This window comes from Gouania willdenowi, chromosome 16 (assembly GCF_900634775.1).
Source record: "Gouania willdenowi chromosome 16, fGouWil2.1, whole genome shotgun sequence".
NCBI classification, from domain to species: Eukaryota; Metazoa; Chordata; class Actinopteri; order Blenniiformes; family Gobiesocidae; genus Gouania; species Gouania willdenowi.
In genome coordinates, this window is record NC_041059.1 from 16,238,843 (window position 1) to 16,369,508 (window position 130,666).

General features: G+C 37.9%; 5 protein-coding genes across 11 annotated transcripts; 3 read left to right on the top strand and 2 right to left on the bottom strand.

Moving 5' to 3' along the window:
* Nucleotides 1-1,254: 1,254 nt before the first annotated feature.
* On the bottom strand, nt 1,255-7,629 carry zdhhc11 (zDHHC palmitoyltransferase 11). Of its 2 annotated transcripts, none has more exons than XM_028471100.1 (11): nt 7,378-7,629; nt 6,642-6,860; nt 5,574-5,752; nt 5,380-5,481; nt 5,162-5,286; nt 3,448-3,603; nt 3,239-3,354; nt 2,758-2,807; nt 2,615-2,678; nt 2,431-2,509; nt 1,255-1,993 (listed from the first exon to the last, which is right to left on the bottom strand). In XM_028471100.1, exons 2-11 carry the CDS (start codon nt 6,858-6,860, stop codon nt 1,851-1,853), a joined length of 1,233 nt encoding a protein of 410 aa, XP_028326901.1. In that variant the 5' UTR covers nt 7,378-7,629; the 3' UTR covers nt 1,255-1,850. The 2 variants fall into 2 exon arrangements, with proteins under 2 accessions (XP_028326901.1, XP_028326900.1); XM_028471099.1 differs by having other exon boundaries at nt 2,615-2,681.
* An 870-nt stretch (nt 7,630-8,499) lies between these two features.
* Nucleotides 8,500-18,911, bottom strand: brd9 (bromodomain containing 9). Of its 3 annotated transcripts, none has more exons than XM_028471508.1 (17): nt 18,703-18,911; nt 17,500-17,720; nt 17,281-17,406; nt 16,008-16,137; nt 15,830-15,887; nt 14,431-14,575; nt 13,524-13,634; nt 12,742-12,857; nt 12,466-12,598; nt 12,174-12,249; nt 11,949-12,044; nt 10,730-10,862; nt 10,351-10,462; nt 10,197-10,253; nt 10,006-10,111; nt 8,873-9,043; nt 8,500-8,764 (listed from the first exon to the last, which is right to left on the bottom strand). In XM_028471508.1, exons 1-17 carry the CDS (start codon nt 18,749-18,751, stop codon nt 8,664-8,666), a joined length of 1,941 nt encoding a protein of 646 aa, XP_028327309.1. In that variant the 5' UTR covers nt 18,752-18,911; the 3' UTR covers nt 8,500-8,663. The 3 variants fall into 3 exon arrangements, with proteins under 3 accessions (XP_028327309.1, XP_028327308.1, XP_028327310.1); XM_028471507.1 differs by having other exon boundaries at nt 12,742-12,920; XM_028471509.1 differs by lacking the exons at nt 8,500-8,764; nt 8,873-9,043 and adding an exon at nt 9,515-9,722 and having other exon boundaries at nt 12,742-12,920.
* On the top strand, nt 18,841-26,001 carry trip13 (thyroid hormone receptor interactor 13). Its single transcript, XM_028471510.1, has 14 exons — nt 18,841-19,039; nt 20,403-20,489; nt 21,596-21,755; nt 21,851-21,977; nt 22,086-22,141; nt 22,225-22,315; nt 22,409-22,481; nt 22,572-22,635; nt 22,712-22,798; nt 22,894-23,000; nt 23,098-23,251; nt 25,080-25,192; nt 25,300-25,369; nt 25,449-26,001. The coding sequence occupies exons 2-14, from the start codon at nt 20,413-20,415 to the stop codon at nt 25,542-25,544; spliced, it is 1,275 nt and encodes a 424-aa protein (XP_028327311.1). The 5' UTR covers nt 18,841-19,039; nt 20,403-20,412; the 3' UTR covers nt 25,545-26,001.
* Nucleotides 26,002-33,885: 7,884 nt separating this feature from the next.
* nkd2b (NKD inhibitor of WNT signaling pathway 2b) lies at nt 33,886-63,577 on the top strand. 2 transcript variants are annotated; one of them, XM_028471825.1, is made up of 10 exons: nt 33,886-34,167; nt 34,282-34,308; nt 34,397-34,488; nt 58,920-58,980; nt 59,517-59,644; nt 61,192-61,287; nt 61,373-61,514; nt 61,790-61,847; nt 62,199-62,326; nt 62,456-63,577. In XM_028471825.1, exons 1-10 carry the CDS (start codon nt 34,140-34,142, stop codon nt 63,064-63,066), a joined length of 1,371 nt encoding a protein of 456 aa, XP_028327626.1. In that variant the 5' UTR covers nt 33,886-34,139; the 3' UTR covers nt 63,067-63,577. The 2 variants fall into 2 exon arrangements, with proteins under 2 accessions (XP_028327626.1, XP_028327627.1); XM_028471826.1 differs by having other exon boundaries at nt 62,202-62,326.
* Nucleotides 63,578-80,528: 16,951 nt separating this feature from the next.
* On the top strand, nt 80,529-115,898 carry plekhg4b (pleckstrin homology domain containing, family G (with RhoGef domain) member 4B). Of its 3 annotated transcripts, none has more exons than XM_028471054.1 (24): nt 80,529-80,566; nt 87,495-87,692; nt 88,120-88,288; nt 89,265-90,504; nt 95,160-95,360; nt 96,070-96,193; nt 97,587-97,680; nt 98,152-98,238; nt 98,455-98,571; nt 99,709-99,807; nt 99,926-100,068; nt 100,690-100,828; nt 100,927-101,049; nt 101,133-101,297; nt 102,170-103,032; nt 104,434-104,683; nt 105,795-105,884; nt 106,680-106,904; nt 107,080-107,250; nt 107,335-107,512; nt 107,630-107,746; nt 108,657-108,932; nt 113,219-113,460; nt 114,902-114,946. In XM_028471054.1, exons 4-24 carry the CDS (start codon nt 89,481-89,483, stop codon nt 114,944-114,946), a joined length of 4,773 nt encoding a protein of 1,590 aa, XP_028326855.1. In that variant the 5' UTR covers nt 80,529-80,566; nt 87,495-87,692; nt 88,120-88,288; nt 89,265-89,480. The 3 variants fall into 3 exon arrangements, with proteins under 3 accessions (XP_028326855.1, XP_028326853.1, XP_028326854.1); XM_028471052.1 differs by lacking the exons at nt 80,529-80,566; nt 88,120-88,288 and adding exons at nt 80,933-81,001; nt 115,569-115,898 and having other exon boundaries at nt 114,902-114,971; XM_028471053.1 differs by lacking the exons at nt 80,529-80,566; nt 88,120-88,288; nt 114,902-114,946 and adding exons at nt 80,933-81,001; nt 115,569-115,898.
* The last annotated feature ends 14,768 nt before the right edge of the window (nt 115,899-130,666 follow it).

A 130,666-nucleotide genomic window follows, 5' to 3' on the forward strand; every position in this document is an offset into this window, starting at 1 on the left:
ACTTTTAATCAATTTCTGTGGTTTTTAAAAACCCATTTCACCACTTTTTCCACCATTTTTGCTCACTTTTAACACATTTCTGATTAAAACAAGGATTTACATCTTTAAGATGACTACAATAATAAACTTCCTGGATAACAGTGGATATTATTCAGAAAAATAAATAAATGTGGTTGTCATAGATTCATAGAACAATGGACCATCATTTTGCTGACTTTATGGATGGGTCCTAAAAAGCTCTCCCCCTTTATCCCCCCCCCCCTTATAGATGGCCCTGCCTCCACATGACTGTTCTTCAATGTTTGTGCCAGATACAGTGGGGCTCCCCAGACTCTGGCACCTTTATTTTGGGGTCGCGGGCTGAAATGGTTGAAAACCACTGATCTAGCCCATCACGTGACAAAATATATATACATAGATATGACTGATGAACAATAAGCCTAAAATCTGATGATGCTACACATCCTCATCACCTCGTCGTCCTGTGTGTGTCTTCTACCTTGTTTTTTTACTACACATCTACTTATTATTTGTATTTATTTAATTATTCATATTAGCTAGTATGCTGCTGTCTCTGAGGCACAACTGTTCTCATTTGTAAAATAACAATAAAAACTTCAATCCTTGATAAAAGGATTAGGACTGAAATCACTTAGCGTATTAAATGCAATTTTCTTATATTAGTTTGTATTTGACAACAGAAGTCCATGTCCATACATACTAATACTACCTTTGTCTGTTATGAGCTTGAGAATACAGGCATCAACTCAGAAAAGAAAAAAAAAAACATCTCCTCCCTTATTTGTTTAAGGGTTTGGTGTTACTTATCCCATAGACACTCAACATTTGAGGCAAACATCAAAACCAGTCAAACAATGGAAGCTTGGAATTGAAAGCATTTATTAGTGACTGACTTTGAGAAATTAGGAATTTTCTTTCACATTTTTAGTTACAACCCTTTCTTTACATCAATCGGATGCATTTTTGTATACATTGCTCCATAATAGTTTATCTAAGAAACTGGCTTCATTTATTTTTGGAATTTACCAGACTACAAAATGTGAAAATCGAGAGCTAAATGTGACTGAGCAACAATAACTTTTGTTGCAATGAAAATAAATACTGAGGATAGAGGCTATAAATAAAATGTAATTTAGCAAATACATAGATTCCATCATAGTTACCTCTAAAATGTACAGATGGCTTAAAAAATAATACTGACATATTTAAAAAAAAAAAAAAAAAGAAGCCTCAAATAAAAAATGAAGTAGCCTACTAAACAAAAAAGTAAGCCCCTCCAGTGGTAAAAGTATAGTATACCTTATAAATAGACAAGCTTAATAATAGAAAAACACATTTTTTAATCCTAAAAAATTAAGACAACTTTGTGTGTGAATAAATAATAGAATAAAAATTACAAGCAAGCGAGAATAACAAAAAAAAAAAAAAAATCACAAGGGAACTTTTCCATGGGACGTTTGCATGTTAATGACTGCAGTGTGTAGATGTGAATAGTTTGTGATTGTCATTCTCTGTGTCAGCCCTGTAACAGACTGGTGCACTGATACATGAATAGAAAACAGACTTTTGTTTTGTTGCTAACAGAACCAAGAACATGATCGAGAGAAAAAAAAAAAAAAAAAAAAAAAAAAAAAGAAGATGATCGATAGCAAGTTTGTTTCTTGGTTCCGAACAGCATTGCAAATAAATGCTAAAATATTTTTCTTCCGGGTCTGTAAACTAAAATATCCATTAAAATCCATTTAAAAAAGTGGGTGTGGTGTCCAATCCAAGACATGTACTGTATGAAGAGTTACGTTCAGAAGCTGGCATTCATCAATCAGCTACTGTTAGGAATAATCTGATGTCATGACGGAGCTGCCCAGAGGGTCCTGAACACGAGGAACACTCTCACTGCTCCTCACACTGCTGCTCTGAGCCTCTTCACTGCTGTCTGGATTCCAACTTTCCATAGTTTTCATTGACTTGTTCCCTTTTAGGTAAAAGGCGAAGAAAAAAAAAAACGGTGAACACACACTGATCAGATGGATGGAGATTGTTAATCCTGACTTCTTTATACTGATTTATATTTCTTTGTTTTCATAACTTTATTTGCTGTTGTTGTTTTAACCTGTAAAGTGTCTTTGAGTTTCTTAAAAAGCGCTTTTAAATAAAATGTATTCTCATTCTTATTATTATTATTATTATTCATGATCTTCATGAACTATTTGAATCCAAACATAATGTATTATTATTTCAGTTTATCTACGCAGAGCATAAAAAACTTGCTTTTTAGTTCAAGAAAACTCTGTTCATTAATGGGAAATTACCTGATGTGTCTTTCTTAGCATAAATAATCCAATAAATAAAAATATTTAGCAGAGTTTTTGTACATAACAATGATCAATGTAAATATACATAAATACTTACTTTCCCTGTTCTGCGTGTGAGTTGTCGAGCCATTGCGGAAACTTTTAACCTTTTTTGATGATCTCTGAAAGTTTTCCATCTGTGAAAAAACATGCAAAAAAAAACCAAACCTCATAATAATTTGCAATTTCAATACAATTTTGATTTACTGTAAATAATCAAACTGAGTGCATTAAACTGTTACCTCTGCACAGACAGATTCTGAAAACCGGCCTGCAAGTGAGGCTTCATTGTCAATTTGGCAGGAGCTGCTGAAAACCCAGAATACCTTTAATTTCTTTAAAAATGCCACAAACTCAATTCAACAATGTGAGATCAGTCTTTTACCTTGAACCATGTGATAACGCTGACTGACAGTCAACAGGGCTGTCTTTGATCTTTAGGACGAAGAAAAAAAACAAGCATTTATACGCAATGTTAAAGGTATAGAGGACGATTTTCCCGAAGTTTAGAAAAGAAACGCCCTCTGCACATGTGCAACACTCAACCTGCTCAACAGGGAACACCTACGTGTGCGAGAGCGCGTGCACGAGCCCAGTTTTCCTCGTGCACAGCTCTGTTTACAAGTTGGAGTTGGCATTAGTCATACAAGATTACCTTCCAAAATAAGATGTGCACTTTTCCCACTATGTCAGACTCGCCACCACCCACCGTTAAGTGGAAATCAATTTTCAAAGGATCATCAGAATGATTGAGAATTAGGAGGACCAATAGTCTTGATGATCAACCGGAAGTTGAAGCCAAATTAGCATCATCCTCAATACCTTTAAGGTGAAAAACAGATGAATAATAAAAAAGCAGGGCTCACCTGTGGACTCTTGTCGTAGGGTTTTGAATCATGGGGTTCTAAATGTGTCTCTTGCTTCCTCGCTTTCTTTTGGCGTTGTATCTTAATATGATCATATGTGCTTATGCCTTTAGAAACTGTAAAGAAGACCACAAATCAAAAAGTTTAGCAATTTGTGTGTTGTCGGCAGGAGAAGATTAGGAGTGCACTAAATATCTTGTTTTACGTACGGAGGTAGAGGTGGAAGACTAACAGAGGACCAATCAGCAGCAAGCAAGTGATGCTCAGCATGACTGTTACAAAGGCGATGATGAGAAGCCCAGCTGAACTGGTCTTAATGGGAGCAAAGGGTAAAAATACCAACCAAGTAGTATTACCCACCAAACCTGAGAGGACAACACACATTTATTTTGTTAACAACACAATCAACTAAGAAAGTGTCTATTTGTACGGTTGCCATACGGACAACCCCCAGTGCTATTGGTACGTTTACCAAAGTACAACTATGTAGCGTCTCAGGGTTAGGTTATTACCCAATATCGCAACAAATTTTAGGATTAGGGCTAGGTTTAGGGTAAGGTTTAGTCTTAGTCACGCAACCTAAACTGGCCAATGACTGACCTATCACGTGACCCAAAATGGCCAAATAGAATGTTGGTATATTGATACGGCAACCGTACGGATAGCCACTGCCATCAACTAAAGCAGGAGTTCTCAACTCACAAGTCTGGATCAAAACGGGCGTCTTTTTAGAAGAGTTCTGCTTTTTATGAAGATAATTTAGTTATGCAACAAAGTGCAATCTATTCACATTACTTACAGTACGTACGGACACTTCATATTTTTATTGTTCTTTTTAATAACACCACGTAATAGTCCAGTGGTTTCTAAACTAGGGGATGGCGTGACGTCAAGGAGAAAACGGCCTTGCAGAACATTGAGAATGGGGAAAAGATAGATAGATAGATAGATAGATAGATAAGTAGATAGATAGATAGATAAATAAGTAGATAGATAGATAGATAGATAGATAGATAGATAGATAGATAGATAGATAGATAGATAAGTAGATAGATAGATAGATAAATAAGTAGATAGATAGATAGATAGATAGATAGATAGATAGATAGATAGATAGATAAGTAGATAGATAGATAGATAAATAAGTAGATAGATAGATAGATAGATAGATAAATAGCTTTATTGATCCCACAGTGGGGAAATTTACCTTCATGACAGCTCACATCAGCAGTAAAAAAGACAACAGAACACAACACACAGAAAAACCCAAAAGACCCCCGAAAAATAGTGCAATAAAATAAATAAGCAATACAATAACAGAAGCTATATATATATATATATTTACAGGCGGGGGCAAGGAGATATATTTACATATTTATTATTACTGTTCTAAAATATAAGAGTGCAGATTTTATGTTCATTATTTTTACAAATTTTGAAGAAGATAGTCATAAGTTCTATTTAAAAAAAAATAAAAATAAATGTTCCTTTTTTTTACCCATTTTGTTAAAATTCTGTTGAGATGGGGGAGTAATGAAAATTTTTCATTCTTTAAAATACTAGATTTCAGATTTTATGTTAATTCATTTTATGAGTTTTGAAGAAGATAGTCACAATTTCTACTTAAAAAAAAATAAAAAATAAATAAAGGTTACTTTTTTTAACCCATTTTGTTGAAATTCTGTTGCGATGGGGTAGTAATGAACATTTTTGATAACAACTTTACTGATCGATATGGATTTTTTTATCAATAAATATTTTCTGTACATTTCATCTATCTCAGCTTCAAGCTGCAAAACACTTAAAAAAAAATAAGACTGAGAATGTAACAATTTTTCCGAAACCAACGCAGCTTAGAACCACTGAATGAAAGCATATCAGTGTTTTGAGTCACTTTTAAAAAGTCACTTCATATTAACTCACTGTCAAACTGAGGTGCTGTCCGCAGAATGTGCGGATCCAAGTAATGCTGAATAAAAACGAACAAGACAACGACGATTACCAAAATTGTTCCCACTGTGGCAGAGGACATCGCTACAAAAAAGAACCTGAAAAGAATAGCACACAAAGCAAGATGTTAGCTTTAGGCTGCAGCTCCATCAAAGGCTTAAGAACATTTGTTTGTCCAAAGTTTTACTTGCCGATAGTTCCGCCCTCCGACGCAGTTGTTCAGCCATTTGCAGTGGTGATCAAAGCTTTCCACACACTTGTTGCAAATACTGCAGTGTTTTACTTTTGGGCCGCTAATGAAGAACGTGTAGAATGTTACGTTATTATTCCATTTCTAATGCATGTGCAACAACATCATTTTACTATGAGTGTGTGTGATACATACACATTGACATCACAGAGATAACAGTGCAGATCCTGGATAACGTGCTGCTGTTTTGTCCGGTCGAACAGAGGCATGGGACTGGCGTAGGAGTGTTTGACTCTCACACTGGCATCAGCTGGATCGATGGTCACCGCAGCAATATGGGCCAGAAAGTGAACAATAAAGCTAGAGCCAGTCAGCTGAATTCAACCAGTCAGGGAACTGAGCATTAGAACGATGTCACAGTATGATCAAAGAAAAAAACAGGCTCCATATCCGGCCCTTCAAAACATCCAAATCGGCCCACAGGAGAAAGTTCAAAAAACAGTGTGAATTACCAAATAATTTACAGTAGTTGTGGATATCAAAGGGGCGTAGAATATCTGGCAAATTTCAACTTAAACTGGGAAATTTTGGCAATATTCCAAAATTACACTTTTCATAGGAATTGTCAATCAAAATGGGAGTCATTTTAAATACCTATCATATCCAAACATAAATATTGGCATCCATGAAAAATATTACACTTCATTAAAACATTTCGACAGATTCATTTGGAAGTAGATTTCCAGGTTTCCCATGCTTCTATAACACAATGGAAGTCATTTTTACTTTTTAAATTGTTGAAAGAAACCTTATTTTCCAGAATCCTGTTTAACCCCCAAATGATTTTACATACACTACATACTTTTAGATGATTTATATATAAATTGTTTGAGTTCCCACTTCTGCGGCTCACTTGAGCTCAAACTTATCCGTGTTTGGCCCCTGAATTAAAATGATCTTGACACCCCTGCTCTATATGAACACTAAATAATGACGGCTGTATCTTTGGTGTGAGTAGAAAAACCAGCAGACAAGGACTGTTTGTATTGGGGGTTGTGTAAAAACTAGCTAGCGTGCACTGTTGACTGTATACAGTCAGTGTGCAACGGGTAAGAAGAAGTCGACTGATTGTAGAGTCACTTTAGCCGTGACAAGTACCCATACAGACAGACCACAACTACATCATTGTTTCATACACTGCACACATGATGGTCAGCTATGGCAGTGGCTGTTATGGACACGTACAGCAATGGTCAAGGATACGGCATAGGCCACATGGTTCCATGGTGGAGGCAGTAAAGGGATGTAGATCCCAAAGCTGACGATGGCGATGTAACTGTACACGAGCCATCCAATGAGTTGGAAAACCTGCAGAGGCCATGACCATCCGTTTCTCCTGGGGGGTGTGGAGGGAATCAGGTCATTGTGGCTGCTTCCTGGAATGGGAGCCGTTCTTCTCAACCTCTTGCTGAAGCAATTCATCTGGATGGGTGGGAGTGGATTATAAGGAGAGGTCAGGGTGCACACATGGTGTAAGATATGAAATGGACATGATGATGACGACAGGTAAATCACATTGTATGAGCATAAATAAACAGAATGTATTTAATAAATGATTTAAAAGCTATGCTCCAGTGGTTTCATTGTTTTTTTAATTGTAAAAGTAATTTCATAACAGGCCCAAATACAACAAAGTTACATAACTATATATATATATAATGTATTGAAAATGTATTGATTTGTTCAAAGAAATAGGCTACATCATCATACGTTTTTAATGTTTTGTGCTTGCTTCAAAAAAGAAAATTATTGACAGATTATGAACATAATTTGAATTTCCACTTCCTTAGTCAAAGGATCACTTTAAATCTGCAAACCACAAAACAACATCCAACAGGAACAATATGGGTCAATTACAATTTTAAACAACATTTCTTCGTACAGTAAGATGCATGAATGAAGTTATAAGACACATAATGAAACATGGAGGATAACTTACATTATTCAGCCACCATGGAGTCAAAACAATGTTCTTCCTCTCCGATAATAAGGACGAAGATTTCCACCGCAAAACATCGAGTAAAATGTTTGGAGACGCGTCACAGACATAAAACCATGACGCCAAATTAAAATGACTTCAAGTGGAAACCATTAAAAACGGTTGATATGTTTTTTTTTTTAAAGAAAGACGCTAAAGCCACCGTCTGTGAGTTTATTTGACAGAAGGACGATCTATCGTGTCGGACTTCTGAGCAATAACTCACTCAGCAGGTCGCAGCACCATGGCAACGGCGCTACTGCGCACGCGCGACTCCCTCCAACACCTTTTCCTCTCCACCACAGAGTGGATGAACAAACACTGTCTGTGAGGAACAGCAACACTGCAAGGTTGATGGCCTTATTCAATCCAAGATAAATCTGATAAACATCATCTTTAAGGAGATCCTATTCAAATCTATGAAACTAATTTACACAAGGGTTTGTATTAGTGGCTTGATCCCACCCACACACACACACACACACACACACCTGGGGAGAACATGTAATTTCCACTTTTGGTCTTCCCCAGGAACACATAGATGGTTATCATATGTGAGGATTAATCATTGGGCTATAGATGGAGCTTTGCGGGGGAAGCATTTTACTGTCTGTATGTTATTATGCAAAAGTTTAAACTTGCTTCCAAGAACAAGCATGCCACATATGGTAGCTTCATCATAAATGTGCTCTAAATAGACCAATGATGGTAAAATAATAAATAAATAAATAAATAAAATGTTTAGACTACAAGGATTATCGAATATCAAGGGTAAAGGTTTTGTCAGGTCATCAATCACACATTAACATTTGTATTATGCATAAGATACGTGTTTGTATATAGGTGTGTTTTTCTATTCCCTTTAATTGCATTTTTAATTATTTCGTTGTTTAACCTTTATTTATTCAGAATAGTGTCTCATTAAAAGATTTACTAAAGGGCTTAACTTGGGGACTCGAGTACGTATTTTTGATCTCCTCATGAGCACAAATGAAAATGAAAAATCATTGAATCCTTTACGATAAAGTGGAATACTGGTTACAGTTCAGGTGCATTTGTTGTTTTCATGAAACAAACATTATCTTAAAAAAAAAAAACAACTCAAGAATTTATTCATCAAGTGTCTCACTTTACAAACATCATATAATGCTGTTGAAGCACATGTGAGGCTCCTGATCCGCAGTGTCAAAACAGTCCCACATTAGGTTTCACGTTAACATTAGAGTGTTGAAAAGCACTGTGTGTGGTCAGCTGTTTGCAGAGGTTTCTGGGTCGGGGGACTGCAGGAACTCGTAGGGATCGTGAACCATTTCAGATTGGTCCCCACCAGTCAGGTTTGCAGGGCTCCCTGTGAGTAAAACACAACGCTTTAGAAGTTACAAAAGTGATATGCTGAATAAATGCAATTAACCATTTATCATAAAACAATAGTGTAATTTGCTTCTACTTCCGATACCTAAGTGATGCTGGTCCCTTTCTGAGGAATTGGAAAGAGAGGAGAGATTAGAGGAGGGTCTGGAGCCGACTCTGTCCACCTGAGCTTCCTGGAACTCCTGCAGCAGTTTGTCTGCATCATCAAAATGTTGCTGGCCTTCCTCATTCCCTGGCTCTTTTTTTACAACTTTACCTGAAATGGAAATGACTGTTATTAACTCATTCACTGCCAGCCATTTTCAGAGCAGCTCGCCCCATACTGCCAGGCGTTTTAGATGATTTTCACTGATCTTTCAAGACCCACAGAATACTTTGTACTTGACAATCTAAAATTTGATTCTGAAAGATTAGACTCTCTACTTTCATCAACAAAAAAAAGTTTTGTTTCTAGCTTGTTTCGTTCTTCCGTAATCAGCAGTTGAATAGACGCAAGTTTCACACAGTTTATGACAAAAAGCCTTTTTCTGAAAAAACCTCAGTGACTTTGAAGCAATTTTTTTTTGCTTTAGTGACACCTCAACATTGGTTTCCTTCTATAAAACTACAAAAAAAAAACACAGAGACCGGGCTTTTTGATGGCAAAACTATTATTATTTTGCTATCTAGGTCAGAATTGAATGGTTTGCCTACTATATTTTGGCATTCCTCCAAGTCTCTCCCCCGTCATTCTCCCTACACGCAACTTCCTCCTTCTCCCGGACATGCTTGATCGTTTTCTCTCACCAATAGTCCATTTCGTTCTACACCTGCTCTGGTCGGGTGTGCACTGCTGTGAACTTCCACATCAACTCTCATTTTCTGTCTTGTAAACTCTTTTCCTCTTCCTCTGAGCTCTGCCCATCACGGGTGATCTCTCATCTGGCTGCTGCAACCTACATGTCACCAGTCGGTCACTACATCATGGTACATGCTCGATATTCACAGGACAACTTTGTCACACTATCTCCTAGCAACCCCAGCCGAAAAACACAATTGACGTCTTTGGCAGTCAATGAGTTAACTAATGACACATTAATTACTAATAAGCAATAGCATTTTTTTTTAAAAAGACTATATAATCACATCTCAAACTGAGTTTAAAATGGTTCTATATTGGCATTAAAATGGATAGATTGTTAATATAAATGCAATTACTGTGTTACTGAAAACAATTACCTATCGAGTTAAGCATGGAGATATCGAGAGACATATCAGGGTAACTTTTCATTGACATGAAGTCGAGTACTGAGCTGTTGTCACCGAGGCCAGCCCCGTCTGTAATCTGAGCAAAAACACACAAATATATTAAGAATAAACAATTCAGGGGGGTGGAGAGGAAAGAGAGACACACACAAACACTACCTTACCTGCATGTCACAGATGTTTGACTTATTTTCGTCAGGTTTCAGGAGCATGTTCCTTTTCTATTAAGTGAAATGAGTATCAAACACAGATCAGATAAACCAGTTTCAGAAAAACAAAATAAATCTATCTATTATAATGAAGGCTAGAATACTGCACCTGTCGAATCTGATTGACAGCTTTCGAGTGATCGCCTGTTGTCATCTTGTCCAAAAGTCCATCAACCCAGCGTTTGGTGACACTTCCACAGCCTTTGACAAACTCCTGTATGCTGCAATCATAAAATATGCAAATATTTCAATTGTGTAGAGGATTTGAGATGATTCCTAATCCTCTCAGTTCTTGTGGGCATTTTCTGGGGGTCCATAAACTAATATGGATCTTTTATAGTAAACCCTAAAACAAAAGTTTGCAAACCAAGTCAATTCAAAGTCCATAAATACATAGTTACCTCTATGTGATCCCTGGCTGTCAGTTAGTATTTTATAGTAATGCAGTATTACAGTTTGAACACTTGCAGAGAAAATTCGAACCCCACCTGAGTGCACATTGTACTCCTGTGTCATCTCCATAGGCTGAATAGAGCATGTCCATCTCATCAGACAGTAAGTCTGGATAGACAGAATTCTTCTGAAGGGTCTGGGTGTTGTAGGCGCTGCTCAGAAAAGTCACTGCAAAGGTGAAGGACATGAAAAATATGGATCGAGGTGGAATCTGGATCAATATACAGATTCTGGATCAGTTTAAATTATCAAAAAAATTCCCGTCTCTCATCATTGGCAAAACGCCTTAATGAAATTTGACTCAGTTATGTTGGTTCCTCAGTTATCTCACCGAGTTTCATCCAGATCGGATCCCGACTGCACATTTCATCACGATTATTGGATAAAAAATGGGGGTGCCCATACATTTGGGCCTACTGTATCTTTATTAATGGAAATAGACATTTCTTCCAAGCGTTTAAAGTGTGAATGATCATGTACCATGATCAGGATCACTGATCCAGATAATTGCCAGTTTCGGACAAAGAGGAGATTTGGTGATTGGCGTAAATTCGCTCTCTGGGTGCTCCTGTTAAACCTTTTTTATTGTTAAATGTATTGATTTATAAGTAAATGTTGTGAAATGTAATTTCATGCTATGAAAAATCAAATACTGGGTCACACTTTTGTGTGTGTGTGTGTTTTCAATCAAATTTCCCATTTTATAAAAACATAAGCTGCATTATAAATGTGAAAGGACAGACGACTGACACTGCTGGTCAAAATAACAGTGAGGAAGATGAAGACCTGTCCATGGGACGACACTGGGAAAACAAACGTTAGGCTGAAATGGCACCAATTGTTCCATATTTGCAAGATGTTTAAACTTGGTGAAGTTAAAGAGTAACTATGAAACCCAAAAAACACTTTATTTCACTGAAAACACATTTATTTGGGTATGAAATAGTGTTGTTGATTGATTTTAGTTCAATTTTTGATATTTTAGGGAAAGAAATTCAATTTGGCAAACTTGATTGTAAAAATGTAAGAGTGACTGCCCTCTATAGGTTAAAACCACTCAGCAAACAATGCTGTGTTAAAATTATCTGTTATTTTCACAGATTATTATTTCATAATTATATTTTAAAAACTAGAATTTTGCATTTATTTGGGATATAATTCACTGATATTGTATCTTTGTTTATTAATTTCTAACAAACTAAGACAATAAATTATATAAACTAAAATGAACATTATGTATGTTGGATGACAGACCTTTGTGTCTCCTGTCATCTTTGAAGCCCAGGGTTGTTAATCCAGGAAGAAGCTTGTTTGACAATGAACTCAGGTCCACTTTATGGGTTTCCTCTTCTGCAAAAAAAAAAAAAAAAAACAGTCAAAAAAGTAATAAAAAAATGAAAAAAAATCTGATTTACACTATTGGTTTTTTTTTACCAACAGAAAAAATTGATTTTCTAGGGTTGTGTAACACTGACAAACCTTCTGCCTCAGGATCATGTTGATTGACAACAGTATAAAGTAGAGAATTCTCAGATTCTTTGCGCAAGTAGCCAATCTGAAAATACACAATGGTAATAGCGATGAGTCAGCAAACACGACCAAATTAAATCAATTTCAAACATTTCAAACTGTGATTTTAAATCAAGTTTGAAGAAAATTATTTACATCAGAGTGTTGAAGCCTACGAAACTATGACTTTCTCATAAAAGCAGCAATAAATGATAGAGACGTAGCTCAAGCTGGTTATTATATGTCAGGAAATGGGGGAAACCTTAGAGTTCTGCATATATCTGTTGATGCGGTCTCGAGCTTCATCTGCAGAGTGTTCAACCAAAGCCAGGACGTGTTCCTCAGCCGTACTGTCAGTCAAGCTGCAAGCGTTTCCTTCTGGCTCAAAGAGGTAACTGTAGACAGACAAGATGACAGAATTAAAAGACCACTTAACAAACAAGCTTTGTGACTCCTCATTCATCTCTAATGTGATAACATGTCAGTCTTTATATGTTCACTGAAGAAAATTCTGGTCAGACCCAAACACAACACACACCTGATTTCTTCCTTGACTGGTTGTTTTCTGGACTTCTTTGCAGATTCCACCTGGATGGAAATGGTCTCTGGAGGAGGCAAATCAGCTCCCAGGTCTTCATCTCCCAAAATAGCTGCCTGTTGGGTATAATCCATTTCTTGCATGAATGACATGCTGCGCTTAAGAGCAAGAAGTCGCTCCTATACAGAGGAGAAGTGAGAAGAATTGAAGGAATAGAAAAGAATCAGATAGAAGATACAGGGAACACTGAGCCCACAATTGCAAAACTATCAATATCAAATGTATTTATTTTCAGGCTCTTATGAGAAACTTGATGTATAAACGTATCTATCAATTGAGGAATTCTCAGAATTCCATTATCCAGCTGTTGACCAATCCATGTCAAAGCTTTCATCTGTTTTATATGTATGTGCTTTTATCTTGTGAATACTAATTGTGTCTATGTTTTTAAAATGGACTCCTGAGTCTGAAATAAAGGATGATGATGATGATTTGCACAATATCAGAAGATTGAGGCTGATCAATGATTTCACACATGAATTATTTGCACCATTCTTTCACTCTTTGATGATTTGATCCGATTTAATCATTGATATGAAATCATTAATTGGACTCGAATTTGTGCATTCAATCTTCACCTTAACGTACAACAAGCAAGGGAAGAAAAACAGGCGTAAACAAGTAGTTTACGCTTCACGTAATATTAGTAATGACAGAACATGTTCAGAGACACAATCACTGTGAAAGAGAATTGGCTTCAGTTCGTTGCGTTGCCACTTTACCTTACTCATCATCTTAAACCCAGTGTGAAGCAGTTTCTTAGCAGCTTTGTAGTAGACGGTCTCAGGCCGGTTGTACACCATGGCATTGTCACACATCAGCTTAAAGTCTGCCTGAAGTCCAAGAAGAGTTCAAACACGTGGTGAAAAATATTTACTTAAAAACCTTTATTATTTTCAGAAATAATTTACATTTTTAAAGGGCCCATGTTATGCTAAATCAACTTTTCTGTGCTTTAAACATAATAAAAGTGCTATATGGGCTTCCTACACATGCCCAAAGTGTTTTTTTTATCATTGATTCCCTCAATCGTTAGTTAGAGGGTGATTTTCTCCTTTCTTACTGCAGGGTGAGCCCAAACACCTCGCTCTAATTTGATGACGCGTTCCCACTTTGATGACGAATTTGACGTGGCACTGAGCTGGAAAAGCCGTGCCTCCAGGAAGCTCTCTTCCATGATTGACATGTAAACAGACACGCCCACGAAGGTGAGCATGTCAGCGTCCTTCACGCAATGTTATGTATGTATTTTCTAAAGTCTATGTTTGTACAGGCGAACGCCCCGCCCCCACGCTCTGTCTCGTGTTTATAAAGCGTCATGAGCTCGGGTACGAAGTGGGTGGGAGGAGGGCGGGCTGTCCATTGGCCCTACGTCACCGTGCGGGGAGGAGGAGGTCAGTGTCCCGTCTATAGACACGCCCACTCATGAATATGCATACGTAGGCCGCAAATCAGCCTGTTTGTGTAGAGTTGCTCAGAAAGTGACTTTTCAGAGGCTGAAACTCTGGCAAACAGGCGAGTTTGGGAAAATAAACCTCAAATACTATGTTTTTGGGGTTCTTAGAACACATGAAGATGGGCGAAAAATAGCATGATATGGGACCTTTAAACATTTAAAGGCAGCCTCACCTTAAATTCAGTAACTGTGTTGTAGTCATTATTCATAATCTTGTCTTTCATGGTGCTAAAGTCCATCGGATGCTTGATGATCACTGAGTAACCGGGAGCAATAGCATCCGTTACTGGAAAAGCAAAAAATCCATGGGGGTCTTTCCTGGAAGGACAAACGATGCTTTAAATTTCTATTTAACAACAACAACTTATTTCAACATGTTTGAGTGATGTGATGTCATCCAAAACATATGTTCCCTAAGTGGGGTACGCAAATTGTCATAGGGGATACATAAATTAAAAAATGTAATTGGAAACAAGACTATAAATAGACCAGCAGTCAGGAGCCTCCATGTATTGCCATCAAAAAAGCGCAAATATGACGAGAGCTACATTGCTTTAGCGATTTACATTCCCTATGAGTTGTTCTTTTTTATTATTATATATTATTGCTCAACAAGATAGGACAGGTCAAATTCAGAGACAAATTTCACTTTCCTTTTTCGTGTCATGACTATTTTAATACTACAAAATGTGATGTTTCCAGAGACTTTTTTTAAAAAATCTTTTTAGAATTAGCTTTTGATATTTTGTTGTTGCCAGGATTAGTGCACAAAGTGACGAGATGTGCCAGCTGAGATAATTTTATACTGTTTATACTATTTTTATACTTAATTTATATTAGAGAGAACAAAAGTATAGAATACAGTTGTTTACGATTTTGTGTGTGTGTGTGATATTATAATTTGAAAAAGAATGTTTAAAACATTTTTAATCAGTATTTTTCTATTATTATAAATTATTAGACATTTCAGGGGACCCCATTAGAATTCCAGGCGATTCCACATGGGGTCATGACCCCAAGGTTGAAAGAAAAAAAAAACATTCCATGATGTTCTTTAAGTGTGCAGGAGGAGGGGGTACATGGCTTCAGGTTAAATGTCTGAAGGGGTACGGGACTGGGAAAAAGTTTGGGAAACACTGATCTAAAAAAAAAAAATCCCAACGTTACCATAAAGTGACATTTATTCAGCTATAGCTTATAGAAAATATATTCTATATGCAAACAATTGCTTATGATTATCATTTACACATTGAATTTATATTAAAATAAAAAAACTACTTCAAGACATGGTAAAAAAAAGAAGAAAAAAAGATTTAGGTTACAAATGTATAATGCTTTTGCAATAATGCCTCTAACTATCATAGATTGGGTGAGCATAGTGGAAGGGCAAGTTAAAGCTAAATGTATTCATTATTCAAAACTAGTTAAAGTCGGTTGGATTAAAACAAGCGTGAAAATCACATTTTATATTTTTAGACGTTTGATGCATTACTTTTAACTCATCAATGGCACATTTTGTTTTGAGAATAAAAGTAAGAAATGACAGGTGACTGCAGAGATGTGACCTCTCACCTCTGTAACTGCCTAATAAAGTGCTCCAGCAGCTGCTGACGTGGAGTCGACTCGTTTTCTGAGTTAGACAAACATTAAATCATACACAAACATTTACTGACACGTTTTCGACAGGTACAATGACTCAAATAAAACATCTGCAGGCCAAAATATTTTTTTTTTGTGCGAGCAGTCTTGCCTTGCTGTGTCCGACATGCTCTGACTGGCCTGTCTCCTTGCTGCTCAACCTCCACCTTCACGCTGGGATGAAAGTCCTCCAATTCAGGCTCGATTTCAAACCTTTCCTTCTTCCTTTTCTTTTCTTCTGGCTAAAGAAATGTAAAAAAAAAAAAAAGAAAAAATTACAAAATTAACTGTTTTGTTTGGGTCACATTCTCAGGTTTTCATTTCATGTGGTGGTAAAACGAGACTCTCTGACAGTGGTGACAGAGTGGAGGAGCCTGTCCATGGTGAAGGCCATCTTGGTCAATGAGTTCCACTCCATGATGTGCTGGTCAGTCTGAGGAGAACCTTCAGCACCAGGCTGATCCCACCACGCCACAGGAAATCATTCCTGCCTGTGGCGATCAAACTTTACAATTCATCACTGTAACCTCACAGCTTTGATTGTTGTAAATATCTGTATTATATTTGTATTATTATTATTATTATTTATTAGTGGTGTGTATTGCCCAGCATCTGGCGATACGATTCGTATCCCGATACATTGGTCAAGATACAATATATCCCGATATTACAGTATAAGGTGATTATCGCGATTTTTTTTAAATACATAACTTAAGAAACAACTAATCTGTAAATGTGTACACCTTCATGAAAACATTATGTATGAAATATATTTTACACTCAAAACATTGGCTTTAACATGCCATGTGCCAACAACTTAAAATAAAAAAATAAAAACATACAATCTGCCTGTGGCTTTTAAACCAACTTTCACTTTAGTGCAACTTAACTGAGGTATATGCCTAGAACAACAAATAAATGCAGAAAGTTAGTACTTTCTTTTTATATATTATTGATAAAACACAAGCTGGTCAACATGCCCAGGTTTCAGCACACTTCTTTGTGCAGTTACAATGTCTCCTACAGTGGAAAATACTTTCTTGGTTAAATAAAGGTTAAAAAAAACAATATATATATTGTTTTTTTTTTTATTAAAAAAAAATCAATATGGATGCATTTTGAATTAATCCGAGAATCGTGCAACGTAATATCGCGATATATTGCCGAATCGATTTTTTTCAACACCCGTATTATTTATCTTATTTTATTTTTTACTACTGTAATGTGTGTATTTAATCAATAGTCTTTTACTTAATTATGTACATTTTTTATTCTATTTCTTTCTGTGTTTGTTTAACAATTATTCTTTTTATTCTGTAACGCAAGTAATTTCCCCCAGGGATAAATAAAGGACTTCTGATTCTGATTTTATTTTTTTTTCTCACCTCTAACCCAATATTTATAGATTTTGATATTGTGAAGGGTTCAACTGGGACGCCAACACTGGCCGAAGCAACAGCTTCTGCCTCGGTCTCATTCTGCTCTCGTCCTCTCTTCTTTCTTTTCTCCTCCTGTGAAAAAAAATAAATAAATAATAATAAATCCTCTTTAACTAAGTAATCGATAATCGAATCGAATCATCGGAAAACCAAATATTATCCAACCTTCCGTCGCCTTCTTTCCTCATCATCCACATATTTGTCTTTATCCTTCTCAGACTTTTTCTTCTTTTTCTTCTTCTTATCCTTGTGGCGTTCCCGCTCATGGTCTGACCGATCATCGTAGTAGCTTGAATCATGGCCCGAACCAGAGAGCTCAGTCACCTCACTCCCTCCAACTTTAAGCACCAACTTCAAGGGCTTTTCTCGCGCTTTGTCCTCAAAATCTACAACCAAACAAGAAAAGATGAAGAGGATTGTCAGAGAAAGACTTTGTGGTTCCAGAAGATCAGCACAAATACATTTCTATGAATGTATGAGGCTTTAACTGAGAATTATTTAGGCAGCCATCTGTATTGTGTATGTACAGTAATACAATATGTAAACGTAATCCCTAAATATTAATCAAGAGATTAACTTTGACTAATATTCATCAATAAAGTTTGACCTCGTTTGTAGTTTAGGCAATAAAAACAGAGAACATTTCACACCAAAAAGTGGTAAAAGTGCTTAGTACAGAAGTAGACAATTAAACCTCCATTATTAGGAATATGAATAATGAAACTGAAGCACCATGAAAAATTACTATGAGAAACAAAAACATGTTACTGAGAGTTTTAGTACCTGTCCTGATCATTTGTTTGTTAAAACATACCCGTTTATAAGCATTGATCATTTATATACAGTCTATTATAGAATTGACAAACGTACATTAACCCACGGTTAGCTTCGTATATGTAAATAAAATGCTTCTTTTTTTAAAAAAAAAAAAAAAAAAACAGGCAAAAACAAAAACAAAAAATCGTAAATAATAAAGATATAAATAATGAAGTTGTTCAGATTTTTTTTTTTGTTAATTTAATATATAATAGAAATTTAAAAACAGCAAAATATTTAATGATAGACAACAAAATCATGTCTATTTCAACGAGTTTCTACATTAGTGATCTATAAATAGTAGAAGCATTTATTATATCAAAATAAAATCCCTTCTTCAGTTCACCCTAAACCCACAAGCATCGTTAACGTTCATTAATGGACCTTAACCTGTAAAGTCCCGCATTAACACAGTGATGTTTATTAATCTTTCATCATGTTACTTGTAACACTGAATCCTGTTTATCTGTAGATCGTACAGTAGAGCAGAGCTAACGCAAAGCTAGCTAAAACAAAGCGGTGACATGGTGAGCTAACGATGCGTTCAGGTACCGTCAACTGTCCTCCATTCCGGCTTGTGCTTCTTGTGTTTTTTCCCCATGTCTCCACGTTTAAACGCGAGGTTGAGATTTGACTGTTGTTGTTTTTTCTTTCAGCGCAGATCAACGTCCAGGCGATATTAATAAATTATAATTAAAAAAATCTACTTTGGAGCTGAGGGGGAGGTCCGGACCGGAAGTGACAACATAACAACTGCTATTTTAGTTCCGGTGTAAGAAATCAGCGCGCCGAGTTTGAGCTGAGCGTCGGTAGCTCGTACTGACAGCTCGACAGAAGATTTGGTTCTGTTTGTCTCACTGACACCGACACTTTGGACACTGACTGATATGTGAGTCTTGTCAGTTACAACAAAGAAATATCACCCTAGCTAACATGAAGAATAGCGTGTGAAACAACTTGTTTCTCTCTGTGTGTGTGTATGTGCGCATATGTCATCGTTCACGCGGATCCCTAAATTACATTTAAAAAATTAAATGAAATTAAGGTAATAAAATGTAATCTTTGTTTTTGAGAGAGGTCTCTGAACAGTGATTCAGTCAGACATGGGACATGTGCTAATATTTTCGTGCATCCGTCTTATTGTTTAACTACTATTGCATCGCTTTAAATTAAGGAACTTAAGTAATTTAAGGTCGTTTGGTTAGAAGAAGATAGTGAAAACAGTTAAGTTTGCTCAAGTTCTTTACTTTGTAAAATAATGGCATATCATAATGACATCAAAAGTATCCTTAATGCGCTTTACATTAACGTAACAAGTAAAATTATTAAACATTTCTTAGTTATTTCTAACAGTTAGACTAACAGTCACTTTTGTTAGGCTTAAAAAAAATTGTTGCAAAAATGTAATTTACCCTGCAAGCTATATCAGATGATGAAATCTAACATTGTTTAAGGTGGTCCAAGGTGGCATTAAAAAAAAAAGCAAAGTAACTTTGTAATTTCATGTCATCTGTGAACCAGGAGTGGTTTGAATGTAGAGATAAGAAATAAAAATTAAAAAAAGCATATCAAAGCTATAAAGCTATTTCCAAAAGAAGACGCCTAGGGGTATAGAATGCCACCTTTGTTGACACTACATTATATCCTTCTTTGTTACTGTATGAAATATTTCTTTCAAGAAAAAGGTATGCGTTACAAATATTTTGATGGTTTATTTATTTATTTATTCAGTTAATTTCCGACATGGTTGCATTCACAGAAATTCATTTTGACATTCAGAGCAAAATCACATCATTGGTTTTTTTTTTTTTTTTTTTTGCATGCCGGAAAGGGCGACGGAAAAAAGCATTATGCTTATCCAGATCCGTCCCCTGATTTGAACACAGATAATTTTACATCAAACCTCGTTTCTTCCTTTTTTTTTTTTTTTTTTTTTTTTTTTTTATGTGATGTGTTCTCGTCTGCAGTCATTGTTCCTGTTGTTACTCCTTTTCACTGTCCTTTTTCTCCGTATCTCCTCGAGCTTTCTTTTCCAGTCGTTGTTTACGTTCCTCCAACTCTCCAAACGAAAAGTTCTTCTTCTTTCGGAGTACCTTCATATCCTCTGAAAGTCGCCTCAGCTTACGATCCATCCGAAAGGCACATGCACATGCACATACCCCCATCATGTGATGCATGAGTGAGAAGAAGCTTTGTACGTGTACATGTGTAAAGCTTAGGGTTTCAAAATATTGTTCTTGTCATGTCCACAGTTTCACAGTAATGGAGAGTGACGGGATGGAGGCGGCAGCAAACCAACAGTTTGTTATCAATGTGGAGGTCCTCGTTAAATCCCAAAGGTAAGCTTTTGGAAATGATGTGTTTACTGTACACTCATGCAATGGTAGAATAACTGCTGTATCATTCTGACACTTTTAAACCTTGGTGGTACCTTTGTTCTGTTGTCATCTCAGAGTAGTTTACCAGCACAATAAGCAGAATTTTTAATATCCCATGCACTTCAATTTTGTAAAACCAACAATGTTGCTTAAAACAGAATGTTTGTCAGTCTCCTAAATTGTAAAGGTATTGCTTCATGACTCAAATATAAACTTTGGTGTCTTTCTGCATATTATGTTTTTTTTATAAATTGCTTAGAAGCAACAAAATACTGTAAAGGCATGATTTCAGCTGTCCTCTGATTTACACCCACAACAGTTGCTCTGCATTGAAAAACATATTTAATAAAGAAAAGAGCAAAGGATAAATACAACAACCCTCTTCCTCAAGAGGGGTGACACCCTGAACCCTGAAAGAGTAAAGCAATATATTTTATAGCACGATGAAGAGGAAGGGAGGAAGGATTTTGATGGGAAATTACTGCTTCTTCAGAGCTCTGCTTATCAGAGCTTTGTTGAGACCTTGAGTAAAGACTGTTTTTTGCTGGCACTGTGAATACAGCACAATCTGTATGTACTGCGAGTAATCTAATCTAACATGACTCAGCAAAGGAGCAACACCTAACCCTAACCCATACACATGAAAAATTGTACAAACGAACACTCATTTGATGATATGATGATTAATATAATAATTGTCGTAACAATACTTTAAAAATAAAAAATAAAATACAATTCATTACAAACTATTAGTTGTTGCATCGTAGCAAAACAACATTCTGTTGAAAGCCCTTTTTTGTAATTCACAACTCTCATCATACTGGTAGATTTTTAAAAAGTACATTGTTTAAAGCTATTTCTTTGAAGGCTGTGAGTTTGACATGACATAAAACCAAAGAGATGGACTTGCTGGTACTGTATATTATATGTTCGATCTATAACATTTGGAAAAAAAAAAAAAAAAAGGTCACTTTTACTGGTTATTACTTCATCAAATTGTCTGTACCACACTGTATATAAATATTTTCTGACATGATTCCTTTAATCCGTTTTCATTCGTATTTCAGCACAGCTAAACTGTCGGAGGTGAAGCAGCATGTTCAGGCTCTTCTAAAACGCCACAGCGTGATTTTAGGAAATTACAAATGGACAGAGTTTGATGAAGATTTCCTGCAGAAAAATGTTGACTCCATAGCTGTTGTTGATCTTGAGGAATTCCCAACATATGTATGTTATTTTGATTTGAGGAGTACTTTTATTTTGCTATGCTTTAGATAAGTTGTTAATGTTTATTTTTATTTCTCACATTCTCCTGTCTTTAGCCTCTTGATCTAAGTATGGGTTCTGTGTCTGTCCACATCTACACTCTGAATGAGGATGGGCCCAGCATGCTCACTTTGGAGGAAGATGAGGAGCTTTCAGCAGCCAATCACTGGTTGTTACCAGCAGGTGACATCTTATTTAGAGCAGGGATTATACGCAACATATTATAAGCAATGTTTGTTAAAAAAAAAAAATTCGTTCACTTTTTACGTTGTTTTTTTTTTTGTATCATAGCTGAGTTTCATGGTATTTGGGAGAGTTTGGTTTATGACACTGACGTTAAAACTCAGGTAAAGAATTTTTAACAGCTGAACATTCATCGGCCAACTTCCACACACTGATCTAATTCAGCATTTTGTGCTTTTTATGCCAGTTGCTGAATTACGTCACCACAACAATCTACTTTTCGGACAAAAACGTCGATAGCAACCTGATTTCCTGGAACCGCGTTGTGCTACTTCATGGTAAACACATTGTTGTCGTCGTCCTAAGGTGTGGACGTTGCACATGTTTCGTGTAAAAATGTCAGCATTTTATGTCTTTGTGTCCACGTTCAGGCCCTCCTGGCACAGGGAAAACCTCCTTGTGCAAAGCTCTCGCTCAGAAACTGTCCATCAGACTGTCGAGTCGGTCAGAAAATGCTCATCATATTTATGTGAAACTGTTTTAGCTGTTCTTACACTTACTGCTTTGAGTTTGATGACACTCTGCTTCCTGCAGGTATTCTTATGGCCAGTTTGTGGAGATAAACAGTCATAGTTTGTTCTCAAAGTGGTTCTCAGAGGTAAATTAAGAGGCATTGATGCAAAACTGTGTTGTTTCAATTTGGCTGGTTATTATTTAGTGTGTTTTTCTTACAGAGCGGTAAGCTGGTCACAAAGATGTTCCAGAAGCTTCAACAACTGATTGATGACAAAGAAGCTCTAGTTTTTGTTCTGATTGATGAGGTAAAATCAAATATGAAATAAGTAGTTTACGCTTTTGAACCGTTTGGACTTCTGATTAAAGGGTTTTTGATCGTGAACTTGTTTGTAACAATTAGGTGGAGAGCCTGACAGCAGCAAGAAATGCCAGCCAGGCTGGAACTGAGCCCTCTGATGCTGTTCGAGTCGTCAATTCTGTTCTCACTCAGCTTGATCAGATTAAAAGGTAGGGAAAGTCTAATGTGGCATTCTCTTAATCATCTTTAATGATAATGGCTATTATGTGATATTCATTGATTTTTCTTGGTGGCGTAATGTTTCAGACATTCAAACGTGGTGATCCTGACGACCTCCAATGTAACAGAAAAGATTGATTTAGCCTTTGTGGACAGAGCTGACATCAAGCAGTACATTGGACCTCCCTCTGAGAAAGGCATCTATAACATCTTCCTCTCTGCCCTTGAGGAGCTGATGAAGGTAATTTCTACTTTCTTATATACAGTTAACGTTTTTATTGTAAAACCTTGTTTAAGTGTAACTACACCTTAAAACCATGTTTTTCTGCTGAATACATATATGATTAGGTATGAAGTATGGTAGTTTATTGCTCCTAGTCCCACTCTTCACATTTTAGTCTGAGGGGCGGATTCACTAAGATCTGAAATAAAGGGTGGTAAACCAGGTACGTCCCTAAATCCTTTGGTGGTGCTGTTTACTCACCTGCTGTGGGGAATTCCCTAACATTGCGGCACCTAAAGTTGCGGAGATAGACGTGGTTGAGACCGCCCTATTTAAATGAACATTTTGCTCGTTCAACGTGGAGAGGTGAGTGCACAGAAGCACATGATACAATTGATCTGAGTGAATGCAGCAACAGAGTCTGTCAATCAGTCGATCAGCACCATTTGAAATTGATCTACTGAGCGTCATTCAACAGGTCTGAGCTCCAGAGCAACGCTTGTCATGCACACTCATTTGTGAAGATTGTGCCATCACTGCATAAATTGGCAGCTGGTCAGCTGATTCTGGCCTGATGCTCCTGCCATCAACGCGACATGAGAGTTTTATGGTCAAAACATTGAGAGAAAGACACAGGAGCTCATTGAAGCGGTGCGTCCGGAGTGACATCCATGGCCCCGTGCACAGCGACTCTCTGCACCGCAGCCACTTGACTTCACACACGCGACCGCGGGTGCCCAGCTTTTTCTCTTCCTCACACACACTTTATTCTGAATTTTCCTATTCAGTGGCTGTTGATATTGACTATTGTTTCATTTAGATAATTTTCTCATACTAGAAAGGTTAACTGGAGCATTTTTTTCCATCTCTGCTGTGTTTTGCGTCAACATTCAGTGCAACTGACGTGTGTGTTTGCACCTGCCTATGGGTCGCACTATTTTCGGCGCATAAAACAGTCACCGCAAACAGTTCCAGGTTTGATAAATTGTATTAATTTATTTGAATGTCATCCTCCCATTTTTGTGCGCCCCTTATGAGATCTGCCTACTTTACATATTCATCAGAAGGAAACACGCTGAATGGATTGTGACGCGCAGAACACGCGCACTCCTGCTTCCCTGGGGTTTGCACCCCTTATTAACGCGTGGAGTGACGTTTGCACACGTTTTAATACCCTAAACCTTGAGTGAATCTGCCCCTAAGTATTTAAGTTTTGCGTTTTCAGTTGTAAAATGTCAGATTGAGTGCTCTCTTAGGGTTGAATGCCGGCTATTGCAATGGAATTTTGCTATTTGTAATAATTTTGCAATGGACCCTCCATTCTTCAAAACAGAGGTCGCCTGGAATTAAAAAGGAGTCACCTGAAATGTTTAATGATAATTGGTTTTAAAAAAAATTACTGATTGTAATAGCATTTTTTATTTTCAAAATTAACATCACACGCAATAAATATCAAACAACTGTATTACATACTTAAACTTTCTCAATTATAAATCTAATTCAAATAAAATTTAGTATAAAATTATCTCGTCACTCCTCTGTATTTGTAAAACACATTAATAAAAATTATCAAAAACTGATTTTAGGAAGAAGAAAAAAAAAAGTCCCCGGGGTCGCCAGAAGTTTGTGATGGAACAGTTGAGAACCACTGGATTAACTTTAGGTTTTTTTTTATTTAAATTAATCAATTTTTAGCGGAAAAACATTTTCACAGTACAGTTTCAAAATTAAATATCTACTGAGGTTTTTTTTAATATATTATATAAACGGTATCTGCATTGTCATCAATCAAACTGTCCCGCGGCAACCCTAAAATATTTGTCGTTTTCTGACGTGTCCAATCCAGTGTCAGATCATCTACCCGCGGGAGCAGCTGTTCACCATGTTTGAGTTGGACACCATGGGCTTTGCTGAGTGCTCCGTGTGTGAACACAGCCTGCGTCTGATGGACATAGCTCTGTAAGTACACACTCATGCTTAAATCCAACTCTATGCTTAAGTCCAAACAGTGTTGATAAGGACTAAGACAATTGTTGCCTGATGTTTATTGTTGTTTTATCCACCAGAAAAAGCTTAGGTTTGAGTGGGCGTGCCCTCAGGAAGTTACCTTTTCTAGCTCATGCACTTTATGTGAAGGTAAAGAAGACAATTTTGTTTCCCTGTAGAGAGAATAATGTGATTGCTTGAATGTTCCTAAATCTTTGTTTTTCTACAGACTCCAACAGTATCTCTTGAGAAGTTTCTGGAAGCTATGAACAAAGCAGTGGATAAACAGAAGGAAGAAAAAGGCAACTTGGTCAATGTTGTCTGATCTTACACGTGATGGCGTGTGAGACGTGGACCAGTTCCTCAACTGTTGGGAAGCTCCATCAGTTTGTTCTTCAGCAGATTATTCAAACAGTGTTTTTAAAAATGTTCATTGAACATGTCTGTGTCTGATCTACTGTTTACAACAACCACATATGTGTATGTTTACTGTTCCCCATCCTCCTCTTTGTTAGTTAACCAATAGTTTTATACACATTGTAGCTTTATCCTTTACTATGCCTTCCATCTGCAGGTTGATACACTATTTCAGTTTAAGCTGTTTGCTGTTTAAACGTTGATGCACAGTCATGATTTGTGTCTAAGTCTCTTTCTGAGCAGCAGCAGTGCGATAAGTGACTAAAGATGTAGTTATTATGAGCGCAGTGTTGCGGAAAGTGAACATTTTCAAACTCTTCAGAGTTTTAAGTGTTTTTGTTTGCGGTATTTTTTGATGGCGCTCATGTGAATGCTTGATGCTTTTTTATGTTAAACACGAGCATTGTTTTTGTCATACTTGTGTTTTGTTGTTTTAAGTGTTTATTTTTCGGCAGGTTGATGGAGCGGGCGTTGTCTACAATACAGAACTGACAAACTGTCTGAAAATAAATTCAAAATAAACAAAATTGCTGAGTCGAATCATAATTTGAAATTTTGATGCAGGTCCTCAAAGTTGAAAGGTTTCAAAGGAGTGGTTTACGTTGGGATTTTAGTGATATTAGCTGCATCAATAATAAATTAAACATTTCCTTTTGTTTAAAATACAATGTATTACAATCTGATTCAAGGAAAATCTGATTTCAAACAACAATTTTACCATAGTCTTTGAATGGTACAGCTGTAGCTGGCTTAAAGATCCAATATCTTGATGTCTGCATGCATATTCTCATATTGCTTAAATTACTTTGCAACCACACATTACCATATTTTAGATTAATGTATGTCATTGATCTTACGTAAAAAATGTATTTGTTTATGTGTCAAACTCAAGACCCAGGAGCCGAACGCTGCCCTTTAGAGCATTGTGTAAACAACCAACTACATCACGTGATGGCAGTTATTTTAATCTCAGATTGTTGAAAGAACTCATTTTCTTAAAGTTTGCAATTTTCCACAAATTATTGCACAAAATCCAGTAAATTTAAGTGATGATCCTTCAGGGACTGATATCTGTCACTTATTGCTTTGGATATGTCCCTTACTTTATATATCGGCCATATGTGGAAATGCAAACTAGGGCAGGGGTTCTCAACTCTCACCCTGGGACCCACATTTTGCCACGGTCAATAAATTGCAACCCACTTTTTGTTTGTTTTTTGTTTTTTTTAAATTCAACCAACCAAATTTAGTTTTTGAAAATGATCTCTATTTAAAAAAAGATTATATATGTGTTTTCAACATAAATCTATATATTATCCTGCACAACATGCATTTCACAGCATGCCTGTCATCAAAAGAAAAGTTTCTAACGTAATAACCAGCTGTCCGCGACCCACCCAGTACAGGTACATGACCCATTTTGGGGTCTCGACCTACCAGTTGAGAATCACTGAACTAGGACCCAATAATGTTGAAATTACTTGTTTTCTCCGTCTATAATCTGTGGCCTACTTGAGATCAAAGTGGTCCACAAGTGGCCCCTGAACTACGCGGACTGACGCCTCTGCTCTAAAAGTTGTTTGACGCATGCGCTCTGCTGATTTAAAAAAAAAAAAAAAAAAAAAACCTCACTATCTTGAGATGGCCAGCAGATGGCGCACAAACACTGTTACGTTCTCTTCCATCCAATGCAGATTCTATGAATATGTTGCATTTCAAAGAGATGGACAACACAATAAGATTGACCTCTACATCCACATTAAAGTACACCACCTATTACTTATTGTAAAGCATGAAAATACAGTATGCAATCTTAAACACACTTTGTGTGTCTGAAGGTTATTTGTTATAAGGCACTTGGTGTATCAAAAGTAAAACTATCAAAAAAGAAGAGTACCCATATGTGTGCATGGTTTACATAGACACATCAGTGGTTTCCTTGTTGGTATGGGCATGTTTTGCATTCTATGAATGCCCTGCTGCTGTTTTGCATGTCAGCTGCACACTTTAAACAATGTGCCCTTTGTTTGTTTCTGGCAACAGCTTTTTCATTCCACTTCAAAGGTGGATCCTGTTGGCTGTTCGAGAGTGCAAAAGGAAAGCAAACATTGAATTCACCTTTTTTTATCCACACGCCACATTTATCAACCCTTCCAGTCAAACGGCTGTCACCATTCCATTGACATCTCAGACGTGTTACCTGTTGTCAGACGTGCTGCATGTTTGGCTGCTGCAGTGCATTTTTCTGCCAAGAGTCATTTGGAAGATCTAATTAAAAAGTGTACACCCCAGTCAAGACTGAACCCGAATGGACTACATGAAGACATACACACACACACATACACACACCTAACAGGAAGTGTCCCTTTGGCGACCTGCTTTTATTTCTGAAGGTTTTCTGTGGGAAGGATGAAAACAAAGATCACAAAGTATAAAAGAAAAAGGCTCAGAGAGAGAGAAAATGGAAAGCTTTAAGAGCAGGCATTGTAAATAAAACCATAATTGCTCTGTCTGGAGGCCTTTTTTCTTTCGTGTCTGTAGTCCCTCCAAAACCAGCAGCTGTTAAAAGGCAATCAAACCAGAGAAGGAAGAAAAAGTCAAAAGCCTTATTGTTAGTGGATTTTATCACTGTTTTGAAAAGCTTTAAGATGCACAAAAAAAAAAAAAAAAAATTAACAACTACCAAACAAAACCAATGTTCTGATGTTGATCCTTCCAACCGTTGCTCATTGCTCGAGGCAGTAGAACTTTTTCCTTGTGTTGCCAGTGGGGATTTACCCACACACACACATGCTGAGCTGAAAGAGAAGAGGGCTGTAAAATATGCCACAAATATATCCTTCATTGATCTGAGCTTGTGTGAAATGTTGTGCTATTTGTGGTTCTGTTACATCTGACGTGTTAAACCTTAACATGTGAGGGTTCAACTCACCAATTTGTTGATTTTCAACAGGAAACACACTAATCAGTGCTGTCATTTATAGCATCGCTTACTGAATTTGTGGGATTCAATACCAATACAATGGTTTTTCCAAAAGACCAACAGAAAATGAAAATGTGAAAGTTGGAATAATGATGAATGTTTGCTTGTAGGCAACTTCTATCATAGCAGGGGCCACAAAAATGTGTTTGTTTGATCAACATTCATGTCAGCATTTAGAATAACTAGTGCAGTGCCCGTAAGGCAAAGTGGGAGGTTAAGTAGCTTTTTCATGGATGGCCAAATGAGAGGTTGTGTTTGAAGGTGGGACGTCAGGGCTTTTAAGAGGTAGGACTGATGACATCTCTCTAAAATACATTGGAATATTAGAACATTTGAACATAGGGTTGACATCATCACTGTGGAGGTAGGACTGATAACATCATCACTGTAGAGGTAGGACCAATGTTCCAATGGTCTAACTGATGACATCATCACTGTAGAACAAGGTCTGATGACATCATCGCTGAGTCCGTAGACTCAGCAGGAGGTGGGGCTTGGGGGTGGGGCGTCCAAACAAATCCTACGTTGCACACCCTTGAACCAAGCAGCAGCCATGTTGAAATTCTCAGGTCAGTCTGATCCTGATCCGCAGAGATATTTGAGGAACACACACACACACACACACACACACACAGACAGAGATTCCTTGCTTTTATAGAAAGATGACCAATCTTAACATTATTACAGGAAAAAACTAATTGTTTTTATAGTAACTTTGTAATTCTGTGTATGTTTTGTGTGAGGCATTTTGTGTATTTCTGTTCTCCTTTTGTGTATTTTTGCTTGTTTGTTAGTAGTGTGAGTTTGCGGAGTAATTTTTTGTGTTTTTCTTGTCTTTTTGTGTACTTTTGTTATCATTTTTTTGTAATTGTATACAGTTTTTGAGTAATTTTGTGTATTTTTGTTGTGTGTTATTTGGAGTGATTTTGTGAATTACTGTACATTTTGGTAGTAGTTTTGTGTGTTTTTGGGGTATTTTCTGTGTTTGTCTTGTCTTTTACTGTATTTCTCTTCAATATTGTAATTTTTTGTATATTTTAATGTATTCTCGCTTTTGTTTTGTATATTAATGTTATATTTTTTGTAGTTTCGTGTGTTTTCCTTGTCTTTTCAGTGTTTTTCTGGTCTTTTACTGTATTTGCCTGCAATGTTGTAATTCTCTCTATCTTTTAACATATTCTTGCTTTTAGTTTGTGTATTTTTCTGTCATTTTGTACGTTTTCTTTGGGGGCCGCATTCAATTAGGCCGAGGGCCGCATGTGGCCCCCGGGCCACCAGTGACCCATGTCTGCCTTAAGCTAAACCAGTGATTCCCACACTGTGGGCTGGGGCCTTTTGATGGTCCCTGAAACTGCAGCAGGGGAATTGCAATTACTACATAAAAATATTTCAGATTTCCATTTTGCATTTTGGTTTGGAATAACTGAAAATAAATATGACAAAAATCATGCTAATCCAAGTATATTCAAGTGTCACATTTTATCATTTTGATTTCACAACTTAGATTCCAGCTAGGCCAAAAAGAACATTTGGGGATGCTGCTATTCAGTACAAGCAGGTAAAAAAAGATTTGGGGGAGAAAGAAAAACAGCAAGAGACAGATCCACCAGAAACTGCTCCTGTTCTTCTTAAAACAGATAAATAGCTGTACTCTGAACTATGACAAATACATTATCTACACACCTGATTCAGCCAAATACAAATCAAAATGTTGCCATATGTTGAGCTATTGTTAGCGTACCACATTTGATCTTTCATCAAAGCCGTACGCTTCTTTACAAACGAAGGTTTTAAAAAAAAAAAAAAAAAAGAAAATCCATCGTTCTCTCTCGATGTTTCCAGTCTAACCAGTCTTGTCAGAAAGATAGGAGAGGAAGTGTTGTTTGGTTGCTCTGTTGAGATTTCTGCGTTCCATATACCCGTCACCCTTAGATGAAGGTGTGGGAGGAAGAGGATGAAGAAAAGATTGCATTTTTTTAAAAGAGGCAGAATCCTGAGAGCTTGGCTTCATGGAGAGAAATGGTGATAATTAGGCACAGCAAACAGGATCAAAGGCAGCTGCCATCAATGAGCTGTATATGCTAATGGTGGCTCATCCTGTCACGCACAGACAGTGATCTGAGAGTCGTGTGTCTGCATGGAGTCATGTGACATGAAGAGCTGCACAGATGTACTCATCATGGTATGGCTGTGAAAGTGGGACACATACAGTAAAAGTACAGGCCTCAGCTTTAATCAAAACGCTTCAGCGGCAGAGACGGAACATTGATCAACCATGTTGTCTAAGTTGTCTTACAAAGCTGCTATAGATGGTCATTACCTATAAATGAGCAGTGAGAAAAGTGTAACAGATACATGCCATATATAATCATATGAGTGTCACCCGGATTTGCTCAAATGTGGAACATTTACATTACATCTGTGTTTTCACTCTGAACTAAACGTTAGCTGCTGAATATTCATGTCTCTGAGCTCTTTTTTTTTATCGTCCTGCCAAAAGCAACAAACTGTAAGACTGCTGGTTGAGGTTTGAAGTTTGCAAGTTGAAGAACATGTTCTCACTGCTCGTACACTGTGAACAAAAGCAGGTTATCAAAAGCATCTGCTGTGCCAAAGCTAAACAAATGCTGGGGTAACGGAAAGGTTCAAACGACAAAGGCTAATGGTATTAATTCAAGTTCAATGGTGCAGCTATTACGTGTGCTTTGTTCATATTATTTCAAATCAGGGCTTCTCAAGCTTTTTTGATTCGGGGTCCCTTTACAACAGACATAGGCAACTGGTGGCCCAGGGGCCACATGCGGCCCTAGGTCTAATTTCGTGCAAATTAGAATTGTAATTCATGAAGTTGGAAGTTATATGAAGGCCAACATAATACACAAAACTCCAGAAACACAGAAAACAACAGCAAAATGTCACAAAAGTACACTAAACGATAACAAAAACACACTAAACATCCACTTAAAGACAAAAAGATTACAAAAAAAAACAACATATGCCAAAGACACAAGATGGCAATGAAAGTGCACAAAATGACACGAAAAATAGACAACAACACAAAAAATGTAACAAAAACACACACAATGACTAAAAAAACACAAAAAGGCCACAAATATTAAATTGGCTTTAAGCCTTTATTGGTGTATGATGTTACACATGTTGTTACACATGTTGTTACACATATAAATTTGTCCTCTGCAAGTTAACCCATCCCCTGGGGGGCAGTCACCATATTGACAAGAAAATAGACAAAGTGAATTAAAAAACACACAAAATGTCTTAAAACACACAGAGAACACCCAGACAAAAGGACTACAAAGACAAAACCCTTTGTTTTTTCCTGTATTAATGCTCAGATTGGTCATTTTTCTATTTGCTAACATAAATGTTGATAATGATCCTGTCAGATCATCTATTCATCCATTTTCAGACTCCAGCTGACACTGGGCGCTAGGCGGGGGTACACCCTTGGATCAGCCAATCACATTTTTGTGGGCCCTGCTCTGATAGAAGTTGCCCATTTTTACTTTATAGGGATATTTGAGTAGTAATGAACTTTAAGAGTACCTGTACTAGTCTTGTATATAAGATAAAATAAACAAAGATGTGCCTTTTGATTTGCACATATGTATAGCCATTGAGACAGGCGTCATACTTCACAGTGATACAGCTGTTCACGCATCATGTCCAGTATGTACTGTACATGTAAAGTATGTCTGTTTTATTGATGCATTGCCCATAGTTACACACTTTTTTGGGGGAAAAATAATAATAATTTCATTGACCTCCAAGCTTCAACTCGATGACCCCTTTTTTGCCCTCGGACCCCAGTTTCAGAACCACTGATTTAAATAACTTTGACTTCAAGATTGAACGTTTTACAACGAGGTGTTTAATCAGAATATTGTGTGTTGTGATGGATTTAACGTTGAATCTGACATTCAGTGAAATTTAATTAGGGTTCAAATCGCCAAGAAGGCAAACAGCACTGAACAAGCAGACAAAACAAAGTCGTTTAAAATCATAAATCTAGTTAGAAAGCCGTGAATGAGCCGTAGGCGATGGAAACAAACACCATTAGAGGATGTGAGGCAGAACAAGAGCTGCCAAACCAAGTTAGACCAAGTGCATCAAGCTACACAGAGCTTCCAACTGGAATGGAAGAAACGGGACTTTCAAAATAAAAGCTTTTTAGGCACTCAAGGTTCTGAAGATTGCAAAAAAAAATAATAATAATAATAATATATAACGCTGATGATACAAACAACAGTCAAATACTGAAATGCATCTTGTTCAGATTAATTCAGCTAATATCAAACACAAACAATTATTCTCAGCAAAAAAGGATGTATTACAGTTAATGCCCAAATGTGCTAAAAAAAAATGTGGACATGCTATTATTGTTGAAAAAGAACATGTCCATATCTTAAATCAGGGCTGCACCGACTGTTCCAGTTTGATTTTTTTTAAATTTTGTTAGACAAACTTCATGAACAGATAGCAATTATAGAAGTGCTTTTATTTGCACATTAAATAGGAAAACATTTGTTATTATTTTTATTTATTTATTTTTCTCTATTCCTATTTAGTTTAATTGGTCATGCCCAAAGTGTTTCCAGAATTAACATCAAGTAAAAGCATATTTTTCAAACTGCATTTTATTTATTTTATTTCATTTTTATTTTTGGCCTTTTCTCCCTTTCTAAAAATATTGTGTCGTATCATTATAGTCAGCCCAGTATTCTATAGAGGTACATTTAATTAAAAAAAAAAAAAATGAAATAAAAAATAAAAAAAACATTTTCAATTAAAAAAAAAAATGTTTAATAAATAAATTTAAAAAATTAAAAAACAATTTTAAAAAAAAAAGAAACATTTGGTCGAATACAACTATTTGGGTCTCAAATATTTGTTGGCATTTGAACACTTTTTTCTTTGATTGAAAATGCTTATTTATTTATTTATTATTATTTATTTTTTTTGAATAATAAAGACACAAATCTACCTCGTTGTATTTTCTCATCTTGCAAATTTTGTACATTGTACCATCCATAGCAGTGCAAATTTGTCTGTTACATTACATCCTAATTTAATACTGTTCACGTTGCATGTCTCCATTTAATGCCACTATTTATTTATTTATTTGATTTTACGTTTTGTCTTTTATTTTCTTAAATGTGTGACCCTGCCACTTCCTCTCACCTCTGTGGGTTTGACGCAGCTGCGTCCAGGCGCCTCCTGATCAGATGAAGCGCAGTAACGCTCAGCGACAGACAGACAGACACACAGACAGACAGACGGACAGCGGCTGCGCCTCGTCTCCCTCCACATCCCCGACCTTCATTCTTTCATGATTAGTTAAAAAGTCAGAAAACTGCTGATTGAGTCACTCGCTTTTCGGTCATTGTGGACTTTTATTTTTTTTATTTTTCCTGCTAAGACAATGTGACCATGTAGAGAGTCTGTGTTATGCTTTCGGAGTAGGACCTACTTTCACACATCAGAGGAAGCAGAGGTTTTATGATGGGCAAACTTCAGTCAAAGCATGGTAAGAAAACACCAAAGTCACTTTTTTTTTTTTTTTAATTTTTTTATAACCACTCAAATAAATCTCGTTGAACTAACCAATGTTTCCCGTTGTATCTCCGTGATCCCCGAGAAGCGTGCAGACGCAGGGAGAACCCAGAAGGTGAGAATAAAACCTGGATCAGTTGAATAGATTCACGTTGGGATAAAGTGATGTTTAGATTTGTCATGTTTTATTGCTGATGTTTCAGGAGACAGTTTTGTGGTGAACGCGTTCCTGCGCAGAGGGATGGAGGAATGTGAGAGGTACAGCGCAGTGGATCACAAGCTGAAGAGCATGCAGGTATGTGGACCTCCTTTGTGCTCATACATATGATGCTTTTATTTCATCACCAAGGTGTGTGTTTCAAAGTCGCTGCTTTTGGCGCATCTCTCAGATCAGAAACTCAGAAGCTAGTGAACGAGCTAGAGCTGGGCGATACATCGGGAATTAAGATACATCGAGTTTTCTATGTTGGCGATATAGGAAATTACAATATCGCCGATACTGATACATATATATTTTATATAGGCTGTTTTGTTTTTAAAATACTTGTTTAAGGAGTCGCTGCTTTCGCTACTTCTCAGAAGAGCATGATGATGATGCAGTTAGATGGATTTCTGAATGCATCCTAACCCAGACCCTCCCCTGAACAAGCCACATTACAGCACTCACTCACACGTGCTGTCCCTTAGAGGAGAAAAAGCCAAAAGTGGCACATATTGTGCAGCTGTTTGTTAATAAATGTGCCTGTGTGGCATTTTGCATCAGCAAATTGAACCCTGAATTGTCTTTCTGGTAAGACATCATTTGAATTAAAATGATTGAGATTTATATCGTATTTCGCCATTTTGAGAAAACATATTGAGATATGAGTTTTGGTCTATATGTCGCCCAGCTCTATGAGCATGTCCTCTTTTCTCATGTGGCCATCATGAAACCAGGGTGTTATTAATGTGTCCAGAAAATGACTCAACACACAAGTTGTTCTGCAAATTAAAAGGCCACAGTGTGATGTTTTGGTCACTTTTGTCAAATGATGAAATATTGCCCTTGGAATGAATTAATCATCATATTGTGATCATCTCACTGGTTGAAGCATTAAGTTGTATCACAGGTCTTTCGGACTTGACTCTTTTTTGAATATTTATTGAAAATATCAATCCTCCAGGACTTTTGATGAAGATCATCAACGACTGACTGACTGAGTTCTGAACATTTTGAGGGATTTGGATGACGCTAGTGATGCTAAAGCTTATTATGGATGTAAAGACATCCTAAGAAAAATAGTTATTGTTCCCATGATGCAAAATGAGAAATATTTGATATTTGGAAACAAATCTGCTAAACATCAGGACAGGAAAGAGATGAACTGGCCTGAAGCTGTGAGCCTTTTTAAACCTGTCTTACAATAGGCCATACACGTGTCAAACTCATGGCCCTTGGGCCAAATCCGGCCCTTTGGAGCATCCAATTTGGCCCGCAGGAGACAGTAAAAATGACAGAGAAAACATTTCTAATGTTAAAGATCCCATGTCATGCTATTTTTCACCCATCTCCATCTGTTCTAAGAACCCAAAAAACATAGTATTTGAGGTTTATTTTCCCAAACTCGCCTGTTTTCCAGAGTTTTAGCCTCTGAAAAAGTCACTTTCTGAACAACTCTACACAAACAGGCTGATTTACGGCCTACTTATGCATATTCATGAGTGGGCGTGTCTGTAGACGGCAGAGAGCTTCTTGGAGCCGCGTCTTCTCCAGCTCAGCTCAAATTCGTCATCAAAGTGGGAACGCGTCATCAAATTGTAGCGAGGTGTTTGGGCTCGCCCTGCAGTAAGAAAGGAGCAAATCACCGTCTCACTAAAGACTGAGGGAATCAATGAAAAAAAACACTTTGGGCATGTGTATGAAGCCCATATAGCACTTTTATGATGTTTAAAGCACAGAAAAGTTGATTTAGCTTAACATGGGCCCTTTATTACAGTGGACAAAAACTCAAAATTCTTACAGAATCATTCAATTTTCCTTAAATGGTTAAATATTATTTCCCTCAATTTCATAGAAACTTGTCAAAAAATCTAGGAAATTTAACATGAAGATCCTGTTGGGACTCCTATTGCTTGGATGTTGTCGGTTCCTTACATATTTAGTATTTTATGTACTGTATACGCAGAAGTGCAAATTAGGGTACAATATTGTCGAAACTTCTAATTTTCCCGCAAAAAATCTGTAGCCCACTTGAGATCAAGCTGCTCCGTATTTGGCCTCTGAACTAAAATGAGTTTGACACCCCTGCAGTAGGCTAATACAAAGGAAGTGTGTCAGTACAAACAGTGCAGTAAAATGCTACACGTTCCCTGTTTACTACATACAACTCTATATTAGCCATAGAGAAAAATGTGGCCCCGTAATGTCCGTTGGCAATCAGTTATGCACACATTATGATTCATGTGTTAGTGAATGAATCAGTTTTAGAAAAGCAGTTGCTATTTCAGATAAAGTTAAGATAAGTGGAAACTGGGAAAAGTATTTATTTGGCTTTAAATGATTTATCAGTGCAAAATGCTAATAAATGTAAGCCAGGTGTGATTGTTTTGGGTTTAAGTGAGTCTGACAAGCTCTTCGTAGCGGTCTGAGTGAAGAAGCTACAGTCCTACTTCCTGAAAGCTGATCTGAGATGTTTAGTGGAGCGTGTTGCATTCACGGGCCCGTGTGAAGACATGCTGATGTCTTTGCTGAGTTGTGGGCTGGTGTTCTCCTGTCATGTCTGGGCCAGACACGCTGCGGTTATTCCTCCGCCAGCATCCGTAGATGATAGTGATGGTCCCCAAACCATGGTGCGTGAAGCAGTTTAGCACACATGCACACTCACGCTGTTGGCATCATGACTGTGTCTTTTTCCTCATCGTGCGACTCCCAGTGGACAAACCTCAATGACATAACATTACTTCACTTCAATTAGCCTGTAAATGTGAGGGCCACTGGAGTGTGCAGCCCACAGACACACAGGTTCACTCTGAGTCTGTGGAATAGTGGATGAGTTATGGATTATACCAGGGCTATAAACCGCCCACTCACAGCAAATTAAAAGAGAGCTTTTCTATCCTTCAGAGGAGTCTGAGTTCACACTCCCCTAAAGAAAAACCACCAAAGACATAAACCTGGCACCTATTACTCAGTGGGCCCCACCCTCTGCTTCTATCTGTGTCAACCTGCAGATTTATTTTGTGACGTTAGTTGGTTATATCACAAGCTGATTGACTGCTTTAGCTGGTGGATGCTCTAAAGATTTTAACTTTTCTTTTTAAATGCTTAAAGGTGCAGTCCACAACTCACAGATCTCACCCTCCCCGCTGCTCTCTTGCCCTGCCTCCAAACAATCCAAAGTGCCTCCCTCAGAGGCGCTAACAAGCTAACGTTAGTCCAACAGCAACATCACAGTAATATAACATGCTCTGTTAAAAGCATATTACAGCAGCGCTTCTCTCTCTCAATGTGCACACACCGGAGCAGCAGCAGCAACAACTCAGTGTCACTTACAGTAGCTCACACGGAGGCTGCTGCGCGCACATGAACAACACATGTACTATAGACTTCTAGTGTAACAATTACAAATCAAACATAATGTAAATCAAGCAGCAGTAATTACCTTTCAAGCAGAAAAGTTGCTAATTCCATCTTCTACTCCTCCAGACCATACACTGTAAAAAAGACGGTGCTTCAGCCCCGGGAAAGGGGCGGGGTCTGTGAGCAACAGCTGTCAGACAGTCCATCAAACATAATCCGGGCTCTGATTGGTTCTTTTTGCTCGGTCGCGGTGCATTCTGGCAATCTGCCAAAGGCTGCAGGAGCAGCAGCAGGGACTCAATGGGTCTGTTTTTTTCACACTAACTACCAGTTTCTTGTAAAGCTGTCCTTACATAATGACACACTTTTATAAGAGTTGCAGACTGCACCTTTAATACTAAGCCATATATACTTCTTGGGAATTTATAAAGTCATTTTTACACATTTTTACAACTAATACATTTAGGGCTGAAGTAAATGATTATTTTAGTCATTATTTGTATATTCTATCCATTTTTCAATCCATCAATCATGTTAGAGAAATCACATGTTTGCCAGTCTTTATGCTTCTTGATGTTTTTCCATGACTATCAGATTTACGTGACATAAAACTCATCTTAAGTTCTTTTTAATACACAAAACAAACTATTAAAGTCATTTCACTTTACATCTTGTTACTTATAAAGGCCTAATAAGCAACATTGCCTAAATAAACACAACCAGTGTTACATTAAACCGTGCATTAGATCCAAGTTGGGCAAAACTAAATTCTAAAGTTCAATAAAAAAAACTATACATTTAACTTAAAAATTAAGAAAACACATTATGATCTACATTATTAGCTTAATGTAATGCTTGTGGCTATGTTTTAATGCCACAATCTGTTGTGGGCGACTACATACATACACATACACATATTTATCAGATTGGTTGCAATGGCTGAGCAGAACGTCATGGGTTTGATTCTTTTCCACCTGTGTTTGCATGAGTAGTGTGATGTGGGCACAATGTATGTATGTATGTATGAGACATTAGGAAATGTTGCCAGTTTGTTGTTTGCATGGATTATCAATATATTGTTTAAATCCATAGTGTAGGCCTCAAAGATCAATCAATGCGTAAAAGGTTGAGATTGACGCTTGGAAGTTTGTTTTGATGCCCACCATGAACACTCTCTTATTGATATTAACGGAAAAGTTTCGCACATTGCATTGTGGGATGTAGAGTCCTTTAGACGGATGCAAAGAAGTGTTTTTATTTCATTCTTATAGTGATTTTAGACACAAGATTGTGCTAAAAAAAAACTTTACAATTCATGATTTATTCTCAGATTAAAAGACTATAGGAAGCAGTAATGTCTTTATGTGTTGAAAGTGATCTAAGTTCTCATGTCTCCACTTGAAACCACAGATGCTTGTTACGAATAGAAAAACACTAGAAAGTCTCACCACTGCTTAATGGTGGATGTGCTGGGGAGACAGTCAGAATCTCGTGGAATTTTATGGAGAGGAAGATGGGCCAAAACACACGCTCGCCACTGACCATCCCCCTCCTCATTGTCAACCGGGGGAGTAGATTCCTGAGTTGTCTGGCTGCGACTTCAAAGTGCAGGACAGGGAGTTATAAAAGGGCTCTGATATCAGTGGAGGCTCCAAACCCTCACTCCTCTATCCCCCTGCCTTGCCTTACCCTGCCCTGCCCTGTCCGCACTGGGGGATGGGCCAGAGCATGGTGTTCTACCAGCCCCCCCACCCCAAAAAAAACAAAACAACAAACACATGCAAGAATCATCCTGTGCAAACCTTTTAATCTCCTCAATTTTCAAACTGTTTTCATTCAGCGTAGACCACAACTTTTAATGTGCAGTCAGGAAACAAAAGATGAAGAGATTTGTTAAAAGTCTAAGATGTGTTTAAATATTGATAGTTCTTCAAGCCGCAGGATTCCAGGTTGCAACTCTGAGCTTGCCTTCTCTCTGTAATTTAATCGTCTGCTTGAAGCTTGCTATTAAGGGACAAAGGGTTTGTGATTCAGCAGGATTAAACTCATCATGCCTACAATTGTCAAGACTTTGACATTTTTCTGCAGGTTCCCTAGACAAGTTTTACCTGTTCAAGCACCTGGAGTAACTGAAACGCTACGGTTGAGATCAAAGCAGCCTCGGCGACTAAAGTCACCCATCCTGCTGCAGAAAACATGACCTTAGTCTGTAGTTACTAAATGAGTGAAATTGCTCCTTATTAGCGTCATGAAGGTGTGCTGTAGCGTATCCTGCTACCCCTGAAATTACCAACGAGCTGAAAGTGCTCACACAAGCTCTAACACAACTGCTGTGCTTCACTTAGGAGATCCGAACAGGCAAACTCAAATATTGACAGGCTAATTCAGCCTTTCAGCGCCACCTTTTGTCTCAAAACTTCCCACAGACTTGGCCCGTGAAGATGGAGTGTGTCAACATTAGAAACCCTACCACAAAGAGCTGCATTACTCCGCTTTGAAAGGTTATTAATAAAACACTCAAAGCTAATAGGGGTTTGAGATTCAGGCTGATGCAATAATATGCAGAAAATACTTAAGTCACATATTTGTGTAAGCTTGTAAAAAGTTACAAAGGAGCTAATGATTTAGGGTTTAGGAGCTGAGTTATTAATTTAATAGTTAATAGCTGATTAAAATAATTGACATTTAAAAAAAAAAAAAAAATATATATATATATATATATATATACATTTGTATTTGTTAGACTTTCCCTGGATGAAAAACCGTCTCTTGGTGAAATGTGGGTAGAAAAGCTTGGTTTGTTTGCAGTTGTGTCATCAGATTCAGATCCATCCAGGCACTATTTGATCTGGATCTGATGTAATCTCAACTCTTTGGCACACAACTGTAAGTTGACTAAAACTGGAGTCATTTTATACTAGGCTTGGAGTTGTGTGTTCTGGATACAACCATACTGCTCTTTAAATCCTTCAAAATGTCTTTAAGGAAATATTTTTAGTCCTTCTTACATCTTGTGACATGAAGAAGAGTAGAGAAAGCATCCTGGATGAGGTTCTACAGGGAAACAAATCACGGTGGAGAGGAGACAGAAAGGTGTGCTCGTATATGTGCTGCTTTTGAAGAGACTTAAAGGCATTTGGAGTTTTTGTTTTTCCATCACTTCTCTCTCTCTCTCTTTTTTTTTTTTTTCACCTAAATTGGCTTCACAAGAAGGCGAGCTGTGAGCCTTCATCTCTGAATGAAAAGCATGTGGCTGGCATCCAGAACAGCAGGGTCTTTCAGCGCGGCCCCAGCAGACATCTGTTCCTGGTTTGTACACCAAAATCCTGGAGCATGGAGAGGGGTTGTGGTGGGAAGGGGATGGCAGGGAAAAGGAAAGAGGAGGAGGAGCAGAAGTAAGGGTTACAGGTTTTGGGATTTTGGGATTTTTTTTTCTTTCCCAGGAAGATATTAAAGGATTTTTTAAAGATAGAGGTGAAAGTGTAACAGGTATACTCACTGCAGTGCTTAGCTTATAATACAAAAAGTGTCAGTTGGTGTCATCTCATCGTTTCATCCTTATTTACTGTAGTCTACTGCTTCTTTGGGATTTCTTGTTTGCAACTTGCCTCGAACAAACATTCACTTCTTTGTCAGTGAAACGTCATCGACACTCATCGCTGTACTACAAACTTCTTTCAGTTGCTGGTTCCTCCTTGAGTATCCGAGTGGATATTATCGTCGACACATCCACACCTCTGAGTCAGAAGTCCAGTTCCTCTCCTTCTCTCGTAGTCTGAATGTCTGTGAGTGAATGAGTTGAGTAACGGGCTCTGAGTGGTTTGTTTAGCTAATGCTAAATTGAGAAAAACATTGGGACACTGTGAGAAGAAAAAAAGGTTTGTTTTGATAGGATCACATATCCCAGCTGAAGGGCTTTGATGCTGCTTGCCCCCCTTTCACGCTGCTTCATCTCAGTTCTAGCTCGCTAAATTTAATTTGCTTTTGATGGGAATTTATTGAAGGTATGATAACAAAATTAACTGCAGAGAAAACTAACTTTAAGAATGAAAGAAGTTATCATCATTCTTGTGTTTGTTTCCTTGGTTACTGTAGCTTTAAGCAGTTGCTGTGCACACCATTGGCCTGTATGTACCGTCAGCTGGAGGGACAATGGCCACGGTTACATTATGTTTTTTAATTCGGAATTAATTATTTCAAATTAAATTATTCGGAATTAAAGGGTTCTGCCGCGTGTTTACATGAAAATAGTAATTCCGAATTGAGGTTTACATGGAAAACAGGTTTATTTGGCTTTATTCAATTCCGCTTTAGGTCTGGGGGTTTGTGGGGGCCATCCTGGATTATGTCGTCAACAGCGCATCATCGCAGCAAGTTGAGCATGCGCAGAACGACCAGAATGAACTTAAAGCGGATTTAAGTGTTTACAAGATTGAGGAATTATTTAATTTGGAATAAACCAGTCACCTAATTTCAGATTTTTAGTTCGGAATAGTATTTGCATTTGGAATGAAGACGTTTAAAGAGGATTTAACTTTGATTTTGAATTAAAGGGACTTAAAGCGCCCATGTAAACGTGGCCAGTAAAGACAACATAAGGAGCTTTAATTCTTCATGGTGTAGTAGTGACTGGCTGTTTCTGTGCCACATCTATAGCTATGTTATTGCATGGGAAACGCTGTCCTACCGTTTAATAAGTCTATGTACACATTAGAGGAAGGATAGCTGACTAGAGCCCGTTGGTACCAGACAGGTTGGGTCTGGTTCGGAGAGATATTTAGAACTGCTGGTCGGGTTTGGCTTCAGCGCTGCCGGCAGGACCATCGAGCTGAGGAGGACGGCCTTGAAGCCATCTACCAAAGAACATGGATTCATCCTTAGCTTTGATACCTGGATTATGGAAAAAATACTGGGTCTCTTGTGCGCCTTTTTGTGTTTGACGTTCACTTGTTACCTCGTGCGCTGATCTGTTCTGTTAACATTAACGTAGCGTAAATATGTCAATTGTATGAGGAAGAAATTGTATTTTAACAGTTGGGTTTGGGTCGCGCTAGAATTTAAATATCTTAATGTCTGTCGGGTTTGGGTCGGGATCAGACAGAATGATGCGGGCCAATCTGCGCTCGAGTACACATACGCAATACTACCCCTGCAGGCAGAATTGGGCACTGCACTCCTCTTTCCCTGATTTATAATCGGAGTTTAATGACAACAAAATTAGCAAAGCTAAAAAAATAGACACAATAATTTATTCACCATACAAAAAAAAGAAATATTAACATGTCTACATAGGTAACAAACTGAGGAAACAGCAGACCGTCATTAACCCCACAGGCTGGTTTAGCTCAGCTCATAGATACCTTATCTCTGTGTGTCCGCACTGTTTTTATTTTCCATTAGAAAAGACACATTAAAAAAAGGAATTGAGTCAACTATACTCATTCACTTCAAAGCAGTGTATAATTATAATACATATCCATGTGCATAACAATATATTTATGCATTAAGGAGGTCTTGAACTGAGGGTCCATTTCTTTTTGCAGTTTGAATCCTGAATTTTCTCCATACATCATGAAAACTTACTGTCTGCATCATTTTAAACAGGATATACACAATTTAGATAATTGATTGAATAATATCATTTAGAAACAACAAATAACATAATAATTAAATGAATGTTACAATAAGTCAACATTTCCCCAGTCAAAGCAAAAAAGTCTTAAATAAAGTATCAAATGTATCTGTCTGTTCCAGGGTTGGTTTTAAAAACAAGCGCTACAACGGTTACACGGTTAAACAGCTCACGTTTGAAACTAAATAAGAGATCTTATTTTGACATTGGCAAAAATTGGAATATTTTACAGTGGAAGCACTGAACCACTGAATTAATATGAAGCAAATTCTGTGGAACAGTCTGCCATGAGCACCTCAGGGCTACAGAGAACGTTCATGTTTTTAAGAACAGGCTTAAGACCCACCTTTTCAAATGAGCTTTTAACTAATAATTTATTTATTTTAGGATCGTTATCTATCCTTTTTATTGCTATCTTTTGTTGTTTTTATAGTTTTAGGATTATTATCTTTAATGTTATTTTGTAGTTTTATGACGTTATCTTTGATGTTGTTTTATAGTTATATGATGTTATATTTTATGTTGTTTTTATAGTTTAAGATTGTTCTTTTATGTTGTTTTCATAGTTTTAGGATTGTTTATTATTTTGGTTTTTATAGTTTTTAGGTTTATTATCCCAGTGTTTTTTGGAGGGAGCCCTCTGTACTGGGTGGGACGTGGCTGCTGTGGTGCTATCTGTCTCGTGGCCCTCCGAGTTGGTGGACTGGGGGATCTGTCTCAGCGTCCTGTGCCCACGGTCTGTGTCCTGTTCCTGGTGTAGACGGCTCCTTGTGATGTCTCCTTACTGAGATCCTCTGAACCCAGCCATGTGCCATTGTCCTTATTTTAACTTGTGTGTCTGTGTGTAGTGGACACGGTTTGTACGGGGTGGGTATATTTTTTAACAATGTAAAAGCACTTTGAGCTGCATTTTCTATGTATAAAGCTTGGTTGATTGAAATTCATATAGATGGAAATGGTTAAGGTGAATTTATTTTTATGACTTCTACTGGCCAGACCATGTTGTTAAAAAACAAAGACAAAGCTTTTGTGAAACAAGGCTATACTATACAGTATGTTTTACTCTGAAGGCTTCTGTTCAGCTTAAAGTTGAATTAAAGAGTAAAATATTCCCTTCTGATTTGTTTAAAACATTTGTGGTGCTTTAAAAACTAAATTGAATGTAGTTGTTTAACGTGTGTTCATATTGTAGTAAAGAAAGTGTACAATACACTTCTTTATGAAAGTTTGAGTACAACAATGCAAGTTCATTACAATAAAAAATATATATATACATATATATATCATGCAATTAATTAGATTTTATTCATTTATTCATAGTTTATTTGTAACAATGTTACATCTTTTTTTTACTGTGGCATCTTTTTTATTTCCTGCCTGAGTGCTACGTGCATTAATCATTGAAAGTAGGCTGTCATGGTGTCCATGTCTCAATCCACACAATCCTGTTAGTGCCTCCATTTACATTGTTTGAATACATTTCATGTCATTGTTTTGGCCCCCTGCCCAAAATAGTCCTGCACAAATGAGATGTGACGTGTTAATTAGCTTGAACCGCTATACCTCTTGTGTTTCCAGCCTTTGCACTATAAGCTAAGCTCACAGTTTCCTGGCTGAAGCACTTAATTTTAGAACTTATTATTATTACTAAGCATCACACACCCAAACCATGTAATAGCCTTTTTATAGAAATCACATCTGACTTGTTGACAAGCTTGTTTGGTTTGATGACATTGTGACAGCTGTTGTCACACCCATACAGCCATCACTGGTTATATTTGAGGAATTGAAAAGTCATTTTAAAGCTCTCCTGCAGGTAAAAGATGAATAGAATATATTTAGACAAAAGAAACGACAGCCTGTCTTCTTTCATCGGTGGAGCGCCTATTTGCAGACATATGGAATGAAGTTCCGTTTCCTTTAGAGACATTGCCTTTCATAAACTATGCTTTGAAGCTACCGGTACATACTTCTTGTCACTGATTCTCATGATATTCATGAGATATCTCCATGCTTACTGCTAGGAGATTAGTGTAGCCTTGCAAGTGTGGATTACATCAATGCATGAAACGTGCAATCCACCATGAATATCTTTGCTTCTTAGAAAAAGAAAAAAGAAAGCCTCCCTCACATTGGCACTGGCACCACGTGACCTGGATGTACGTGGTCGACGATGACAGAGGGGAGACCTCACTTCCCCTGCACGGTTCGAGGGTTTTCGCGGAAGCCCCGTTTAGGGTTAATGTTAGCTAGAGTCTTTGCTCTTATGCTGCCTGCCAGGCGTAAGAAAATACCTGAAGTTGGAGTCCAGTGCACAGCACTGACATTTTTGGCAATGGACGCTGTATCCAAGTCTCTGTTTGATCTCATGCTCGATGAGCCAAGTAAAACACTGGGAGACTCAGGGGTTATTACATTTTAGTGTGTAAGGTATGTTTCCACATAAACCCCTGGACTTTTCAGAGTGTACTTCACTGCTCAAACCTCAGAGCAGACTGCGGAGAGTATGTTTATTTAGTTATGCTGGTTCTTGGTAATCATAGTCATTGTTAGTTGATTAGGTTGTTTTGATCACATATTAAGCAGCATGATGTATGTGACAACCTGAGGAAGTCATGAACTCATCTGTTGCTCTTTTGAATATGACGCTTCACCAGAAAAGTTGGAGCAAGTCGAGAAAACACACAAAAACCTTTATTATTTATTTATTTTTTAAAGAAAATTTTGATTTATTACTTTTTTTTTTGCCAAATGCGCTTGACATATGTGGTTTGCTTAAAAAAACTCTTCAAGTTTTGCTTTTTGATGTAGATGTAAGATTGTCCTTTAATAGGAGTTGAATTTAACCAAGAGAAAGTCAATATTGTGTCCATCCAAGAAGGTCAATACAGACCAATACACAAAAACCAGTATGAATAATAAATGAATAGCTTATATTGTAGTTTGGAAAGAGGAGAGTAAGGAAAAGAATTTCAAAAGATAAAGGTCGTAAAAAAGAAAAAAGTTTACATGTATTCAAAGCCCTCTTTTGTGTGTTTGGGTCATTCACACACGTTTCATGTTGTGAGGTACTGTGCACCTCTTTTCAACCTTTTTTCTTTCACTTTAAAGGTTGTTCTCCAATAAAAAAGCCCTCAGAGTCACCCCTGAATGCTTGGAAACTTCATCCTCAGTAAACATTTGTGAATCTGACACTGCTAGTTTTAAAGGCATAGAGTGAGATACCACCAACACACACGCACACACACACACACACACACGTACACACACACACGCACACCCTACAATCCCTGATTTCCTGTCTGTCAAAACAGAAAAAGAGGCTGACATTTGCATTTTAGTTAACTCCAGCTGTAGAAGATACCTTCTTTTGTTTTGAAAGTCAACTTTTATCCAAAAACTTTAATGCTAATGTTAAAGGTAACATTTACTCAACCTTTTTCTGAAATGAACTGGATTTCAAGTGAACACAACAATGTACAACTTTATATATTTCTCTTTAAAACCCATAGTGTCATGGCTTGAGATTGATCAAATACAGCCTCTCACAGGCCCCTGAAGGCTGCTCTCTGCTTTGAGCTGAGCCTTTCCCTCATGGGGACCCCTACCCTGCACATGTGTACATATCACCATTACTCAGCTCATAAAACGCCATAGTCCCATCTGAAAGTGGTTAGCTGTTGAAACACACAAGCAGCTTCAAAGCTTGGGTCCAAGTTCTGCCTGTTGGTCCTTCTCCACAACACATTCCTCAGCTGTGGGGAATAGTTGCAACCTTTGCTTTTGTTAAACATAACAACATTAGAACTAACATCAGAAGGTGAAAAGCTAAAAGGACGGGGAATTAGCTGTTTATTTTTGCGTGGTTGTTTTGCGGTTACCGAAAAAAATGACAGAAGATTGCACCAATGTGTTCAGTAGAATCAAAGTACAAAGTGCTTTTCACGAGGTGTTTCTAAACAAGCTTTTGTGCTCTTTCTATATGTGACAGAAAGGGAGGGAGAAGATGAAACACTGCTGAAAGAAGCCTCTGTTCTCATTTCCTCTAAAGGCAGCCTTCTTTTCTTCCCCCACCCATTTCTTTCCCAAGCCCGTCCACTTCAAAAGCTGACCTGGCCCCGCGTGCCATGTAGCATGTTTACCTAAAGGCTCATTTCAAATAAACAGCAGTTCTCCTGGAGAAGCCCCCCCCCCCCCTCACCGAGAAGGTTTCACAGACACCATCTGCTCAAAGGAGGCACATCACAAAAGGAAGCCACTCTTTCAAATCTCAGGGTTTTTTCATAAGAATGATGCTTCTTTAGCTCATATCTTTTGCAAAAACTTTAGACAAACAGAATCTCAACAAAGTCAAAAGCAACTCCTCTATCTAAAAGGTTGTGTGAAACAGTCTGGATGTGATGAATGCAGTGATGTAACCGCACTAAAGGTCTTGGTGTTGACAGACACCTGACTTATCCTCTCATCTATGCTGGTGTGTATCAGAATATCTGAACTTTTACCCCTGCTGTCACATGCTCTGCTCTGAGCTCCTCTCTCCTGGCAGCAGCTGATTATCTCAATGCCTTCAGAGTGTTTTTGCACATCAGCACCTGCCACTTTCTCAGCCATGAATCCCCGTTTGAGAACTTTGATCAGATCCTAAGTGTCACACTTTGTGTTTTAAGACTGTGTGATAGAGAAAGCACTCCATTGGTGTTGTAGCTCTTAAACCAGCGATAAGACAAGACTACACGTTAGAATAAGCTGCTGAAGGCTTTCTTTAAGTGTCTACCCTGTGGTGGCTCTATGGACCTGGTCGTGGATAATTATGGTGGAGAAAGCAACAGCTTTGTGCAGAAGCTGGAGCTGAGCTGCCCTCTGCACCGTAGCCTTTTGATCTTTGCTTGTACCATGGATGAATTACATTTCAGAATTTCACACTGGGGAACAGTGTTTCAGATGCACGGTGAGTCAGTCAGGTGACTGAAGTGCACACATGGCAGCCTCAGTCCAAAAAGAACAAGAAGCAGCACACATGTTCTTGTCTCACTGTCCGACGCCTATGGATTGCCTCACGACATAATCCAGATATAAACTAAAAATGATGAACGAGCGTTTGTTCCGTGAGGCTATAAAAATTCCTGTCTTGTAGCTATGATTTCAAAAGTAATCTATCGCACGGATACTCAAATGTGCTCTTTGCTTTTTTTTGGAGCGGCAATTTTCTTTGAGAATTATTCAGCAGAGATATGAATGAGCTCTGCACGAATTTGGTGCATCAGTAATTGGCTGTGTGCATTTTCTCCTCCTCTTTCAACGTTGTTCCCCTTTCCATGGGAAGTTACATCTCACATTCTACAGCTTTGCAGTCACTGGGCCACTGGCAATGGTCCATTTTGAATATCCATTGAAGATCATGGAGTCTCTTTCTGCTTCCTGAGCCCAGCAGGAGGGTATTTTTAGGAATTCTTAGGAAAACACTTCGCGTTAACCCTAGTGTGACCTCAAATCCAGTTCCAGGCCTGTGAGGAACTTCACATCTTGGAATTAGGCCTGTTCTTGCAGTGTCAAGAATTCTTGTGGCCATTCCAGCCGGCTGGAGGAGACAGAAGTACTGGATAGCAATGCAGAATTACACAACAGCATAAAAGGATTGGGGAGTTTAAAAAAAAAAAGCCACTCTGAATTTTAGGATGTTTAATGTCAAACTCTGTGCCATACTCCACCAAGCAGAGACCTTTGTAACCCTGGACAGGATGGCCTCAGGATGTAATTTTTTTCACTGGAGCAACAGTACCAATCATGCAAACAAGTGGTGTCTCCTGGGAGTTGAGGTTTGGAAAGTGTTACTGAGAATAGTTTGACCATAGCATGTAAGTTATTAGAGGCTCAGTCTGTCAGTTTGCTGTATATGTTGCTTTCTGCGATCCAGAACTCAGTATTTTTGGCGTCCTTTGACCTGCAGGCTTGAATCCTCCTTTTTATGCAGTAGGCATCCTTCTTTATTTGCCTAATATGCCTCACAGTTGAACATTTTCGGTTCATGCTACATTAGGATCTGATTGGTCATAGCACGACAGGGTCCTCTTTTCATAGTTACTCGTGTGCATCTGTAGTTCTATGGGTAAGTAAACTGAAGGAAGCACTAAAGAAATGACATTCATTTACCACCAGCAAACCCAAATGTGATGAAAAAACAAAGCAGGCAGTAACACTGCAGTGCACTAGTAACAATACAAGGGTGTGCCCTCTCTGTTTTTATCTTTATAACTGAAATTAGTACATTCAATGGACCTTTAAAAAATACGCTTTATAGCCAAAGAAAGTGATTACATACAACTCAGTAGTCACATTATCTGTATACAAGAATTAGAGACAGTTCTACAGTTACAATAACAGGGATCCTTTAAAGATTAGTCTCTATCTACATTTCTTAAAGTGCCATCAACCATAATAATTATTTAAATAAATGCTACTTCTACTATCACACAGGGAGTTGTGTCCATAATCATAGTAACAGTAACACACGTAACAATATGGCGAACAGACACAAAATATCAGTTTTCAAACGTTTACTTAAATTTACTGGGGTTAATTTAGTGGGTCGTTGGTATGACCCACATTGAAATGGAATAAGTATTGTTTTTCCTTTGGAAAATATATGTATATATTTATATATACAGACAATACATTTGATTTATCTGTTCTTCCATTTTTAAAACCCTTTTTGAGGTTGAAGGACGTTTTGGCAAATGACACAAAGCAGGAAGAACCACAGACATGACTAAATTCTAATTTCTAATTTCACATGTTTCAACACTAACCCTAACCTTAATCGTAATATTTTTTTGTTATAAGATATGTGCCATTATTGTTTCGTTTATACATGAGATTGGGATTTTGCCTATTTTTCTGACAAGGGGATGAGATTTTGTCTTTTGAGATTTTGTCCTGTCACCAACACAGAGACAAGCACAGACACATTCATCCTAGGGTCAAGACACGCCAATGAACCTCACATACATATTTTTGTCCTGGTTAAGTACATCAGATGAAACAAGTCGGCAATCAAAGAACGCACAAAGCTGCCAGGGCAGCATTACTGCTCCTCCGCACTTAAGTGCAGCTGTCCCTCCCCAACATGGTTTGTTTACATTTCTCAGTCACCCACAGGAGCCTGCAGCACCACCAGCCTCCAACCACAGAGCCTCGCCCCTATGAACTGCAAGGCCTGCTTTTCAAAGCAGTGACTCAAATCTCTCACAGCTTAACAACACAAGCAGTGAAAACAGTGGTGTCTGTGGTTATCTCACAGGTGAGGGCAATTACAACTGACATCCTGACGTGAGACAGACAGCTGAAAACTTGACACTGCCAGCATTACACAAAACGTGCCCTTTACAGGTGAGAGTGCTGAGGCAGACAAGGTGGAGAGGTACTTACTTGTCGAATCTGACAGACAACTGCTTTGAGGAGTCTGGTCAAACTGAACATGAGATCATTGCAGCTGGCATTGCTTTGAACACTGCTGCACTGGACACTTAGAGACAACGTCTACCTTTGAACGACAAAGGGGGCAGCAAGTCACCTGCTTCACCCACGACCTGGCAATTTTCAGATTCCCTGTGTTGTTTGAAGGGCCTGTGGAATGTGGAACAAATCCCCTCAGCTTTATCGCCTGAACGCGCTCCCCATTGGCCGGCCTTATGAGCCGGGGGCCTGTGCAGGAGCTTACAGAATTTCACATGGAGGCCTGAAACAGAGCAACATCCTGTTTGAGTCCCACACTGGCTTTGATATGCCATCACCTTGTGTACTTGCTTCTTTCTTATTTGCTACATGTCGAGTGTCTAATTTTTTTAAAGGCATTTTGCACTAAAAACTTAAGCTTAACCTATTATGTCACTAAATTGACCAGTTGACCAGTTTTCTATATCAAATATTGATAAAAGTCAAAATTAAGTGTACATTTTGTGGTTTGATATTAAAAGATAATCCCCTTTATTGGAATGATTGGAGATTTAGTTGGGTTTTTTCTTCTTCATAGAAATAAGACGTGGAAGAAGGCCAAGCATCATCAGAGGTGATCAGACCAGGATGAGTTTGGTCATGCCGTGCGTGTGATGAAGCCTCATTTTTGTACAATAAGTAATCCACAGAAAGTCAGGATGTGTGATGACTTGACCATCATATAAACATGTGAATCCTGAAGGCATCTGTTCCAACGTCAGACACGAGTGACGTTTGACTCTGAGCAACAAGCATGATTGGCTTAGCAGTCAGCTGAGAAGTTACAACCCCCAGTCAGATTGCACTTTTTGAGGACATTCTGAAGTTGGGGTACTGATATTGATATTGGAAATTGGTTTGTCAGCAACAAAATAACAAATCGGATCGGATTATGTCTCTCTGATACGAGCAGTCAGATACAAGGAGTCATTCCTGTTCCAGCAGCTGACAGAACGAAATACTGTAAAACAAAAAATAACTGAAGTGAAACTGAATTGTTATTTTGCACTTTTAAAAGTATGGTTTATTTTTGTATTGTATTTTTATTGTTTTTGTGGTCATTAATGCAGGGTCTTCTAATTTTTTAAAAATGTTTTATATATTTGTTCTTAGTCATTGTATAATATTCTTATGTTTAAGTTAAACTGTTGGTGTTTTTTGCAGCTTTAAAATGACATTTGAGTTGTTATTGGATTTGTTGATGTTATTTTTCAGGGTCTTCTAATTTATTTAATATTTATTTATTTCTTATGTTTAAGGTTAAAATGTATGGAACCCATTGGTTGATAATAAAAGGGTCAGTTTTATACCTACTATTGCTGACTATTGTTCTCTGTTAGAGTGATATCACATTTTGTGACTTTCCATACTACAAAATAATCAATTGAAATATGTATCACTCATGCTCATATATCGACTTGATGTCGGTATCGGCCAGTACTCAAGGCTGCAATAATGGTATTTTATCTGAAGGTAAAAAATTTGGATTGGGACACCAATATTCTGAAGTAATGTAAAAAATATTATTGTTAATATGCTTAATATGATCAACTACCTGCAGAATGCTGCAATGGCTAAATCATCCAACTGCTACATTTGTCCCTCTTGAGATATATGGTATTTAAAAAGTAAATTAAATACAATTAGATTATTCCTCAATTTCTTATCAGTTATTATTATTATTATTATTATTTAATTAATTTAACAAAAAATAGAGTTGCTGTGATATTTCCCAAACCTCAAAGCCTCATGTTAAGGGTTATTATTGTTATTTTTTATCAAATAACTGCTTATTGGAGCGCACATTAACATTCACACTTATACGATTGGGCTGCATAATGCCATTAAACATTGAGTGGTATATAATACTTTTGTACAACAGTCAGCATGTTATTTTGTTATTGATGAGTTTCTGGAAATTTCTGAAAAAAAACGAAGTTCTCCGCACTTCCTGTCCATTTGGTATAAATGACTTGTATATCTGACAGGATGTAACTCTGTGACATCAGATAGAGCGCTAGTCCTGTTTATCATAAAGCTATCAAAGCCCACATTATTGAAGCCAAGTTGATCTGGGCACTGATGACAGAGGTTGGTTAGCTACTGATGCTAATGTTTATTTCTGCCTCACTCGGGGTCATAATCAAAGTGAGAAAATGATTGGGGAGGGTCGCCGCTTTTCATTGAACAGCAGGTGACTGTTATATAGACTGGCAAGCATGCTCATCTCTGGCCACAGCTGTTGTTATACTGGGACCAAAGAGCTTCACCACTGTGATTGATGTTCTGCCAATGGAGGGGCTTTTGCCTTGTGCTTGACCCCTGAGTGAGCAGCGCTACCCTGAAAAGACCATATCTGGGCCATCTCGGATCATCCAGAAGACGGAGAGGCTTTTTGCTCTAATCTCATTTCTATTCATAGATAGATCTGAGCACCGTGATACATGGATGGAGCATAAATGAAACATTTTGCAAAGAGTCGGACATATTGAACCACAAAATTGTAAAACCATGTCACTGAGTGTCTCTGAAGGTTCTCCGTCATCCATAAATGTGGGACACAAGATGGTCAAAGTGCATTCCAAAAGCTCATAAGTTCACCCATGAGGAAATCAAAAGTAGTGATGCACCGATATTTAGTATTTCTGATACGTATTCGATGAATGATTTAAAAAAAAAAAAAACACACACACTTTTATTTTAATTTAGAAACTAAGAAAACCCATTTTTTTATAAATCCATGTACCCTTCGTTCTTTGGTTATTCTAGTTTAAAACCAAATCAAAATAACAAATAAACAGTGTTGTTATTTTTGTTTTACTGATTTAAAACCAAAACAGAAATACAGAAAAACCAAAAACCAAACAAGCAGCGTTTTTTATTTATTTATTTTAGCTTGTTCTGTTTGTGTGATATTTTGATAATTACAGGGAAATTAGAGCAAGAACTGATGTCCGCTGCACCATGTTTCCCTCCCCAGGTCCTGGACCAGGTCTCCACACACAATATTTCAGCAGTTTTCTGGTCCTGCTTCTGTTTTCATTCAGTGTGTGGTTGTTTTAACTCATAAAAAGCTGCTCACGTTTAGGTTTTGTTTCGCGGTGCTACGATCCAAATAGTATCCAAATAAAGTGGTGACCGACATTCAACTGTGAGGCTGGTGTGAGGAACAATAGATGTTAGAACTTCTACCATGTGACACTTTTGCAAAAAAAAAAATGACAGCTTTTCTGAGGGCAGTAAAAATATTTATTTTGCACGTTATAAATACTGCTAACAGCAGCCGTCAACACACACGGAAGTTGATCACAAGAAACGAGGAGCACCACTAAATTGATTACACCACCTCTAGTTCCACACATGTACGTTTTACATAACATCCATTTTTTGGTTTTGATTTATTGCTGTATTAATAATGTTTCAATTCACCAGGAACGTGACTTTTTATTTCCGGACCGGGAGCAAAAGTCCACCCAGTCACCGGTTTATCTGGATACTATTTGGACCGTAACACTGTTCGGTAAAGTTGGAAGATATTCACAGATTCAGACTTCCAGCATCAATAACTCATTAACAAAACGTTATCGACACAAATTACGCCTCTGCCAACGGTGTGAGATGGACAACATGATACAAGATTATTTTTTATCAAACGCAGCAGAATAAAAGTCCGTCTGTCGGTTGTTCTGTGTGGTGAGATTAAAACATGAGGCTCTCGTCCTAGTTTCTTCGTAAATATCCAAATATCACACAGACAGAACCAGGTTTAAATTTAAAACTGAAAAATGCTGCTTGTTTGGTTTTTCCGTTTTCCTGTTTCTGGTTTTAAATTAATAAAACAAAAAAAACAATCCGTTTTTTTAAAAAAAAAAATTTTTTAATTTGGTTTTGAAACGAAATAACCAAAGAATGAAGGGTACACGGATTATTATGGCTATTTTTTTTACTGTAGTTGTTTTCCTTTCATGGCTCAGCAAAAGTTCAGTAAAATGTAAAAAACAACAATTAATGTCAAATTATTCAATTAAATTAATTCAGCTTTATTTATATAGCGCTAAATACAACAAAAGTCATCTCAAAGCGCTATCAAAATATAAAATATGTAATAAAAAGAAAAAACCCAACAAATTCACATGAAGAAGCACAAGTGACAGTGGGAAGAAAAAACTCCCATCTAACAGTTTTTTTTCTTTCAACAGGAAGAAATCTCCAGCAGATGAGATTTATGATTTATATAAATACAATGTGCACAGATCAGACAATACACCTTCTGAAGTGAGATAGATTTATGTTGGCACAAATTTCTGTTGGATTGACAAACAGATTTGAACATCTCCAAAGCTGCAACAGAAATAGTACATCAAAAGTTGTTCGTCTAAAGAAATGTGATGAACCAGAGACAGAGCAGTGACGCATGTTCTGATAAAGGTTTAAACAGCCCATCACAGAGTGTTGCATAAAGATGGAAAATGTGGATATAAGGCACATTTATATCCTTGCATTGTTGTGCAGTTTTTTACTTGGGAAAACTTTTAGCTTTACCTCTGAACCGTTTGAATAGTTTGTCTCAAACACGTTGATCCAAGAAGGCAAAAGGTTGCTCATTTCTTCTAAAGTTGAACACTTTTCATCTTTTTTTTCTGTTTTGCAAAATAGTGAGCAAAATGTTGTGTAACCGACCCTCCCCCTCCTCACCTTCCCCTTTACTCAGCCGTACAACCACTCACATCTGGTTTTGAGTCCAGGCCAGCTTGGTTTCTTCTGGAATGGTGGGCTTTTATTTCTCAATGGCCCCACTCCTTCTCCAGTTTCATTCTTCAGTATTTATAAGAGTATGCAGTTTGTGTACCTTTCCTCACATTGATACTCCGCCGACCTCATTTTCATTATAGGGGAACCGCACATCATCTCAAGCTTTTTCTGAGAGGGAGCAGGAATGCTGCTTGGCCGTAGGTCATCAAGGCTTTTATGTGTCAGTGTCAAATGAAATGCGTGATTTGAAAACTTCTCAGTTCTGTCCGATCAGCATTTCAGTACAGAGGCTAAACGACATAAGATTAAAGAGAAAGGGCCGATTGTTTGTTTTGGATGGCACAGAACAATAGTAATTCAACAAGAGCTCTGTATTTAACCGTTGATTTATTGTTTTTTTTAAGTAAGAATGACAAATTTCATGTCCAAATGATTCCAAATGAAACAAAAAGTTCATATTTTATTCTCGATATCCAGTGCTAATGTTTGTTTTAAAAGAACGTTACGGACATCTGATCATAATGGTGCTGTAATTTAAACCCTGAGGCCAGAGGAACTATTTCAACAGCACTCATGTTAGCCTCTCCTGTTTTAGTAAACATCATATTTCCAAATCAGTGATGCATCAAATGGTTTGAAGAATGGATTTAAAGGAACATGTGCAGGTATGTTTACGGGGGTGAGCGCGAAGGGTCGATACGGGAACAAAGATGTGCAGTGTTTTCCAGTGGGAGGATGGGTGCCAGGCAGGAGAGAAGGAGAGGGAAAGACTCGCTGGGGGATTTCTGATGTCACCAGGTACGGAGCGATGGAAGCTTCCCTTGGTTGCACTATGCCACATAAAAGTCTGGGAGCAGGCTGAGGCTTCAGGGAAGTTTTGCATTAAACACGAACAAACATCACACACCGTCGGTTCTGTCTTTTATACGAGGTGCTGGAGAGATAGGATCTGTTTACACAGTGCAGCGTCTCTACATATTTCCACAGCATTCTAATAACTTATCCAGTGTTGGTGCCACACATGCTCTTTTACATCTTTCTCTTCCTCACTTAGTCTGCATACATGATCAAGGATTTTTATCGGAAGCACATGGCTTTAAATGTTAGCAGATTTCCGTGGCCCACAGAGCAGTTTGTGATCTGATAGCGAAAGAATGAGAGCTGCTAAATGCCAGAAAGCAGTTAATTACACATGTGGTGGGCAGATTTAAGGCCGACACTGTGGGCGATGAGGATGGAGATGCCATGTGTTTAGACGTTAAACTGCAGACTGCGGTCAGACCCGGCCTGCTCTCTCATTAGCTTCCCCCCAATGGATGTAATGAGGATGGAGGTGGTGGTAGTGGTGGTGGTGGGAGGTAAAGCCATGTGTTCAACACAAGCCCCGCTGGGCCCTCATACTGCGTACCCAGCAAGACGTCTCCTGATATCTGAATTTTAATTAAAGAGCAGATTTAGATATGGCAATTATTTGATTGATTCTCTTCATTATATTTAATGTTAAATCTTGTCTTTCATTTAGAGGTGCTGAGACCTTGGTCTGCACTCCCATGGGATGGATGATGACAAGATTCAATTACTGTCTGATGTTGCCTCCAAACGGCACCATAGCGACTGTGTAAAATCCTTTTGCTTACATGCTGCCCTTCATTAGGGGACTGCAATACAAAGAACAAAGATAAAAGCATCCAGAGTAGAAGGGAAACAACAACTTGGCTTCAGAAACCACAAAAAGTGTGTGTCTGTGTGTGTTTTTGATGATTAAAGACTGCTTCTTGTTTGGGGCCTAGGGAGCTGTATCGCTTGTCTTCACTTCTCCTTTCCAGATACTCTAAAAGCCCACCTCCATCTCTCCCACTGAGCTGCCAGAGAATGGCGTAAGCAACAGATAGGCCTATCTTAGACACGCATCCTCCTCTCCATCCCCTCTTATCTGCACCCCTCTTCTCCCATCTTTGTTTCCTTTATCTTTTCTACTTTTCCCTCTTCCTACTGCTTTTTTCTTTGCTCCTTCCTTTTCCTGATTACCTCCTATGTTCTTACTCTCCCCAACTCCCAGTCTAATGGTGCATTTACTGTTTCTGAGGGCCAATTTACAAGGAGTGTCCAAACATTGACCCTGAGCCATGCTGCCCCCCCCCTCACTTCCAGCAGTGAAGGTCAGGACCAGATTACAGGCTGGAGGTATCATCCTCTGAAGTGAGGAATAATCACCATCTTTGAGATTGTTAAACAGAACCACACGGCCCCTGACACTGTGCTCCATTCGAGGAAGGAGTGAGGGGGGGGTCCAGAGGCGGCCTCGTTCACCTAAACGCATGCAGATGTTCGGACTCTTGCTTGAAAGTACATGAAGTTCTTTTGTTTTTTTGCATTTATCTGTTTTTTATTTGTCCCACCCCAATGGGCCTCCTTGATTCAATCGGGTGGGATTTTATTTCAAAGTGTGTGTTGCAGCTTAGAGGCTTCAGAATGACGTAAATAAGATGAATCATTTGTTGTTTAAATACTTGTGGTTTGGGGCCTGTGCTGCACTTAATTTTCATTGTTTCCACAACCCAGTTGTAATTAAAGATTGTGTGCTGTGTGCATGCGTTTGTGTGCAAGTTTGGATGTGTGTGTGTGTGTGTGTGTGTGTAGCAGATGTGTGGTATAGTAGTTATATGAATGCATTGTGGTTCTGCTTTATGCTGCATATTGATTTTTCACATTGCAGCTGAGCCTTCCTCCACTTCCACCCCATTCCCCCAGCTTTTGTTTTATGACTTTGGAATTGTGTATTTAATCAGCCCCATCCTATCTGCATGGAAATTTCCATCTGGCAGTTGTTCTCCTTTCAAAAATAAATGTAGCTGAGGGCTTGTTGTGAGTTTTGGATTCAATAAACCAAACTTGTCAGTGTTGGATTTGAGAACTAGAGCAAGACTTGTTCTTTAAAACTGGGCTTCAGCCACGTTAATCAGGGTGAGACTGAGCAGGTATAGGCCGTCAGATGATGAAGTGCATCGTGGGTCTTTTGATGGATGTGAGGGATCCTTCTGAGCGGCTCGGAGGAATCTTGAAAGCTCAGCTGTGGCGGCGCTCGTTGTGTCCCAGACAGTGAAACACAATAAGCGTGCAGATGTTCAAAGTGTTTGAACATGCTGGAGCCTCCAGTCTCCCTCTGCTCATCTGAGTAGGAAATGCTTCAGCTGAGGCTGTTTGTTTTCTCTGTGTCTGTGGTCTGAGCTGTAGATTCCCTTACATCTCTGCCCCCCCTTCACTTTTTCCTAATTTCTTCCCTTTTCTCCAGGAGTTTCCAAATGGTGTGCTGAAGGGACGACCACATCCAGATCAACACTGTCCCCTAGAGGGTAAGTCAGTCAGGAGGGAGGGGATTTCACTCACCCTTCACTGATCTGCAATTGAATGTTCCATAACTGAGCAATTGCCAAATATGACAAAAAGCTTCATGAATCAATGTGTAAGTGTGCCTTCATTCTGAAGACATGTATTTAATCTAATGATCAAATGAAAGTTTCTTTCTCGGTGTAGAGTATTGCTTGAAGATGTTTCACTTCTTGTCTGACAAAACAGGCAATATATCTTTCAAATATTGATATTTTATTCCGCCTAGAGAACTGATACACAGGGATATACATTACAGCACACCAAGAAGAAAAGGAATTGGGATAGTACCAGTATTATCTGAATGTTTATATTTTGTACCCAGGGATGAAATTGTATTTTCTTTGGTACACTAAAACAAACAGAAACAGAAATAAATTGAGAAATAAAAACAGAAAAGGTGGAGAATTATTATTATTATTGTTTTTTTTTTTTTTTACAGCTGTTCAATAGGACAATATTTAAAGATTTAAAATTCGACTGCATCCCTTTGTCCTTTTAGTGGCTCTTCCTCCAGAAAAGGGAGAGGGCTGTGAAAGCTACCTGCAGTACATTCATCCAGAGGATGGAGACAAGGAGATGCTCAGAGATTCCACCAAAGTTTCTGCAAAGAAACGCATCAGCTTGGATGTAAGTAGTAGTCATACAACCTGGCAACTCTTTGGTGATGGCATTTAGTTCAAAATTACTCATCAGAAATTTATCAAATAGTTTTTTTTTTTGCAAAAAAGTGAACCCAAATGTCTGTTTGCATGCTTTTATGAAAAAATCTACTTTACAATTGAGCAGACCTCTGACTGTTTCTTTAATGCTTTGTGCAGGGTTGGCTTTGTCACGGCAATTTTGCGGTTGCCCACATTTGGAAACATGATTCTACATGTTAGATTAATAAACATGACTTCTTGCATCTTACTGTGTGTGTTTGACTTTAAAGTTAAGGTTTGTCTTGGAAAATGGTTAATGTAAGACATTTATTCAGCACAGAACAGTTGCCCTGTTAAAATCTAGATACATTTAGATAGAATATGTAGATGGTAACTTGACTTACACATTCCACTGAGTTTTTTTGACATGTCTTTGGTGGCTGTCATCAAGATCTTTGTTCCTCTTCGTCGTTCGCTCGACGCCTAAGATTTTTTTCCCACTAACATACATGTCACCAGATACAACAGAATTAAAGTCACTGCCAAAATCTTGTAACTGAGAGCCATAGTTACACTCATGATTCCTGAAGGAAGGTTGAAAAAAACCAAAACAAAACAAAAAACACTTTATGAAAGGCTCACCACCATGACTCGTTTTACTTTGTTTTTGGAGTCTGTTGGAAATGTGAGGTTTACAGATTGAAAAGCAGGGTTTTATTTGGCTTGAGCTATAGGGAGGAATAAAATACTTCAAATTTAGTTTTACAAGGAAACACGATATTTAATACAAAGACAGCACTAGATATGGACGTTTTTAAAACATGTATAGATGTGAGAATAGATGTCAAATTTTTGTTTGGGCATTACGAACTACATTTTATGTGTCATGTCAAAGCTTGGCTGAAAACAGATCAAAACGAGAACTGAACACATAAAGTTGGATAAGTAGCGGAACGTTCCATAGTTTGAATCTCAAGGTTGACCCGTTCCCCCCAACATTAAAACATACATGGGGGGATGATTCCAAGACAAAATCCCAGCGGAGAATCTTATTAATTATCAAAAACCAAATTATAAGAATACCAGATGCCAACACGTATCGTTAACCAGAATCCTATAGTCCCCTGCCCTTACCTTAACTATAACCGTAACTGTCAAGATCTTGTTCATATTTTATTTAAGATTTATATCTTTTTGCGTGACAGTCGGTTTTTTGTTTACTTTTTTAAAATGGGTGTTTTGGTGCAGACATTTGTCACATTACAGCAACTTTGCATCATCTCAACAATCTGACCACTGATATTATGCTCCAGTTCATGTTTAATGATCAAATAAACTCCTTGGAACTGCAGAAGTAAGCCTTCTACCCATCATTTCCCTGACAAGACATCCAACCATAGTCAGTCACTAACATTTGATCTCTGCTGCCCCCTAATGGCACCAGCTATGCTGTTTATCCTTCTAACAGGTGGTAAAAGAGCTTTAAACCACTGATGTGTGTTAAAGAGTAAAAGATGACATTTATATTTGCAGGATCTTGAATGCGACGTGTCTATGGAGGACGACAACCGTCAGGAGTGGATCTTCACTCTTTATGACTTTGACAACAGTGGGAAAGTTACTAAAGAGGTTTGTGAGTTTCACTTCTCCCCATATTGTGATGTAACGTTCGTAACAGTGGATTTTGATGAAAACTGTTTATCTGTAACCACAGGACATGTCGAGTTTGATGCACACCATTTATGACGTGGTTGATGCCTCCATCAATCAGTCCTGTCAGAACAAAAGCAAGACTCTGCGAGTCAAACTGACAGTCACTCCTGAGCCAAAGAGCCAGAGAAGAGAAGGAGTAGCAGGTAAACGGAAATAAACTCACAAAAGTCAAAAGGCGAGTTTATAAATTCAGCATGTTTTGTGTGACTGGTGCTTTCCCACTTTGACAAAGTAAAAAAATAAACAGTACTTTCACACATCACATATAAACTTAAACAGTTGCACTTTTACTTTGTTCAGAAAACATTTTACTAAGTGCAATTTTTGCCTCGGTGATGGTCACATCAACTTTGTCTTCAGGTTTGGATCCCAATCAATACATTAATCTGCTTCAATCTCTTAACTTTTCTTTCTCCAGAGCGCAGCCACCAGGAGGACAGTCATACAGCAAACAAGCGCTTATCCTCCTACATTAGGTTAGTATCACTTGTTGACATAAAATTCATCAAAGCTTGAATTTCTCATGATTTATGTATTTCTCTAATGTCTCACTGGACTTGGTACGTCCTACTTGCCTGATCTGTTGCACGTTCCATCAAGACCACTCAGATCTGCTGACCAACATCTGGCTACAGAACCTTAATGTAGACTGAAGTATCAAACATTTGCAGTAGCAGCACCTAAAAATATCCATACTTCCAAGATGTTTGGATTCATATCCAAACCCAACTTGACTTGATCAGTGTCTACTGTCTACCCTAAAGTACTTGTTTAACCTTCAGAGATGAAACTATGATCAACTTTCCTTTTGTTTTGCTTGTGTACAGCAGCCGAGGCCAAAGCAATGAACCAGCAGCTGCTGAGGGCCAACATTATTGTGTGGATGAGAACACTGAGAGGAGGAATCACTATCTGGACTTGGCTGGAATAGAGAACTACACGTCTAGATTTGAAGGTAATAGATTTAGTGTCAATAAAATGTAATAGTCAACACAGGACATTGTATATTTTAAACAGCTTGTCCTTTTAAAAAAAAAAAAAAAAAAAAAAAAAAAAAAAAAAACAGCTTGTCCTGTCCTTTCAGGTACAACTCCAGTTCTACCCCCTCCAGAGGTTCAGGTTCGGAGCTCTCAAAGCCAGAGCCGCTCTCGTTCACAGGGCCCCGAAAACCAAGTTGTTCATCATCGGCGTTCGCAGGTCATCAGTGACAGCTACGTCCCAACGGAGTCTCGGAGCAAAGGAACACAGTTTGTCAAATCCCCCAAAGGAACCTATAAAGGAGGTAATAATGTGGGCAGTGGAGGCGGGAAGTCTTCTAGATGTCACGGCTTGCACCCTCCTTTGCAAACGGTCCACAGGGGTCAGGATGTGTATCACTTACCGCACCAGGCCCAACCGTCTGCCCACCACCAGCATCCTTTACAGTATAGTCACAGCAAACGCCTGAGGGCCAGAAACCGTGACACGCTGTCCCCATCCAAAACCCCTCATCCTCACCCTCACCCTCACCCTCAGTCTCACCCCCAGCAGCAACAAGCTGCCATGCCCTCAGCACTGCCCAGCCACGAGAGGGAGCAGCTGTCTGCAGCACCGGGGAGCCCTGGGTTCATGGTTCCCATGGTTCAGCGCCATGAACACCACCATCACCATGAACACCACCACCACCACCACTACCATCATTACCACCAGACATGACTGACCCACAGTGACACTGTAAAGGACCGACCACAACCAGAAGCATCATTGTGAAGGACTAAGGAGCACAGTATGGCAGATGTTATCAGGACAAGAGGAACAAATATGTCGTCTTTTCCTCACGGACCGCTACACTCCTGCCAAATATTTCCCTTGAAAGCTGTTGATAAAAGTCTAAAGAAGCTAAAGGTCAGAGCCGTGTTGTTGTGTGAAACCTTTCCAACAATATGGTTCTCAGGTGTAAAGGTGCTGCTGCTCTCCAGCTTTCACACAGGCTCTTCTTCTTTGTGAGAGCGGCTGTAGACTGAAGGTGGGGGTACGGGGTTTGTATAAAACCACCACTGTCAGTTTTAATGCAAAAATATAATTCTATATGAACAAATAAATATATATATGAACACATTTTTACTTTTTAATTATTGTACTCTATATGCATATCGTCATGGATTTAAGTATGCATATATGTATGTTGTCTTTTATATATTTTAATAAACGTTATACAGTTCAGTTATGTTACTGTCTGGACTGTCTATTTTTTGTCCACTGATTTAGAGGTAATAGGAAAGTACATTTGCAGCTTTAAATGTAAAATTATAATTGAGGGCTGCTTGTTGCTGATTAGGGTTCAAAGACTTCCAGCTGTTTTCTATTCACAGAGTGTAGGATATCAGTGATTTTGACGAAGGTTAAAGATGATGCCCAGTATTGCAGCTTTAATTGCTCATACACAGTAAACACACTAGTCTCTGCTTCACGCGTTCAACATTTGTGCTTGATGACTTCTCAACTGTTGGCTGAATTTCTATTTAATGGTCACAATGAGCCACTAGGTGGCAGTAATGTCATCTCAAAGTGGCATCCTGAGGGTGACTCCTGTAAAGTGGAAGGCCAAACACGTAGAAAAACAAATGAAGATACATTTATTATTATTATTATTATTATTATAAAGGCCAGCTGATGATTTTTCTGACAGCTTGACTGTGTTATCCTCTACTTTACAACTTGTGAAGGATGTTTCTTTGGATAAACATGGAATCTCCCCCAGTATGTCATATTATTAACTTATTGTTTAGTCTATTTGTGGACATTACTTTAAAAACATTCCCCTGAAACAAAATGTGCAGAGAGCATTGCATTCATTTGTGCTTTTAAACAAATGGACAAACTGAAACCGAACTATTTGTTTCCTCCATTAAAGTGTGACAGCTTTATAATGAAGCCTTATAAAGTAGTCCTGTGCTTTAGTGCCACCTATTGGCTGGCTGCAAGACAAGTTACAGTACAAGATATTCCAGCTCCAGGATAATGAGATATAATGGGATATTTTGTAAATTGGCAAAGGCTAAAAAGCACATTTTGCTCTCTTTTCCCATAACCCTTCTGACACCATGGTCTTTTATGGGATTAATACACTTTTTTATTATTATTATTATTATTATTTTGGGTAAAAATTGTGACTTCCACTCATAGAAACTAAACTCTATTTTAAAACATACATTGTTTTAGCAAATTATATAATACTGTGATAGCGATGACAGAAATATTTTCTGATTTTATATGACTGATGCGTCCTGTTATTATAGCACTCAAAAGAACAGGGCACCATTCCATCATAGGGTTTAGTTTAGGTTTGTTTTATAATTAGTTCTTAAGGTCCTTCTAAATTAGAAATCACATGTAAAAATAGACTTATGAAGTGGTCTTCCTGAACCCAATCTATTATGGAGCTATAGACTACTTTAAATGGAAATATGTGTGATGATGATCTCATCTCAGGAGTTAGGCTTAGCAAGATATATTGAGTTTTCTATTTTGGCGATAGAGAAAATTACAATATTGCCTATATATATATAATAAAATATCACAAAATAATATATCATTTTGTATTAAAACACTTGTTTTCCTTAAACATTCACATTACAGAACTCATTCATGCTGTCTCTTAAATTAGGGGAGAAAAAAAGCCAAAAGTGGCTCATATTGAGCAGCTGTTTGTTAATAAATGAGCCTGTGTTGCATTTTGCATCAGCAAATTGAACTCGGAATTGTTTTTCTCGTCTGACTTCATTTGAATTCAAAATATAGAGATTTATAGTGTTATATCGCCATTGTGAGGAAAAAAAAAAAAAAAAAAAAAAAATCGAGATGTGAGCCCATATCGCCCAGCGCTAGTACAAAGTCTTTGAGAACATAGAGGACAGCAGCAGCTACTTTGGCATTGTAACAAACCTATAATAAACAGGAGGTTGTAAGTTGTAACCCTTGTGTCTTTGGTAGGTTTGCTACTATTTCAGCTTTTCTATTTGAGAGGAAGGTCATTGTGCCTGTCAACTCTGTCCAGCATGTCTCTCAGCTGACAACAGTTGCACAAGATAATAATAATTATGATGATCATATTAATAATCAGAATCAGAATTCATTTATTAATCCTAGGGAGAAATTACTTTAATAATACTATTTAATAAATAAATCCCTTAGTCATCTGCAGTGAAGGAGCAGTTATCTAATGCTTTCTGAATCAAACTCAGGCCATAATAGTTCCTTTGTTGCCTTGTTAATTGGCAGCCTGGCTCACAGAAAGCTGCTCTCTGCTCCCTGTCAGGGCTTTAGAGGGACTGAGTCCGATCCCCGGCTGAGACAAACAATGGCAGCTATGAAAGGAAAGGGGAGGGAACTTTCTAATGCAAATATCCACTTTGTGCGCCTTGGAGAACCTGCACACTAAAAAAAAAAAAAAAAAAACTTTTAACTTCCAACCAAAGTGCAGCGTGCGGCGCGTCTAGTCTCGGACGTGGTTGTAGCAGCAACAACAACAGGTCAGGGTTGTGGTAATTATTCCGTTTTTAACACGCAAACCTGCTGATAAAGTGAAAAAAAGAAACGTTTGATTGACTCGGAAACAAATGGGAGAGTTTGTGGAGGGGAGGCGGGTTCTGAGACAGGACTAAAGGGACTAAGGACACCTGCTGGAGGCTCACTGCTCAGGTAAGTCATCTTGTTTATTTAACTTCTATCAATGTTCAACACTGTGTTTAAAAGCATATTTCACTGTTTTTGGTGCAGCTTATTTAATTTAGCTAAGCCTGTTAAAAGAAAACGTGATTATCCTTAAACCATCAATACATTAGCTTTCATTCATCACAAGCCAGAGAAAGGCTTTGCTCTACAATGGATCAGTGGGAGCCAGTCTGGATGGAGTGGTGCAAACTGGGAGAAATCTCACACACTTAAATGTTAATGCTTTTGTGTGTGAATTGACAACATTATCGAGGGGGGAAAAAAAGCTGTTTTCTGATGTTAAATAGTGCACCTGATGGTGAACTTGGTGACCCCCTTGGTGACCTTTTATCATTGCAAGCAATAGCTTTTTTTAAAAAAATACTTGCAAGGACACCCACGTTGGATATCATGCCGGCTGAATTAATGAAACAAAAAGTATTGGAATGAAATGCTACTGTAAAATCCCAGCACATCCCCCAGAGTGACATCAAAGCAAACTCAACATGAGGCCTTTATGTGAACAATTGCACCATTCTACCCTGCACCCCAACCCTGAGCACCCCCACAAGCCCCCTTTCCCAAATTTCCACTCGATTAAACCCTAAGCTGTGCAGATGAATCTGGAGGGAAAACGGTTCACTAGTTCTGACCCTCAAGTCGAACATAACTCCCAAATAAAGACTCGCCTCTCTGCTCCTATTATAGGCTGTGTACATTCAAAGAGCTGACCACCACCTGATTTGATAGAAACAAGTAATGCATCGAAGAGTAATGCTAGGTGTTTTTTTTAATTTTTGGATTCATATAAAAAGCTCATTATTTAAAAAAAAAAAAAAGTCAACAAGCTGTTATATTCTTAATATACCTGTATTGTTTTATAGTAACATTTCCCTATTTGATGCACAAACCTCCACCAAACACCAAATATCCTCTTTGCCAGATATTACCAGTTATCTGGATCAGTAATCCTAAACATGGTACCACGATTCTTCACACTTTAAAGGCTTGGAAGAAATGTCTATCCCTATTAATAACCATACAGTAGGTCCAGATGAAAGGCACCCCCATTTTAAAACAAACAACAAAATGGGATGAATTTCCCAATCCGGATCCGATCCAGATGCAACTTGGTGAGGTAATTAAAGAACCAAGCTGACAACTGAGTCAAATTTTATAAAGATCAGTCAATCATGAACTGAGATATTATTATTATTATTTTTATTTCACAAAGGATTAGAGATAGAGATTTCTAAGATTCCGATCCAGAATCAGTATATTGATCCAGATCTCCTTTAAAATCTAAGGGTATCTTCCATGGCCTAAGGTCTACCTTTGGTTTGAAAAAAAGATCACAATATGTCCAGTACATTTAAACACAGGTGAAAATGTGACCTCCTTGGTGGACGCAATAGATAAGAAATTTTCTTTCTGTCACAATCAAATTGTATCAGGTGTTAGATATTAGTATAGTAACTGGTAAGTGTGCACTTCAAGAGTGCATTGTAATGCTACGCGAATTCTGAGGTTGTATTCAGGCATGAACTTTGAGAAACTGCTGTGAAAGCCAACAAAGTGGTTTATGGCAACTAGTCCCAGTTTCAGGACTCCTGTGTCCCCTTTTTGTTGTTACAAAGCTGGGTCTTCTAATGAAAGTCAGACATTGTATTTTCTCATGTTGTCATTTCTCACAGTCGATTTTACTTTAGTTGTACGCGATCGTAGCCATTTTTGAGAATGAGCAGAAACAGATTCAAACCACTGTACACATTCTCTGTCCACTGCTGTGAGGTTGCCTGGCAATGAGAGTTGCTGGATAAACGCTCCTTGGGTTGCCTTTTCTTCCCTGCTGGCTTGTCTCTCCACTGTTCTCTGTCTTGCCACCCCCCACCTCGGCTTTCAGCTTGCCTTTACTTTTTTGCATACTAATAGGTGCAACCATGCCTCAATTGTAAACCGGACTGTCAAACGGATTACTTATTTGAAAAAAAGTGTGAGCCCAGCCAACAGTATCAGAATGTTTGAAAAGCTCAACGTAACATTGAATATTTTTACATTGTTATTGTTAGACCTGGGAAAAAAAGTCAAATCAGTCTCTGATTACATTTTAAGAGACTTTTTAGGTGACACTCGGTGTGTTTTTTTTCTATAATGTTCAAAATGCAGTTTATTTGCACTCTCAGCAGTATTCTACCAAAGGAGATGCAGCTCCTCAGGTGGACTGTAGAGGCAAGAGAGTGACACATATAAAATGACGCTAAAGACCAAAACAAATTACGTAATTTGTCACTAATGCTGTTATAAGTTTGCTGCTCAAATATGACAACTCGTCAGCTGTTCCTTCTTATTTGAAATGATCCAATCTTGTTTTTGGCCACTTGATGGGAAACCTTGCTGGGTCACAGAGTAACAAATGTTGATATAAACAGCCTTGTGACTGTTTTGTTGTTGAATCTCTTTTGTAACATTTGCTCTGATAAAGCAAGAATCATGCATCATAACTCATCTAGTTACTGGGTGTTCACTAGTTTTCGGGAATTTGCACAGCTGAAAGTCTAGTTTGTTGCTAATTTTGTTTATATCAGGAATAAGCACCAGAAAAGTTGGAACCTCATATATTCTTGTGTCTACCAGAGGATGGCAGCATGCAAGTTAAGTTGAAGTCATGCTGTAACATAGCAGTAAACACACTTTTTGTTGCTTTAGTTTACAACCTATGGCCTCCCTTGCCCCTCCCCTGTGGCTGAGTGACCAATCACTGTGCTCCTCTGACCATCAAGTGCATAATCAGGCTCATTTGTTGTTATTCAACATAAATAGTTGGTTTATGTGTTTCCCCTGTGTTTTTTATTCTAATTTATTAATAGTGATTGATCTGTGGCTCTCAGCCTCCTGTTTGCTTAGTGGGCGGGGCTTAAGTGGCTCCTATGATGCTAACGGTTGGCAACCCATGGTCTACTGTCCAGTAAGCCCTTCTGAAATCCCTTGAGGCTACAAACACATCACCGCAGTGTCAACATTTTTTCAAAAGCCACAACGTTTGAAGAATCCTAATCCTATCACTGCATCTTTAAACAGGAAGACATTATTCAGACAACAACTCACAAACAGCATACAGTAAGTGTTGGGTTTTTATATCAAACATGATTTCAATTGTTGACAGAAAGTTAGTTTACCTCTAGTGTTAGTTTACATTAGATCAATGCATATGAAAAATGGGATACTTAAATGGGAGGCAGTTTTGATTTAACTCACTCAGTGCTATTGACAAGATAATTTGTCATTTCAAATCCAAACGCTCTGTGCCATTGACGAGAAAACTCGTCATTTGCGTTTTATCATGGCGATTACTAGAAAACACCTTGGCGGAGGACCCTCATCAATATCTAAGCTGTAGGGTGATGTAGTGACCACCTGTTCCCTGAAAGTGGCAGCAGCGCACCTTTAGATGTGAGATTAGCCACTGATGCTACCATTAGCTAAGAAGGGAGAAGCAGGGACGAGGGAGATTATGGTGTTATGAAGTGATATTGTGAAGTATCCAGCAGCTCACAGCACCACATACTAACATAGAACATGTGTGGACCTGAGTGGATTATTGATAATGTTACGACTGTGAGATAAAACCATCAACTGACCGCGGCAAATGAGTCAGCTCTGCGTGTCGGGAGGATGAGGAAGTTGCGTGTGGGGAGAATGATGGGGGAGAGACTTGGAGGAATGCCAAAATACAGTAAGAAATCAATTCAACTCTGACCCAGATAGCAAAATAATAATAATTTTGTAATCAAAAGCCCTGTCTCAGTGTTTTGTTTTTTTGTTTTTTTTTATTTAAGGAAACAATGTTCAAATGTTAGAGTTGTCACTAAAGCAAAAAAGAAAAAAAAATGCTTTAAAGTCACTGACAGTGTTTGTTTTTTGTTTTTTTTTAAGAAAAAAGCTGTTTTCTCAGCATTTTTCTCTGAAACTAAAGATTTGTGTAAAACTTGCTCTATTCAACGGCTGATTATGGGAGAACAAAGCAAGCCAGAAACAAAACATTTTCCTGATGAAAGTAGAGGCTTGAATCTTTCAGAATCTGGTGTCAGATTTCAGATAGTCATAGTACAAAATATTCTGAGTCTTTAAAAATCAGTCAAAATGGGGCGGTGTTTAGCTCAGTGGGTAGAGCGCCCGCCCCATGTACAGAGGCTATAGTTCCTCACCTGCAGCGGGTCCAGGCCTGGGACCCTTTCCTGCGTGTCATTCCCCGCTCTCTCTGACCCCCTTTCCTGTCAAGCAACTGTCATATAAAGGCCACTAGAGCCAAAAAAAATCCTTAAAAAAAAAAAAAAAAATCAGTCAAAATGCTCAAAAACGGCGGGCACTCGGGGTAGAAATTCTGAAAATGGCTGGCACTGAATGAGTTGTGACAGATGTTAACTCAAAAGTAAAGTTACAAACACTCGCCGGTGCATGTGTTTTTTTTTAAATTTTTATTTATTTTTTATTTTCCTGTTATTCCCATGAGCAGAATTTGTAAAAGCAATTGTTGAAAAGAAACCATTTCCATCATTTGGGAGCACTTCAATGACAAACGCTCCTTTCTGATAGGTTCTATTCTCAAGAGATGAGTATAATTAGACTATGAAAACAGGAAACACCTCACCCTCCCTCTACCATGTTGTATCTCTCTCTCTCTCTGCTCCAGTCTATCTCTTTTACTCCTTAGATGAGCACTTTTGTAATTTGGACACATTATCAGGTGCACAGCCATTAAGTGTGGTCATAATGAGTCTCGTTCTGGCGATGGTTATCACTGCGTCTTAAATTCGTTGGTTTACTGGAAATGAGGTTTCGGTTTTTTTTCTCTTCTGCCTGAAACCAATTAAAAAGATACCAATTTGTTTTGAAAAGTCTGACCCATTTTGTTGTCTTTTATGATCTACATCTTTGTTTAGAATGCATAATGTTTGCAATACCAGTTTGAATGTAGTTTTCTGAGAGTCAGTTCAGACAGTCTTACACCTATTTGGACATTTACTCTTTCAACACATTGTTTACAGGTCAGGCTGTGTTAGGATTAAGGGACCTAAAATAGCCATTGCAATTGCACCACAAATGACAACCTTGATGGTAGCAGAAGAAAAAAACAACAGAACAGAATGAAAAAAAAAAAACATTCAGAATCCCATAGCTCAGCTTTAAAGCAGCTTTAAGAACGCTTCTACGTCAGCCAATGGTTAATACTAATACTGCCTAAGCTAAATGGAAGGGGCAAAGTACAAAACAGTATGAATATATTGGGAATGTTTTTCAAGTATGACCTTTATCACAGAGAGATTTTTTTTTTGTATTTGACAAAAAATGATCCGAAATGTCAGATTGTGTGTATGGTTGTTGAAAAAGTAAAGTTAAATGTACGTATAAAGCTGTTGTGTGCTATTTCAGTGATATAAACTTCAGCTTTGCGCTGTGCTTTGCCTTCAGTGCCTGTGTGTCAGATTAGCTTTTAGCTCTTTTTGCTCGTGTCCCGAAAAATTAGCCGTCGCCACGACGCAGTTACGCTGGAGAAGCCGCGGCACACCAAGTGCCGTAAGGAATTAGAAAATACATTTTGCTCCAGGAAAGAAGGAGTTTTTTCATCGTAAGTAGTAGGGTAGTAGGGGTGAGTATTGGCAAGGATGTTGCAATACGATACGTATCGCGATACTTGGGTCACGATACGATTTTATCGCGATATATCATGATATTCTACCCAGTTAATATCAAAATTAAACGTAGAGATGAAAAATCAAGTTGCTGTATATGTTCGTCAGAAGATATTGATCATTCAGAGGAAAAATTGAGTCAAAACTATTTGCTTCAAAACATTATGATTTATTATTAGTGTTTTTGCACATTTTCACTGAAAAAAAGAAAATGCAGTGATACACACTGCCATCATAAAATAAAGTGCAGCAAGTTTCTTTTCACTGAAACTACAGTGTAGAAGTCTCAAAGTAACTATGACAACATAATGACGGCATTGTAACAACTGTAAGTGAGAACATTAATAAATCACCTTGAGTTACTGACAATGCACAAAAATAAGAAAAACTAATTTATCCTATGATATCAGTTTAAACACTGATCTGAACAGATTATTTGAAAATAAAATGCCTGTGCATACATAAAATCAAATGCATCAAGTAACCATTGCAACACATTGAAAGCATTGTAGCCACCACTAAAATATTGCACAAATACACAAAAATATTCATTAAATATCAAAAATTTAAAAAAATTAAATAAATTTTTTAAATAAAAAAAAAAAACGATATAAAATTGGCACCCAAAAAATTGCGATATATCGTGAAATCAATTTTTTTTCACTCCCCTGGTAAGCAGCTTCTGACGGAGATCGCCAACACAATGCTAGCTTACACTAATAAGGGGAAGTTTGAATTTCACTCAGCGCTAGTTATTCCTTCATGGTGAATGTTTGTCATAGCTGAGTCAAGTGTAGAAGAGCAGTGTCACAAACTCTAATTTCTGCTGCTTCCTGCAAAGATTAAAGACTTAGCTTTGTAGGGAGCAGGTGTATGTTTCAGAGCAAAGATTAGCCACCGTTGCACTCCCCTTCCTCCAAGGACACATAGACAACCAGCTCTTGTACCAATGTTTAAACACATGGAAACTTATCTGAACTCTTCATTACAAGAGCAACATTTGCACCTCACCTTGCTGTGTCACTTTTGTATTCTTCTAAGCAGGAATGCAGCATAGTAGAGGCAAAAAAGTCAACATTTTTTATTGATTTGAAGGTGCGGCTACCCCCTTCCCTCCTCCTAGCTTGGAATGCACACCTGGAGGTGTTTGCTAAGTGGCTCAAGAAAGCCATACAACAATGCAAGCAGCTGCTGCCGCTAAAGGGAGTATTAACCTGACAGGCTGCACATTGTCTCTGTTGATGACTAGGTACATGCACTCACATTGATGTCTTTAATGTGGTAATTATCCATAATCCTTTGTGTTTAACACCAAAGGGTCAAACAAGTCAGTCTTTGAAGTCAGCACCAAATATGGGAAGGTTTTTGCAACAACCTTTTTAGAAATAAATAAAAACAAGTCACATTTAAAAACAACAATTACTGGAAAGAGAAATCACAGTTGTAATATAATTTGCTGACATGGCAGGCCAGCTCTGCTCTCAGTCCCCCTCACTGTGTACACACACTCAGAGGGGAGATGGGTGCAGATAAAACGACTGGGTTACGCCCCACTGAGGAATTGGGATGCCTGGAGGGGCCGGGAAAGACTTCTCTGCCTGCCCTTAATATTACCGTGACTTACCTCAGTCAACAAAACAGTGCGTTTGATGGAGCACGTCAGGTTTGTCCGGGATTCGGGGGCTGGGGGTGCTTTCCTCTGGTTAGACAGCTGTCAGCCTTTCAGATCCCAGAGAGCCAGAAACCCCTCCATGTGTTGAAGGGGAGCAGCGTAAAGAGTGAGGTGAGTGCTTGTTTTCCGAAACCATTGAGCAACATGATCATAGATCATTTATAGGTGTTGAGGGTTATTGAGCGAAGCTGCATTTGGTTGTTTTTATGAATTCATTTACACGGTCGGTTCTTCAAGTTATTTCTTCTGTTTGTAAATCTGGACTTTAAAGTTGCCTGTAATGTCACAATGAGACCAGTCAAACAGAGGATAATGTTAAATTTAGTTCAAATAAAACACAAAGTACTCAAATATGCAATATTGTTGGCCTTTATTTTTTCAGGGGAAGGATGGACAGTATAAGTCTTCATTGTTAAACAGCAGATCTCTTCTTCATTTGGCTTCAATAATCTGTTAAATGACTTGATTATCATTGACAACTGAACAAAAATGCAATGATTATGGGTTGAAACAACTCATTTTGTACGGCTAATGCAATGGTTAGGAGATAGAAACGTTCTGCGTTGCCATTACTTGCTGTATTGTTTGAATTCTTGTTGGAACAGATGTGTGAGCATGTTGATGCTGTGACAGGCCTGGGCAGAGCCGATTAATCTAATCACATTGTATTTAATCAAGGAACTTTTACCACATCTGCCCTGCGCCTCCCGTATAACGGAAGAAAAAAAATGTTTTTGAAGTGGAATTCTAACAACGCAGATTATATTTAACAGAATCATAGCGATACAAGCCTGGTGCAACTTTGTCCGTCGACCACTGATGGTTTGGAACTGCTGTAATTTGACCTTGTCTCATTCAACCACCTGTGCCCCCGCACTCACGGAAAACACTGGCTTTTGTGCTGGAGTGAGACATCCACACGGCAGGGGACTAAGGTACACGAGGGCGCAGTGACAGGTGGTGTTCCTCTCCTGTGTTTCCTCACAGTTAAAAGCATGAATGAGATTGAGTCGTAAGTGAAACAGCTGCAGCACATTTCCAGGGAAGCTGAAGGATTTACTCCCATCTTAACACAGACATCAGTAAAGCCCAACAACAGGAGATGTGATTTAAGATGCACCGTCTCATGTCTGTTTTTCTTTTTTCTTGCCACCTCGATATGCTCTTTGTGGTGGAAAGCTTTGAGATTAGGTAGTGTGTGTGCTTTCCTGTTTAGAGCTGTGTGCATGTGTATACAGAAGTAGTCAGTCTGACTAGCTGAGGAGACACAAATAAAGACCACAGTGACAGTTTTAGGCAGTCTGCTGGGGCTGGCAGAGGACAGGGGGCAATAGCAGGGGCCGTGTGAGCCTGGATGGAGATGTGAGTTCTCGAGGTTGTGTGAGGTGGACCAGGAGAGGGAAGACTTGGTCACTGTGTTCTCTGTATTTACACACACACACACACTGTCCCAAAACAGACCTTTAGGTATAAAAGCTTCCAAAAAAAAAAATATAAAGCCCTCTTGTTCTCCAATATTTTGATAAGATGTGTTTTCTTTTTCTAAACTATAGTAGTTTAGTTTCTGATTTAAAAATAACATGTAAGTAAACTTAGTAAGTAAGTAAACTTTATTTATAGAGCACTTTTTACAGAGGTCACAAAGTGTTTAACATCAAATGAAGCAAAAAACCCAACAACAAGCACACAACAATGTTAAAAACAGTGAGATAGAATTGGTTATTTGCATCGTCTGTAAGCCTGTCTGAACATTTTTTAAAAGCTTTTTAAAAGACTCTCGGGAGTCGGAAGAATGGATTAACATTAAAAATAAGATGTAGATAAATCACGTTTTGTTAATAGAGCATCAAAATAGAGATTTGGGAATCTAATAATTGACAACATGAGAAAAAGAACAAGAAACTACTTTGGTTGTCGTTAACAAAGTAGCGTAAATATCCTTGTTGATTCATAGTTTGGAGTCCGGACATTGAAAATTCATGATTTACTGTATATTCCCCCCATGAATCAAATGACCATAACCATAAAATGAGCCGTGAAATGAAAAATACATCTTGTAGCAAGGGAAAAAGATGACTTTCTTTGGGTTTTCCTTCCAGCTGCTGCTGGCCTGTGTGGCCCTGTGAGGTTTGTATGAAGTGATGTAGAATCACTGTGTGACATTCCACAGTTTGGTGTGTTTTGTACACCCAGCCACCTGCTCCAAAGTGCACCATCGGATTTTACAGAGATTTAATTTTCTACCTTTTAAATCTTTTTCTTATTAATATATATCCTACATTGTTGGAGCATGTTGAGTTTGCACTGTGTGGACATCTTTCTGTCATTATCAGAACTGTGTTCCTCATCCCTTTGTATTTGTAGAGGAACATTACGATGCGATGATGAGAAGCGACAGGACTGCGGCTCTCACGTCATCAAACTAATTTATCACCCAGATATCCATATCACATCTCTGGGCGCCCATAGGACTGGCCTCAAAGCCTGTGAAAATGTGCCTATTTTTTTTTTTTTTTTAACTTTCTATAGAAAAACAACAGGAAGTCTTCATTATGCAAACACATTAGAGTTAATAGAGCTGATGGCTGCTGTCTTTGGATGAATGATAACACAGTACTGTACACATGACCAGGATTTATTTTTCAGCCCAGTAGCTCAGTTGTATAAATCACCCGGAAGATAAACATAAGGCTTGGCTCCGTATCTTGTTGATTGTTTATCCCAGAGCAGTAGGGCTTGCTCCTGACCTAAATCACCAGAAATACAAACACACACCGATGCCCACAGAGGAGATACAACATAAAATTCCTCACATTTAAAGGAACATGGGAACATTGCTAGCGTAGATCTTTAAAATGATTTCCTCGAATGTGCGTGTGTGACTTTTTCCCAGTTACTGTCCAAAATCATCTCTTGGTGATTGATGCTGAAATCCCTCTGGTGTAGAGTCCGCCTTCATTTCATTTTTTTTAAAATTTATTTATTCATTTGAGCAGCATATTACAAACGTATTTTACATAATAACAAAACGAAAACAATTGTGCTCAAAAGGAGCAGGATTGCTTGTCCATTTTTAACAATCGTTTATGGTCGTACAATTAAAGGAAAAAGAAAAGCACAATTTAAAGTCATACAAATAACAAAGCACGTATCGTACTTTCTGTTTATGGTCGTACAAAGTGTTCACATAAGGATTTATCGTTTATAGTTATACAAAAACAAATACATTGTACCCAGTGTTTAAAAAAGTAATTAGTTATAGTTACTCACTACTTGTTCTAAAAAGTAACTGCGTTAGTAAGTGAATTACTCTATAATAAAAGTAACTCATTACTATGGAATGTAACTATTTGCGTTGCTGTTAAAAAAAAAAAAAAAAGTTGCTATATGTCAAAGAATTCACATTTTTTAGATGCGTGTGTCGTGAGGTGCTTCATTAAATTGGAGTTGCTTACAACAGATGTGGACAAAGTCTTCTCTCCTGGATATAATGAACACTTCACATGTACGTTAATGCCTTTGACCACAATTAATTTAAAGTGTTGGTATCGTCACCTTAAAAATGCCAACTTTTCATCAGACTGCTCCACGCTCACCATCTCTGCTGATTCATCAAATCTTCTGTGTGTGTGTGTGTGTGTGTGTGTGTGTGTGTGTGTGTGTGTGTGTGTGTGTGTGTGTGTGTGTGTGTGTGTGTGTGTGTGTGTGTGTGTGTGTGTGTGTGTGTGTGTGTGTGTGTGTGCTGGCACGTCGCCTTAGCCAATCATAATCGCTCACCTTGTTTTAAACCCACCTCCTCACTACAGCTGAGTGAGAAGCCGGTGATGCTTTCGGATAACATTTTATTTAAACAATGCATGTAATGCACCGCATTTAACGTTCAGTAACGATAACGGTGTAAAAAGTACTTAGTTAGATTACCCCGTTACTGAAAAACAAACGCCGTTACCTGACGCCGTTATTCCAAACACTGATCGTACCATAATGAAAAAATTATTAGTATTCTCCAACATATTTTCTAAAGATAATGTCTTTATACATTCTTTTAAAGTGTCCTAGTTTTTGGCTTCTTTTAGTGTCTTTATCAACTCATTCCTCCTTCTACCCTAATTATGACACAAAACACCCCATGACCCATAGAAAGATGGAAGATTGGAGATTTATGGAATTTGATATGGTAAAAAGTCAGTATGGGTAATTGTTTTGGATTAATTGATACATTTCCAAATAACCTGCTGACAAAATACCAATACATGTTTAACATGGAGACAGCTTTATTTGTCCCTGAGTTTTAAATACAGTGTTGTTGTTTTTTCAACATAGAGTTATGTGTCATTAATAGAGTAAATAATGGGAAATGGGGCAATGCTTTGGATCTGATAATATGCCTATTTTTACTGCTCAATCAATTCTTATTGTCACAAACACATTGTATTAAGGACACATTGTATCTCTCTATCTGTTCATTCTGTGCTTTGTGTACAAAACTATGTCAAACATATTTGATGTTGTCTCCTTATATTCTGAGGCAGGTTAACACACACACACACACACACACACACACACATATACACACACACGCACCAAATAATAAAAAATGCCAATAATAATAAAGATAATTCCCATTTAACAAACTGTAAACTGGTTGCACATTTAGATCACATGACCAGCGAAAGAGATCAACTGAGGTTTGCATACAGAGGCACATACACATAGAAATAAGACCCGCCCTCTTACCCAGTGAAACGAGCCCATTTGAAAAGAACACAGCGGCACAAATGACAGGTTGAGCTTCAGCCCAAACAGTGAACGAGCCGAGTGTATATTTGTCTAGTGCATATGTGAGGAACGTCCTCTTCTGTTTACGTAGCAGATTATATAGTACATGAAAACCTAAGACTAAATAATCTAAAAACAGATTCAGTTTATCTAGAGTGTGTGCACACGTGTGTCTCATTTCACAGCAATCTTTCCTCCTTGCCTCATATCAATGTGTACGTTTCTCTGGATACCTGTCAACGCAGGGGTAACCAGGGTGTGTGTGTGTGCATGTCTCACGTGGACAATGTGACTGCAGCTGCTGACAGTGTAGCTCCTTGTCTCTGTTGGGCCGTTGTGATTGTCTGACTTTAATGATGTCTGACAATAATCTGGTGCCTCTAAATATAAACTAACCTAATTACAGATCCTCACTACCTTCTCTGTTTTTACGCCATCCAGCTTAATGTGGCCCTCACATTTTCACATTCCCACTGAGCACGCTTTCTCTTTTTTGCCCTGAACAAGGATTTCCTGTGTTTAGGAATAGATGGGAAGGAACTACAGGTCATGCCTAACACATAACTCCCTTTGCTGCTTAAAAACATGCTACCGGTATGTTACCCAACGTTTTTTGTGCTTCAGTCAAGATTTGCACTCAGTACAAGTCGGTAGTCATCATCAAGAAAATGATAGAATAGAATGCATTTATTGTCAATTACAACGAATCTGCTCATGCCCCTCCCAATGACATTCAAGTACACTTCAAAGATTCAAGCTAAACAGACACAGTTGACATAAAAACAACATTAGTCTGCCGGTGTAGTGTTGAATAAACCTACCGTGAAAGTGTCCTACGGTAGACAATGGGCATGCACACCTAGATCAAATCAAATCTATCACAAAAACAGCCTTCTACCACCTAAAGAACATCTCCAGAGTGAAAGGTTTAATGGTTCAGAAAGATCAGGAGAAACTGGTCCATGCCTTTATCTCCAGCAGACTGGACTATTGTAATGGTCTTCTGACAGGAATCCCCCAAAAGAGCATCAAACAGCTACAGCTGGTTCAGAACGCTGCAGCTCGGGTCTTAACCAGAACAAAGAGGTCAGAGCACATTAGTCCAGTTTTAAAGTCTTTACACTGGCTCCCAGTCAGCCTCAGAATAGACTTTAAAGTTCTGCTGCTGGTGTATAAATCTGTGAATGGGTTTGGTCCAGAATACATCAGTGAGATGTTAGTCAGGTATGAACCCAGCAGGTCTCTCAGATCAATGGACACAGATCAGATAGTGGAGCCCAGAGTTCACAGTAAACATGGTGATGCTGCTTTTAGTTGTTATGCTGCAAAGAAGTGGAACAAACTGCCAGCAGAGCTGAAGTCAGCATCCAATGTGAACATTTTTAAATCAAAGTTAAAGGCACTTTTTTTTCTCTACTGCATATGATTGAGAGAGAGATTTTTTGTCATGTTGTTGATGTAATGATGATTTTACTGATGATTTTAATTGATTTTACTGATGATTTTAAATGTTCTTATTGATTTTACTGATGATTTTAAATGTTCTTATTGATTTTAAACAATTGAATGTTTTATCATGTAAAGCACATTGAGTTGCCTTGAGTATGAAATGCGCTATATAAATAAATTTTGCCTTGCCTTGCCTTACCTAGTGAACTGCGCATGCACGCTGTCATTTTGAAAACAGTTAATAATCTTTCCTTTAATTTTTAGGGTTCGGGATAGGGTTAGAGTTAGGGTTTATCATAGTAGGGAAAATTAAGCAAAATATTGTACGTATACATGTAAATATTTACTACGCCATTAGTGCGCATACGCCTGTAGGATGCTTTCACTCGTAGGATTATTTTTCACTACACCGGAATAAAAAGTTCATCAGTATAAAAGTGAGGTATAAAATATTAGAAAAGAGACAAATTCAAAAGGAGACAGTATTCAATTTTCCATTATATTACTAGTGACGCTTCTGAATTCTCTCTGTGGAAAGTTTTTCCATCTTTAAAGAAGTCTTATCCATCTTCTATAACAGGAGGATTTCTCATATCAGTGGTTTGTAAGAGTTAGTTAAAGAACATACGCCTCCTCTGACCACATTTTAGGGGAATGTCATTGTAAATCAGTGTCCTGAGTCACCAATCCTGTGCTGATGTCTTGCTTTCTTTTTCCTTTTGAAAAGCAGCAGAATAAGCTGAAACTCTAGCCCATTTGTATGGCTGGGACAAAGAGAAACCATTGTGGCAGGAGGCGTAGAGCAGAGTGGTTGGTGTAGGTAGGGGTGCAGGAGGGTCAGAAGCTGGACTGACGGCCTGCTGGGTGGATGGCTGGAGCTGAGCCTATACTGGGGGTGTAGTTGAATGTGCAGGTTGGTTAGCGTGTCTGGGTTTTCTGAATGATGAGCTTGGAGCTGCAGCGGTGTGCATTTATCCAGCTGGGAGAGGCCTCAGTGTCAAAGCAGCAGCGGTGGCGAGAGGGCGGGGGAGGTTAGGTTGGAGGAAGGGAAGGGAGGGAAGGGTGAGTGACGGGGAGCCAGTGCTTCGCTGCTCTCACGCTCTAGAGTTTATTCAGCTCCAGCTGCTGACACCACCAGTGAAGCAGGGAGAAATGTTTCTGGACCTGTTGATATCATAGCGATGAATTGCAGCACTCTCATTGTGGATTTAAATTTCCCAAAGTGGGAGTGGATCGCACTTCATTCATCAAAGTTTGGGATTTGTTTCCTTGCGCCTAAATGTTGTCTCTGGGCAAAATGCACTCCAGAGCAAAGTCCCGGAGTTGTGACAACTACTTGAGCATTAAGGTATGAACCTCAATTGTGTATTCATTGACATTTTTTGCAATAATTTCTTCATGCTTTTAATTTATGTCTAGTTTCTCTAAGTTTTTCTTGAGTCTCGTTCATTTGTAGCTTCTGTGTTAAATGCCTGATACATTCCAGAGATGGATATTTGATGTTCAAGCTCACAGACTACTGATATTTTGACTTCTTGCCCTGTAGCCAAAACACAGCAGGTAGCTTTTAGTGCATACACTAGGTAGACATTAGAGTAGCGTGTATGCCAATACAGGATTATGTTGCAGCATAACACGTGTCAGCGATGTTTTGATATATTGGAATAGTCAACAGTCAAACACTTGGTCACCAAAAAGGAAAGGATGTCTACCTTTGGTCTCAAAAGCGACCACTTAGAAAACACAAAAGCCAGCGAGAGAACAAAAGTGTTGTTCCTTCCTGATATTTTGCTCTGTTATCAACCCCTCTTGTTTAGGAACACTCTCTTTCTATATTTACCCAACAGAGGTATCAAGAGACTTTGTTAGTCTCCTTTGTCGCTGCTCATCACCTCTCTGATTGGTCAAAGGACCTTCATTCATGTGGAGACCTCTTTGTTGGAGTGTGTGTGTGTGTGTGTGTGTGTGTGGTAGACAGCAATACATCCATCTGTAGAGTCAGCAAGGTCTGCTGATGTAGCTCAGTAACAAAATCCTCTCCCTGTTGTTTACATCCTGTATGACAAAGCTATTTTTTTTGCTTGATGGAGATGCAAATCAATACTTTTTGCATGATCACTGTGGGGATGGAGTGATTTGATTGCAGTAGCTTAAACTTGAGCTTTCAGAAAACAAAATACATTTTCCGTACATTTCTTTGCAGCCTGTTCTTCCTGTTAAGTATTACTGGATCCAATACAGAAACATCAAAGTGCCCCCATTCCACATATTTTCATGCCTACAGTACATTCAAAGAAGCGTTGTTTACACTACTAAAAAGCGTCAGGAAACATAATCAAGACACCTTTATTACCACCAAACCAGGTGGGCCACTTTATCTCCTCGCCTCTTAAATCTTTCTGTTTGTCAGACAATCACTTTGCACTGCTCTTGTTTATCTGCAGAGATGATATTAAGGCACATGCAGGTGTTTTTTTCTACTGCCACATTGCCATAATCTGGTGTTATCTACTGAAGAATGTGCCATTGTAATGTTTACATATTTACGTGGATATTTTCACATTTATTGTTTGTAGTAGTCTCTGGTTGAGTTGAGACTGTGTGCATTTCGCTACTCGTTAAGCTACATTTGTGTGGGAAGGAAGGTTTGGGTTTAACAATATTAGGGAGGTATTAGTGCTGCTCGATCATAGAAAAAATACTAATCACGCTTATTCAAACGATTATTTGTCAACCAAAAAGTTATTTATATTCTGTACAAAAAAACACATGAAATATATTCTTTAAACATAAATCAAATCCTTCAAAGATTAGTAAAAAATCAAGTATGTTCATCATCAAACCCAAAGTGTTCCCATAGAAGAGAATTTGACTTGCCACTTGTTTACCAAGTGTTTTTGCTGCGTTTACCACTAGCAACAACTTTCCTCATATTGGCCTGCAGGCTAGCTTTGGCTTTGTGAGGGGAGGGGCGGAGCTTGCATGTGCGTGGCTTAAACAACTCAGTTAGTGTTAATAACATGTCTGTGCCAAGCTTTTTTTGTTTGTAGATGTCTGAAATAGTGTGTTGGTTTAATTAAGTGAATAAAGCACAGGTTACAAAAAAAAAAAAAAATCATAATCGAACTTCGATTAATTGAGCAGCCCTAGTAGATATCTTTTATGCCTATCTTATCTCTGCCTGTGCGTACATCTATTTAGAGTCCTGTGTGCTACACATGATACACATCCCAGCAGCACTGTTTTCATGAGACTGGGTTTCAATAGACACAGATCAAACGCAGAATCAAAACTACAGCCTGAATGAGGAGATCTCGCTTGGTTCTTTTGTTTGGCAACACAGGTCTGAGCAACCTGTGGCCTTTGTCATCCTCCTTGCTGCCTTTGAGTCTGTTAGCAGGTTGGTTAGAGAGCTGTCAGTGTGGGGGCTTTGGAGCTCTCCTGTTTCACTCCCCTGGTGGCTTCATGCTCCACTGGAGGCCTGGTAGGCAATATCTTTTGTGTTCCTGACCCACTAAATGTGTCAGTGACCACCTCGTTTCCACTCTCGCTGGCTCTGAGCGAGCCTCTCCTGCTTTCTCCATGCTCACGCTTTCTTCATTCCCTGACCCTTTTTTTTTTTTTCACAACTTTACCTCTTGGTTAGGGTGACGTCCAGATCGACCCGGGACAGTCCCGGTTTTTGGAGATACGTCCCGTTTATGAAGAAATTAAGTGTGTTGTCGCTGACAGAAAAGAACCCTGAAAGCAGCAGCGCATTTTGTTTAAAAACCATATCTCTGTGGACTGTGAGCTGACAATCACAACAGTTGCCATAGTAATGCTTGCAATATAAACAAATTAAAAAGCTCAAAAGTCTTCCACACTCCATGCTGATTGGTCGATGGCATTGACAATATTACTCGTTCACTTCCTCTCATGCTTTCTCCTTCAACATGCTGAAAAGAAAAACAAGTTATTTTTCATTATTCAAAACAATTTATGTTAACTGAAATTGTTTTTTTGACTGATGGCCACTTTAAATAATACATTTTATCTAAAAGGAAGAAAAAATACATTTAATTTATGTGACCTTTTTTCATTTCAAATAAAACCCTATGCAAATATTATTATTATTATTATTATTATTATTATTATTATTATTATTATTATTATTATTATTATTATTAATTTATTTCAAATGATTAACTTGAACAGCAACAAAAACATATTTAGCAGACACAATTAAACTTGTGTTTTAAGAAAGGAAAAAAAAATCTCAAACTTGTGAATAAGCCCCCCCCCCTTCCCAGTGTTCACCTTTCAGAACAGCTGGTTTACCCATGCCATGGACAAAAGTGTCCCACCCGGAGCTTAAAGCCATTAATTACCACCACACACAGTCCCTTATTACACGTTCAGCTTCATACAAAGACCTGGCATCAGAAATGGTGGGACTTTCCAATTAGCTCCTATGCTCACTAAAGCTACTAGCACATGGACACACACACACACACGCAGCGATACACTCAGCATTCCTCGCACTGGTCTGGTCACTCTTTGGTTTACATGGGAGCTTTTATTCCTGTTTAAAGCAGAATAAAAGTTAATTCCTCTTTAAACTCACCTTGTAAACACTTAATTCCCATTGCTAATTTAATTCCGAATTAAACTTAAATCCGAAGTAGGTGGCTGGTTTATTCCGATTTTAATTCTGAATTAAATAATTCCTCTTTCTTGTAAACACTTAATTCCTCTTTAAATTAAATCCTGTCGTTCTGCGCATGCGCGACTTGCGCGATGACGTGCTGGGGACGACATAATCCAAGATTGCGGCCCGGACTAGAGCCGACACTATTTATTTAGAAAGTGTCTATTTGTACGGTTGCCGTATGGACAACCCCTGGTGCTATTGGTTACTAAAGTACACATACGTAGTGTTTTAGGGTTAGGGTTAGGATTAGGATTAGGTTTAGGGTTAGGATTAGGTTTAGGGTTAGGATTAGGTTTAGGGTTAGGATTAGGTTTAGGGTTAGGATTAGGTTTAGTCTTAGTCACGTGACCTAAACTGGCCAAATAGGGGCGCTGCATACGAATAGAATGTCGGTGTATTGATACGGCAACCGTACGAATAGCCACTGCCATTTATTCAATTAGAGCCTTATAAGACATGCTATAATGAAAAGAGTGGATGGCTGGAGGCATAAACATGCAGACATTCACACGGACACATGGGCTTAATACACACACGAACATCGGCAAAGGGAACAGGCTTCATCAGACGGGTGATACTAAACTCCGGAGACTGAGTAAATGCGTCCCCGTACTGCTGCACAGGCTGTAATATCACCAAGTTTATCATTGTACCAGTTGTTAGGGCTACAGGGAGCAAATATTTATTACTGGTTATTGTTTTCCGGAGTTTTACTGGGCTTTTCACCAGTGATTAGCTCCCATCTCCCCTCCACTCCGCTGACCAAAGTGTGTTATTGTTGAGCTGTTGCTTCAAAACTACAATCAAAATAAAGGTGAAAACAGTCTTCTGCGTTACAGCTGACAATAAAAGGTTTGTTGTGTGTTTTTCCCGATAGATGTGATATGTCATGTTCGCCCCCTGTCCAATCAGAGCCTTACCAACCCTCAGACCTAAAGCAGAATTGAATAAAGCCAAATGAACCTGTTTTCCATGTAAACCTCATTTCGGAATTACTATTACCATGTAAACACGAAGCAGAACACTTTAATTCAGAATGATTTAATTTGGAATAACTAATTCCGAATTGAAAAACATCATGTAACTGTGGCCAATGTGCTGACATGCACTTATTTCACACCAAGTGAGAAGCTGCAACTTCTCTACAGCAGCAAAAAGATATAGAATATGCTTTGTTTCAATAACCTTTTACCTATAAGCTGATGATGTACTGTGCACGTGCCACCATTCTGATCACAAATATTATGTTTGGAGGAACGGACACTCCCTCATGATGCAATGACAATGCTTCAATTGGGACCTGATGACTAATGGTCGTCAAAACAACAATAGTGTGGCTTTACCTTGGCAACTCTGAGAGAAACCTGCTGGTCGAGCTAAATGTGTAGCACAGGCTTTCCTCCTATTGTTAGCTCTCCACCAATAAATTCTAATGTTATTCTTCTCTTCTTGGGTGCAACTGTGACTAATGCTGGGAGACATTTTTGTTTCACTGAAAGCATCCAGGCTGCTAATGGAAGTGGGTGTTTTGTTTCAGGGCACCAACATCGTACAGCACATACCACTTAGAGAGGCGGAGTACACAATGAGTGCCTTGTAGTGGAATCATGGCCTGCGTACAAATGTGCTGAACTGTACTCAGTCTGCTCTAATTGATGGCGAGCAGCTTAGATCAACAGGACAGATACAACAAAGGTTGAAACATGGACTGCCTCACAGCAAAATGCATAGAAGTAACGGCCGCCATTTCTTTTTTACACGTTTATTGATATGTAGATGTGACATGACGCCAAGGGACAGTAACAAATTAAAAGATGTAAATTCAGTCAATGTAAAGACATTGTTATGGTGTTCAACTTTCCCAGGATTTGTCATTTATCAGTCTCCTTATCGTCAGAGGCAGATGTCACTGTTTCAGTTTTGTGTTCCACTCAGGAAGGACAGATAGGAGAGTGATGTTTGGCCTTGGCTCTGACTCAGTGGACGAAGGTTAGGACAAGAACTATGAACATGAACTACCAGTTCAGGTCAAGATCATCCAGGACTTTTTCCATCCCTAATGTCTGTCGAATTGTCAGATTGATTGTAATTGACAGTGTTGAACATGACATCTGGTTTGGGTGATGCTGATCCGCCTCCTGTGGGGTTCAGTTTCATTGATGTAATGGTTGTTATTACAGGCCAATAATTTAGCAGCCAGGCTGTAACTGTGGCATCCAGTGTGGACTTTCCAGTTTGTCTCTTCGTGTCCACTGATCTGACGTCACACCCTCCAGGCTTTTTCCTTCACTGGGATATTTCCTGTCATGTCCCAACTTCCTGTGTCATGAAGTCTGAGGTCATCTCTATTAAATTAGGCTCTGATGATTGTGAACAAGACAGAAAATGAATGACTTGTGTGGTTTTTTTATTTATTTTTTGTACTGCTGTTCTGGTTTTCTTGTTGACTGAATATTATTTGTATATTATTCTGTTGAGTTTAACTTTTTTGTGTGATTTTTTTTTTTCCTCCTGAACTTGGTTTGATATGATTGGTATTCTTCGTTTCATTTGTTTAACTCTCCTTATTATTTATTCATTATCTTTTAGATATAAAAGCATTTTTGCGCTGCACTCATCTGTATGAAGAGTGCCACACAAAAAAGTGTGATTTGGTAAAGGGAACGACATTGGACATCTTGCACCTTTTTAAACAGTTTGACAATAGATTTTTGTTGGTATTGCGAACTAAATCTTACCTATTTCATGTTGTTATTGTAATAATGTCTAGATGACCAAGTGAAAATGTTAACATTCTGTTCAGTTTTAATATTTGGTGCACACAAAAAATTGACTCACAGTGTATTTCCATTTACAAGCAACCATTACAATCATCCCAAAGCATAAAAGATAAACTAAATACGTTGAATTTATTATATCAGTTGTTTTCTTTTCTTTTTCCTTTGTTTGTTTTTTGGAAAAAGTGAGAGCAGGTCATTAAAATAAATACAAAAAACAGGTATATCCAAAAATGTTGTGATCCACGTCTCCAGATTTAAATCTAAATACATTATGATGTGATACATGCTGAGGAAACTTGTCATTGATGTCTTGAGGATTAGTCGTGACACAGTTTTTCTGAGTGATGTTTCTTTTTTATTTTCTTCAGGACGCAGAGTCTTTGGACAACTGTATCCAGAGTACCTTATCCTCCCTGTACCGTCCCTTCAGTGTTACTGCTGCCACCGTCCTCTGGCAGCTCTTCAGTGTGGTGGAAAGACAGTATCGTGGAGACGGCCTCCGTTGCTTCATTGACTTCTTGCTTCCATCTAAGAGGATTCTGCAGACCATCCAGAAAGAAACCTGTGTAAGTGCTTTATAAACATTGAGCCTGAGATCTAGAGGACAAAGTTCATATTTTCATTTATTTATTCATTCATTGTGTGACCTGTTTGTTCCTGTTCAGGGTCAGGGGGGTCTGCTGGTGCCTATCCTCAGCATTCAAAGGGTGCTAGGCCGGGGGTACACCCTGGACAGGGCATTAGTCACACTCACTCTCCCATTCACTCCTACAGGCAATCAGGAGACTCCAATGAACCTAACTTGCATGTCTTTGAATTGGAGTACCTGGAGAAAACCCAACCAAGCACAGGGAGAACATGCAAAATCCACACAAGAATGTGTGCATTTCTGTGCTTGAACCTAGGGCCCTATTGCTATGAAGCAGATGTGCTAACCATACGCCACCTTTTAGAGTGAGTGATTTCCTGTAAAATTGATAATCGTGCTTTTAGCTTTCAGCTCCTGGGAAATGTTGCCTGTGGAGAAAAAATTTCATTGAGGACACACGAAAACATTCAGACCTCAACCACTGTGAATAAACTCAGACTTGGAGACATTTACTCTGCCTCATGCTCGATGTCAGCTGGGATAGGCTCCAGCATGTGACCCTGTACAGGACAAGTAGGTATAGATGAAATGCATCCCATAATAATATGTGAGAAATTACATAATGGCCACATGTTGGCATGATTCATGCCATATTATGCAATGCTGTATGGTATTTTTCAAATAATAGACAGGTAAGGTACGAAATAAGTATTTTAATTAAAATTGATTGCTGTACTATGTTCAATTTCATTTTCTAGAAAGCCTTTAATCTTTCAGGTTCACTTCTTGCCCAATATTACCATAATTTTATGTTAACATGCAAGAACCATGATGGTATGAGAGAAACCCTGCTGACTGAATGTATTTTTTCCTGAGTGGGAAAAGTGACACTGAGTTGGTTTGTTGTACTGAAAACAAACGGGAAGCAGCTTTCCTTCTCTGAAAAGAGAAACAGAGGGGAACTTGTGGTCTGCTTGATAGGCTGCCATGGACTCTTGGGTTCAAGCTGAAATTCAATATTCACTCTTGAAACCAATGTCTGTTGTGGGGTTTTTACTCTATAGAACTAAAGGGCTGAAACTTTATTCCGCTGTATTCATGTCTCTGGTGATTATACTGTGACGATAGCCACAGAGCAATAGTTGTGCCCACGTCTAGCCTCTGAGAACTGCTTTCAGTGCCTGTCATTCTTTGTATTGCTAGCAATATGAGAGGCTTCAGATGAAGATTGCGTCCTCAGTCTTCCCTTGACATTGATCAGAGGTTAAACAATTCCAACCCACCCCAGGGTTTGGTTCTTTATACTCTTCCAGCAGAGATTTGTGTTGCGGTTACTGTGAAACCAGGCCTGATCAGACAGGTTTTTGTCTATAGCTGAATGATCACTGACTCATCCAGCACATCTTCCCTCTCCATTACAGCTAAACATGTGTTTAAACACAGCGTTGCAGCTGTAACCTCGTAAGATCCATGCCGTACTCCATCTCAGGCTTGATAACTACATATTATATAAGTGGCTATTCTGAATTATTTATGTTCTTTTTTTCAGGTGAGATTCAGAGGTCTGCTTTTTTATCACGACGGGTGGCCTCTTTGCATCCATGAGAAAGTTGTCGTACAACTCTCCCCTCTGCACAAAGTGCGCCTGAAGCAAGGAGACTTCTACTTCCAGATTGTTCCTTTAGGCCGCAAAGCTGCCAAGCTTGTGATAAAATGTTTGTCTGCCAGTGGGCAGGCCATTGCAGAAATCCCCATTTCAGAGAGCATGTATGGCAGCGTCTTCACGGCTGAGTTTCTGCAGAATGTAACGCGTGATCGAAACCTTCACCCTTTACAGAACTGTTTGCTCACAACGGGTACGGCAGTGTACCGAACGGCGTGGAAGAACGTGGTCATCCCGCTGCTTGTCGGCAGCACAGCGGACGCCATCATGCAAGCACGCTGCAGCAGAAGTGGCTTCCCTGGACATCTGAGCACTTGCAGCACTAATGGATCCACTGGAACTCTGGACAGCCACCGCAGCTCCAGAGAGTCCCTCCTTTCTCAGGGAACAGAGTCCATTTTCTCTGAGCCCACCTCTCCCAAAAGGGATTACATGAACACCAATGGTGAAAACCAGAGCAACAGTAGAGGAGATATTGCTTCTCTTGCCAATAAAGTTGAAACACTGACAGAGGAATGTGGCAATCATCCAGAGAGTGAAGACCAAAACGTAAGGGACAGAGGATCTGATTCTAAGGTGCTCTCTTTCAGTACAGACCTCAGTAACCCAGGTCCATGTCGCCGCATCCCGAGAGACTCTGTGACCTTTGAGAGCAGGAGACTATTTAGAAAATCATACATGGAGGCTTTGCAGAACCCAATGAGCATTGGGTCAAGCTCTGAGTCCATCCTGGAGGAAAGCCAAGAACACAGTACTGCCTTAAGAGAGAGAACTGTGACACCAGCAAGCAGTCCAGAAACACGGACTTCTGCCCGAGAACATTTGTCTTGGAGGATTGGGAGCCGAGGGTGGCTCAGCGGGGATGACTCCAGGCCCAGCACACCATTACTTTACTTGCAGAGAGGCCTGCGGAGCGCAGAGAGACGAGCAGACCGGCGATCCAAGTCACTGGAGAGGAACAACAAGGCGGGCCAGGTCAGAGGCTATCGGGAGAGATCCTCGTCTGGAGGATCAGTGAGCATTTCTCCCAAAAAGCTCATGAATGGTTATACTCTGCGCTTTGGAAAGTTGGATTTGGAAGCAGCTTTTCCAGGATCTGAGAAGAGAACCAACAAGGAAGAATCAGGTATGTGATGCTATATGGCAGATGTGGACAATTTCTATCACAGCAGGGGCCACAAAAGTGTTTTTGTTTTATCGAAGGGCCACAATATTAACGTTCATGTCAACATTTAGAATAATGACGAATTTGAACGTTACACAGGAAAGAACAAAGAGTTTTTATAGTCATTTTGTGTGTTTTTTCCCCCTCTTTGTTGATGTCTTGCTTGTTATAATTGCATTTTGTGCATTTCTGTTGTCCTTTTGTGTATTTTTCCAGTGAAATTTATGTTTTTTAGAGGCACATTGTGTATGTATGTTGTTTTTTTGCATTTTTTGGAGTAATTTTTTTGTATTTCTGTTGTCGTTTTGTTAGTACTGTGTCATTTTTGGTGATTTTCTTGTCTTTTTGTGTACTTTTGTTGTCATTTTCTGTAATTGTGTATATTTTTTGGAGTCATTTTGCTGTCGTTTTGTGTTATTTGGATCAATTTTGTGTATTACTGTTGTGGTTTTGTTCATTTTTGTCATAGTTTTGTATGTTTTTGGAGTATTTTCAGTTTTTTTCTCCTCTTTTACTGTATTTTCCTGCCATGTTGTAATTCTTTGTATTTTTTAATATATTTTTGCTTTTGTTTTGTGTATTTTTCTATCATTTTGTACAATTACTTTGGAAGCCGCATAAAATTAAACCGAGGGCCACATGTGGCATGCATTAATGAGCTATTAATGCATCTTAGATATAATCTAAAAGTTTTGCTCAGTCTTACAGGTACTGAATCATCAGGACAAACCCTTCCTCATCTTTTAGCGCTTATCAAATAATACACCCTGAAGTTGTGAAAATCTCCTAATAGCTAGATAGTGTGCTTTGTGTGGGTGTGCGATAATGCCCTGCAGCACGACTGGTTACAACAGCTCATCAGATGGCTGCAGTCAGAGTCTTAGTTGAGACACTTCACAATACTAAAGCATCAAGTGCTGTAATATTGGCAGATTGCCTTTCAAAGCCTACGTCATGTATTCTTTGGCAGGGTTAGGGGACAGGTACGGCCCTACCCAGGAAACTGAACTTTAGTCACAATGCTGTGTTTTCTTTGCCACTGTCAGTGTGTTTGGATTTGTGTCGGCCCGTGTCAGATAGCTCAGGAAGGTGGCTTTGTGCAAAAACCACAAATGGAATCATGCTGTTTTTAGAAAGCAGTTGATTTTCTTTCTTTTTTTTTATCTGCAAAACAAGTTTTTATGAATATCTGACCCATAGCCTGAAATGATGCCACGCCAAATTTGGTGATGGATATTGTCAAATGCAAATGTACGGTACTTTAAAAGATTGTAGGATTTGGATTATTACATCACTGACACATTCAGGAGATTACCTCAAACTGGATTATATTTCATCTGTTGCACAGCCAGTTTCTCACAGCCACATTTCAAAGAAAACAAAGAATCCTGCAAACCCTGTAAACTGATCACAGCGAGCCCAGAACGTCCACATTGTCACCATTGCCTTCAGTGATGCCAGAGGACACTTTCACCCAGGTTTCTTTTCACGAACAGTCTCCAAACATGCTTAAAAAATGGATTCCAATCTGTGCGTTTGACGTGACTGAAGTGACTTTTTTTGTAATTGAACTCGGAGAGACTGAGTTGTTGCTCTGCTGTGTTATACTGTATTGGTATAAAACTGAGAACAAAGATAGTTCTTATCAACAGTTAAATGGTAGCGATTGCCAGTTAATATGAAACCTCTGAGCTGCCTGCTTACATTAAATACAGTGTTTTTCTCTTGTTCTGGTTTTAGACCATTTCTTACTCTTATAAACCTGCCACCAAAGCCATTAAAATATTCAAAATAGGATTCCAACTTCTGTTACTGATAAATATCCAAAAATAGATGGAAGAAAACTCCAAATCTCCGTAGTGTATTTTTAACAGTAATTGAAAGAAACCGTGATTGCTGCTGCTCAAGTCTCTGAATGTTAAAAAATGCATCGCCAGAAAAAGCTGAAAAGTGGACTTTAACACGGAACAATACCCAAGAGGCTTTACCTTGCATTTGCTGCTTCCCCTCTAAACAATGCATTTTTAGAAATGTGCGGCAAACATGCAGTGGCCACACAGTTGCACAGGAAATGCACGAACTGTTTGAAGACAATAGAGGCTGAGCCGGCGGGGTTTACTGTCACCGAACAGAGCTCAGCAACACAAGAGGCCTCAAACTGTGTAAAAAGACAGAGTTTGCTCGGCAGGCAGCCACCAATCACTGAAAAGCTCAATGAGTGATTTCGACGATGATTTTAAGAGCTGTGCTCTGTTAAAGCATAACAATTACATTGCAAAAAGAGATGTTTTTCACCAGACATGAGTAGGCTACTTAAATAGGGTTACCTAAAAAAATAGCAGAAGCAGTTTTGAAGATGAATGTTGTCTCAAGAACAAAAAAACAAACACCATTGCATAGCCACCAGCAGATATAATAGACACATACATTTACCTCCATTGCTGTGGAAGGAAAACAGGAACTTTGACTTCACAATTAGCCCAATAACCTTACTTAACCTGCTGCTTGCCTCTTGATTCCTGTACTTAAGTCCCTCTGCTCTCTCCTGGCCTCACAGAAATACAATATCAAAGCCTGGATTGTGGATGTAAGTAGGGGCGTCCCGATCCGATATTGATATCGGCTATCGGTCCGATATCAGCCAGAAAACAAATATAATTTTTTCATCAGACTGCATCTAAAATCTCTGATATGTATTATATTATATTTATTCAATTGTAGAATACTGTAGATATCATGTTAAAGGTTGAAATGTATGTAACCAATTGGTTAATAATAAATGGGTCAGGTTTTGTCATACCTACTGTTGCTGACTATATTGTTTTCTCTTTAAGTAACATCACTTGATTAAGCCTTTTCTAACATTCCACACTACAAAATAAGTAATAAAAGTATGATCGATATTGTTAACGGTTAACACGCAAGGCTGCAATATCGGAAGTGAAAAAGTTGTATCGGGACATCCCTAGATGTAAGATGAATTAATGATCATCATAAACTATCAGTTTAAAAATAGACAAATTGTGAATCCTTCAGTTCAGCCAATATATGCTTCCATCAGGACAAATTCTACAGAGCTATGCAGATGATACGCAACAACGCATCCACAAAGCCAATCATTCCTTTTGTTCCATTCACTGTAGAAAACACGAACAATGTTCTGACCTTACCTTTGCTGAAGGTCTGGTAGCTCAGGTGTTGGTCTCCCATCTTTTATAAGCTGTCGTTTTTCCTCAAAAAAAAGTTTCTTTATCGTTTCTAGCGCTGTCATCCTTCCTGTAGCGTTATCCCGCCCACTAGCGAGGAACGTAGCAGCGGTCATGTGATATCAATTCACTAATGTGAACGTATGTATAGCATTTAGCATAGCGCGGTTATGTCCAAAGGCAGCGTAGCGATCTTCCTTTTTACGTAAATGGTTGTCATCTTGGGGAACTGACTGTGCATGCGCAAAACACATAAAAACATGCTATGAAAACAGAGTCAGAGCAGCAATGTGCTTTTGAGAAGTGATGTGTCCTCCTCCTGCCTTACAGCGGTTAGGAAATAGCGATGTTTAGCGATTTGCGCTATGAAAAGCACAAAATGCTGATACTTTCAAACTTATAGGTACTGTAGGCTGTCAGAAATTGAAAATTAAATAATTTATAATTATATTATAATTAAAACAAATAATCAAAATATCAATTCACCCTTGGGTAGGCACTGCCTACCCTGTCTACAATGACTGCACGTCACTGGTACGCAACTATATTTATCCGTGAACCTAGATGACGATGGTCCCATAGAGGTGTCGTGTGCCCAAACCATGGTGTTCTGATTGACTCAGATCTGACATTCAGCATTCAGATCAAATCAATCATAAAAACAACTTCTACCACCTTTAAGAACATCTCCAGAGTGAAAGGTTTAATGACTCAGAAAGATCAGGAGAAGTTGCTCCATGGTTTTATCTCCAGCAGACTGGACTATTGTAATGGTCTTCTGACAGGAATCCCCCTAAAGAGCATCAAACAGCTTCAGAACGCTGCAGCTCGGGTCTTAACCAGAACTAAGAGGTCAGAGCACTTTACACTGGCTCCCAGTCAGCCTCACAATAGACTTTAAAGTTCTGCTGCTGGTGTTTAAATGGCCTTGTGTATGAAATGCACTATACAAATACATTTGCCTTGTCTTGCCTAATGATCAAGTAAAATCAAGCCTTAAAAGTTCATGGTCTACTTTAAGATTTATTGAATTTAATGCTTTGAGACCAAAGTGGCCAAAGACAGTCCAGCCTCTACAGTAACTCTTTACATCACAATTACTTTTGTTTTATCATTGTCATTATGATTTCACTTTCTTTCCAATGTATTTGAACTGATTTATACACGTTAGATTTCCCCATTCCCAAGAACAGAATTACACATGATTCAGGCTGACTAAACATCTGGTCTCATCATGACTCAATGTTAACTCACTCATCCACAACAACACACTTTGTTTTTTGAGATGCTGCACACAGGTAATAATAGACATAAAGTGGAAAGAAAGGTGTCTAATTTTTACTAATTACATGTATTTTTCACCAGCTGAAGGCATCCTCTCACTATTCACTTTCATGTTCACATTGACAGGACAGCGTGATGACATCATCATCAGTGAGAGCAGGCGCCACAGAAGTAGCGAGGAGTCCTACAGTCCCAAAGCTGCCAACGGCACAGGTGTCAGAGTGTCCTCAGCTCCCAGTTTGAGTCTAAACAGTAATCCAGTCTTTCCCAAACTGATCTGTGACGTCAATCAGGAGCTGCTCACATCAGGCGCCGTCATTCTACCAGGTGAGGGACAATGGAGGCCACATAGAACACTGTTGTTACAAATCAGTGGTCATTTTGTTGACTCAAATTTACGTCTAAACATTTGTCGGCTACATTTTTTTTTAAAGTGACAATAACTAGACTATGACTAATTAAAAAAATACAAAAACTATATCAAAATATATTTTTATATTTATATTTTTGTCGACTACTAAAAATGAGAGTCACATGGAACAAAATCCAATCATAACTCACGTGATCATTTAATCATATACAGTGATCACATCAAATCTGTCTGTGTATTTGAAAACATTGATATCATCCAATATCAGGTTTAGTCGACTAAAATCTTAATGTCCTTTAGTGAACTAGAAATAGACTATAATTGAAATAGTCCTGATGACTAAATTTTCACGAAACCTAAGGTTCATTTTTTTTTTCAAAAAAGAAATCACTGACATAAGTTGCAAAACTGTGTGATTCTTCATAGATACGTTTAAATTATTAGTGAATACGTCAATGATGAATGCCAAATTCATGAAATATTCAGATTTTTTTTAATATTTGAGTTCTTTTAATTGTGTCCAACATAGTGTGTTGTCCTTAAAATGTTCTGGATAATTTCTTAAGGCAAATATGTGCTTCATATTTCATTGTGAGAGTATATGAGAACAGCTGCATGTTGTTAATGCTGCAGACATATGACTCATATCTGCCCTCTCTTCCTTAGGAAACAGAGATCGCAGTGGGAGAGCAGTTCTCCAGGTGTGCACCAGAGCTTCTGTGTGGACAGGTGAGACCTGCACAGCCCACGACGTTACCTGCTTACTGGGTTACTACTGCTCCACTCTGCGGTGAGTCACTCAAACTATGGCAAAATCATTTATTTGGTGCGATTGTAATCTACAATAGCTAACTAGAGCTGATCTTTGTATGGCTACAGTGAATCATATCCGGCTTAAGCCTTTGGTTGGATCTATTTCAATGTATTCATATCTATTATTTGTGGATTTTATCTGTGTTGCACAACTGTCTGTTCCTTAGCTTTTTAACCACGTACATGAACTGAACACATACAATGCACAAAAAGATGGCACAAACTGCCGGTGGACATTGTTTTATTCTCTTTATTCTACCTTAAAAAAGTCATTTTTAATCTTCTTAACCTTACAAAGTAAAAGGTGCAGTGTTGTGAACATCTTTATCCCTCAGTAAAACAGCTGACAAGGCTCCATCTTATGTCTTACGTAATAAATGGTGTGCAGACATAGCCTTAAGTCATATGTTTGTACATCACTTATGACATCACATGTTTGTGCCCTCACCAGTTACAACATATTATGAGTGTGGCTCTGAAAAGAAGTACAGATAGTTTTACATTTAGAACAAGAGCCCTCAGAGAGTGCAAACCGCTGCTAAACACCAAATATCCTCTTTACCAGATATATCTGGATCAATAATCCTGATCATGGTACTATGATCATTCACACTTTAAAGGCTTGGAGGAGAAATCTATTCCCATTAATAACCATACAGATCCAGATGTAAGGGCACCCTCACTTTTTTTTTTAAAGAAATCACGATAAAGTGCAATGAGTCAAATTTCATAAAGATTAGTCAATTATGAACCAAGATATTACTTCTTAAAATGTCCCCAATGATGAGAAATAGGATTTCTCATTTTTTGAAAATGATCCAGAATCAGTGTATTGATCCAGATCCCCTCTTCCATCTTCATCTTCCATGGTGTAAGATCTATCTTTGGTTAAAAAAATTACTACAAAAAGTACTTTTGATTTAATCCTGCTAAGAGACAAATTAATAGATAGATAGATAGATAGATAGATAGATAGATAGATAGATAGATAGATAGATAGATAGATAGATATAAACGCTGGTGAAATAATGATAAATAGAGGCATATTCAATTGTCTGTAGGAATAAAAGTTTTCTTGAAATAAACCCTTACTTCCCTTCTCTAACTGATTGCTATATATAAACGAGCTGTACAGTCCTCACAATAAGAATGCATACATGTATGTTTTGTGTGTTAAAGTGGACTCCCAATTGCTTACGATTATTCACTGAAATAACAAAGGAATTACCGGTACTTTTTAAAGTATCATGTTGTTTACACAGTTCCCAAATGTGTTTTTCTCATTTATTATGAAGTTTACAAATTTCTACGGTGTTGCAAACAATCGGTTGTTTGACCAAGACGTATTAACCCTAATGCTCTGGTTTTAGGAAAGAAAGGCGTGACCAAGGTTTAACAGTTATAATAGACAGCAGAAAGCAGCCATCTGTTCCAGCCCTGTTGTCGTCTCTGTCTGAACTTCAGGTGAGCTCGTAGTGGAAAATATGTAATTACTAACATGCCCACATAGATTTCAAGCCCTCCCTAATTGCTGGGACCTGTAATGAAATGTGTGGAGGATATAATGATATCACTCCTTACACTTTTTGTTAGCGTGTCACCACTCTCCAGTCTCTGGCACAGTTTGTATAGTTTTAAGAGGCACCTGAAGGTTGTGGTCGCTGTGTTTTTGACGACATGTTTCTGAAAAAGTCTGGCCCCAGGGCCTCCGTGAAGAGCTTTGTCCAAACTTGTCTGTTTTAAACCGCACACTGGGAGTGTGCTACGGATATATCATCATGTTTTGACAATGAGTTCTTGCTGACATAAGAAAAGTACTTTGATAGCTAATAGTACATTCATTCTCAATGTAGATTCTAACTGTCGGGAATGGATATTGTTTGCGTCAGACAATAAAAATGTGTTTTCATCTTCTTCTTTTTTTTGTTTTTTCAGGCTTTAGCACCAAATGCACTTTACTCAGTTCTGTTTCTGGTGGACAAGGAAGCAGCAGCAAAGACTGAAAGAGATGTTAACGTCCAGGTAATGAAACACATAAAGACACAGCATTTACACAATCTGTGACGAGACAAAAATATGTGACTTCAAACGATTTGTTCAGGGATTTAAATTTACCGTCCCACTTATTTCATCACAACCACCCTCGGGAGTGCGCAGGTATCCTGTGGGCGGTCGGAGTCACTGACGCTTTAAACTAAGACAGGAGGCCCACATTTGTTTGCTATTTCCTTCTCGCAGACGGAGTCGCTGTCATCGCTAAAAGCCCTACTGAAGCACATCGACCAAACCCAGCTCACACGAGACCTGGAGGGTACCTTCCACTACGACCACAACCACTGGGTGCATTTTAGACAGGTGGGTGTGGGCAGGGGTGGAGCAGCGAGTTGAAAAGTGATGGTGTTCTAAGGGTAGGGCAACCGTCAACTCCCAATTTAGTTTACTAAATTAACTTACTGAAACCATGATTTTTTGCTGTCTTCTGTCTTTTGCCGAGGTGGTTTTTTTCCTAGTGTTAAACTGTACTCCCCATAGGGAATTCAGTCTATAACCTGCCCTTTTCCCCTTACCCCCCCTCTCTCCTCCTGCTCTATCCCACTTCTCATCTAAACATGATAGCACCAAAAATGGCAGCCGCGGTGTGTTGATGTGTGTTCTTTTTGCTGCAACTACCAAGTTAAAATCCTTGTACTGTTCTAAACTGTACCTGGCAAATAAAATCCTTTCTGATTCTGATACTGATTCTGAAGTTTCTGTTATTAAGTGAGTGATACTCGACATGTGGCTCTTTGTCTTAATTTTAATTATTATTCCTCCAGAAAACCTTAAAAGGGGGAAACTTTTTAACGTCTTTTTACCTTTTTCTTTGGCCATTTTGCAACATCCTTTGTCCCATTTTTGCCCCTTTTCCCAAAAATGTGACACTTTTTTGTTTTTACAGATTTTGACTTCCTTTTGCCAATAAATGTCCCTTTTTCCTATTTTTTGTCAATTTATGCAAGTTCTTTTTGACACTTATCCAATTTTTTCTCGATTCTTTAACCATTTTTTGCCACTTTTCATCCAAATAAGCTACCCTTTGCCCAATAAATAACACTTGTTTCCTTTTTTCCCTACATCTTTGCCTTTTTTTGTTCCACGTTTGCCCTTTTTCACTATTGTTTTCCACATTTTGCTAATTTAAGCTACTTTTTGCCATTACACACCACCTGTTTCCTCTCTTTTGTCATTTTTTTTGCCACTCGACTGCTTTTGGCCCATTTTAGTCACTTTTCGCTCTTTTCTTGCCACTTTACTCATCGCTGTTAACTCTTTGTTTACCTTCTCGGAGTTGCGGCTTCCCCCACATCCCCCATGTACCTGGATGTGGGTGGGGAAGCCATGACTTGACTTAAACTTAATTTACATGAAGCTAAAGTGAGGTGTAAATATTTTGATCACCTTTATGTGTCCACCTGCTGTGTATGAACACATTTTTGTCCTCTTATTTTACAGAAAATTGAACCATTTGCGACCAACTGTAGTGCAGCCATCGCTTCTCTTCACGAGTCCATCAGCACTCTGAGCGCCTACAGTAATCTGCAGACTTCTCAGGTTATTTCAGCGTCACATAAATACATCCACTCCATAATTGATTAAGTGATCTAATTCAGTCCTGCCGACGTCATTGGTGCATTTGTCTTCATTTATTGTGATCTGTGTTTTTATCCAGGAAGTGTCTGAGGTGATGGAACAGCAGAAACATCTCATGAAGAGCGTCCTAGATGACACACGGTTGAACCGACTACGTTTGGAGGGAGGGACAGTCCTCGCACGCATCAGAAAAGAAGAGCTCTGTGAGAATGAGAACTACAGGTAAGCTCAGGTGGGCAAATAATATGACAGGGAGGGCCAAACACATGTGGTTGTCTGATCCGACATTATCAACATTCATGTCAGTATTTGGAATAATGACAGCATTAATACAGGAAAGAACAAAGGGTTTTGTGTATTTTTGGAGTCATTTTGAGTGTTTGTATAAATTACTATCATTGTATTTTTGATTTTGTATTGTGTGTTTGTAATGTCATTTGTGTTATTTTGTGGTTGTTTGTGTATTTGTAATCTCATTTGCTTTATTTTCTGGTCGTTTTGTTTATTTTTCTAATTTTGTGTGTTTTTTGTTGTGTATTTTGTGTGTTTTTGTTGTCATTTTGTGACTTTGGAGTCAGTTTTGTAAATATTTGTTGTCATTCCATAAATGTTTCCGTTATTTTGTATATTTTTCTCTAATTTTGTGTTTTTTGACATTTTGTGTGTGTCAATTTGTGCGTTTACTTTCGGGGCCGCACAAAATTAGAGCGAGGGCCACATGTGGCCCCCGGGTCACCAGCTGGTGATGGCTGCCACACTATTCAGTATTCATGCACTCGTTAGGATTTGATTCTGGGAAAATGTTCTATGACATATTGTCTTTTTTTTTTTTTTTTTTTGCAGGGATGCTGTGGACATGTTGAATGCACTGTACAACCAAGTGGACGAGGAGGTCCATAAGCTGGTGATTTTATCCAACAAATCACAGAAGGAGTTAGAAAGTATTTTGGAGGTCCGCAAGTTCGAGGAGCAAACACAGCAGGTGGCGTTGTGTGTCATCTTCGTCATTACATCGGCACAAATGCACATTTTCGAAATAAATCTTATTTTGCTTTAAAATAAATCTTGTTTTGTTTTCAGATTAAACTCTGGTTCACTGTAGCAGGAGAGAAACAGCTGACACCGTTAGATTCTCTAACTCTGTCGATGGAAAAAATAAAAGAAATGAAAGAGAGTCTGGAACAGTTTCTGCAGGAGTCAGTGGTAATGACCTCTGATCGCTGTATATTTGATTATATTTATGTTGTTCGACAGAGTTGACTATGGTTTTATTTCTTTATTTACAGCAACAGCAGAGGCTCGGCCTACAGCTTGTGAAACAGTCTCCAGAGTCTCTTCCAGGCTCAGTTTTGCTTGACTTTAAACAACATCTGGGATCCACGTTGGGTCGAGTCGAGGAGCGTAAAACTAAGCTAGAGATCCTAACTAACCTGTATGAGTTTTACGACTCAGTAAGTGAAATTTGCTTCTTGTAACTGCTAGGGATATAACGATTCACTCAACTCCCGATACGATTCGATTCACGATACTGGGTTCACGATACGATTTTCTCACGATTTATTTTACAAAATGGGAATGTTGACAAATGACTGAAAAATATTCCTTTATTTTTTTGGGGAAAATACTATACTATTTTCCTTTTATTTTTCATTGTCAAAAGAATCCCTTGATAAACTATGCAAAATGATGCAATTTAACTAAAAATAAATCTTGAATGAAATACATAAAGGAATAATACAAATGAAGAAGGAACCTATTAATTTAAATTCTGGTTCTATAGTAAACAATTCAAAACTGCATAATAGTTCTTTTTCTTTTTAAAAGTGCAACTGAAATTGTATTTTGTGCCTTAACAATTTTACTGCATTTACTTCAGATATTTGTTTAGACCAGCAGAGGGCGCTGGTAACCCAGAGGTCGGTTGGCATGCAGTTATTCCACCAGTGAAGAAGAGAAGCTATGCTAGCAGACAGAGCTAATCGAAAAACGTGACTTTTACAGATAGTCACGTAATTTTACAAATATTCTTTCGGTGCTAAAGGAGTAAAGAATCATTTATGAGCATGTTTAACAGTAAATGGCGGCAAGAAAGAAAATAGTAGCAGATTCCGCCCGTCACGTCCACTTCTGGCAGGATTAATATATATAGCGCCCTCTGCTGTTTAAAAAAAGTACTGCGATTCAATTTTCAGAGCATCGATGTGAACCGTGGTACTTATGAATCGATTTTTAACTGCCTTACGATTAATCGTTACATCCCTAGTAACTGCTCAAAGAGAATCTAATTATAAGATCAGTAATGAAATGTCTCTGTCACATCCAGGCAAATCAGTGGATGGACCATTGTCAGGAGTTCTTTCATCAGTTGAGCCTGGACAGCTCAGAGGTGAAGTTCTCACCGTCTGTGGTGCAGGTCTTGCAAGATTACTGCAACGAGGCTTCCAAGTTCTCAATGGAGAATTTCAGAACGTTAAATGACATGGTGCTTTCACTGGAGAGTCCTCAGCAGCTGCAGCAGTGGAACACTGTGTGGCACAAATGTCAGCAAACCAAACAGCAACTGGAAAGCACTTTAGCTCGAGCCATGTTGGCTTCCTCAAGCTCCACAACTGTGGACACAGCCGAGGCTTTAAAGGCCACAGAATGTCCCATCATCACCACAGAGCAGCCTGAAGCTAATGGGGGCGTGTGTATGCCGACTGTTAATGCATCGTTACCCTTTGAGGACAAGGACTCCTCAGCCGGACTTCTCACCAAGAGCCTTTCAGTCTCTTCATCATCAAACTTTATCTTCCGTGCTGAAACAGAGAGCATGCTCAGACACAGTCCATCCAATTTTGATGATACAGACAGTGACTGCACCATCGACTCCACCATCTCCTGTCACTCTGAGCCCATCTACTCCGGAGCCTCACGCCTCCGCAAACAGCCAATGAAAAAGATCATGAAGAAGACCATGAGCTACGAACTGACCCCACGAGACAACGGCCACTCAGATCTCAGCCACATTCATGGCTACACGGGAGTCTACATAAAGGGTTTGGAGGTGGCGAATAATGTGTCTGCAGAGAAAAAGCTGCAGAGACAGGATATGACGAGCCCTGCGTTAGGACGCAGCCGAAGCATGTCCACGCCCTCCAGGACCCACAACAGACGCACTGATGCCGATGGGAAAAAGCAGAGCAGGTATACGGGATGAGAAAAGGCAAATCATGAATTCAATCGTTCATCTTCGGTCCCTGCTTTATGCTACAACGTCACAATGTAAATCTGTCCCAGGGAGTAAATTATACCTACATACTGCAGAACACTTTTTTTCTATATCTATCATTGATCAACCTGATATGTGATGGTATACTATAAATGTTTGTAAATACACAGACAGATTTGCTGTGATCAATGTGTAAGACCATATGAGCCATCTTACATCAGCAAACACAATCAACTTACTTCCTATTGGATCACTCACCTGCTTGTCCCGCCTTCCACGCAACAAAAGTATTTCTGATTGGATTTCATCCCATGTGAACATTATAGTTTAGTTTTGATTAGTTAACAAAAACATTATTATTATTTTTATATATATATATATATATATATATATATATATATATATAGTTTTTGCTCACATGTATTTTTTAAAAAAAAGTCATAGTTTTGTTAGTGTCACTTAAATATGCTATAGTCAACGAAAACATCACAAAAATCTTCAGTTAACAAAACTAACACTGTCTCTAACAGTGTTCATTTTTGTGAAAAGCTGAAAAGTATGCTAACTTTTTTTTATAAAAATACTTTTGTGCTTAAACTAGCTTGAGGTCTAATCCACCAGGCTAAACATTCAAAACGTTTTGAGCTGATCACAGAAGATTGATCAATCAGTAAATGAATCAGAATGATGTTTTAATACGAAACAGAAGGCTACACAAAGAGCTTCACTAAAGAGTAACGAATAAAAATAGCATCTTTACATCAAGGTTACAAGGTACATTTACGTTTGAGTTAAAGGGAAAGCTTTTCTCAGAAACCTTTTGAGATAGGATAACCAAATTCGTTGTGGGGCTTCAGGGTCTCAATACCTTGATGGAGTTTGAAAATGAGAAGCCCGCAATTATTTTTTCCAGAGTTATTGCTTTTGTTCCATTTTTTTTACTCTGACAGCTTTCTTGAGAAACCGTTTAAGATAGGATAAGCAAATTTAGTGTGTGGCTTCAGGGTATCAATGCCTTGATGGAGTTCGAAAATGAGAAATGCGCAAATATTTTTCCAGAATTATTGTCCTTGTTTTGTTGTTCTTTACTATGTTCGAGGTATCTTCAAAGGGAACAGCTTTTCTTAGAAACCATTGAAGACAGTTAGTAATTTTATATTCTGATGTGATAATATTTTCTTATGTATACATCTAAGTTCTTAGATTTTAGACATTTAGGAAAAGGTTGTGAGTTATGAAAACCAATCTGGTGGGGGATGTTGATGACAGAACACTATATAGAATGTTACGACTTCCAGCTAATGCTTGTCTTGAGTATTATTCCTACAACCAATGTTAATCATAAACACCCGTTTATCTCTCTCTTCGCTTACCAGTAAAGTTCAACACATCATGGATGAAATGATCTCCACAGAGCGAGAGTATGTCCGCTCGCTCAGCTATATCATCGAACATTACTTTCCTGAGATGGAGCGCCTGGATCTGCCTCAGGACTTGCGGGGGAAGCGCAGCATCCTTTTTGGGAACGTCGAGAAACTCTCCGACTTCCACAGCCACTACTTCCTAAAGGAGCTGGAGGCGTGCGCTCACTCACCACTCTCCATCAGCAGCTGCTTTCTCCAGCATGTGAGTCCAGGCAGAACCAGCACAATCCTTACTTTCATCAGGGAGAACAGCGCCAATGTGCTCCAGTCTACACTTAATGCTCTAACGTGTCAAAATATATGTGCTTTTTTAAAATTGCCTTGCTGTATATCAGTGGTTATCAACTACATTTGACCAAGGGCCAGAATGTTCCTTGCAAACACATGGCGGTCCAAATATTGTGTAAAATACATTATGTAATGGGGGCATACATTTTCATGAATCTGATTATACGATATTATATATTCTGGCACTGAGCAATATGATATACATCACGATATAGTGTGATATCAAAAATGTAAGATTTCTTCTTTACAAGTACAAAATGGTATTAAATACAATGTATTTTATTTTTTTTAAACTTGCAAAAGCAAGTAAATGGAAACAATGGTAACTGTATCAAACTGTTAAATTACATTTTTCAAAAACGTTTAACCTTTGCCTCTACAACAGATTCTGATTCTGTTAAGTTCTTAAATTATTTGAAAAAAACACATACATCTATAAAAGTGTCCAGTATTTTTTTTTGAAAATAAAGTGCTAAAATGCAGTGAGGAGTGAGGTAGTTTAACACGGTCTTACATGGTTCACTGACACGTAGGGACCAGGCGTTTACGTGCTATGCACATGTTAGTGCAATTAAATGTTTTTTTCTTTATAAAAAACATTTTTTGGATCGATACGATGATCGTGCGGTCAAACATCGCGATATAACGCGGAATCACATTTTTTCTCACACCCTTATTTTGTAAACTTTCTATGTGTAAACTTTCCATCCAAATTCATGTCTATTTCAGCTTTTGTTACTGTTGCGTCTCTTACTCGAATAGCGAGGTTTAAGGCATCATGTTTGCGTTCACTATTATTTGGGGAGAGCAGGTTGAAATCTCTGGCTGGTCAGATCCAGACAGGCCACCAGTTGGTGTTTACTGGGAGTCATGGTTTCACAATCACATGGTTTCACAATCATTTGAAAAGCCATGTTGATAAGTTACCTTTCAGCAGCAATCTAAACAACTACTTTTGTGATCTTCTAGACTCAAGCACACTGAATGTTTAGCATGATGTTGTAACGTCCTAATGTTGTGTGCAGGAGGATCAGTTTGGTATGTACGCACTATACAGCAAGAACAAGCCTCAGTCTGACACTCTTCTGAGCAGCCACGGGAACGAATTCTTCAAGGTGTGTTGGGCAACGCTTTTCTTTCACACGCTTGCTCATTTCAGATACAGAAATTGTTTAAAACGCAGCGCTATAAACAAGTCTAAATACATCACAAACCATAGAAAACAAATGAATAGATTGAAAAACAATTGATTGATGTCTTTATTTCAAACATTTGAAATGATAACAGAACAATAGTTTAAAAAGCAAATAATAAAAAACAGAATAGACCATTGATTTGATCTACAAACCCTACAAACGATTTTGCTACAACTAATAATACAATTAATTACCCATTTATCATTATACAAACAATTTACATATTCACAAATAGTCTATAGCTAACAACGTCAACAACAAAAAAAACAACATCTGGCGATTAGTAAAGCCTCTCTTCATTGTTATAAGTTGTGAAAATCATTTCTTTATGCCTGTTTTTAAACTTGAGCTCCACACTCATTCTGTTCCATATTTTTTTTCTCCACAAATTGACATACAAAAACTTTTCAATGTTGTTCAAACACTTGAAATCTTTAAATTTAACTTTCTTCTTAATTGATAACCCCTTTCTCTTTCAAAGAGCATGTTTTGGATTGTTTCTTGCTTTTGTATAGTATAATTAAATTGACCTTTTTTTTGTTTGTTGTGCTCCAGTGCTTTTCTATGGTTGTTGCTGATACTGTAAAGCAGCTTGTATGACATGTTTTTTTCATAAAGTGTAAAAAAAAAAAGTGACAAAGAAGAAAGGAAAAGAGTGAGAATGAATCATTTCTAACTTGACCTCAGTAGTAACATTTGGTCTTTCTCTCTCAGATTAAACAGATGGAGCTCGGGGACAAAATGGACTTGGCATCATACTTGCTGAAGCCCATTCAGAGAATGAGTAAATATGCATTGTTGCTTAAAGACCTAATAAAGGAGTGCAGCCAGTCCCAGGAGCAGGAGCTGAGTGACCTCCGTACCGCGGAGGAGATGGTCAAATTTCAGCTTCGCCATGGAAACGACCTCCTGGCAATGGATGCAATCCGTGGCTGTGATGTGAGTGATATCACATAGATTATCCAACAAAGGCTTCTCGTTATTACTATTAGACATCAGCTCACACATAACGGTTATTGTTTTTGTAAAACAGCAAGTAAAGTTAAGGTCAAAGTCCCACCAGGAACTGTATTGTTCTCTGTGACGCATGTGAGCCGTCCTGTTTCCTCTCCAGGTGAACCTGAAAGAACAGGGTCAACTCCGCTGCCAGGATGAATTCATAGTCTGCTGTGGACGCAGGAAATACCTTCGCCACGTCTTTCTGTTCGAAGACCTTATTCTCTTCAGTAAGACCAAGAAAATTGAGGGAGGATACGACATTTATATTTACAAGCAGTCCTTCAAAGTAAGATTAGATCAAAATAGTGTTTTTTTGCTTTGTTTTGGCTGCTTGTTTGACAGACTTTCTGCTTGATATTTCTGTGGATAGACCGCAGAGATAGGCATGACCGAAAATGTTGGCGACAGCGGCCTCCGTTTTGAGATCTGGTTCCGTCGGAGGAAATCACAGGACACGTTTATTCTTCAGGCCAGTTCTCCTGAGGTGAAGGCGGTTTGGACGGCCATCATTGGCAAGATTCTGTGGAGACAAGCTCTGAGAAACCGAGGTGCGTGTCCAGACTCTTCAAGAAGTCTGATAATAACTGCTCTAAGATTATTACCAATTCAAGACAGTTCACAGTGATCATTTGAGTTACATCTTTACAAATTTGGTGGTTTCTTAGAGCTACGTATGCAGGAGATGGTATCAATGGGGATTGGAAGTAAACCTTTTATGGACATCAAACCAAGTGATGCAGCCATCAGTGACAGAGCTATTGACTACATCATGAAGGGCACAGGTTAGCTTACAGTTTACACCTTAATTCATATATTTTGTCACTTCCTTAAACCTGCGGATGTTGAGCTGCTCAGAATCATCAAGTTTTTTGTTTTTTTTTTTACTAAAAACTTAAAAATCAGATTAAAAAAACTAAAGTGTAATCAGGCCAATGTCTGTCTTACAACAGTTGTGCTGTGTTCGAAATGGTACACACAATGGTCTACAAACTCAATGAGTATATACTGTCTACTGTATGGTTAGGAGGATTAGGATGATGTCTATTCCCACTGAAGTTTGCCAAGGTGCATTTCGAACCTACAACGACAAAAACCCGAAGTACACTGAGACTTAATATCTGCATTGATTCGCCACATTTGAAAGTTTTGAAAACATTTTAAGCGAGAAAGTGACCAAGTAGATTATCAACATATGGTCATTGGATCATTAAACATTTCATGCCGACTTTTTGGAGACAAAACTTATGGTTAACTTCTAAACAAGAACCCTATTTACAAAAGGGTTAAAAAAAACTAATTGAAAACAAGTAGAAATGCTTTTATTTTGAAAAGGGGATGTTTGATTTTTAGCTTGAAGCATTTCCCAGGACGATTTTACATTCTGCTCAAAATGCTTATCGGGGCAGTAGCGTGCCACCGTGCAACACTTAGGAAATGTCCCAATATAGTATACATCAGGGTGTTTCTCGCATACTTAATCTTTTCATACTATCGAATGTGAACACACCACATACTCAATTTGACATCAGACCTAGTATGTAGTACGTTAGTGTGCAATTTTGAACACAGCCTTGGTGTATTATTCAGGTGTTTCTCATAATTTAATGTGTGTGTGTGTGTGAAAGATGCTTTATGAAAGGTTGATCCTTTACATGAATGTCGTTATTTCCTGTGCCTTGTCATCACTGACAGAGGCCAGAACCAGGGCGTCCATCGCGGTTCCTTCCTTTGAGCACTGCGCCTCCTACAAGCGGCCTCACTCCACCATCTCCAACAGCAGCACCTCGTCCTCCAGCAGCCAGTCGTCGTCCTCTCTGCTCGGCTCCCTTAATCTCCACCTTTACTCCTCCCCCTCCTCGCACCCTCACCTGTACCCAGTCGCCAGCGCCCCGTCTTTTGCACAATGGCCCTACGACTGCATCGAGGAAGACGAGCTGGAGCAGGACAGCGGCAGCCAGCCCTCCATGAGTGAGTCTGTTTTCCTTTGGTTGCTTAATGCTATGCTACATGCTATCAAAGAATCATGGCTGATAGATAGACAGCACCAGGGCCTAAGGTGAATATCACAAGCAACTACTAGGGCAGTGGTGGCTTGTAACCAAAATGTCGGCGTTTCGAATCCTGTGTGTAAAGAGTACTGATATATCCTCCTCAAGTAGAAGTACTGTTACTTGATTAAAATTGTACTCAAGTACAAGTACGAGTAAGTAGGGATGTAACGATTAATCGTAAGGCAGTTAAAAATCGATTCATAGGTATCACGGTTGATATCGATTTTCTGACAATTGAATCGCAGTACTTTTTTTAACCAGCAGAGGGCGCTATCCGGAAGTGTTGGCGGCGGGCGGAGTCTGTTAATACTTTATTTCTGGCTGCCTTCTACTCTTAAATATGTTAATAATTGATTCATTACCCCTTTAGCACCGAAAGAATATCTGTAATATTACTTGAATATCTGTAAAAGTTATGTTTTTCTATTAGCTCTGTCTGCTAGCATAGCTTCTCTTCTTCACTGCAAGATATCTGCATGCCAACCGACCACTGGGTTACCAGCGCCCTCTGCTGGTCCAAACAAATATGATGTAAATCAGTCCAATGACGGTTTTTTTTTTTTTTTAAAGTCCAATTTTTAAGGCACAAAATACATTTTCAGTTGCACTTTTAAAAGAAAAAGAATTATTATGCAGTTTTGCATTGTTTATTATAGAACCAGAATTTAAATTAATAGGCTTCATTTTCATTTGTATTATTCCTTTATTTATTTAATTCAAGATTTATTTTTAGTTAAATTGCATTGTTTTGAATAGTTTATCAAGGAATTCTTTTGACAATGAAAAATATAAGGAAAATAATACAGTATTTTCTAAAAAATTTGGCTACAGTCCCATTTTGTAAATGAAAAAATCGTGAGAGAATCGTATCGTGAACCCAGTATCGTGAATCGAATCGTATCGGGAGTTGAGTGAATCGTTACATTGCTACGAGTAAGTCATACATAAAATACTCAAGTACAAGTAAAAAGTAGCGCAATTAATTAGTAGTCAAAGTAAAAGTTACTAGTTACGGTACTTTCACCCCCTATTTTTTTTGGTATTAAATCATGCCACAGTTTTTTTGCAAATACAGTAAACATCTCATGTGTAAACATTTTGCTGCACAATTGGAACTTTTACACTTTTAAATAAAATAACACCAATGAATTCATTTTAAAAAAAAAAAGACATTCAGTACTTTTTTGGCAGCGTGCATTACATTTAATCTGGTTGGTCGGCTATGATGTGATGCATTTGATTGTTGTCTGGTAATTCAATTTTCTCTAGTGTCACAATGTCCGTTGATCATTTAAAAAAATATATATAATAATTTGCTCATTAACGGTTGGGTGTAGAAATCTAATGAATTACTTTACTTCTTTTAAAATGTACTTAAGTACAAGTAAATTTGACTGATTTGGAAATATAAAGTAGTGAAAAAAGTACAAGTACCCATGAAAGCATCTCAATTATAGTACTTGTAATCCGTTACTTTCACTTTTGTGTAATACATATATCCAACTTTATTTACAAAGCACTTTAAAAAGCCTCTAGTGCTGACACTATGACAATAAAGGTGATCTATCACCCGTTTATTCCTTTCCTTATACTACATTTTAATGCATCTGCATCAATTTGCAATTCCTCCTTAAAACGTCAAGCATGTCATTTCCTGCTCAGTGTGACATGGACAAACAGGATGATAGAAACAAATCCATCTCAAATATCCGTGACTGACGTTCTCTAAAGCAAGGAGCATGTGACCGACCAATGTGACAGAGCTACCAACGTGACAAACAGGAAAAAAGTGTTTAGTCTGATCTCTTCACAAATGTGGCAGATTGAGTTTGTTGAAAGCAGTGTTACACAAACAGTGTGCTGAGCCTGTGACACACACTATTATGCTGTAGCAGATCATTATCTGTGCTCTTTAGAAGTGTTTGGTTTTCCTCTGTCACTCCTTATTGCCTCCATTACTGCAATCATTTAGCTGCATATCCTGCTGTTTCCATACATGGAGTAATAAATACTCCCTTATGTGAATGGATGGCGGGTGGTTGGTCAGTCAGGCTGTGCTGTGGTGCTTTCTGTAAGTGTTTGGTAGCTGCAGGGCTTTTAGAATGTGGCTTTTAGAAAGTAGAATGTGGCTCTGTCTGACTGGGTTGCTGCTATGGCTTATATTGTCAGTGTGTTTTGGTAACTTTTTAAAGATTTGACTTTATTCTGCAAACAAAACATCTGACAATAGTGGGAAAAAGGGTTAAACTGGGAACTTCCTGTGTTGCCTTTGTACCGTCTGTTCTCCTCGTGTTTGTGTCTGCTTTCTTCTGTTTCTACAGAGCAAAAACATGTACTATGGGTTCAGTAAAATCTCTAAAATATCCATCGTAGTGAGTTGGTGTTTAAATGAGATTTTCGGTGACAGGTTGGTGTCAAAGGAGTTCCTCAACTTTTTCCTCCCACCATCCAAAAGCGTGACTGTTAGGTTGATTGCCTGTAGGAGTGAATGTAAGTGTGAGTGGTTGTCTGTCTTTGCCCTGTGATGGAGGATGTTAACAGAAAAGGAAATAGTTGCATATTTGTGTGAATAAATCGTATATATCTGCGGTGACATTTTTGCTTCGACCACTAGGAGCTGCTATAGTGCTTTTCAATTTAACCTACTCGACATTAATGTGTCTGTGCTTATTCTATACATGATTTTCCTGTTCAGTGTGTGCTGTATTCCAGTTTAAAGTGGGATTCAACCTCCAAACAACTCCTAATTTCATTTTTATTCAAACTGGTTAAATCTAGCAAACCCGTTTTTGATCGATGGGAGAAACAAACAAACAAGTCTTCACCAACCTACTGCCTTCTAGCTGTGTTGCCATAAAGCAGTGCTACTCAAAGTGTGTGGGGAATGGAAGTATGACAAGTGTGGCACGACAAACAGGAGGAGATGTTCAATTTAAAGGTGCAGTCCGCAACTCTCAGATCCCTCTCTCCCCCTCCCTCCCTGCTGCTCTCTTGCCCTGCCTCCAAACTTTCCAAAGTCCCTCCCTCAGAGATGCTAACAAGCTAACGTTAGACTAACAGCAACATCACAGTAATATAACATGCTCTGTTAAAAGCATATTACTGCAAAGCTTCTATCTCTCAATGTGCACACACCTCCTCAGCAGCAGCAGCAACAACACAGTGTCACTTACAGCAGTCCAAACGGAGGCTGCTGCGCGCACACAAACAACACATGCACTACAGAGTTCTAGTGTAACAATTACAAATCAGACATAATGGAAATCAAGCATAAAAGTCACCAATTCCATCTTCTACTCCTCCAGACCATACACTGTAAAAAAGACGGCGCTACGGCCCCGGGAAAGGGGCGGGGCCTGTGAGCAACAGCTGTCAGACAGCCCATCAAACACAATCCTGGCTCTGATTGGTTCTTTTTGCTCGGCCGTGGTGCATTCTGGCAATCTGCCAAAAGCTGCAGGAGCAGCAGGGGGGCTCAATGAGTCACACAAATTACTAGCTTGATGTAAAGCTGTCCTTACATAGTGACAGCTTTAGCAAATATGATAAAAAGTCAATTTTATAAGATTTGCAGACTGCACCTTTAATGCCTTTCTTATTGACAATAAAGATCATTAACACTAAACTAAACACCTACACCTATTAGTTTTTTTTATTTTTTTATGCAAGTGATTAGTTTAATTTTGTTTTTGAGTTTTGATGTATTTCCTAAATATGTTACTTGCATTATGAAACATGATGTCACTTGTTCCCTGTTAGTTCATTTCATACATGCACTGAATTTCCTTTTCTTTTTTTTTTTAAGCTTTTTGGCTCAGATTACAGTGTTTGGTTATTTCCTGTATTTTAGACGACTGCACTTTTACATTTGTTTTTTATGATTTATGATGAAACATGATAAATCGCTGTTAGTTCAATAAGTTTGAAAATGTGTACTTTGTTAGGATTTTTTGGGGGACAATTGGCGCAGGCGGGGCTTGAAAGTGGTTCTTAAACGTTTTTTGAACGAAATTACCTTCGTTCAAAGTGAGAAATACCCATAAAAGTTTAAGAGCCACTGCCATAAAGCTTCTCACCATCACCACCAGCAGTTATACATTCATAAATACATTTACACACACAAAAAAACTGATTAGAAGCATGTAGGATAAGTTCTTGTTCTTAGTTCGCTGTTCACTTCTTCTCTCTGTGCTGTTCCCACAGTCACTGAGAGCTCGGAGACGTCCTCCCAGTGCAACTCCAGTGACAGCGTGTCTGGGTTGTGCACCATCACTGTACCAGGAGATCCCAGCATCGTTATGGACTCCTACAACAACAACAACAATGAGGAAGAGGAGCTCTCCTCTTTCCTCTGCTCCTCCACGCCTCCCTCCGACATCACATCCTCCTCCATATTTCAGAAAGATAATGACCTCCACGCCAAGGGCGCCAAGTTCATCACAGCAGTGAGTTTCCGGTCTTTACCTCTAATTATGTTATGATGACGTATGACTGACGAAATCATGCAAAGCAACACCTCACGAAAGGAAATGCTAAATGTTAGAAGCTGTAGTGTTAAAGAAGCGCTGACTCAGTCAGTACCATACATCACTATTCAACTCCTTCAAACACACGGAAAATGTCATGCTCGTCCATTTTTCCAATTTCACTCATCAACTTTGATGATGCATTTTTTTGCTACATCTACTACACTATTGCCTTCCATGTTAATGAAAAGGACTTGTGAGAATTGGCCTGTGAGTGGATATGGTGCTATGGTAATAGCTTAGACTTGGACCAGATATGCAAATAAAAATACATTTATATTAAGTAGAACAAAATGGCTATAATAATAATAATAATAATAATAATAATAATAATAATAATAATAATAATAATAATAACAAATAGCTTACCAGCAGTTTTGCCATCTTTCATTCAAAAAATATTATTTGAAAGTGTAGATCCTGTGATTATATGAATAAAATGTCATTAAATGCCTAACTGGCAGAGGTGTAGAGTACTGATATATTCTACTCAAGTACAAGTACTGTTAATTCATTGAAATTGTACTCAAGTACAAGTAAGTCATACATAAACTACTCATGCACAAGTAAAAAGTAGCTCAAATAAATAATACTCACAGTAAAAGTTTCTAGATACTTTCACCCCCCATGTTTATTTTTGGTCATAAATCTTGCCACAGTTCCCATGTATAAACTTAAAAAGGAAGAGACCAAATCTTGCATAATGGGAGCATCTGTATAGAAAAAATCAAAATGTAAATTTTTTTTTTTTAAAATAAAATAACACCAATGAATTCAATTCAAAATTCAAAAAATAAATAAATCAGGTTCTAAGTATAGCTACATTTATGAACTCTAAAACAGCGCCATGCCAAATATGCCATGTGGGGAACAACATACTGTAATAGGTAGAAACCACAACCTGAACCCAAGAAAGTAACTGGGCGTTGATCAGAAATGGTACGATAAGAACATATGGATTATGTTCAATGTGCCTTCATAAACTGCTGACCTGAGGTCAGTACAGACTGTGGTTTAAGGTACCAATCTTTTGAATAATTTACTCAGTAACGGTTGGGTATATAAATGTAACAAATGACTTTACTTCTTTTAAAATGTACTTAAATACAAGTAAAATGACTGATTTAGAAATATACCCAAGAAAAAAGTACAATAATCCATAACATCTACTCAATTACAGTAATGCGAGTACTTGTAATCATTTACTTTCACCTCTGCTTAGTGGGGGATTAATGGTTTCAAAGTTCATTAAGTGTGATCAGATTAATAGTTTTGTTTTTACACTTTGTTGGATTTAGGCTGAAAAGGTAAACTGACCCAACATTTATTTATTTATTTTACTTTTTTTTGTTTTTACCAGAACTCAGCCTCTCATTTAGTGGTAGGCATCTCTACTGTGGTTTGACTCAGAGCGTACAGGTTTTAGCTCAGTAAGTAACCAGTGTTACTGTAGTCTGATTACTAATCAGCATGAATCATACTCAGCGTTTGTGGGATGTAGTGCTGCATGGCGGTGGTCCTGATGGGTTCAACTGTCCTCACTCCTGACGGGTTGGTGGTCTGTCTTTTTTCCCCCATGTTTTCCACCTGCTTTTTTTTTCTTCCTCGTCTTTTTCTGCGTCTATTTACTCCATTCTTGAGGATAACATGGTCGTGGATGCCAGGTTTGCATGCTGTGTTGCACTTTTTGTATTTGAGGTAAAAAAAAAAAAAAATGCATTTATGGTCATGTGCCATCTTTTGAGTACATTTCTGTGTTTTATTCAAACTGTGAAATTTGGAATTGCATCTTAAACAGATGCAATTCTAAATCATCTGTTTTCACTCAAACTTGTGGGTGATTTTCAACCTGCATTTAAAAAAAAAAAAACTTCATTACAATTTTCCCAATACTTAACATTATAAATTTGATATTTTAAATAAATGTAATATTTTTAAAGTGTTTAAAGCTGCCCCTTTTTTTGATACATTTTGTTCACTGAATGTTACACCTTGGTTAAAATGTTTTTTTTTCTACCTTTTCTCAGCTGTGAATTCCTCAAGCGCAGATTCAGAAGAAAATCTTGAAGCACAAAGACTGCAAAGACTAACGCTCAGCTGTTACACATTTCATTTGCTACTGTAAATTTATTAGTTACACACAGTGTATGCCCCGTCATGGTACGCCACAGGTTGTTCTGTTGTTATTGGTTTGTTGTTTGTTTTTTGTTTTTATCTATGATGCAATGATGTAGTTATGTGTTTATATTGTAGAGGATCAATGCAGATATGCTCAGACAATATTTGTGTTATGTTTCTCATGTTGCCAGTCGCACATGAATTGTACAGATGAATAAATAAGATGAAATGTTTTAAAATTGTTGTCTCTATCCGTCTTTCATGGGAACAGCAGGCCTGAAATATTTGAGCCTTTGGTTCTTTATCAAAGCCTTGTTTTGTGGAGGCCCCCTGTTTAGGGGCCCCCAGTTTACCAAAAGAGAGAGAGAGATTCCTATTCCATTAAAGGTCTACGATATGCTAAAATTAATTACGCTAAACCAACTAAACAGGCTACAGTCAAGCAAGGTAAGTGATAAAAAATGAGAATCAAATGAAAATGTAACAAAAAAAAAAAAAAAAAAAGTTAAAACACGAATCACGGCTTTTAATAGATAATAGGTTTAATAGGTTCATTTTATTTATATATCTTACATTTTTTTTCCAAGCATATAAAGAATAAAGACAGGTATGTTTCATTCTTTTCAAATCAGACTATAGGACTCAGTTTTGGAGCCGTATGCGTTTGCACAGTCCACATATAGCCAGAAACGGCTCTGCATGAGTCATGGAGATCATGTGTTTTTATTTTGAATGGGATTTAGTATTAACATAATATTCATAATAATATAATACATTAATTATAATAAATTCTGAACTCAGCATTTAGTTTATTAAAATGTAAAAAGCTGAACACTTTTTTGAGGCACTTGCTCTCCTCTTATAGTACACTATTTTTCTTACACTATTCTAAGTTAATTACTAAGCTAATTATATTAATTCAAACTTCACTTTTGTTTTATCCTTGATTTGGGTTACAATTTGTTTTCAAAGAATATTGGTGGGTCCTTAAACCGTGTTAAGAACCAATGATCATGAGGACAAACAAGCTTAAGCCTCTGAAATCAAAAAGTGAATGTTTCCGTTAAATAACTATTTACTTTCCACTGCATTTGACAGAAGCTCACACTTGCTCACCACAAGTCTGGCCTTGTCCAGTCCGAGGCATGCATCACACACAGACCACAGCCCACGCTGCACAGCAAAGGTCTTTACTATCACAAAACACAAAGCCACACTTGACACCTAAAAAACTGTTTGCCTCACCTAGAACAGGGGTCTGCAACCTGCGGCTCTGGAGCCACATGTGGCTCTTTGACTCTTTTGCAATGGCTCCCTATAGCTTTCAAAACTATTGAAATAAATAAGTATTTTCTTACAGAGGGTATTAATGATTAATGATTTTGACACCAAATAAAATCATGATATATAACAATTTGTCAACCTAAAAATAAATCACATTGTGCAATAAATCTGCCACCTTTCTACTTCACCTCCTGAAACATCTACTGACCATCAACTTTCCTTGCACTTGTGGTTCACCTTAAGTTTTAAATCCCTGGTAAGACAACTAAATCAACTAAAAGACTATTCTGGAAGTAAATATAAATTTTAATTGTGTGGGGACAGATTCATTAAACTGCTAACATGTCAGCTATATATGCATGCTTGAGATGTGGCAAGAAATGAGCAAATTAAAGTTATTTTGTGTAGTCCTTCAAATAAATTATCTAAAAAAAATATTCTTTACATAACATTATCCAATATAATTTTAACTGTATAGAATTTTACACACTATGTTGTCTTCATTAAAAAGGTATTTTTTTCGGCTCCGGGAGGACTTTAATCCAGGTGAGATGAGGCAAAATGGCTCTTTTGAGAGTAAAGGTTACAGACCCCTGACCTAGAACATGATGTATGTTCTCTACGTACAAAAAACAGCAACATCTGAAGTGGTTTCCAACAGAGGTCAGCTGACATATCACGAGGATTTCGAATTTTTCTCTTTTAAGAACCAGAAGCAGAGAATCGCTGACATTAAAACCTCGATTCCCATCACGCTAAGCTCCATGACCTCCACCTGCGTTAAATAAGAAAAACATATATATTTATTATCATAATATTAAGCTATGTTTCTTAATGTCTTTATACCCATAGATGCTGACTGTTCTCTGCCTTCCACTCAGCCAGGTCAGCGCTTATCAGTCCAGCTGCAATAATGGCGATGAGGATGCAGCCGCAGTTAACAGTGATGGACACCTGAAATTAAAAATTACAGTTATTTGTTCGGCAATAATCCGGTTTTATCAATGTTTTGATGAGTGTTACTCACCGTCAGTAGTACTGGATATTTAAACAACAGGTTGGAAACAAACCCGGCAAAGATGAACTGGGGAGGAAGAGCGAGCAGCTTAGTCATTGTTTCTACAGCGTGTTTAATTTCAAATCATTATGTGCCAGGGTTGAGGTTAATTACATTTTTCAGTTACAATTACGTTTTCAATTACTCGTGTTCAATTATAATTTAATTATGATCACAGTGACCAGCATTTTTTCCAATTACAATTAAATTACAATTTTTTTATCCTCAGAAAGTCAATTATAACTATGTTCTCAGTTAGTAAAGTTCAATTACAATTACTGAGTCTGAAATAAATGACCTAATTAAAGTTAACCTTCCTCTTGTGCTAGCATCTCTGATGATAACGGGTCCTAAATCAGCTGTAAAATACACTAAAAACATCTATCTATCATCTAAGTTCATTCCTACCTCTTGGTTTCCTTGTTAGGCTTCCTAATCAATGAAAATATAGGTTTGAATATTTTTGGTGTGGACATCTGTGTCTGTTTTGTGTCGGTAAACCCCCAGATTTCAATTTTTTTTAAATGGTAAATGTGGAAACGCTTGCTATGGAACATATTTTAATAATTGTTAGCTACATATGTGTAGAACTGTAACATGGTTCCCCAGTTTTGCGTTAAATTATAATTGACATTTTTTATCAAATTTTCATGGTAATTACAATTACAAAGTCAATTATCTAAAGGAGCACAGTTTGGGACCTGCCTTTTCCCCCCTCTTCTTTCCTCACGTTTTCCACTTCTCATCTAAGATACGGGGCGCTGCCTTGTGGCCTCCAACCCACAGTAATCCTGCTACTGTACTCCCATATTATATGTGATTATCTTTTCATGTTTCTTAGAAGGGATGTAACTGAAACTGAATTGTCCCTCGGGGATAAATAAAGTATTCTGAATCTGAATCGAAACTCGATTACAATTTAATTATGATTACGACAGCAACAGATTTTTAAAAAATTATAATTACACCATAATTGTAATTAGATATGAATTACGCAATTACTCACCAGCACTCCTGTCAGATAGGAAACCCGAAACAAGGCGAACAGGGACTGCCGCATATCCTGAGTCGCAGCAAACACAATTCCAAGCAAAACACTGAACAAGCCGCTCACCATCTGTATAGACTGAGACACAGCAGACGCACACAGACATTCTAATGACGACAATGGGGATAATATCCTTACCCACATTCAATGTTTTTGTAAAAAGACATGCTTTCCAGAGACTCCCAACCTTTTTTGGATGGTGACCCCATTTTGATATCAAAAATTTCTGGTGAACACTGACATTTTTTTCTTCTAGAATTAGCTTTTGATTATGTGTTACACTGTATTATAAATACAATAGCCAGGATTAGGGACAAGTTGTGCCAGCTCAGATATTTTTACTGCATTTTAGATTTATATTTGATTTGATTTGATTTGATTTTTTTTTTTTTTTTGAACATGTAAAAACAATGCATTTATATTTTTTAAAAAAAGGTGTCACAAAACAAGTCAAAAACACAAAGTAAGACAATTTCAATAAAACATTTACACGTTCATTAAAGGAATGTAAAATGAATCTGATTTATTTAATCCTATACCTCGCTCAAAGTGAAAGTGTAAAATACAGTTGTTAAGCGTGTGTGTTGTTGTATTAAAAAAAAAAAAGAAGAAGAAGAAGAATCTAAAAAAATTAAAACATTTATTTTCATTTTTCAGACATTTCAGGCGACCCTGCATGGGGTCCCGACCCCAAGGTTGAAAAACACTGCCATATGGTGTAACACCTCAGGTTACATTTTTATTTTTTATTAAGCTATAGGTTTGTACAATTGGATGTTATTTTTCTAAACATTATGTATGTGTGTTTTTGTGTGTTTGAATTAAATCTCTCTACAATTTAGAACAAAAAAATCCAAAAAGAAGAAGCAGAATGCTGCCTGAAAATATGTTGTTTAAGAGAAACTGTTCAGCAACCATTGTTTCCTGTTCAGTAAAAAATGAGGTTTAGGTCAAATGAAAAATGAAAAACAACTACATTTTCAGTTAACATTTCAGACGTCTCTACACCTTCGTGAGATAGAAAACCACAAAAGCCTCAACTCAGCATTTCCTGTTTCTGCTGTTAGGATGTGCACGGTGGTCAGCCCTCACCCTCACATCTGTTAGTGTCACAAAGAGACATGGATTCAAATATAAACACCAAAACAAGTGAAAAATGCCACAGGAATGAGATAAAAGAAAAAGTTAAGAGTGTTGTAAAAATATATATATTTTAAGAAATTGCCAAAAGCTTTATTAAATAAAAATGTTTTAAGAACTGGTTTTAAATATGCAGTACACAATATTTAGGGAATATCAACAGTTCTTCCAGAAAAGAAAAAAGTCGTCCTTAAGCACCAGAGCTTCATAAAGACAGACGTCAAGAGAGGAGGTCAGATAAATAATACTTTTTAATTAATGCCTAGTAAGTAAGTAAGTAAGTAGTTTATTTATAAAGCGCTTTTTGCAGATAAAATCACAAAGTGCTATACAGAGTTGTGGTAAGAGTACAAGTGGAACACAATAGAATAATAAAACAAGAGTGTATAAATATCATAAGAACAGCAACATTAAAGGACGAATAAAAATTAAAATCCAGTTAACTAAAAGCTTTTCTGTAAAGTGTTTTTTAAAAGTGTCCACACAGTTGAGCTCCCTGAGAGACTGGTGCAGGTTATTCCAGAGTCTGGGAGCTACAGCCTGGAACGCCAGGTCGCCTCTGGTTCTAAATTTAGTTTTTGGGGTCTTTAGGAGACCCTGACCTGAAGACCGAAGGCATCGCCCTGATGAGTAGGGGCACAACAAGTCCGAGATATATTTAGGGGCCTGACCATGTAATGCTCGGAACGTGAGAACTAAAATTTTATATTCTATGCGAAACTTAACTGGAAGCCAGTGCAGAGTAGCAAGAATGGGAGTGATGTGGGATGTTCTAGAAGCACCAGTTTAAAGTCTGGCAGCAGCGTTCTGAACGATCTGGAGTCTGTGTAGGGTCGACTTATTAAAACAAGTAAAAACAGAATTACAATAGTCAATACGAGATGATATAAATGCGTGTATGACCAGTTGCAGATCTGATTTTGATAAAAGATGCCTCACTTTAGAGATATTTCTCAGGTGGTAAAAACAGTTTTTAGTCAATTGACAACAATGTCCCTCCAAAGACATGGACTGATCAAAAACAACCCCAAGGTTTCTGAGGCTGGTTTTAACAGATGAGCCCAGATCACCAAGAGAGTTTTTAATTAGAGGGATGTTTTTATTAGGAGCAATGATCAGAGTTTCTGTTTTGTTTGAATTTATCTGGAGATAATTTGATGACAACCAGTTTTTGATACAGGATATACAGTCAAAGATCTCGGATAAAAAGTGAAACTCTGAGTCGTTAAAGGAGCAGTACAACTGGATATCGTCAGCATAAAAATGATAAGACACATTTTTAAAACCACGGATCGACTGACAAAGAGGCATCAGATACAATAAAAACAAAACAGGCCCCAGAACAGAGCCCTGTGCTACTCCACATGACAGGTTGGACATATTAGACATTACATCATCGTTAATAGCAACATTAAAGGTTCTTCCATTAATGTAAGAGGTAAACCATTGGAGAACAGTACCAGAAAACCCCATCTCAGATTTGAGTCGATCAACCAGTATACTATGATCTACAGTATCAAAGGCAGCTGTCAGAGCAAGTAAAACTAAAACTGTGTAACGACCAGAGTCAGCGGCCATCATCACGTCACTAGAAACTTTCAGAAGAGCAGTAAAAACTGCATAATAATGTGCTTAGAAATAATCAACCAATCTTTTTATTTAGATTTAGGTCCATCCAAAAAAAAAAAAACAAACAAACACATAACGATATTTTAAAAAGACATACCAGTGTTTCCACATAGCAGACTGATATCTTACAGCACTAAGGACAGAGTTAGTCAACATCATTATAATGCCATTACAAGAACTGCTAAGTCGACATAAAAATTTGAATATCATTCGTCTCAAAAGAGCATGAAAAGTGATGACTTGTACTTGTACAAAAGAGTTCACTTGCACTATTCCATCTTGATTTACCAAGCAAGATATGCACACAATATTTATACGCAACCTGAAATTTGCAAATGCTGGCCTTCTTAAATTTAATCCATATAAAAAGTAAGCCCTGAAGAAACCCACTTTCACTATCTCAGGACACCGGGAAAACCTTCTGGTCAACAAATTTGCCTGCATATATAAAATACGACACTGTCTGTTCATATCTTCATCATCTGTCATTATCATCAGTGATGATGTGTCAGGAATCACTTGTCCTGACAGGTAAAAGGGTATAAAAGTGAGGTCCTTGTCCCTTTTTACTCTGCAAATCAGAACAGGACTCTTCTTAGCGTTATAATTCACATCAAATTTTACACCATGAAAATATGTGGAGAAGCTCTTGAAACCCAGCACTGCTACGTGAAACAATTGCCAAATCGTCGGCATACATAAAATGATTAATAAGTTCATTGCCAACCATACAACCTGTTCTGTTTTACAGTTTCTTAACTGGTCTGAATGATCATTCATGTAAATATAAAAAGGCACGGTGATAAAAGCTCCCCCTGTCTAACGTCATTACTTGTCCCAAATGGAGCAGAGACAACATTTCCCCATTTCATCTGCATGCTCTGGTTACAGTACCAATAAGACAGGATCCTTATAAAAGTGTCAGGCACTCCTCTTTGATGTAATTTTAAAAACAATTTAGAATGATTTATACGATCAAATGCCTTTGATGCATCAATGAAACCAATGAATACAGTAGAGTTCAACATCTCCTTCAGTGCATAGATACATACATCAGGACTATGTTTAGCCTTAAAACTGGTTTTCAGAGGTGCATAGATAATACAGATAATCTGTCCAGTAATATTCTCTCTAAAACCTTGGACAGCACACTGGCTAGAGCAATTGGCTGATAATTATCCATACTCCCCACCCTGCCCATTTGATGATGATAGGCACCAAAGTAATGAACAACATGGAGTCTTTTAATACACCATGACACATGAAACCTGTAAAACAAATAGCAAGGAGAACCGCTACCCTCGGGCTTGCTAATTTAAAGTGCTCTGCAGACATTTCGTCTGGACCACATGCCTTATTCTCATCTAACTTTTAAATGGCTTGAAAAACATCCTTAGCTGTGATTTGCATAGTGTCCAAATTGACAATCTCACCTATTATGTAGTAGGGTTCACTCTTAACACAATAAATAGAGCAGGGTACTGCTTTCTCCACGGTTCAGCTATGTTATCACAACCAGAGACCCCCTCTAAGGTGCTTGGTAAATATGTGGTGTTTGTGTTCAAAGCTCTCACTTCCTTCCAGAAACCAGTAACATCATTGTCAAGGAGCTTTTCTGCCATAGAATCAGCTCTGATTTGTTGTGCATACTTATTTTAGGGTGTCCCGAGCCGATATCAGCCTGAAAACGAATATCGGATATCGGATTCGAATTTCCGATTCTTCTTTTTTTTTTTTCCAAATTCATTTTTTATTTATTTTATTCAAATGTAGAATACTGTAGATATTATGTTGAAAGTTAAAATTCATGTAACCAATTGGTTAATAATAAATGGATGAGTTTTTCCTCATACCTACTGTTGCTGACTGTTGTTCTCTTTTTGAGTAACATCACTTTATCAAGCCTTTTCTAACATTCCACATTACAAAATAAGTAATTATAATAAAAAAAAATTCATTTAAAAAAAGTAATTAAAGTATGTATGATTCATGCTGATATCGGATGAATATTAGTATCAACCGATACGCAAAACTGCAATAGCAGTATCATATCAGAAATGAAAAAGTTGTATCGGGACATCCCTAGTTTATATAATATTAAATATTTAATAAACAAATGCACTTTAGAGTAAAAAACAACACCCATGTTAGAATATAACAAATGGTTTATGGTTAGAAAGGAGCAGAAACAGAATCTGTGTGATTTCTTCCAGTAGTGTTTGCTGAGAGGAACAAGGGCCAATACCCGTAAAACTGAATCATCTGTGTGAAAATCAGTAGGTTAGATAATATATGACAGTATCAAAATGGAAAAAAGACAAAGATTATTAGTTCATCATCTTATCCATCAAGCATTTAATAAGCATTTTTCAGCCCCTTCTGCAAAGTCATTCACTTTGTCCATCAAAATGATTCCAGATGCAGAAACTTGGCTCAGAAAGGCTGACATCAAAATTTAAGCCCAAGTCTTAAGGATGTTTAAAAAGTACGGAAGAGGATTAGGGCCAATTTTGATGGAGAAAATAATTTTTAGGCAAATCAAGAATACAGTCAAAATTTTGAGAATTAAAGTTGAAATTTCGAGAAACAAAGTTGAAATATAATATCGAGATTAAAAGTGAAAAAAAAAAGACGAGATTGAAGTTGAAATTTTGAAAATGAACTCAAAATACAATATTGTGACAAAAATGTCAGGTCTGCTAATGAAGTCAAATCTACGGAAGCTGACAAGGACCAATTCACTATATGACAACAAACAGCGTATCGATGAATGTTTTAAACTTGACTTCAAAGTTGGGTTTAATAGCAAAGAGATTTTTTTCTTTTTTTGCTCATAAACATGGCGTTGTAATCCCTTTAAGGACATTGAAGAAATATTGCCAAAAAACATAATCTGTTCAGATTGGAAAAACCAGTCAAGGTGGAGCATTCAGTCCTGTCTGTGGCTATAGAGGAGATCTACGTTCTACGTTAACAGACAAGTTCAGTGGTCTGCAACCTGTGGCTCTGGAGCCTAATGTGGCTCTTTGACTCTTATGCAATGGCTCCCTATAGCTAAAAAAAAAAATATTGAAATAAACACCTTTTTTTTTTTTTTACAGAGGCCATTAATGATTAATGACAAATAAAATCAAGATACTGTATAACAATTTGTTAACCTAAAAATAAATGACTCAGCAACTTCCTACATTACTACCATCAACTTTCCTGCACCTGTGACTAACCTTAAGTTTTAAATTCCTGGTAAGATAACTAAACCAACAAAAACACTATTCTTGAAGTAAATACAGATTTTAATTGTGTGGGAACAGATTCATTTAACCACCAATGTGCTAATTAATTATGCATGCTTTATGTGAGGCAAGAAATTAGCTGTTAGCACGTGTTGATCACATGATCATGTGTTATCAAATTCAAGCTGCTTTTTCTAGCCTTTCAAATACATTAACTAAAAAAAAAATCTTCTTTACATAACATTGTGTTCATGTAAACTGAGATGGGTAAGAATTTGAAAATGCAAGATACTGTTTTATTTGTTGATGTCAAATTATTTTATTTTATTTTAAACTGTTTCAAATTAAATCAAACATTATTCTATTTAATTTTAACTGTATCTATATTTTTTTGAGAGTAAAAGTTGCAGACCCCTGGACTAGGGCCAGTGAATTGATCCTAATCGGCTTCCATACATTTGACTTTAATAGCAAACCTTGGACTTTTAACACCACAGTGTATTTTGAGTTTATTTTTGAAAACTTTGCTTTAATCTCGTCTTTTCGACTTTCATCTTGACATCATGTTTCAACTTTATTCTTGAAATGTCACCGTTAATCCTTAATCTTTATTCTTGATTTGCCCAAAATTATGTTCTATATCAAAATTGGCCCCAATCCTCTTCTGAAAACAAAGCTTTTAAGATTCTGACGAGCAGATTATTTTGTATGAGTGTGATCCTTCATGCACTGTATACTGTAAAAACACAATCTTACCCCCAACACAGAAGGTTGTTTCTGCAGCAGCATGTGCAGAGGTCCTTCGAAATCAGGCATCATCTCAGATGCTTGGTAATACTGCTCTGTATGTTTTACTCTCTGCTCACGTTGGAAAGGCCCCTCTTCATCCTGGATGTCCATGTCCACATCAGCACAGGCCATGTTGGTCAACCTGAACAAAGGCACAGGATAGGTTCACTAACAGCTGTATATATCTTCAACTATTATAACTAACTAACGTCAGTGCAAAAAACATAAAGAATAGGTGGATATTTAGAAAGTTTTAAGGCGTTTATTATTGTTTTAATATTTTATCCTTATCCAGACCTAATGTTCAAACTTTTGTCTACATTTCACCTTCACAGCACTTCATAGTCAGGCCCCTGAATATTTACCAGAACTAATATAATATCTGCCAACCCGCTCACTAACGATCCAACTCACTTAACCTGCTGTGAATACCAAAGACTAACTTTGTAACACGTATCATTTGAAGCCTTAGCACCAAAACTCTTGAACTCCCTACCTAGAGCAACTGGTGGCCCTGGGGGCCAAATGCAGCCCTCGGTCTTAGTTTGTACGGCCCCTAAAACAAAACTGTAATGAAGTTGGAAGTTATATGAAGCCCAACGTAACACACAAACCTCCAGAAACACAAAACACGACAGCAAGATGCACAAAAGTACACAAAATGATAACAAAGACACACTAAACAACCACAACGACATATACAAAAGGATTTCAAAAACACACAAAATGCCAACGAAATTGCACAAAATGACCAAAAAACACAAAAATATTTTTTTTAAAAAACACTTAATAAACACAGAAAAAGGCAACAAAAATTTAAATTACTGACAAGAAAATAGACAAAATCAAATCAAAATACTAAAAAAAAGCCCATATAAAAGGAATGGAAAAGATATATTAATGCACAGATTAATTCTTAATGCTAATGAATGTTGATATGTGGCCCTTGGATCAGACAATCACATTTTTGTGGCCCCGCTCTGACAAAAGTTGTTTATCTCTGCTCTAGAGCCTTTTAAAAAAGTTTTTAAAAACATACATGTTCAGAAAGACTTATGGGTGATTTAAATGAGCAATTTTATCTCAGTGTTTTTAATATTGTTGTTTGTTTGTTTGTTGTTTCTTGCTTCATTTAATGTAAAGCACTTGGTGACCTCTGACTGTAAAAAACCTCTCTTTAAATTAAGTTTACTTACATGCTTTTGTTTATGGATATGCAAAATTTTACTTTGTCCACCTTGTAACAAAAGCGTAATCCTCATTTTTGTTTTGATCAATAAGATGTAAATATATTCAAAAGTACAGTTTTAATGATGTATCAAAGGCTTTACAGAAACATATATAAAAGCAGCAACCTGCTTTAACTTACTCTAAATTCACCTAGCATCTGCTGAACATCACATGACCCATTTAACGCACGACACAAAAACATTATACACTCGTGCTAATTTTCATTAGGTCACAGGAATGTATTTATACAGTAAAAGCCATTTTAAGCAAAGTTTAAAGAAGATTATTCTTTTTTTTTTACCTCTTGGGATTCAGCAGTGTCAAGGGTGTGTTCTGTCGCAGTCAAGTGTGTCATTCTTTAGACACATTTTACACTTTCCTGAGAGAGGAGGTCACTTTGTACCATGACTTCCTCAGTGTGCCAGTAACCCATTTAATCATTATTTCGCTGCCACAGAGCAAGTCTTGGTGCAATATGGAGTATTTCCAAAAACAGAACTTTTATTTGTATGACTTGACTTTGATTCCTGTGAATAAAAGCATTTTAAACAATGTCCATAATAGATTTGATTGCAAATGCAGGTGTTGGAGAGGAGGGGTGAGAGGTGATGTGTGGTGTGGAGACGATTCAGACACACAAACACACACACACACACACACACACACACACACACACACACACACACACACACTTGGCTTGCCAGGTCATTTCCTAGTTGAGCTCTTTTGACAAAACAAAGCATTTGATTCTGCATCGAGCAAAGATAAAGGAAGCTGAAGGAAAATTTGCAGGTATTAAAACCTTTTTTCAAATGATCAACACTGATGAAAGTGGCTTTAATTCTATGTCAGTTCAAACTCCTGGATCTATAGTTCACAGGAGGATGAGGAAGACGTTTGCCTGTGATGACACCATGATCATCACCATTCCCATTGGAAGGATCCAGAATGCCAGCTCGGGTCAGCTCGTGCCAGACCAATTCCACTGTGTCTTCAAAGACTCCTACAAAGTGTTTGTGGAGAAAGGGAAACCCAGACCTTTGGGAGTAAGTCCACCTCTCAGACTGCTTTAGTCAAAGTTTGTGTCCCAAAAATGAGATGATATAAAAAAAAGGAATGTTTTTACAGATAAGCTTGTTTTTTTTTGGGCCTTTAAAATTGTTTTTTGTTTCTTTCACTTGTGATTTACAAAATAGGCGGCTGAAGCCATGACGGGTGTGTTCCTGTTCGCTCTCGGCTTTTTTAAGGACGACTTCAAGATCTACACTCTGCCAAGTGTTTTGGTGACAACAAATCCCTCTTTTACTCGTTCATTAATTCATTTTTCATTCCAACTTTTTTTCTGTAAAAAATTGCAAGGGGACAGCATTCAGGTTTGGGGTCAATTATAATTGTAATTGCGTAATTGGTAGTTAAGTACATTTATTACGTAATTATAATTGAAATTGTAATTGAAAAAAAATGTGTTGCTGTTGTAATCGTAATTGAATTGTAACTGAGTTCAGATAATTGACTTTGTAATTGTAATTGACGTGAACATTTTATAATAAACTGTCGTTTGTTTTTTAAATTTATTTAATTAAAAACAAAATTGTGGAACCATGTTACAGTTCTATGGCTTAACAATTATTAAAATATGTTTCAGATCAAGTTTATCCAGATCATTTTACTATTCCATTTTTTTTTGTATACTGACAAAAATGCCCACACTAAAATTATTAAAATCAATATTTTCGTGAATAAGGAAACCTATAAGGTAACCAAGAGATGAAAAACTAATTGGATCATATATAATATTTTTTGTGTGTATTTTACAGCTGATTTAAGACATGGGTCAAAACTGACCCGTGACGCTAACACAAAGCGAACATAAGCTAACACAAGGAAGGTTAAGTTTTATAAGCTTATTATAATAAATGGCTCAGTAGTTGTGATTAATTGTAATTGAAGTTTAGTAATTGAGAACACAATCGTAATTGATTTCAGGGGGGATATAATAATTGTCATTTTATTTGTAATTGTAAAAAATGCTTGTTAACGTAATTGTAATTGAGTTGTAATCCAGCGTAATTGTAATTTAGAAATGTAATTGACCCCGACTGTGTAACAGTGTTGCCTGATTGTTTTGAGTTTATAGACAATACATAATAAATGACATATTCATGATCTTTTATTATATCAGTTTGTGATCGCTGGTCTTCTAACCTACGCTGCAGGAAAGTGTCCCAACATGCATGTGGTAAGTGATTCATGGTGAGAAGAAGGTTAAATATTGTGTTTTTATATGCATTTCCATGGTAATGATAGCCCAGATGTTTAATATGTATAAAACATTGTCTGTTTATCAAGTTTATTTCAATGGATTTTATTCAGATTAACATGATCTGCTGTTTATGTGTCCTGTCTGTCTTTTCTCCTGTCTGCAGTGTTTGTACCACACTAAGTCACTTGTGTCAAACTCAAGGCCCGGGGGCTAAATACGGCCCTTTAGAGCATCCTATTCGGCCCGCATGAGAAAGTAACAATGACAGAGAAAACATAATCAAATTGTAGAGTCACCAATTTAATGGAACAACACAATATTTTTAGAGGATTTTTCTTTTGTTTATGTCACATGAATGGAAAGAACTCTCAATTTTTCCACAAATCTTGCAATTTCTCACAAACAATTTCTCTAAATTACACAAAAAATGTGTAACAACATCAAGTTTTCATCAAGTGAATTGAACTCATTTTGAAAACTAGAGCATGTTAAATAACAATCTGCAGCCCACTTGAGATCAAACTGGTCCGTATTTGGCCGCTGAACTAAAATGAGTTTGACACCTCTTCACTAAGTAAACTCTGTTATATCTATTTGTTCATCTTCCAGACAAAGCTGTCATTCTTCCTGAATATCATCAGCTTCTTCTGGTCAGTCGTGGCATTTGGTCTCTGTTTATACCGTTTCCTTCGGAAGAGCGAGGTATGTTGAGAGACACAGAACGTATCCAGGTTAATACATTTGTTTTAATTGAGCTTCTATGTGTTTTTAGCCAATAATTACAGGACTCAATGCGGTGATAATGAGTCTGCTTGTGGTTGAGAACATCTTAACCCTGATCCTGATCTACTGGTTGTGCACAACTGTGTGCAAAAAAAGTTTCAACAGCTTGGTATGTTATGATGGAAAATTATTCATATTTTTGCTGTAGAGGCTGATGTCAGCATTTGATCATCTAACGTTAATATTATTTTATCTGTGCAGCCTACGATTCTGTTAAAACGCAGCGACTGAATGGATCTTATTGAAGAAAACCAACAACTAGCAAGTCAACATGTTGTACAATGTCCCATTTGTTTTGTATCAGATGTGATAATGAGTTTGTTAGAAATTGTTTTTGTTTTTTGTTTGTTTGTTTTTTTTAGTGTAAGAGTCGAGAATTTACTTCTTTGAAATGTAATAGAATAGAATTTAATTTTAGTGCAGGCTCTAACGTATTTTGCGTAAATTCGAATAGGTTCATTTATTTTCATGTTTGTTTGCTTCAAATTATCTTATTTTACATTTTAGAATGTAATATACATATAAATATAAAATGTGTCTGACCTGAGTAG

Excerpts from the sequence above, each read along its gene's own strand:
- zdhhc11 (XM_028471099.1), bottom strand. The coding sequence starts at position 6,860 with ATGAATTGCTTCAGCAAGAGGTTGAGAAGAACGGCTCCCATTCCAGGA. Across the intron at positions 5,753-6,641 it reads GGAACCATGTGGCCTATGCC|CTGACTGGCTCTAGCTTTAT; the intron begins GTATCCTTGACC and ends GGTTGAATTCAG. Across the intron at positions 1,994-2,430 it reads TCACACGCAGAACAGGGAAA|GGAACAAGTCAATGAAAACT; the intron begins GTAAGTATTTAT and ends TTTACCTAAAAG.
- brd9 (XM_028471507.1), bottom strand. The coding sequence starts at position 18,751 with ATGGGGAAAAAACACAAGAAGCACAAGCCGGAATGGAGGACAGTTGAC. Across the intron at positions 17,407-17,499 it reads AGGAAAGAAGGCGACGGAAG|GAGGAGAAAAGAAAGAAGAG; the intron begins GTTGGATAATAT and ends TTTTTTTCACAG. Across the intron at positions 13,635-14,430 it reads ACACAGTTACTGAATTTAAG|GCAGACTTTAAGCTGATGTG; the intron begins GTGAGGCTGCCT and ends CTTGGACTTCAG.
- trip13 (XM_028471510.1), top strand. The coding sequence starts at position 20,413 with ATGGAGAGTGACGGGATGGAGGCGGCAGCAAACCAACAGTTTGTTATC. Across the intron at positions 21,756-21,850 it reads TTGAGGAATTCCCAACATAT|CCTCTTGATCTAAGTATGGG; the intron begins GTATGTTATTTT and ends TCCTGTCTTTAG. Across the intron at positions 23,252-25,079 it reads CCCTTGAGGAGCTGATGAAG|TGTCAGATCATCTACCCGCG; the intron begins GTAATTTCTACT and ends TGTCCAATCCAG.
- nkd2b (XM_028471825.1), top strand. The coding sequence starts at position 34,140 with ATGATGGGCAAACTTCAGTCAAAGCATG. Across the intron at positions 34,168-34,281 it reads CAAACTTCAGTCAAAGCATG|CGTGCAGACGCAGGGAGAAC; the intron begins GTAAGAAAACAC and ends ATCCCCGAGAAG. Across the intron at positions 34,489-58,919 it reads ACAAGCTGAAGAGCATGCAG|GAGTTTCCAAATGGTGTGCT; the intron begins GTATGTGGACCT and ends CCTTTTCTCCAG.
- plekhg4b (XM_028471052.1), top strand. The coding sequence starts at position 80,933 with ATGTTGTCTCTGGGCAAAATGCACTCCAGAGCAAAGTCCCGGAGTTGT. Across the intron at positions 101,298-102,169 it reads TGTATGAGTTTTACGACTCA|GCAAATCAGTGGATGGACCA; the intron begins GTAAGTGAAATT and ends TGTCACATCCAG. Across the intron at positions 103,033-104,433 it reads GATGGGAAAAAGCAGAGCAG|TAAAGTTCAACACATCATGG; the intron begins GTATACGGGATG and ends TTCGCTTACCAG.